This window comes from Aulostomus chinensis, chromosome 14, assembly GCF_037954235.1.
Source record: "Aulostomus chinensis isolate RoL2024-O1b breed Wild chromosome 14, RoL_Achi_v1.0, whole genome shotgun sequence".
Taxonomy (NCBI): Eukaryota; Metazoa; Chordata; class Actinopteri; order Syngnathiformes; family Aulostomidae; genus Aulostomus; species Aulostomus chinensis.
The window spans coordinates 17734271-17876977 of record NC_141333.1 but is presented as its reverse complement, the minus strand read 5'-3'; the positions used below and the strand labels follow the sequence as shown (position 1 = coordinate 17876977).

The 142707-nt window shown below is 41.3% G+C and overlaps 10 protein-coding genes across 12 annotated transcripts in view; 7 read left to right on the top strand and 3 right to left on the bottom strand.

The window, feature by feature from the left end:
* ssbp4 (single stranded DNA binding protein 4) overlaps positions 1-6956 on the top strand; it is an 87389-nt gene extending 80433 nt beyond the window's left edge. Inside the window, exons 10-17 of the mRNA XM_086224154.1 lie at positions 454-499; positions 603-638; positions 771-825; positions 2479-2549; positions 2678-2756; positions 3039-3067; positions 3154-3255; positions 4036-6956. Coding sequence (XP_086080280.1) covers positions 454-499; positions 603-638; positions 771-825; positions 2479-2549; positions 2678-2756; positions 3039-3067; positions 3154-3255; positions 4036-4065 — 448 coding nt within the window. The 3' untranslated portion in view covers positions 4066-6956. The remainder of the gene's footprint in view (positions 1-453; positions 500-602; positions 639-770; positions 826-2478; positions 2550-2677; positions 2757-3038; positions 3068-3153; positions 3256-4035) is intronic.
* A 1025-nt stretch (positions 6957-7981) lies between these two features.
* Positions 7982-15451, top strand: fkbp8 (FKBP prolyl isomerase 8). Its single transcript, XM_086223663.1, has 9 exons — positions 7982-8129; positions 8644-8911; positions 9131-9300; positions 9925-10013; positions 10290-10510; positions 10690-10862; positions 10945-11022; positions 12651-12785; positions 14264-15451. The coding sequence occupies exons 2-9, from the start codon at positions 8656-8658 to the stop codon at positions 14348-14350; spliced, it is 1209 nt and encodes a 402-aa protein (XP_086079789.1). The 5' UTR covers positions 7982-8129; positions 8644-8655; the 3' UTR covers positions 14351-15451.
* Positions 15452-16055: 604 nt separating this feature from the next.
* Positions 16056-60323, top strand: ell (elongation factor RNA polymerase II). Its single transcript, XM_086223662.1, has 12 exons — positions 16056-16282; positions 29260-29304; positions 43670-43791; positions 45297-45460; positions 46678-46928; positions 47068-47192; positions 52929-53004; positions 54171-54783; positions 56406-56472; positions 56594-56765; positions 56877-56921; positions 57729-60323. Exons 1-12 carry the CDS (start codon positions 16118-16120, stop codon positions 57831-57833), a joined length of 1950 nt encoding a protein of 649 aa, XP_086079788.1. The 5' UTR covers positions 16056-16117; the 3' UTR covers positions 57834-60323.
* Positions 60324-64758: 4435 nt separating this feature from the next.
* On the top strand, positions 64759-91206 carry dot1l (DOT1-like histone H3K79 methyltransferase). Of its 3 annotated transcripts, none has more exons than XM_086223655.1 (29): positions 64759-65144; positions 71298-71341; positions 71502-71576; positions 71984-72047; positions 72327-72555; positions 72822-72916; positions 73012-73074; positions 73868-73923; positions 74249-74328; positions 75608-75676; positions 75757-75863; positions 76704-76745; positions 76828-76923; positions 77081-77300; positions 77433-77537; positions 77786-77877; positions 77994-78095; positions 80800-80937; positions 81206-81331; positions 81665-82104; positions 82193-82289; positions 82405-82554; positions 83177-83219; positions 83461-84092; positions 84320-84525; positions 84737-84810; positions 84898-85590; positions 86316-87089; positions 87199-91206. In XM_086223655.1, exons 1-28 carry the CDS (start codon positions 65064-65066, stop codon positions 86960-86962), a joined length of 4866 nt encoding a protein of 1621 aa, XP_086079781.1. In that variant the 5' UTR covers positions 64759-65063; the 3' UTR covers positions 86963-87089; positions 87199-91206. The 3 variants fall into 3 exon arrangements, with proteins under 3 accessions (XP_086079781.1, XP_086079780.1, XP_086079782.1); XM_086223654.1 differs by having other exon boundaries at positions 77078-77300; XM_086223656.1 differs by lacking the exon at positions 86316-87089 and having other exon boundaries at positions 64760-65144; positions 77078-77300.
* A 2118-nt stretch (positions 91207-93324) lies between these two features.
* amh (anti-Mullerian hormone) lies at positions 93325-96700 on the top strand. Its single transcript, XM_086223657.1, has 7 exons — positions 93325-93471; positions 93568-93849; positions 93922-94094; positions 94172-94277; positions 94351-94444; positions 94545-94939; positions 96083-96700. The coding sequence occupies exons 1-7, from the start codon at positions 93378-93380 to the stop codon at positions 96481-96483; spliced, it is 1545 nt and encodes a 514-aa protein (XP_086079783.1). The 5' UTR covers positions 93325-93377; the 3' UTR covers positions 96484-96700.
* Positions 96652-104170, bottom strand: LOC147250000 (uncharacterized). Its single transcript, XM_086223660.1, has 6 exons — positions 101408-104170; positions 99873-99993; positions 99608-99674; positions 99380-99514; positions 97934-98010; positions 96652-97114 (listed from the first exon to the last, which is right to left on the bottom strand). Coding segments are annotated over exons 3-6 (330 nt in total). The 5' UTR covers positions 99609-99674; positions 99873-99993; positions 101408-104170; the 3' UTR covers positions 96652-96997.
* Positions 103241-110162, top strand: oaz1a (ornithine decarboxylase antizyme 1a). The gene is given in 6 exon segments (XM_086223659.1): positions 103241-103447; positions 107166-107232; positions 107234-107320; positions 107770-107945; positions 109294-109379; positions 109521-110162. Coding segments are annotated over 6 exon segments (666 nt in total). The 5' UTR covers positions 103241-103328; the 3' UTR covers positions 109652-110162.
* A 1104-nt stretch (positions 110163-111266) lies between these two features.
* peak3 (PEAK family member 3) lies at positions 111267-115068 on the bottom strand. The gene is made up of 4 exons (XM_086224119.1): positions 114402-115068; positions 114118-114269; positions 113266-113798; positions 111267-113020 (listed from the first exon to the last, which is right to left on the bottom strand). Exons 1-4 carry the CDS (start codon positions 114458-114460, stop codon positions 112067-112069), a joined length of 1698 nt encoding a protein of 565 aa, XP_086080245.1. The 5' UTR covers positions 114461-115068; the 3' UTR covers positions 111267-112066.
* A 2384-nt stretch (positions 115069-117452) lies between these two features.
* LOC147249997 (uncharacterized) lies at positions 117453-119226 on the bottom strand. The gene has a single exon (XM_086223948.1). It carries the CDS (start codon positions 118580-118582, stop codon positions 117593-117595), a length of 990 nt encoding a protein of 329 aa, XP_086080074.1. The 5' UTR covers positions 118583-119226; the 3' UTR covers positions 117453-117592.
* A 614-nt stretch (positions 119227-119840) lies between these two features.
* org (oogenesis-related gene) lies at positions 119841-121716 on the top strand. Its single transcript, XM_086223949.1, has 6 exons — positions 119841-120003; positions 120098-120169; positions 120241-120460; positions 121163-121320; positions 121436-121543; positions 121618-121716. The coding sequence occupies exons 1-6, from the start codon at positions 119944-119946 to the stop codon at positions 121654-121656; spliced, it is 657 nt and encodes a 218-aa protein (XP_086080075.1). The 5' UTR covers positions 119841-119943; the 3' UTR covers positions 121657-121716.
* The last annotated feature ends 20991 nt before the right edge of the window (positions 121717-142707 follow it).

The window sequence follows — 142707 nt, the reverse complement described above, 5'->3', positions numbered from 1 at the left end:
AATATTTGTGTAGGCTTTTTTGTCGGTCTATTGTGACTGGAGTGTTTGAGGAGGTGAAAGACTATTATCTAAAGGATATCTTGTAGAAAACAGTGTTTACATGTGATCTAGTTAAAGATGTTTAAGAGGTATGGTAATTTTGGAGGAATTTTACTGTTTTTCTGCTTTTCAAGAGTCAGAACTCATTAAACGACCCAGGACATATTGTTTTCATGTGTTTGGTGACTGACACCTGCTTAATAGTTGACTGTCCGTGGGATCAAATAAAATAATTATCCTGTTCAGGTGTCCAGAAACTTGGTTAATAAGGAGATTTTGAAAACCCCTGATCTAATAGATGTCCTTTATAGGATATCATGAGTAGAAGCAAACATCTCCTGGAGTGTTTGTTGAAGTGGATCATGTGGCTGTGGTGTTTGCTGGGAATCTTGTATGACATGTTTTCTTCTGCAGGGGTCCTGGTGGAAGGGGTCCCTGGCCAAATCCCAACACTAACTCAGTGAGTCACATTCTCTCCCATCTTTATCTCTGTGTATGACTGAGTGTGTTTACAATAGCTGCGTCCCATGTTTTGTTTCAACTGGGGTCTATTCTCTCTCCAGATAGCGTATTCATCTTCATCTCCTGGCAACTACGTGGTAAGTGTCCCGTCATGGACTCGTGTTTGACAGTGGGCCATAAATTACCGCTGATATCTAACAGGCACGCTGCCACCGAGGTGCACTCAGCACTCATTCCTCTCTTCTTCCTCTTCTTGCTTCACCCCTCAGGGCCCTCCAGGGGGAGGCGGCCCACCAGGAACTCCCATCATGCCTAGCCCTGGAGGTGAGTTATACACTTTAGTTTTGTTTCTGATTTATGCTTTTATCTACTGTGCACTGAATGTGGGCTCTTTCTCAGAAACATCAAACTGTTTCCCTGTCAGATGCGTGTCTCTTTTTGAGAAACTGGCAGTGATACTTCAAAAATGGGGCCTCAAGGAAGGCTTATGTATGTGTAGACACATTGATAAAAGACGCGATGCATTTGTTGAAATTTAGTAGACGAGTGCAATTGCAGTTGTTTTCATTGTTTTCTTTTTTGGACAAACTGGTACAAATATCCCAGCGTTTCCTCAATCAACATCTATCTCTGCTTCGACCCACCAGTCTGCTGTCTGTGTGCAAGATTAACTGAAAACACAACAGCAATCTTCTGGACGTTCTGCTTCCGCTGGCCTGCAGAGAGCTCCTTTTTCTATCCACTATTTATTATTTATATACGTACCTCTATTGTGATATGTTGCCCTGGAAACCTTTTACACAAAACGATCCTGCTCACACGAACACCGGGAGGGAACATATTTCCACTGCAGCCGCCAAGATTTCACACACACACACACACACACACACACACACACACACACACACACACACACCTCCCACAAAAAATGCCCCCCCCATCCTACAGTCACAACAATACTGAGATTCAGGGAGACGACCGGGCAAGAATCTTTCCACGACTTACGACATCCTGCATTCCCTTCTCATTCAATTTCATTTATTCGTGTGGGTTTTTTTTTTTTTTTTTTAAACTTGCTACTTTCACTCTGCAATGTCAGATCAAGGTCATCTCATCCTTCTGAATCATAGCAGACAGACTCAGCATAGTGTGTGCTGGTTGTTGCCAAATTCCCAGGGTGCCCCTGTAATGACGTGCTTTAACATTCCTAATAGGAAGAAGAGATTTGTTCTATTGTAGAGGGAGAAGTGAACATACCATAGAGGTTGCGAACTGAAATACAACAAATGCAACACATTTGTCAACTTCAAACCCTTTTTTTGGATGCATTTTTAGTAGATTGTTTTCCTTTATTTTTTGTGAGTATTTGAGGGACAACCTACCTCATCGTCTTGCATGTTTAGGGGCACTTTCGCAACTATGTTTTGTAGAATCGAATTGAACTTAATACATTTGGTTCATTTTCTGTTTCAGTTTGGTTCAAAGTGGACAAATTAACAATAAATATTGATTTTGCTGAAGGGCGTGTATGAGGAAGCAGAGCTGGAAATGAGCTCATAGAAATCGTTAATGAAATTAAATATTTTGCACTGGAAAATGTCAACTGTTCAACCCAGATGTGTAGTAATCATCAGATTTCAACAGAAGTCCAAGTCAGTCCTCTCCTTGTCATCTCAGCTGTTGTTTTCTTTACATATGAACAATCGCTGCCAGCAGACAGCCTATCATAGTCTGTTTTGGTTTGCTTTCTGCTACTTCGTCACATCAAAGTCAGACTGTGCTCTCGCTCCACCTCACTCCAACTACCTAGTTCCCAGTGTATTATCACTTCATGCGCTTATGTATTTTAATTGAGGTTATGATATGAGTGAATTGAGAAATTTATGTTTTAGCTGACAACATTTTTTTCTTTTTTACTGTATGAAAAGGAAGTCTCCTTCAATAAAGAAATTACATCCGACTGCTCTTTCCTCACAGATTCAACAAACTCAAGTGAAAACATCTACACAATGATGAACCCCATTGGCCCTGGTGGAAATAGACCCAATGTGAGTCATTGCATTTTCTTCCATTACGACTCACAATAAACAACTTTATCATCCAGGATCGAAACGTATCTATTCTAGTCCACAAATATCCACAGAGAGTTATAAACCTTTGAAATTCTTTGTTACAGTTCCCAATGGGACCAGGTCCTGATGGGCCTATGGGTGGAATGGGTGCAATGGAGCAGCATCATATGAATGGATCACTAGGTGAGTTGACATGTGGTATGAGCTTGACAGTGAACCGTGCTGTAAACAGCAGCTTTCAGAGGTAATGCTACCCTCTTTTGGCTGGTTGAGGTAGTGTTCCCTATCCCCATAGTATTGATTAAAGCCAAAACAGATTAGTCAGGCAATGAGCAGGGCCATGGATCCTGCAGATAGGCGGTGGTGTTGCTGCTCATCTGTATCTGACACAAACAGCTTAATTACCTGTCCAAAGGCAATGTCCTGGATTGTTACCTGAAACACTTCTCTTTTTCCCAATCACAGGCTCTGGTGACATGGATGGGTTGCCAAAGGTATAACTATCTATCCATATGTCAATGTGTTTTCACGTCCATCAACTGTATCGGACTGCATGTTCTCACTGATTTATTTCCTCTAGAATTCTCCTAACAACATGGCAGGCATGAACAATCCCCCTGGCACTCCACGGGATGACGGCGAGATGGCAGGCAACTTTTTAAACCCATTCCAAAGTGAAAGTGTGAGTATCCGAAAAGACAACACACACCTCTGAAGCTGGGAACAAACTGATAGCTTCATATCTGACTGTGGTGAGGCCCGGCGTCACATATAAATGCAGATTAGGGTCAGGATAATCCTCTCTGTCTGAAGGGTCCCTGTTAGATATTAAGACATAGGTACATTAAATAGGTATATTCAATGCAATTATGGTTTGAGACACAAGTTTTTTTAATTCTAAAGCCCTGCACACTAGATGATCACATGACCAGGATTATTTTTCACAGATTTCCAGTCCAACTTGATCTTTATCACAATCCACGTGCACAAATTTAGCTTTTACATTGTTCACTCTGTTCCCAGCTTTACCGAGCACAAATGCACACACACTCAAACTACAGTGCATGCACGCACACGCGCACACACACACACACACACACACACACACACACACACATACACAAACACACATAAGCATGACAAACAACATAACATGCTTTCTTTGCTGCATGGAGAAAATGTCATACTTTAATTAATGCAAGACTGACAATAACTGACATTTTGCTATATTATCTTCGCTGTGATCTGAAACTCCCTAACATTTCCTCCCTGGGCTGGACTATGTGCTGCTCTCTGCTGGTGTACTGACATAGGAAATCCATTAGAAAGGGCTCATTGTTATGTTTGCTGCTGGTGTAATGGATATGGCATTTATCTCAGTTAGCTGTATTGCTATTCTGAACTGGTTAGTCTAAGAAGGCTTATCTTTTTCCCCCTCCCTTTCTTTTTTCTCTCTTTACAGTATTCACCCAACATGACGATGAGTGTGTGATTTTTTTATTTTATTTTATCTTTTATTTTATTTCTTTTTCATCTCCCCTTATCTCCCTAATCTCCCCTTCACCCTGGTGCGTCTTGCATTTCCCTACTCCCATCCTACCTCCTCCTCCTCTTCCTCCTGGTGGACTGTGCCACACAGCCCCTGGGGCTGCCCCTGGAAAGCAGAACCCCCCTCAAGGCCCCACATCCCAACATCTGTAAAATGGGTGTACGAGCATGAAACGGTGCCCAAGCAACAGGGAGGGTCTCCTGCTCTTCTCCTCGCCTGCTGGGCCTCGTCTTGAGCTGGGGACAATGAAATCCCGAACCTGATCCTAGCCTCCCAAAACCTGCCCTCATGGGTGGCATTCAAGCTCGATCAAGATGCCCCTCAGCAACCACCACCACTCCATTCTGCGTGACTTATGAGGGCACGCAGTAGTTGACTGTCAGGGGCTGAAAAACCCTCATTCAATACCTCTGCTCCTGCAGCAGAAATAAGAAAAGAGATGAACTGATAATGTTATTTTAGGGCAGGAATGGTTTTTCATTCAATGTTTGTATTTTTGTTGTTGATGAAAATATTATAATTTTCATAATTGATATTATTCTACTAATGTAGTTATGATTTCCTGTAAAGGGCACATTTGATCTCAGCAGCAGCATCAACAATGACAGAATAAGCACACACTCGAGAAATGCACAATGATTTTTTTTCTGTTTACATGATTATAGGTCTTTTTTGATGTTTGTTTTGTTGTTTCACATACCTCTCCTTCACTTCTGTATTTGCCATCTTAATGTTTGCTGCAGTGACTTCAATCTCCCAAAGTAAGAGGAATTGGGAAAATCCCCTCGTTTCACCCCGTTGAGGTTCTAGTCTATCAGCTTGAACTAGCAGAGTTGTCTCAAAGCTTTGACGTATTTTTTTTTTTTTGTGGCTGAATAATTCGATGGCCAGCTATTTTGTCTTAAAAAGAACCCCTTCTTTCATGATTCTGACATCCTGAGATGACCTTCACGCTGTGGCTGTGACCCTTGAATTTCTTCTCCAGTAATGAACCAAGATGGAGCGTTCTTTCATCTCTACTATGGATTCAGTCTGTAAATACAACATATTTAGCTTGTTGTTGTCTTATTATGTGTTATTTACAGGTTGTCTGTGAATCCTACAATGTGGTTCCTCGCCCCTCATCACTTTGTTTGATCTCATCTTGAACTCCACATGGACTCATTCTGGTCTCTCACCAATGTCTCTTTAGACTGGGAGACGTTTTTGTACCTCTTATACACTTACAGAATCTGCTTTTTTAATTTGAGCTTCAAGATCTTTTATGATCCGCTTTTTTAAAAAAAAAATAAAAAAAAAACCTTGACAGGATGGGCTGAGAACTGTCTCCTTCATCAAGTCAATGTGTAGGATAACGGACGTCCGTAGCAACACTGATGATGGGAGCAGAAGGTTGGTGTTAGCAGGCCACGTAGCTACACTAAAGAAGAAGAGGAACAATAATAGGATATTTTTGTAATTTGTCCATTTTTGTGGATTTTTTAAAAGATGTATTCAACAGGAAAAATGAACCTGGAGAATCTGCAGACAAATAAATTACAAGTATTTAATGTTGTTTTCTGTATATTATCAAAAGGATACATTATTTTTCATGGCATCACACTGCAGGACTTCTAATCCAACATCCATTGTAGCTTCTGGATTAATGCTGATGTACTTATCAAATGTCTGATATCAATGTGAACAGATTGTACCCTGAGTTGAACGGGGACATCTCCAGGATCGGGCTGTCAGTGGCCTGAGGAACAGCGGCTCCAGTGTTCCTTCACTGTAGTGACACACACAACTCCCTTCTTTCCTCCCTCAACCCCTCCCCCTTCCCTCCCCTCCCCCATCCTCTACCCCTTCTCTGTAATTTCCTTTTTTGTAAATACTGTATAATGCATTTTGATATCATTGACATGTTTTGATATGTCAGTCACTACCAATGAATACAGCTGAAAGTAAATTATAAATAAAACTGTCCATGTTTTTCATAGAGAAAGGATGTGCTGACTATGGCTCACGTGGTTAAATTTCCATCTAAATGTATGGATGAAGCTAGTGGCGGGGAGGATGGGACAGGGAGAGGACAGGACAGAGAGAAGCAAGCCAGGACATTGACAGAATTTCTCTTGCAGCTACGGTGTCCTCACTCTGCCTTGTCTCCTTATGTTTCAGTTAAATGTTACTATTGGATTCAAATACTCATTTTTATTTATTTTATTTTTTTGTTCTTGCTGAAGGGCACCTTCTCACAAAACCATGGGACCTCCTATTGTAGTTTTTCATATGAAGGATTTTTATCAATTTGAAATGGAGAGCAACTTAAGAGAAGCTCATTAAGCTCATTTTGAAATTAAAAATGGATACCAAAAAAACAAAAACGTAATACATATGGGCTAAAAAGTGTGTCCTTTGCTCTTCACTCCTGTAATAGCGTTGTATAGATTGAAGCTCTCTCACTGATCCTCTCTCAGTCCTCTGTGTATATCGACCGTTGGCCATCTCTGTACTTCTATTGTGATGTATAATACTGTACCATTAGGAAGATTTGCTGGTCGGGTGGGGTGGTCATGTTGAGTCTGGGAGGGGTTGGGATTCAAGGGAAGGGGATGTAAAGGATTCTCCTGTACCGCTCATGGTCCTTTCTTATGACACGGCAGTATTCAATATGAAGCAGTCTGTCTCTTGGGTTTGCTTTGTATTTCATGGTAGGATAGTTCAGAATCTTGTCTTAGGGACTTAGGTGTCTTGTGTAGGTAATAAAGATGTTCTTTGTATGTTTCTTTATATTGTAAAGTTTCTTTAGACTGAAAGAAAAACAGATAATTTGCTTATCAAAAAAGAAACAATGCATCAATAATAAATGTCCTTTGATTTTTCCTTGTCGTTTCAATCTCTTCCTCTGAGCTCGAGCTTTAGTGTGTGCAGTACAAAGAGAAATGCAAATGGAAAAAGTAATTCAAAAAGAATAAAATAGGTACATTTATTATTATTCTGTTAATTATAGGAAAATATACAGTTCGTTATGCTTGCTTATTTAAAAAAGTCCCCCAACCCCAGCACATTTCCATCAGTGAAAAAAAGGACACAAGAAAATCTTAGGTTTGATGATAAAAATGTTGCAGTAGTAAATCAGAATTAGTAGTAAAAAAAAAACCAAGATGAAACAAAAACTCTGATTATAAAAAAAAACTCATAATTGTATCTTACAATGGGAATTTTTTTTTATTGTTGTCTGTGTGTTCTTACGGTTTTTTCCTTTCACATAAGTAGGCTTCCATGAGAAGGTGTCAAGTTAAGGTGGAGGTCAGGCTGCAACTGAGGTTAGATTCGAGGGTAGTGCCCTGGTTAAAGTTTAAACTTATACATTTCATGTTTGGTCTGTCTGAACCGGTTGTATCAGTTTGGGATCAACAGACTCTTCGTGATAATTGCGTGAAACGTGTGACAAATAGGAAAACGGATGAATTTTAATGGATCTCTAATGCCAAAAAACAAACAAATAAATAAACAAAGGAAAACATTCCCTTCAATTCATCCTATGCACATTCAGAAAAATCATTGGCAACAAAACCATTTTGCAATGTTGTCTGTTTTTTTTTTTACTTGAATATGCTTTTGATGTAATTTCTACAGTGTTACGTTTCCTCTTTCAGATATATAATTGTTAATCTGACTCTAAACTAAACTATCAACATCTCAATCATCAGCAATCACTTCCCTATTCTGCTTTTTCTGTTAAAAGTACACATTTGAAAAAAAAACAACTAAAAGCAAGCAGATGCATAATTTGTGTAGGTACTGTATGAATGGCTGGTGTACACGAGCTCAAGGTTAACCGGAAGCAGCTAGTTGAGAGGAGGCTGACAGAACGACGAAGTTCGTTTGATGTTCATCTCGGTAAAGCACCGTTGACTTCTGTTTAACGCGCTGTTATCAACATCAACCTGACTTCACTACTGTGAGCTGGAGGAGCCATTGCCCAGGACCAAAACAAGCCTCTGCAGACATAGCATTTAAAGGTAAGATAGTTCTATGTGATAACCCGTGTTACCGCAAATAATACTCTGATTCTGCACCCTATATGAAGCCGATATAAGCAGTACTTCCCAGCTTGATGGGAAGAAACGTCCACCAAACAACAGCTAGCTTGATACCCAGCGAGATTACAGCTAATGCTAGTTTGCTACTGTCAAGTTTCCTCTTGACTGAAGTCACGCGCAGAACTTGTCAGAAACTTGGATAAACATCGCTGGCGTGGTAACTTGCAAACCCTGAATACTTAGTATAAACTGGTGAGTTGCAATTATCATCTTGTTAGCTTTTCTAAATAGGTTGGCTACATGTTGCTGTCCTCACGATTGTGAATGGGTCAGTTGGCGCTCTCGTGAAGCAGGAGTTTAATACTGTTAGCATGATGCTAAAGTGACAGTAAAACGCCAAGACGGAGATTGAGATCGCGAGGAGCAGGATTGTAGGTTACTATTGTATTGTTGTTATTGTGTTCAATAGTGATATGTTAACCTTCTCTGTTAGTACATTCCACTAATGAGTGAAAAGGAGGAGACTATGGACACTGGTGATGATCATCATGGCAGTGCGCCTTCAGCGAAGACCGGACGAACGTCGTTGCTGGACAGCGGGGAGGACTTTGAGTTATTAGATGAAGAAGATGTTGACGATGACGATCCACCTCCTCTTGAAGATGCCGGTGGTGGGAAAGAGATCAAGGCAGAGGAGTCGGTAAAGACAAATGAGGACACAGAACCTCCAGGTCCTGTGGAGGAATGGCTGGATGTACTAGGTATGAAGCTCTGCAGACTACCATAGGAGCCAAAACACAGCACGTCAAATTGAAGCACTAGCAAGAAATATTAAGTTGGTGGTGGTCCGACCAGTGCTATTATAAGCTGGTAAAATAGTAAAGAGGTGTAGGAATAATATCCACAGACTTCATAATTCACATGTGGAATGATTCACACTTAGACAGTGATGAGAAATCAGATTGACACTTTCTCTCCAGGAAACGACCAACTGAAGAAAAAAGTCCTGGTGGCAGGAGAAGGGAGAGACAGTCGACCGCAGAAAGGACAGAATGTAAAGATTCATCTTAAAATGTCCCTAAAGGATGGGACACTTGTAGAGGAGAAGCCAGAGCTGTCTTTCACTTTGGGAGACAGTGATGTCATGCAGGTAAAAACTGACAAGTCCATTTACTTTGAAAGTATGTGTGAGAGCCAAAAACCACTGAAACATCCTGGACTCAGGATTTAGGCTGTAATAAAAAATTAAGGGATTTATCTCAGAATTTAGACCATTGATCTAAGGATGAATTAAAAGGAAATACTGTAAAATCACCATCCATCCATCTTTCATGCTGCTGAAATTGTGACTTTCTCTGTGAGATGAATAAAGTATCTATCTATCTCCCTATCTCTCTTTCTCTCCAATTTGGACCAAAGCATGTTCAGTCTTATATGACTAAAATATGAGCTGCAATACAGAAGGAAACAGTGAAGTGTTTTGTGGGAAAAACGACACTGACTGTCCCTCCAGTATTCTGCTACTTAACACCAGAACTAAAGGTTAATATATCGTACTTAAATGGAGAGACAAACCAAACAACATCAGCTTTGTCTGGAGTACAGTTAGTGACTTGCGTCAGAGTGGGTAAGTTAAAAAGGGTTCTGATAGGAGTTGAGGCTCTTCTACAGTGCAAAGAAGTCGCTGGTGTAGCGGTATTTAAGGATATTCCTAGTCTAGCTTCACCTTAGAACTGTCAGCATCAGAATCTTACTGCTACGACATGTCTTACAGGCTCTGGATCTCACAGTGCAGCTCATGGAAATGGGAGAGAAGGCGCTCATCCAGACTGATGCAAAATATGCCTATGGTGCACGGGGCAGGTGGGATGTGTTTTATTATAAGTGCAATAAGAAAACACTCTCTCTCTCAGGGTGATGGAGACATACAGCGAGGTGTTTGGATAGAGGATGACGTGAGTCAGAGTGGAATAATTTTGTAAACCCAGCAAGTCATGTAAATTCCTCATCTTGAGCTTAGCTTCACTTGCATGATATAGTCTGTTCTTGGCTTCCTGATGGACACAAACACAGATGAAGATGCTATCTCTTGTGGCTGTACCTTTTTAACTTAACCATGGCTCTTCTTCCCCTTGCTAGTGTTGAGCCGGAGGTTCCACCCAATGCTGAGCTGTCCTTAGAAGTAGAACTATTGGAATCGACTGATGCTCCAGAAATGGAGCTGCTGCCCCCTGCAGAGAAGATTGCACTGGCCATTTGTAAGAGGGAGAAGGGCAATGGCCATTATCAGCGTGGGGACTACGCTTTTGCTGTCAACTCTTATGGCATTGCCTTGCAGATAACTGAATCCAGTTCTAAAGGTGAGATGAAGATGTAGCACTAAGACAAATGTTAAGTGGAGGAAGTTGGACCATCAGATTTGTTGTGATTATCAACATGTTTGGTGTCACTTTGATGGATTTTTTTTTTAATTTCTATTTTTTTTTTTGGTGACTTTCATGTACTGTCTTGCATCTTTATTTTTGAATTGCGTCTGCAGTTGACATAAGTCCTGAGGAGGAGAATGAGCTGCTGGATGTGAAAGTGAAATGTCTAAACAACATGGCTGCTGCTCAGCTGAAGCTGGATCACTATGATGCAGCTCTTAAATCTTGTGTCGCAGCCCTTGCTCATCAGCCGGACAATATCAAAGCACTTTTCCGCATGGGGAAGGTACAAATATCCGTCTCTGTCTTGTGTTCTCCTCCTTTCTGATGGTTCCTTCTTCATTAACAAACCTATGCTCTGACTGAAGGTTTTGGCACTGCAAGGCGAATATTCAGAAGCCATTCAAACTTTAAGGAGGGCACTGAAGTTGGAACCAAGCAACAAGGTACTTGTTTTTTGTAAATCTCTACGTTTTAATCGAGAAATGTACCTTTGGTTTTATGGCCACTAGATGGAGCCATAGGGTAAAATATCACATCACAGAGTTGGTGGTGCAGGTGGCCTGCTGATTCATCATTTCAGAGGATCTGTTTTCATGTTGTTGCCACAAATAGATTTGCCCTGCACCCTAGCCATATCTAATGCCTCACTACTCTTGTTCTGCTCCTGCTCGTACTCTCAGGTACATGAGCGGTTTTGGCCACACAAGGCCATCTGGCAGCACTCAGCTCTGTGTGTGGGATTCTTGGATCTGCTATAAGCTGCAGCAGGAGGATTTTTGTGCCCAGAATCCCCCAATGCAGTCCTACACCAATCTGTCAAACAGCACATAGCCCAACAATTTCATCCAACCTTTAGAGTGGAAGTACAATCGACTATCAAATAACAGAGAGAGTAAGAAAGAGTATCTTCTAAATTTTTGAATAATGTAGTAGATGGTGTACACCAGCAGGCTTATTTGCTTGACAGTTATGTTTTAATAACGTATCTAATTTAGTTGAGACAGATTTTCATTTTAATGCTGTAATAATTCAAAGACATGAAATAACGCTGTGTTCTAGCAGCAAGATCAGTGTGTTCCTCTGAATCAACATCGGTACACTGTCATTACAATCAATTAGGCTGTCTTGGGCCTGCGCAGGCGTCATACAATGACAAGATGACACGTCGTCTGTCTCTGATAGACATACTGTCTGAATTTTTTTACCCTGGACTCAGCTCTTCACGCCCTTCATCTCCATCTTAAATGGATGAGATGACATTGATTTATCTGTGCGTTGTTTACTTTTTGACATGGCGCACAGACCTGACAGTGTCTGGGTTTGGACACAAGGATGCTGGTGGGACAAGAGGTTACATAATCGATAGCCAGCTTAATCCTTGCCCCTTGGACAAGTCATAGTTGTGCCAATTTTATCATCTTAGCGTGTTGCTGTGTGCACGGTTGTGGTGTCAGTTTGCCAAGTGTGACCTGCACAACCACTGAGCTGTAAATACTGCTTCCAAGCTAGATGATGGGAACAGACAAATCCTCAGGGTAGAGACTTACACAGACACTCAGCCTAACAGATGCTTTAAAGGAAGACTGTTCTCAGATATAATAAACCAGGTTTTGTGCAGTGAATTCTGTGTGATGGTGTTTCTATCGAAGGCATAAACATATCTCTGTAAGCAACGGTTTAGTCACTCAGCAGCTTCTAAAGCCCCCAAGTGACTCAGATCTGAGACAATACCGGAACATTAACTCATCCCATGCACTGGAACAATTGCGTGGACGTGCGGGCTAGAAGGCAGGCTCATTTTTTGTAATGTGTCATTGAAAGAAATCACAGCCTTTTCCTTTGTCTTTGAGTGTGAAATGTTTAATGAATGAACACTGAAAATTCTGTGTGATTGCTTCAACATTCACCCACAATTATCAGGAAAAACATGCGTGGCAACATTTGCTTTGAGAAGATGCTTGGGGTTGTTTTTAAACCCAGATCAGAAAATGTGGACGACCACATTTTTAAAGGTGCTTGAGTGTTTTACCGAAGCCTGCAAACACCAATCTGTCTTGTTTCCTGTGTTTAGACTATTCATGCAGAGCTCTCTAAACTGGTGAAGAAACACTCAGAGCAGAGGGGAGCGGAGCAGGCCATGTATAAGAAGATGCTGGGTAATCCCGTGAGCAGCAGCTCACAAAAACCCCAGGCCAAGTCATCATGGGTAAGATTTTCACTCCCTCAGAAATAGACGCCCCCATCACTTTTTGTACCTTGATCATGGTCCAAGTCCCATGCCATACTTGTATTAGCCTTATGATTACATATGTATATGTACTATTTGTATTACAGGTGTAGCAATTAAATCTGACAGTTCATTGAAAAAAAAACAAACCTGGGTGACCCGATTCAAATATATTAAGTTTACAATATTCTATTAGTGATATGATATGAATGTTTATTGGAAACTTTTGAAATACATTTGATACACTTGAAGAAAGTGTAATCCCTCAGCTGCTCTTATTGCAACTAAAGAATCACTTGCAATTGTACACCGGTCTAATGGAGGAGAGGCTTTTCCCTCACCATCAGCTGCAGAGAGCACTTAAATGCTACTTCAGACAGGATCAATTTTGGCCTGTCATCTGGTGTCTCACAGAACACAACCGCTCTGCGGCCGTCAGTCTTGGTCATTGGGTCCAGGAAAAGCAGATCAGAAGCTGTTGTTTTCCACTCTTGTTTGTGATACTCGTAATTAGCCGTAAAGCGAAGTGAATCAATGACATTTTTTTTCAACCTCCTGATACTGATCCTCAGAAGCAGCTCGGGACACGTCTCTGTAGAAGAAAGAGTCTATTTGTCTTAAAAGATTGGGGTGAGAGCACAGCTTCCATTAGCAAATAAACTATCAGAGTATCCCATCTGGATACGCATGTGAAGGACAAACAAATGTAACACAGTGTGATTGGATATCAGCCACGTGTAAATGCAGTCCACACTATGGCTACATTCTTGTGAGGGGAAAAAAGAAATCCAACCAAGAAGTTGAAAGGTCATACCAAACTCTGCGTCTTCCTGCTACCATAAGCAAGTGTAGCAAATGCTCGTCTTACCTGCTGTAGATGATGGGGCAGCTCGTCCTCTGTCTGGAGAGTCAGTGTGATGCAGCAGCAGGAAGGTGTGCCGCTACAAGTCCGCCCATCTTGAGCATATGCAGTATATCCTCCACTTCTCTGTTACACTTTCAACCTTTTTGGCATTCTGCATTTCTGTCAGAAGGCCGTTTTCCTTGGGGACTATATTCTTCAACCGCATGACATCCATCTTCCTATACGCAGCTGCAGATGTTATACAGCCCACGTAACACAGCACATGGAAGACACCACTGTGCGTAGGAAAATGAAGTGGAAAGCGACTATAAGGCGTGTTTTTGCTGGTACTCAGTAGTACCTTCCTGCTGCTGCATCACGCTGATCCTCCATACAGAGAAAGAGCTAACCAATCCTACAGCAGGTGAGACACTGACTTGGCATCAGAGTCTCACAACCTCACATCAAAATAACCAAACGAAACCTTTCATGAACTCTGTATGTAGTCATCACAGCAATTCTTGTTGGGTATCTTAAGCCTGAATTATCATATCTTCCCTTGAACATGAGGTTGTTGACTTTAACATGCGTTTCTCTGTTCATTTTTCTTCAGGGTCTCAGCTGGAAGTGGTTATTCGGCGCCACTGCAATAGCCATTGGTGGTGTGGCATTATCGGTTGTCATTGCTGCTAGAAACTGAACCGAACCCGTTCGTGATGAGCTGACCAAAACTTTCAATGTTAGAGCCTAGACAGAAGCACATCTGCCAGTGCCTTCTGACCTTTGGTGAAAGGGGAAAGGATATGTCAGTCGGTCAGTTGCCTCTTCACTGTCACCCTCCTTTCTCTGCTATGTCTGAGAATTATCTGTGAAAAATTATAATATGCCCGTTTTTGCTAATGGGAAGATTATTTCCGAACGTAAGAAATGTTTAGGTACGCAGATCTGTCAGACAGTTGTCCTTTGTTGCCCTTGCTTTGTCTTTGGTCATGCTGGAGATAGCTTTTGTGATACGGTCCTATGTCATCCTGGAAGATGATTAGTATTTCCTGATGAAGAGAGAATATGTGAAGTTTGAATCATGCCGCAGTGTTTTACATCGACTAGATTTATGCAGCTGCTAGATTTTTGAGGTCCACTCATTCAAGTGTGACCAGGAAAACAGAAACCCCAGTTTGATCAAATGCAGTCCCACAGGATATACTACCTCACTTGAAATGTGTAGTTTTAGTTGAGACTGTGAGTTTTGTGACCGTCACATTAACTTGAATGGAGCAAAAATACAAGTAAAACCCCACAAAATACTCCGGTTTAATAAAACAACAGGAGGACACACAGAATATGTTTAGATGCTTATTGTCATGAATACATATATTTAAACATCAAGCTAACGATGTTCAACATGTCAGTTTATTTTACATCAAAACGAGGCCAGAGAATGGCCTCATGCTTGATTTGAATACAGCAGACAAGGCAAACGTTTTATTTTTCAGTTTCTGGCAGATCTATGTAAAAATAAAGATTAAGACCAAATGTTGAAGGATGGCCCTTCAAATAAAATGTTGGACGTTCGTGCCCTCCTTCCTGTCCTCCCTTCCTCTCATGTGCACCAATTAATTTCTGATTTTAATTTATTCCTGTATCTTTGCTCATTGCTTTACTAATAATTTGAAACCACTGAATCTGTAGCTTCTCAATTAAAACAGAGGTTTAAGGAAGTTAAATTCTGTCATTCCCTGTATTTGTTAAATTTATATGCATCACAATAAAAGTTTTCTGTCATCAAATTAGTTTCATTTTTCCTTCTTTACTTGCTTTTTCAGTATCATAATTTCTCTCATACACCACAAACATTTCAGTAGTAATTATCTTTATCTGATGTCTACTAGATTTTGCCTTTTTAAAATTTTAAATTGTATGTATAATTTCTGTTAATTAAATTTCATCTAATCACACTTGTTCTACACCCACATATAAAAAGTCCTGTAAATATTAAGAATGTACGCGTCTTTCGTTTGATTTATTCACAACATCATCATCAAGTTCTCTGGACATTCCCAAACTGTGGGGCTACTCTTTTTTTTTTTTTTTTTCTCCAAACATTGACGTTTCGCTGACGTAATCAGATGACCTATCACTTTTCCTACGCAGACTCAGAGACAGTTCCAAACAGTGAGAAATGTGTAGCTGTTTTTTTTTTTTGTTTTTTTTTTACTAGTGCATAAACACGCGAAATAATCGCATAAATTCAGTGTTTAAACTTAAGGTGATTGTAACTCACCTCAACTTAATTAACACGTACAAATTGATCGTTGTTGGCGAGTCAATGATTCGTGTCAATGTCAGTCACGGTTATGTTGTATAAATATGGTTAATTTCCTCTCAGCGGGTGACTTCACTGATGACCCGTTATTGAATATTCATTGACGAGCAACGGGACTTCTCCGCTCCGCTTACGACAGAGTGCATGCGTGCGCGTGGTGGGAACGGTAGCAAGATGGCGGCGCTGAAAGAGGAGCAGTGCTATGGACTGTCCTGTGGAAGAGTGAGCAACGGCAGTAATGTCTCCGTATTTCATGTTAAACTAACTGACAGCGCACTGAGAGCGTTTGAAGGCTTCCAGAGCGGCAAGGTAAACCGGCCCTTTCGCTACCATGACATTTTGAATTGCGTTTGAAGTCTGTCCGGGCGGCTGTGACAAGCGGAGGGAGGTCAGTCTGCTGCCGCTGCCGCCTTCAACCTGCGATATTCAGCCTCCCTGGACTGCTTTAACCGGGATGGTTTGCTTGTTAAGTGTCTGGTTTAGCTGCCGAGTCGTCTGGCTAGGGTGACTTATATGTTAGCTAGCTGGTAAAGCTTTTTGTAGCTACACCCAGACTGACTCCACGCCACAGCGCTTGGTCATTTATCAGGCTCAGTGCTACTGGAGCTGGAATACTTCATTGCATTAGGATGTTTGTTTTTAGTTGGCGCAACAGTTTTAACTTGGTGATGCAGATAACCACCTATATTTACCCGTGTTTTAACCCCCAAAAAGCCGAGCAAGATCTCTTTTGTCTATAGTACCGACGTTTCCAGAAAGTTTGTTAAGCTGTCAAAACAACCTGCCAAAGCTTGGTAGTCAAACCAGCCCACACATATATGTACCAGTCTAGCATTGGATATGCGAGTCCTGTCTATAAACGGTCTCAAATTCTTTCAAGGAAATCGAGTGGAGTATTGACAACAGAGTGACTACAAGAATGGGTACTTGTACAAGAGCTTTGTAGGTTATCAGAAGATTCACTTTTTTGTAGATTTGGATTCCAGGTCTGATCTGTGAAATGGCTCTGCTGTTGGTTGCTTGGCCTCTTCTGACTGAGGATAGCCATATAACGTTTCAGCTTCTATAAATATTTGACAGGGAAAGCCTGGCCTGGCCTTATCGCCTGCCTCCGTGGCAGTGCACAGCAGGACTGCAGCCGATAAGCCAAAACAATCTAATAGTGACAAGTAATTGGGGGACTACTAGTGGTAGAAAGACTGATGATTTAACCAGCTTGGTACACTTGGAGGACAGTGTGAATATAACACAGTTCCCCAGCTTATTAATGTAATTGTAGCTACTGTATTTCTAATATCAAAAATTTTGCAACGTTAATAGATAGACTTGCACAGATAGGCAGTGAAGGAAAACAACCTGTGTATTGAGGGGATTCGATCTGTGTTCTGCAGTGCGGGGCATTATACTGGTGTGGTTTGGGTCAATTTGTCCCTTTGCGAAGGGTCACTGCAAATCAATACAAATTGTTCTGAGTGACCACCTTTTATCCTATGATGAAATATTTCTATTCAAATGGGAATTTTCTCTTCCCTCATTACAGCAACACCATCCATAGTTATGAGAAGGATGGAAATTACATAAATCTTATATTTAAGGCCTTGTAGTATGATTGCACAACTCCTTAAAAAATGGAATTTTAAAAAAAAAAGTCACTTTTTTTCATGAAGATAAATTTTTGTTACAACATACGATGATATGGGATGCATGGCAAAGCTTTGGAGAAACTTTGGTGGACCGAATCATCATTTTTATTTATCTTTGCACATTCTTCACCCTTACTTCACATGAATGATGGCAGTAACCCTCACCATCAAGAGACATGTAGAATCTATGTCAGTGGGGACTGAAACGTGCATGGCCCAACACTGTAATTTTAGGGTTGGCCATTGATAAAATTTTATTTTTTACAATTCTGTTAATGGGTGTTATTTTTGTTCATTATTTTGTTGAGTAACTTATCGATGGTGATCAATTTTTAGTGTGGAGAAAAGAATAGGCCTACACAGGATTTATTATGTCAGTCTGAACACATTTTAAAAATACTGGAGAAAAAATGGTCACATGTTCCTGACAATAACATTAGAACATTATGTTTTTTTATATTTTAAACACTTGACATCACTGTTTTGCAAGGAGAACTGTAAGAAAAGCATGGCAGCATTGATAAAAGGTTTGGATGGACTTTGAGGCACACAAGGTCTTTTCTCTCCATGATTCTTGTTCTAAGATCCCAACCCTTTTTATTTTGGCATTTCTTTAATTTGTAATTAATTTGTATTTGAGTTGTGCTTTATTGCATTTTAGCAGTGAACAGAATGTTGGTGCTTCTGAATTACAAATTGAAAGGTTGTTTTTTTTCAAGTTTTTTCTTTTACTGAAGCATGCATTTGGAGATATTTCTACTGCTGCATCCAATTTACTGTATATTGCCAATGATTTGGAAAAAATCCTTACATGTTTTTGGTACTACTCCAGTCTTAGGTTTGATTAGAAATGTAGCCTTGTAGAGCTGGAAAGTTTAATGGAACGAAGTGTTTCACCCTCATCAAAATTCAAGGCTCACATAAGGTCTGATTAGAGTCATGTTTGACTAACACATTCAGAAGCATACAGTCACAAGGGTTTGTACCACTAACTAAGCACTTGTGACTCAAAATAGATTGTTCTTCTTGAGAAAGCAGCATCATCCACACGGATTGGCTCAATTATCTTTGGCTCTTCAAAATAACATGACCTGGGCTTTTCTTGACTAGAAAAACTCTTCCCCAAATTTATCACCACTGTTTGACACATTAAGAAATTTTCATCTCATGCATTATTATATTTACAATAAATTTATTGAGAAAACTGGATGGGTTTTTTTGTATATGGATGATAAGAGACAAGTGACATGTTTTATAATTGAGGTAAACCTTGAGTAAGGGGCGGCATGGTTCAGACAGAGGTGGAGTGGCCATCTTGCAACCGAAGGGTCACTGGTTCGATCCCTGGTGACCATGTCTAAGTGTCCTTGAGGAAGATGCTGAGCCCCTAATTGCTACTGATGGCCCTGAGATGGACTGGTGACATGTCCAGGATGTACCCCCCCCCCCCCCCCCGCAACCCTTAACAGATAAGCGGTATAGAAAATGGATGAATGGATGAACCTTGAGCACATGTGTCCTCCAAATCCAAGTTGCATTGTAGACTGAAGCAGGCACTTGGTTTGTGGTTTTAGAGCACCAGGATGTGATGCATGTGTGCATGCATCATTAAGTTATTGCACCTTAACTGTGAGAAATCAGCGGATGAGAGGGGTTGCATCTCAATATCATAGATTACAAGTACAAGTCAACACTCCTGTTTGGAGGTCAAACCAGTTCTGCAACCAATTCTGCATATTTGAAATTATTATCTTGGAATTCAAACACAACAAATGCAAGCTTCTGAATAGATTTACGTAAGAAAAAAAACTGTCATTAACAAGTCTGATAGATACCTGAGTGGAGTGGTATCACTGGGACCATGCAGCTAACCCCTAATGGAATTAGTCTCTGTTAGTAATCTCTCCTGTCTGTACAAGAAATAGCATAATTACATCACTGCTAGTTAGTGTAGCTGTTCAGCAGCAGCCTCTGTCGGTACAAAGCTGTAAAATACAGATGCCAAAAAAAAAAACTTTTTAGATAAGAATTGTCAGAGTACCACACTGTTCAAGCTGGATTGAAGTGCAAGCACAAACTTCAAAAGCGAGACTAAGACAGAGAGAAACAGAAGTATGTTTAAACATGACCAAAAACTACCTTTCTTCCACAGCAACATCATTTTTGATTGTGATTGGGCTCATCACCTTGACTGTCAAAGGGAACCCACAGCAGAAGCTAATGGCTAGCGTTACACTGACTAGCAGTATGTGAGGGTCTCATTTTCACTTCTTAGCTTAATCCAAAATTATTCTGTACTGAGCTCACAAACTAACTTGTATTACCTGGATGCTGCTCTACAAGCTTGTGGGGTTTTTTGTGCAGGGTCAGTTTAAATGACATCGTGATTAAGCTGAGGGACCTCTGCAAAGGTAGATGAAGCCAGTGACACAACGGCATATACCCTTCAGTGAAAATGTTTTTTTGCAATACATGAAGTGATTCGACAAAAACTATAATGCTGTAGTAAATGACACCATGTCAAATCTTGTGTTTAACAAGATGCTAAAATCCAGACTCTTCCAGGCTTGTGTTGTTAGATCGCAAAAACTTGGATCATTTGTAGACTGTAGCTCAAATAAAAAAACAAAAAACAAAACTCAATCTAGTAAAGACATTAATTAGACGCAGATTAGAAAATAAATGCTTGTTGATTTCTTTGCCATGTAAGCTACCCAAATGCTAAAGTTGTCTTAGACACAAAGCTGATTCAATGAGGCTGTACCAAGGACTGTATACATATTTCTGATTGTACTCTGTCTTAGGGCATTGTGCAACAGCAGTCATCAAGTAGGAAAACTGCAGGGTGTTGAATGCTTCCTGTATGAGACATGGCTGTCAGCTGGTTCCTCTGTTGGACGTCTGAGGACAGAGTGAGTTAGAGTGAACTGCAAGACTGGCAGTCCAGAGACTCACTTTTTTTTTTTTTTTTTTTTACTGACTGTGACATAATCAAGGAAATGAGTAAGGCTACTTGAGCGTCATGGAGCTGCTGAAAGTTATGGAGAATTCTGATACAAGTTTATAATTATGTCTCTGGGTGGCTACTGTTGTACCACCAAATGGGAACAGTCCTCAGAGTAGTGTGATTCACTTCCCATTTCTTCTTGTCTTTCTTTCTTTCAGTTGTTTGTAATTGCTCTAAACAGTCTACAAAATTAAAAGCCTCAGGGATGAACCAAAATGTTTAATTGTCACAAGTGTAAAAGGGCCATTTGTTGGCAGTCTAAAATAGCTTGTGTATCTCACGTGCTGCTTTATTGTTGGTATGAGATGAGTAGAATCATTTGAGTGTTAAAACCACTTGTCGGCTCAAGTGGCATCTTTTGTCTTCTGTTAAATAGATTGCTGAATGTAAACTATGAGTATGACTTGTTATTTTTTTATGACTTATTTGTGGTTACCAGTTATTGTGGTGCACATTTAGGTTTTTAAAACCTGCCTTAAGGGAGGTTGTTACTTTATTAGCTATAGTGATGCATTTTCATAACGAGTCGTCAAGATATTAACTGAGGTACTTGTTTTCGGTTGTTTTTGTGATGAGTAAAATTCTTCACTCACTTGACATTGACTTCAATTTCTATACAAAGGCTCAGTGTTGTAGGAGTTTTGCCCCTTTAATTAGTGGAGTTTGTTCTCCTCAAAACACTGCATCTCGTGCATGTTTATTTTTCTCTTATTTCTCATTACAACAAGCATATGCAGAAAGTAAAAGTTTGTGGGATTCATTAACAGCTGAATTTTACCTGTGTTGATGAATTGTGTTTGCACTTGCCAGTAAATATACTATTAGCATAAGGAATCAACACAATAACCTCAAAAGGGTGGCAGACTTCAGTGTTGTAACCAACCACAGACTATTTGATAGGTAACACTAAACTCAGACAAAAGAAGTAAAGAAAAATACTTAAAAGGAAGAAACAACTTTCTTCTCCCATAACCTTTTCCCTTGATAACAGGCCTGGGTTATTTCACAATGTAACAAAGTTGTGATCTGACACATGGTCAGGTGCACTAATTTCAGAACACAAAAGGGCATATATTTTGCTTTTTATTCAGTGTTGTGTCATGGGCAGCCATTGTTTTTTCAGTTTATCAATCGCATGCTCAAACTCTGAGTAAATGCACTTCAGTTGATAGTTATGGGCTATCTCCTGTTGGATCTGAAGGTTGGTAAATATTGTGGACAAGAGGATAGCCCACATCCATCTATCTAAATTAAAAACTGGACTCATGTTGAGAACTGTTAGTATTACAGATGTTCTGTCATAATCTGACCTGTCTCCATGAGCACCTCGAACCACACAAACACCCGCTGTTGTGCAGCATGAAAGTCTCGTGCCTTCCAGAGTTACGAGGTCACTATGTTCAATATGTGATTTGGCGCATCACAGACTCGGACTCTGATTGAATGGCACTCTTTCAAGGATGTGCACAGAACAGGCTGTATATCGGCATCTGCTGAGCAGAAATACCCTGGTTAAGATGAGCTATGATATTTTGATATTAAATGAGTAAATTCAGATGACCTCAATGTTCTGAGTAGAAATTTAGTTTTCAAAATCAGGGGAAGTTCCTTCCTTCCCCTTCAGTGTGTGTGTGTGTGTGTCTGTATATATCTATCTCTATCTCTATATAGAGATATACAGTAGATAGATACAGCTACATCTGCAGATTGGGCTTGATGCGAACAAGTGTGCCGAGTTTGTTTGGTCCGTCTTGCGCAGTGTTCCCGAAATTACTGATAAATATAAAAGCTGATAAACTGTTCAAAATCACAACTAAAAATCAAATCTGCATCTCCAACATTGATGCAGGAGCATGCATCCGTGGACCCCCGATCTCGACCCTATGAGAGTGGTATGGGAATTCATGGAGGCAGGGTAGGGAAGCTGCTTAAGGCTGGTCAGCCTCTGCTATGGTTATTTAAGGAATGCTGACTCTCTAGTTTCAGCAGATCACAGGACAGACAGGAGTGGAATGACCATTACCACCATGGCCAAATATGACTCTAAATGTCATGGTGCTCCTGTCTGGTCGCAACATTGCCTCTGGTGACCATGTCAACCTGGTCTCACAGTACACAGAGCAGACTTTTTGACCTTCAATGACCATGGTTTGGTCTTTGGTATGCAAACATGCTTTACAGCTGTTGTGACACTGTTTGAGCCGAACACCACATGAAAGCAGGTACATGTGTACAATTTGACTGTGACCTCTCAGTAGGGAAGTAATGATGGAAAAAGTGAATGCCCAGGCTTGTCTGAAATTTTGAATTAGGCCAGACCTTGAAGGAGTCTCGGCTAGATCAATGCAAGTTTCTCTGTTTTGATTCATTGACCATGAAAGGAGAGTCCTCTTTTTATTTCCCAACAGTGCAAACTCTTCTTTCATGCTCATCTCTCTCAGTCTAAATGCATGCCTTTGTCAGTGTTGACAGTTTGGGAACTTAACTTGATAATCACACACTGAAAACAACTTCTGTGTCAAGTGTGCATAAGTTTGACTGCCTACAACATACCAAATACCTTACATACCAGGTGACATAACCACCTCTAATGACATGATCCAGTTTTCAAACTGGAGACAAGCATTGTTAGCAGCAAAACAGTCAAGTTCATCAGCGATGAAGTACTCAGCTGTCGGTACTATGATAATGACCTAGAAATTGACGCCTCCTGGGAGATTCCTTGTTGACCCTCTTCACCTGAAGCCACTTATCAAAGAGATCTGTGCTGGGTTTGTCTGTAGCTTTGCAGTCAGATATTATTCATCAATAGTGTCCTGTTGAAAACGTACATTGAAGTTGATTGATTTTTCATTTTGTAATGCCATTAAATGATACTCCACATTATGTTTTTATGGCCATTAAAACGTGTAGCATTTAGTGATATACTGTCAGACAGATAATCAGCGTGGGCCAATGCTTGCTCTCATAAGGCCCATTAACACAAAATGTTTCCACTGCTTTTACTTCAATTTACTAAAATCTAGTTCTCCCAGGAAACGAGGAGATGCTGCAATAAATGTGGACCTTTTTTATTACATTTTTCTAGATGGATTATTTTGGAGAACAGGGAGCCTGATGACATATCTTTATTTTGCATCTGATAAAATACAGTTCATAATCATGAGTAATTAAATCACTGAACATGTATTTAACACCAACATCGTTTGTCTCAATTGCCTTTTAATGCATTGAAAATCTCATATCCGTCAACCTCTAATCGCATGTGTAACAACTGTTACCTTTACACAGGGAGAAACACAAAAGTAGTAACAGGGAAGTGTTTGCAAAACATTACATCTCACCAAAACTGGAACTGTTTCATCAGTTCATCATCAAGTGTTTCCTAGTAAATACAGATATCGCTGGCAAAATGCTCTTTTTTTTGTGATAGTTTAAGTTTCAGCTACTATGTTCACTCTTTTTAAAATTATGTAAATATCTTTTTTTAACTGTGTAATTTGTAATCACTACTTACTCTAGATAAAAAAGGATCTTATCTGGTTTTCCTGCATTGGAGCACTTGGCTTGATCAGGAGGATGTCCACACAAGGGTGGTCCCTCCAGAGCAGATCTATCTGAAAACAATAGTCTCAAGTTGCAGTTCGGAAAAAGCTGTTGCAAAACAATGATGTCTGCCTTCACAGGAAACTTGATGTGATGTGTCGCCCCAGCCCCAATCCTCTGCATTGTTGCACATCAGGATGCCTGTATGGATGATAATGAGAATCATGTAACAAAAGTTTTGTATTTTAAGGTCAATTGAATTGACATATAAGATATATTTTTATTGATAGAAGTTTTCTGACCAACATTAGGAGGACTAAATTGACCCCTGTTTAGTTTTAACTCTAAAATATAGTCTTGTTGACCATTTATATGTTCCACAAAAAATATATAATTTTAGCAACCTCATCATAAGGTCTCTTGATGAATTGTGGTAAAGTATTGTCTGATATATCAGTGAGGATGTCTTAAAACTTAAATGTCAGTATATGTCTGGCTGTCATTTATCTTTTAAAAAGCGTATAGTGTGTGTAACAAACTGTCAGAGTGCATGTGCTGCTCCTCCCTTAAAACTAAGAAACGACAGATCACACTGAAGATCAAACATGGTTTAACATAAGTCAAAATGTAAATAGCACAGTCTTCAAAGAGTTTTTTTCTAACAATGAAGAGAAGGTTACAGTAAACCACCTCGTAGGCCCAGTTAAGCCAGGGGCGAACGTCCTACTCCTAACGCTCATCTGACACTCTGGTGTCACATCTATTTTAAAGGACTCGGTTCACACGTTTTACAAACAGGTCATAATCAGTGATTATGTATGTATGCTGAGTAGTCTTGCGAGAGACATACAGTCCCACGGCACAAGTGCTCTTTCCACCTTTTGAAATCCTAGACAGACAGACAGGCAGACCGACCCATCTTCTACTGACACTGGAAGGCTACAGCTATGGCCTCAAGGATTTAGAAATTACTATTCCTGGTCCCTGTGAATAAAGTAGTCTTTTGGCTTGAAAAACACCCATTACTTGTCTGAACTTACACACATGCATGTCAAGTTCATTGAAAAGTAACTCATAAAATCATTTTAAAATGTGACTATGTTGACAAAAACGGCGCATATTGTTTTTTACAGTTTAAATGATGTTTCTGCTCTGCTATGAGTTCATACAGAAGTACAGTAAGAGGACAAGCTTTTCTACTCATGTCATCAGTTCAGTTTTATCAGTGGTTGTATGGCTGAGAGTTGATGTGAGGTCCAGCTGATCTCCCATTCTGTTGCTGGTGGGCTGGTGTGTGGGAACATCCATGGCCTTGTCATCGATCCATGGTCAGGACCTGTACTCGGTCCCTAAGGTTAGCTCTGTGGAACATTCTGGGCTCAGGTCCCAGAGAATAATGACATGTCAGCAGCCTATTCAAATGAACAGGCTGAGGGTAGCACTATGTTAGCAGTGCTGGGTTGGGGGAAGGGGGAGTATATGGGAGTGCTAAAACTGGTGCTGTGTAAAATATTGCAGGGGGGAGACCAAGGAGTGAGGCTCCATGAAAGGTCTGGTGCTCCCGGATTTTCCCTCAACAATGATAGCCTCACCATACAGTGCTTTCACAACAACAGATGTATTGCAATAGAGCCAATCTACGATTTATCACAATATCTGCTCATAGCATTCTAATGTCAGTTCATCAGAATTTGACAATGTACAACAAAATGACTCACTCACAAGTATAACAAGCAACTTTTCAGATTGTTTGTTAAGAATGCCAGCCATTTTCATAAAAATATCCATAAATGCTGCTAGTGTAACATAATGTATCGCGGTACAAATATTTTTTCCAAACCTTATTCTTCTTCAATAGTTTCTAGGCATAGGACCAATTGATTATTAATTGAAGGTCTTCATTAACAATTTTATTGATTAATGTATAACATTAATATTATCGTTTGCCTCATTATCAATTGTGGCATCCTTGAAGTTGACGTGATATTTTTTACATGAAGGAAACGTGGTGATGGCATGGCAGAAAACACTAGTTTGATATGAAATTGTATGCAAAGACACAGGCTGTCAAAATTGGGCAAAAATTATGTCTTATCATTCCAATAAATACATTTTTGATTATATTTGAAAATTTATTTGCACATTGTTACACAAGATGGCAAAGTGATACATAACTAACTTCATAGGCACAGTATATGATTTCACATAAACATGTCTTTTAAAGACCAGAAACCTACCTACACATTGCAAAGGAAACATAATGTCTGAAAGCATGAACATCATAAAGAGCACAGATTTCTGTTTCTGTCTCGACTGTGGCTGATGCTAGGTTGAGAAAAGAGAACACCTGTCTCTCGAGGGGAGAAATGAATGATTCATAATTGCGATTGTATTTGATATTCTAAACTTTATACAGGTCAGACATTCAGGCTGGTGTATCAACCAAGATTTAATATCTTTTAGATTGCAGGAGGAGTTCAAAATACCCTCTGTGGCCATCATTATCTGAGAGTTCCTTTGTTCAGTTTGACCTATTTAGTTTTTTAATTAATCAATTAGAATGACATGACTCCCATCATGAGAATGCAGTGCGCTCAGGCCCACATGAGAACGCTCATGTTGGACAGCTTTTCTCACAATAATTTTTTTTCAATCAAATTTTATTCTGTCCCACTGGCTCCTAGAGAGTTTATCAGGGAGAGGGCAAACTTGTTTAAAAAGCTCCGTTTAACGGGGAGGGGGATTGATAATTCATTGGAATTTAGAATACATACATACATACACACACACACACACATATATATTTCTTTTGTCAAGCTATGAGAGTACATGTCTTTAGTTTGTGTAATACTACTAGAGTTTGTTAGGCCTGTAAACATGATCATAAATAGCTGTAACAATCCATCAACACAAAATTATTATTATTATTATTATTATTATTATTAGAAGACTGAAAAGCAAATCAGTCTCTTGGTTGTGGTTGTGATGAATGTGTCACTTCAGTTCAAGTGTTTCACTACTTCTTTAGATAGTGGACTAGTTGAGGGATTTGTCATCTTGATCAACTCCGGCTGATTGTGGTATTAACTTCCCGGTAGACCATAAATGAATATAAATCTGCCATAGACTCAAAAAAGGCATTAGTCAATGAGGTGTTGTCTGGTAAAGCAAACCGTAATGCCAGAGGGATTCCCAGAATTAGCTAGCTGCAGCTTCCAAACCTCAGAATGTCAGTGTGTAACTCTAGCAGGAAGGTTTGGACCGGATTTGAACTGCCTCCCAACATCCCATGACATGAATAAACTTCCTTTGCTCACATGCACTTCTCATCTAACAGAACTCTTCTAGAGCCGTGTTAACATCTGTAGGACACCATTAAAATTAAGAGTCAAAATGGCTGTTTTCAACCCTCGAGTAAGGGGTTAAAAAGTGGTCAGTTAAAATGTTTTCCCAGTGAGAAGCGAGTCATTTTTGAATGCTGGAGCACAATTGTTTACATAAACCAAAGGGCTGGAGGTTCATCTGGCTATTACGATCCTGTACAAATCCATTAGATGATATCTTGGTTTATAATCAACTCCTGCTTGAAAATTTGTCATCTATTGGTGGGGAATGAATTACATCGAAAACTGACGTGAACTTAACACTGTAGCTTGGGGTTTAAATGAAGTTACACAGCCGTGGTGCTTCATTTCTCTGGGTCACAATCAGGCAGGAGTACAAAGCACGTTGTGTCTTTTCATAGCTTTGCCCTCCCATGAACCTGCAGCGCTGTGATCCACTGAAGGAGCATCAGGGAGAAAAACCCCAAGTGACTTCCTCTTAATGGTGTCCATGAATGTTCCTGCTGTTATTCCTCACCATGTTGTTCACTTCATGGTAATGTCTTGCTGAACAGCAATTAAAAAAAAAAACAAATTATTTTCAATGCCACAAATTTACCATCAGCAGCCTCTTAAAGGAGAGTTCATGTTGACTTACGAAGACGGCTTGTTATGCTTTGATATTTCTGTGTAGCTCTTTCGCCACACTTATAGCCTCACATTATCAAAAAATACTCTTAAAAAATTATTTAAAAAAAACAAAACAATGTTGCTCAATAGTTTTTATAGACACCCACATTAGATAGTCTTTCATGTTACCTTTTCTCTCAAAAAACAACATTTAAAGCAGTGTCTGGAAATAGTGGAACTGAAAGAAATGTGGAGTTCAAAGATGTCAAATAATAGAGGAAATGTGAGACTGAGTGCTACTTAAAGCACAGCGTTAACTCTGTTTCTCTGCTCCTTCTGGTCCTAGCGGGGAAAGAAGGGGAGTTACTAATCAGATTGTAATTTAAAATGTCTTTGTAATATACAGCGTAAGACATTTCTTTGAGGCATTAATCTTAAAATATGTATCAGCCAAACCAAAACCTGATTGATTATAAAAGAAATAAGTTTAGTGTTGTAAACTCAGTCTGTTGAAATGAGTATGCATACTGTTAAAATAAGTATTCCTTTGAGATTGTTTTATGTTGACATATTTCAAATCTAAGAGAACAATAACTTAATAATTTTCCCTCCAATTGGTAACGCTCTCCAATTGGGAATTCAGTTAATGAGAATTTGAATTTCTAATAACATAACTTTGAATATAACATTATATTTGTTTGTTTTTGTCCTGTGACTAAGGGTTCAGTCAGAAAAAAAGAAGTTTTATGTAAATCTCTGTCATTCAGTCTGTAATAAACTGGTTTTATCTGGTATTTGCTGCTAAGTCAGAGCACTTGATCTTGTTTTCCCTAACTAAGAACAAAGAAAAGTAGAGGCTTGATGGATTCATACATTATGGTGTATTTAACTCTTTAGCATTTATGAATTGATATTGCAAAACTTGGGCATGCCTTGAAAGTGATTATAATGTTTGGAAGATTTGTTTTTCTTTGAAAAGTTTTTGCTGATTGAATGGTTTAGAGCCAAAACATATGCAATCCATTAGTTGAGGAGCTTGAACCTCCAAAATCTTGTCTGGAAATGTGCCTGAATTAAATTATTTTGATATGTTTACTGTGAACATGATTTGATAATGGCGTCATTTGTCTTTTATAGGTCCTGTCATCACAACCATTGATCAGGTTTAATGGAAACCAAGGGGTAAGAACATCTCTCTCTGTCTGTCTGTCTCTCTCTAAAATGAAGAAAATATGTTGTTTATTTTCTCCTGGAAGTACAATTACAGTTTGACCAACCATGGTTCGTCACTCAAAATATATCATATTCAAATAATCAAGAAAGCTTTGAAAACTGACTCACACTCACTTAAACAAGATATGTGATGAAGCCAATACAACATTCAAGCTATTATTTTTACTCAAAGATTCCGTAGCACGTCTAAGTAAGCTGCTGCTGGCTGCATTTATTAGGTAATGTGTTTGATCCGTTCTCCAAGCAGCTGCTGCAACATTCACGGCTTAATCAATAGCTGATCCATGTGTTTTGATGTGTATTTTGAAGTATTACACTAGAAATGTTTGAAGGGAACAGCAAAATTTGACAAATAAAGAAACTATGCAAAATAGAAAGGAGACCCCCCCCCCTCCCCTTTTTAATAAGCTCGGACAGAGAATCTTTAAATGCATGACTGACAGCGGTGTCTTCCGATTTTGTAAATTTTGCCTAAATCTGGGGATATCATGAGACATGGCTTATACTAGCTGGCACAAACAATTACAACTTGCCTGACTGAAATTAATTCCTCAAGACCTCTCCAGTTGTTGCTGGTAGATTTCTGAAGATGGCCAAAGTCACAATACTGCCACCACGAAAATAAGCATTGCACAGCCTTGCTTATTTACCCCAGTGCCAATGCTTTATTCTCATTTCCTTTTTTTTAGGAATTTGCAAAGTTTGCTAAAAATTCACTTGACAGTCAAATGTTACTCGACTTTTGAAACCAATCTCAAAAGCATCAAATCTATTTAGATATGCACTGTGAGGGCTGCTCTTCCACAGTGAAATGGGTCATTGGTTATTCAACTGTGGCTATACAGGAAACGATTATGGTTTATTGAAAGTTACGGTAGTCTGTTTCCTGTCACCTGTGTCCCCTTTTCATAACAGCTGATAGTAGAGTCAGAGTATTGCTTTTTAATGAACAGAAATATTAAAAGTAAATTAAATTTCACTCAGTCAGCAGTCAAACTTATCGATCTAACGTTACAGATCTGTTTTCCCTGTGAGCCACACAGCCCGAGTGTGTGTGTGTGTGTGTGTGTGTGTGTGTGTGTGTCTGTGTCTGTAAATAAACGCATCCACTCAGTGAACAGTCTGTATATGCTACAATGTTGAGTGTAGCCAGAACACTACAGTGTCTTTTTTTACAGAACAGTGAGCAAAATGAAGGCATTGCTCACCTGAAAAAAAAAAAGATGTACTTTTTTTTCACATGAATGTGTTTTGTGCCAACACTTCTTAATCTTAATGTTTCTCAGATTGTCTCCCAGCTTCTCATGCTATTTGGTGTATTTTACTTTGCCTCCCGCAGTTAGCGCCCATAGTAGGAACCTTGGCTGTGAAATCTGATCTCAATCTGACCTTAATGCACTGCAGCCTCTCATGGAAACTGTGAAATGTTCCTGGATTGATTCTTTTCAAATTAGATCTTGGAAACTGGGTCTGATCGGGGTCTGCTCTTTTTGCTGATAACTCATTTGTGGTTCAGTGTCTTTCCTACTGGCTTATAATATCAGTGGCATCAGTCATAATGTAAGGAAGGTATTTAGAGCTCCAGGCAGCTCAGACTGGTAGCTGCACATGTTGCTGCTAATATTCACCACCCCAGCAAAGCTAAAGTTGCATCTACGTGCCTCTGCCTGCCTTATCTATTTCCTGCAGATGAAAAGCCAGAAAATAAATGCTTATAAAGACAGTGAAGAAAGGAGTAACACTGAAATCCCCTTAATTAATCAAAATGTGAGAACTTGAGATTTTCTACAACTGCTACTCTTCTCTTGGATAATAAAATCTTCATACTCCCATGCAATTGCCTCTCCTCAGAAGCAACTGTTGTAGAAAAAGTGCAAAGGGAGGATTAGCATGTGTTAGCCTAGCCACTGCTTTAAATGCCTGACATGCATTGACTGTCTACGGTCTGTGGGCAATTGTGTACATGCTAGTTTCAGTTTAATTTCAAATTAAATGGACTTAATCATTTGATGTCTTTAACAATGGATTCAATTTCATAACCATAATAATAATAATCGTAATAATTACGATTATTAACAATCATAGTTGTTATTATTATTATTTAGATGCATATACCATTTTCAAGAACCCCAACGATGTCTTACCAATTGATTCAATTCATAATAATAATAACAATTAATAACTATTATTATTTTTCTTTGTATTTAGATGTATATAAAATTTTCAAGAACCCCAATGATGTTTTACTGAAAAAGAATTGTGGGTGTCAGCATGGTCACAATGACAGGATGATTGTCATCTTTCTTGACTCTCACTGCTCTTTCTACAAAATAAACTCATTTATATATTTATATTCAAGGGCATGAGCATGATATAATGTGTTGTTGCTTGTCCAACACCAGTAACTGAATTGTCTCTGATACTGGCTAAAAGTGTAGTATTAGTATATGTGAGTACCAAGTCCATGCTTTATTCCAATATCGCATAATTTATTAGCCATGACACAGGACCCTGCTACTTCCCTGTTACCTCAGTTATCTCACAGACTGGAGCGCGCGTGTGTGTGTGTGTATTTTCTCAACTTTTTTTTAAGTTACACAAAACTATTATCTCTAGCCAAACAGCAAATCCATCTTTTTTGGCTGTTTCTTTGTCTGTCTGTGCACTGATCTTAAACAACAATGCAGCCTATTTAAAAGCATAGCTGTCCTTATGTCAAGCATCTCTTCAAAAAGCAACCTGGACGAACTGGTGTGGACTGACTGTTTTTGCACAAAACAGTTTGAGGAAATCTGCGGCTCATGCTACAATACCACCATCTGCACGCTGGGTTCGTTCTGCTCACAATTGCTGATTTTTCTCCTGTGATATCCGTGCTCCCATAATGGAAAAAAAAATGCTTCGGACAGGTCTATATGCAGGTGCGGGTTTGTGAGCCGATCAGTTAGACCACATTCAGAAGTGGTCTGGGTGTCACAACATCACTGGGTTATTTGGTTTTGCCTGGAACACAGCAAGGAACAGCATACACAGTCTGTCTTGTTTTGATTTCCTCTCCTTCTTTTTTCTGGCTGAATAGGCAGGGGAACATTGCAGCATCTCACCAGTCAGGCAGAGCATCAGTAGGTTTCTGTTGAAACAAGTTAATGAATAAGTGAGCTGCTGTGGTCCATTCATGGTGCAACCTATGTGCAACTATACTGTCAAACAAAGTGTGGTACAACAACTGCTCTGTTATTATGAGTCTTCACAATTCATTCAGCTCATACTGCAGCGTAACACTCACACACACACACACACACACACACACACGTTACTCACTGTCAGTAGACATGTTTCTGTAAAGGGATGGAAACAGCATAATGTGTAAAAACTACCTGAAATGTGCAAAAAACATTTTGTACTTGCTTGAGGTGTGTTTTATAGAAAAAGACTGAATGTGCAGAATGGGAGAGAGAAGCACCTAATTTGAGCAACTTCTGATGCAATGAATTTTTAACTCGCATAACTGAGCAGCTGATTCTGGTGCCATCATCTTTCTTGGTATTTCCAAACTTTGCTTTTGTCTCAAGAGGAATAGCAACTTGACCAAAACTAGCTGGCACCAAAGATCAGTTACAGAAACCAGGAGTAATTCCTCAAGACCAATCTCTATATTTGTTAGTAATCGGCTTTAGATGGTGAAAACAATGGCCCGACCTGTTCTATTTCCATGTTTTCTTCTTTTACACTGCCCGTTGCAGCCGTTGTAACACTGCTTATACGTCAGTCTTCTGACAGAGATACGTACTATGAAATCTGGTTTATCCACTTAAGACCACTTGACGAATATGGTTGCAATTCCCATTCCCTCTTTCGCTGCATTTATAAAATTTACTTAGAATTTGCTCTACATTTTCTGGAAACATGGCCAGAATTGCATCAAGAATGTGCTTGCAGATAATACTCAGGTAGCAGCCTCAAAAATGTGCTGCCATTCACTTTTTTCATGTACATTTTGTCTTGAAGCATTTGGCTGTCAAATATTGGTTATGGCTATTCTAATTTTGGGTTTATCTAATGTCTGTCTTCCCTGAAATAATATCTATGGAACATCATAATTTCATGTAGACTCACATTGCATCAAGTGCTCTTTAAAATTGGTGAACTATTCTTAGGTGAGAAAAACGCCACTAGTGGCTTTTACTAAACCACGTAGTCATTCAGGTATGATCCTCTTGAGGCTGTCATTGCAGTCACTCTTTGTTATGGGAACAGTGCCGTGCAAAAGCCAGCACTGAGGCTGTACTTTTTAAAATCTTTCATTTTACAGAGTGTTCTGTCAGGTTAATTGTTTCGGAAATAATCATTTTCAGGTAAAATTAGTCATCGACTTGCTTCAAATCTCCTTTTTGACCTACATTGAAATGTGTTGGGAACATGTGCTTATATATGTGTACATGCATATGTGTCTGCAGAATCATTCTTGTCAGTTGCACAAATGTTTATAATCCGATGTTTTCATCTTTTGAGAAGTGAAATGCTTGAATTTAACAAATGTAGCAGGCTCACTCCGGTGGCAAATCTGTTACTGTTGAGATCGCAGTGCTAGTGAGAAGTGTGAAAGTGGCTAAATTACATAGCAGATGGTCGGTTGTCGCAGTGAGATCTCAGAAGCTTTCATTCACATTCATTCATCTGTCACCGCTGACGAAGTGCGCACGCATACCAGTATGTTTTCCACATTTTGAAAGGAAGAACCTGGGCTGAAAACTTTACATTTCTTGTGTAACCTCAGTTCTTAGAACAGCATGAGGGAGGTCTCTCACTGTGGGATTTTCCACGTTGCTCATTCCTCAGAAATTTTCATCTGGTCACTTCAGACCTTAATGGCTGGTGATCAAAATGTCCTCCTCAGGTACATCCTTCTACCTCTGACGGCTTGTGCTGTAATTCAGAACTATTCAAAAATAATCACCTTTTTTTCCTGCTCCACCACAGCAAGATAAACTCTGGTAAGACACTTCAAACATGCAACTGTGAGAACCAGGGTTACACAGGCAACCTCAAGTTCTTAATCTGAACATTTGTTTGTATTCTCATGGTGGGATACAGACCTTTCCTGTAATGCCAGACAAATATCTTAAAGCACAGAGCTAACTCCTGAGTGGTGGTTGCTTAAGTGTGTCTCAGAAGAGGTTTTATTATCATAGTACATTGCACTGGGAAATTTGTCCCTGGCATTTAGTCCATCCTTTACAGAGTAGTGAGCAGCTATGTGCAGCATCGGGTACTCCAACTCCAGATCCTCTGCCAGCAACCACTGTGCAATGTGGCGCTTATGAGAGGTGTTCAGTTTCAACAACTGAACAAAGGTGAGGGTGTAGAGCGGCTTGCACCGATTTCACATCTTTAAATGGGTCCCGGGATGGAGCCAAGTCACATGTGGAAATGAACTTGCAGGCCCACTGATGCCTGCAAACCCTGACTTTTATTAGCAAATCAAACCCTGAATCCAGTGAGTGAGAGAAATTGGCTCCTCCATATGGGGATCAGTCCAGTATAGTATAAAAAAAAAAGAGTGAGAGAGAGAGATGGTCACATAAGTTTTCCCATCACTGAAACACTTAAGATGCCTAGATGCATAAAGCACAAACTGGACAAAGTATGAACAATCACTGTTCTTCTGGGGAAGGAAAGGTGGGTCAGAGAATGCAATAAGGTCAATGGGAGGACACAATCCAACCATCCTGGGCACGAATGCTTGATAATCTTCAGTGAGACACATTCTGGGGCAAAATGAGTGCACAAAGGATATACCGAGAGCTTGTGAATGTCACTGACTCATTTTGGCAAATGTCAAAGCCAGAAAGAGCACTGTCTTAAGAGACAAATGTTTCAAGTTGACTACATTCAGTGGTTCGTACATGGAAAACAGAAGCCACCCATGTCCCATGGCAATAAATGGCAAACCATAGAGTCTTGGTTAGGCATGACAAAATAACACCAACATCACTGCTTGCGTGTCGAAAGCTCCTGACAAACCAGGCTTTTGATGATGGCATTTACCATCATCAAGTGGATGTGTGGTTTTCAGCCCTGGCACCCTTGGCATGAGTCAACCGTTATCCCTTGTTGTTTGAGCATGTTGAATTGGCAGTAGTCCATGAGAGAGAGAGTCTTCTGAATAGCTTTGCTGGCTGAAAAAAAATGAGTTGGACTTTTGTTTTTGTTTGGTTTGGGGTTTTTTTGGGGGGGGGGGGGGGCATTTCAAAATGGTTGAGTTTTCACACATGAACATTAGCGTGAAAACAGAGTTGCCATCCTTCCAAAGTGTTTACTAGTTGTTTGCTTCCATTCATATTTCCTCTGCTACATACACACGTCATGGTCATTTGGCCATTGCTATATTTCCTCTCCTCTGGGCTCAGAGAGTACCAGACTAACTGTGTGGGGGTTAGTCCTTTCGGGTGACTCCAACCTGAAAATAGGCATTGTGTCCTCGATGCCATGCAGAATGAGATGGTAAGTGTAGCAAGCAGAACAAGAAGGAGGGGGTTGGACAGCCTTTTTAAAATTCACTTACACCATTAGCAAAACCTGTAAAAAGTTTGTTTTTGGTTGAGAGGGTGTGTTGCCTTCATTCAGTGTTTTCAAGTTTCACTGGCAGGTTTTCATTTTATGCTCACTAATGGGTATTCCTGGGCTTTTTCCCTCGCTATTGTTTTTTATTGTGTATTGTTTGTGTAGGTTTTGTGCTAGCAGGAGAAAATTCATATCTTTTTGAAAGCATTCACAGATAATAATGCATGCCTGCAAGGCTTGGCAGTATGATTTCAAAAGATTATCACAATGATTGGAAACTTACCTTAATTACTATTGATGAGCAGTTATTACTTTTATCTATCTTTACATCAGGGTGCTTGCGCAGGGCTTGAAAGCCTTAAAAAGTATGGAATTTTGAGAAGCTGTTTTCCAGACCTTGAAAAGTATGGAATTTTGTGTGAAAGCCTTAATAAAGTATGGAAAACTTGTCTCTCATAGTCAAATTTGAGAGCATGCTCCAAGGCGCATAATCTTGTAAAATTAGAAATACACGAAGAAGAACATGATATGATTTGCTTACTGCTTGATTCTGGAATGACGATACAGTATATCAAAACTTGTCTAGCTATGTTTTCAGCTTGAACTTTTATACTAAACATAACGGGGACAATCTCAACTAAAAAAGTAGGCACACAAGTATAAAATACATAAGGTTAAGGTCTTGGGGAAGGAATATAGAAGTTTTGAAAGTCTGGATAAAGTCTGAAATTTTTATTTGGAAAAAAAACAAGCACCCTGTACATCATAGTTGTCTGTCTTTACATCATAGCGTATCTGACATTGTCTGCACTGTATAATAGGTTCAACTAGTAAAACATAGGTTAACTATCTCTGACTGTTTATTAAGTATTTCATAAATCCAAAGCCCACATTTCTTGTAATGAAAAAAATTGGGGGTGGGGGAATTCACATTTTAATGTAAAGATTTAAAGTAAAACGAAAAAAAAACAAGTACAGAGCAACAGTAATTCCCTAAAAAAGAAACAGAAAGTATGGCTGCTCTTGCAAACAAAATCTATTATTTGTAAATTCGGGTGCGTAACTTTAATCTCTATACCCAGTGGGGTGTACGTCATGTCAGTCAGTGTAAACTGTATTTGTAGCTGGTGCTGAGTTGATGTTGGAGGTTCTTATAATCGGAGAGACACAAGAGTTACCTTTTTCTCAATGTCACCGGAAAAAAATGTGAAAAACACAGTACAATGTGAAATGCCGGGAGACTTACCTGAGGGTGATGAGCTTAATGAACAGTGCGAGAACTTGTTTGGCAAATGCTTGAACACAAGACATTCATTTGTTTGTGAAAGTAATGACTAGAGCTTTAAATAATGCAGGTGAAAAGTCATGTATTAATACACACACACTGGGGAAAGTATTAATCAAAGTCGTTGCCATGAGAAAGATTAAGTCTGGACTCAACACATTTCTAGTTTTAATGTACCCGTTGTCCGATGCGCCTGCTATCTATTTGCAAGTAAAACTGTTACTGAAGTGGATTTTTTTATGCTTTGATAAACTGTGTTGGCCAGCAGTTAAATGTCAGAATCCCCCGTGCTTGTGATGTTCATGTGATGAGGTATATCACATTGGAATCAAACATACTTGTGATTTCAACACCAGGATCCCAATCCGTCTGGTCAGGAAATACAGTGCAAACTATAGCCACAGTCTGGTCACTCAAGATTTTTAGTGACAGACTTCATTTCCCACATCGTAGTGTATTTTCTTGCATATGCATCTCAAGAAATTAGCCAACAACTGCTCAGTACAATATGTACCCTTATTATACAATTAACCACTCCCTCCACCTGCAATAGCAAACTTCCAATCAAAAATGTGACCAACTCGGGCATGAAATCAAATGTAGAAATTAGGGATGGCTTGAAAACAACCAGACAACTGATTCAGTAAGAATAGAAACATTTATTTTACATACATGATGTGGTGAGGCAAAAATGACAATTCAGCCGCGAATAAAAGCGAAAAGTTAACGAGCGGCTACTTTGCAGAAGTGTGATCCGTAGTCATAAAGTCATCACATCAGTGTCCAAATACGTGACCAGTATCATTACAAAGTTCTGGCTGTGCTCTGAATGTGTTTTGTGTCAACGCAGTGATGTTTCTTATTCAGGCGATGCATGAGGAGATGGAGGCAAATTATAACTATGATTAAATTCCGTGTTCTGATGGATATTGAGCAGTTCAAATGAAAAAGGATTTGAAATTTATTTTGGGTTAATTTTGTGCTTTTGATGGGAAGGATAACAGTGCTATGTTAGCATGCATATATTTTTTATCACTTTGTGGTCCTATTTTGGGGCATTTAGCATCATCTCCTCGTCTTCCTGTCTGCTTCACCATTCTTTTTTTCCACATCCATCTTCAAGTGCTGCTTGGGTTATACTTTGTTAACATAAACACAACAGCCTTCTTTGTCTGGTTGGCTGTTTTGTTTCATTCTATTTGTGACAGTGTACATAGCTTATAACAGCCCCCCTGAAAAGTTTTTCTAAACTGTGGCTGCTGCCGGTGGTCCTGAAGCCCAGTTTAACACTGAGATTTGTTTAACTGGAAGCTCAGAGCCATTTGGTGTGGAGGAGCTTTGTCCTCTTCTCACTCTGGTCCTCTACAATGTGAGTCAGTGAGTGAATTGAGTCAGTCCTCTGCGCTTCACCTCACACTCAGTTCTTTTATCTCTTAATCATCCCTGAATTCACACATGAATCTCATCCGTGTTTCTGCAAGAGCATGCATTTTGGTGTTTTGCGACACTATGGAATAGTAGAGATGGCATCCTAGTTTTTCCTCCTCCTCCTCACAGATGTCACACACATTTAATTGCCTCAAACATCCTGTTTTTATATCCTTGGAATGTTTAGCTGCTATTTAACACCCGTATGCTGCAAACCCAATTAGAAGAGCATTTGTTGACATCCATGTTAACACTTTCCTTATGTTTATCTGTGTCTGTTGCTGTGTCAGCACCACCTGTCAAATGGTGTTGGAGCCAGTCGTGTGTATCATGTCACCTGTGCTTATTTGTCCTCTTGCACATGCAAGGCCCCACTAGTAAATCATTGCTCTACAGCACCAGTGGTCAAAAACTCCAGAGTACCACATACAGTGACCGTAGATTCCCATTGAAGCCTTAATAGGTTAAGTCAGGTGTGTCCATTGTTGGTAACTGTGATTTTATTTTTAAAGTATATCAGATTTATTTTTCTGTTTTATTTCAGGTGAGCGGATACAGAGGCAGTGCATGTCATGTTTTGCAGTAGTGGAGCAAACAGAAGGCAAATAAAGGGCATTTATTTATAGTTGGCCACCTGCAGCCTTCACATGTGCGGTGAACAGAGGCGGAGGCAGACACGTCAATGATAAGAGCTTCACCCAAACCATTTCAAAGCAGTCATATGCACCATTATACAATCTGTTTCCCATCATTAAAAATGCTAAAAAATGTGTCCCATGATTTAGGAAAATCGGAACAGCTTCCCTGGAAAATGTTGTCGTCATTCAGAAAAGAATGACAGACAGATGAAGGTGATTGTTTTGTCTCCCGTCGTCCAAGAAATAGCAACGTTTAATGCTTTTACTATTTTTAAGATATTCATGACATAGGTAAGGTTTGAAATCTTTCAATGCCATCACTAATCTTGAAAGCTATCTTTATTATTAGTGGGGGGGGGGGGTTTGTTTTGTGTTGTTTCAACCTGCTCCACCAGCACCATCAGTGCTGTGGGCAGCTGAGGTCTCCTAGCTTTATGTTCTGAAGAGTTTTAAGCAGGAGACTCTGTTCTATTGTTTACATCAACACTGTTTTCCATAGACATGATCAGTTCTCTGTGTGAACTATTAATACAGCATCATTTATATACAATGATTTGATGGATGTATTTCAATGTTGGATAAGCATGCAACACAATGTTCGGTTTCTAACTCGTTTGCCTCTGATACAATGCAGTCTTTATTTGAATCATCTTTAAACACTTAAAATTTATACACACTTGTGTGACGTTTCCTTCATTATAAGCTTAGAGGGCCTAGTGGTTGCCTGGTAAGGAAAAAAAATAGACCTGTCATGAAAAATAAAGATCATGCACAAGCAAAACTGGCAAGTTTGAGATTAGATCACATTGATTTATTGATTGCAACAGCCTTTCTTATGCTAAAGTTACACGTTGAGGACCCAGTGTATTTCGGATGTTAGGCTCGTATTTTGAAGTGAGTTCCACATACAAAACAACCTACTGTTGTTACTGCATTTGCTGCACATCTGCAATGTCCCTGAAATCCTGTATGGATCTGTTTAAGAATACCTGTACCCTTAAACCTGTAACTGGAATACAGACAACAATAATTGAGATTTGGAGAGCTTCGCTCAGCTGGCTGTGAACTGTCTGTGTAGAGATTCCCCAGTTCAAACACATTCCTCATCATCTGTCTAAGTGTTGGAGTGTTGTCATGCAGAGGCAGCAGAAGAGTGTTGTAATCCTGACCTGGTGTCAGAGGAATGTGGTGGATTGGTCACATGACCAACATATTTGGGGGGGGGGGCACAAAATGTCCGCAAGCTTTCTCCCTGTGCGCTTGTGACATCGGTGGCATTGTGATGTGTAATACACGTGGAGGATTTGGACTGACCCTTAATCAGCCCCAATAACAGGAACACCTGACTCGCGATTATAGCTTTTAATCAGTACCTTGATAGTCTGCACCCATGCAAGAGATAAATGATCTTATTTTGCTCGCTAATAGTCGTATGAACAAATTTGTGTGCAAAATGTGAGAACAAATGGGATTTGAAAAAAAAAAAGTGTTTTTGTTTTTCAGGTGTATTTTGCAGCAGAAAGTAGAAATGTGGCATAGTTTCAGTTTTACCCAGTGTTTTCTCTGCTCCCTCCCCCTTTCATGCAGCTCTCTAAGAAGATTACTGACTAACTTCTTTGCACTGTTAAACATTTTCCCCTGCTGGTAGTTCAAGATGCACTCTGAAGAACAATTCGCATTTAAATCACAGCCGTCACTTGTCAGTCAGCTTTCTGATTGAGGTTTATTTAGGTTGGCAGCACTTGTTGACTGGTTAACACATCTATTATTTCTTCAAAGAAACATCTGTAGTGGCATAGTGATAATTATGGGGTGCAATAAAATGCGCATAAATATGTGTCAAAAGCCAATGATTGTAGGAATACCAATTGAACCTATGTTATCATGATTAACCTGCAGTTCTGAATGCAATCAGGAACTCTGCAGTCAGTGGACAGAAGGGTTGAAAATATCGATTAAATATCGATTTTGAAAAATAAAAACGGTACAAAATGACTTTTCCATAGTTTCAATACTCAACCTGCCTCCTTGGTTCACACATGCGCCGCCGCAAACACACACACACACACACAAACAGACAGAGCGCTGCCCTGGGGAGCGAGCCATTGTGCAGCAGCCCCTCCCCCTCCCCTCCTGCCTCGTAGAGACGGAGACACTCGCTCACACAAACACCGCTGGTTGTATTTTTGTGTGTGTGTGTGTGTCAACACTACGTGTGTAAGCTGCCATGAGATGGCATCTGCAGGACCTTCGCAACCAGTTTTGATAAATAAACAAAACAGCAGAAGTGCTGTTTGGAGGTTCTTTGGATTTGAGTCGGATGAACAAGGAAAGCCAAAGGACAGTAGCAAGCCCATATGCAAGAGATGCAACAGAGCTGTGCCGAAAAAATGAGCGAACACGACGAATTTAGCAAAGCACCTCCAAGACAAAACACCCGGACCTGTATAGATTTAGAGGTATAGAGGTTGATAACAGTATAACTTGAAGTATGTGTCGCCTTGAGTTATCACATCTATTGGTGTTTACTTTAACATGTTATTTTGTTAGCGAGCGCTAGCTAAAGCTAATCGACAGTAGGTTACACATATTAAAACTTATTTGCATGCTGTTAATGTGTAAAGAATAACTTGAAAAAGTTCTCTACCTCAAGAATAAAGTTCTTAATTTTTCTTTAAATAAAAAACATTGTTGCACAAAATTCTGAGTGGTTGCATAGTATTGAAAATCGAATCGAAAATCAGTATTTTTCAAAATATCGCATCGAAGTGTGAAATCCAGTATCATGACAACACTAGTAGACAGTACTCGCAGAAATAAGATAGGAGACAGTGGACTTAGACAGTGGGTTAGTTTTATATCTGCAGCTTATCTACAGCTTTGCCCTGTCCAGACCAATATTTGAAGATGGACTCACTGACTTTTGTTTTCAGAACTGAATAAGGATTTCCTGAACACTTTTTTCTTTTTTCTTTTTTTGCCTCAGAGTCATTTGACTTTGAGTATCTGAGTGCTTTGAGTGCAGCATTGGTTTTAAACCATCCATCCATCCATCCGTTTTCTACTGCTTATCCTGTTAAGGGTCGCCGGGGAGCCTATCCCAGCAGCCTTTGGGCGAGAGGCGGGGTTCACCCTGGACAGGTCACCAGTCCATCTCAGGACCAACACATAGAGACAGACAACCATTCACACTCACAGTCACACCTACAGTCAATTTAGAGTATCAATCAGCCTCGTCCTCTCTTGATGTCTTTGGACTGTGGGAAGAAGCCGGAGTACCTGGTGAGACTCCACACAGAAAGACCCCATGTCCGAGCCGGGGCTCAAACCCGGAACCTTCTTGCTGTGAGGCGACAGTGCTAAACACTGCACCACTGTGCCGCCTGGTTTTAAACCAATTAAACAAAATACAGTTTTTTTATAAGTTAGCAGTGGTGCAGCACAAAGAAATCAGTGGTAAACCCAAAAGCAGGCATGTATGACAAAAGGACTTACTTGGGTGGTTATGAAGCTTGTCATATATGGCCAGCAGAGCTGTGTCGGTAAAGCAGTGGCGAGACGGAATCTCATATTTGCTGAAAGTGCTCCAGAGGACAGCAAAATCCCACATTTGCTACTACAGACAACAGCTGGTCATCCAGTGCTGTCCATGGGCAATTTCTCCCATTTTTCACAGTCTCTTTTAGAGTCAGTTAGCTCAGTGTCTGTCTGAATGAAGTGAGTATGGGGCTGTGTGTTTGCAAATCGGGCATTCCGCCACCTGACAAACAAACATTACATGTGGCTTGAGCACTGTTTTGCTTTTCAGTCTTAAAATATTTTTAAACCGCAGACATTTTCATTGCCTTCAGATGTCAGCTTCACGTGAGCCCCGTGTTACCAGCTACTGCTACTTACCCATCTGCTGTAAATAGAGTAAGATTTAACATTTGATGATGATTGATTTAATGCCTTGTAACTTAAAATTAAGCCTTTTGTTGTTTCGCAGTCTCTTTCTACTTCCCCATGCGTCCAAAACGTGAGCATTGCTATAATTATTTCCTGCATTTAAAAAAAAAAAAAAAGATTTTTTTTCCTCCGATTCCAATTAGTTTAAAATGTGTTGGTCAATCCAGATTTCTGATAATGTGATCAGGCTGGGATATGCCTAGCACTGAACATACTGATGAAAAAAAAGCTTTTCAATTAACAAATGTTTGTCTGGGAGGTATCTGTTTATCATGTATTAAGATGGATCACACTGCAAAACTGCAGAAGAACAAACTGATTTGAAGGATTCAGCATTCTGAAGTGTGGAGTTTGTCTTTGGATGTTTTGTTTTGCTGTTTTTTTATAACCTAAAAAAAAAATCTCCTTTTTGTTTTTATATGGTTTTCTGTTTCTTTTTCTTCTTCAACAGAAGATTTCAATACCACGGTCAGAAAATTCCAATGAGCTGCAAACATTTACTTTTTACCTGTCAAATGTGGGCAGAGACAACCCGCAGGGCAGCTTCGACTGCATCCAGCAGTACATCACCAGGTAAGAGCGAACGCTCTCCCACCTTCACTCTCCTGTCTGCAACTCATTCTTCTTATTCAGAATCATCCATCCATCCATTTTCTATACCACTTATCCGTTAAGGGTTGCGGGGTGGGGGGCTGGAGCCCATCCCAGCTGACATTGGGCGAGAGGCAGGGTTCACCCTGGACGGGTCTCCAGTCCGTCGAAGGGCCATCAGGAGCAATTAGGGGCTCAGTATCTTCCTCAAGGACACTTGGATTGTCACCTGGAGTGAGGATGCAACCAGCAACCCTTTGGTTGCTAGACGGCCACTCTACCTCTGAGCCCTTATTCAGAATCATACATTAACAAACTGTGGTGTCAAATGCATAATCATGCAATCATTTGCAGTATTGTGTTACTGGCTATATACCTAAAACATGAATCACACCTGTTTTTGTGTATCATTACCTTTTTGATCTACTGAACTTGTGAGATCCCCCAGTAAAGGTTTAGGAGCAATATTGTAATTAATTCAGAGTCTGCCTCTGTCCAAGCTCTCATTTAGTTTTTGGTGTCTATCAACTGGAGGAACACAGTAGTGTGTTTGGCTCGAAATGGAAAAGATACAATTGAAGGTTTTTTTTTTTGGCTTTTCTCCTGATCATATTAAGTTATTCTTCAAATATTTCCCTGCACTGAATTATTTAACTTTTTTTTTTTCCCTTTAAATTTTAAAAACGGTTTGTTTCTTGTATAGACTTTTGCAAAAGAAGTGCTAAACTGATGAAAGCAGTTCTACATATCCTTTCAAGAGCGACAAATAATTTTAATGTGCATCCTTCACACTCATTACACCAAGCCCAATAACCAGCAGGCTCTATGCTACCATTTGTAATATACAAGAGGTCCTCTCTGACGGATTCAATCGACATGCACCAGATGTCATATGTCAAAGCAGAAGGAAGAGGAAAACCAGAATGAGGAACAGAGTCTCCTCCTCCTCCTGACTATCAAGTCTCTGTCCCCATTATGCTGGAATATTTTTAACCAGTGGGTCAGGTGGACTTAACCCACATCTCCCTCAACCTTTAGTTCAGATCTAAAACTATGACACAGCTCAGTTTCTGACAAATCAACCAGCTCCACCATCTTCCTTTGTCTCTTGAAAAAAGGAGGAGGAATCAAATTAACTTGAAATTGGGAAAGAATGGGGTTTGATGTGGCAGTGGATCGTGCTTTGGACACCCACAGATGGATGGAATACAAAAAAAATATGAATTGTTTACAGATAATGCTGTAAATAAATTTGGACAACTTTAACAGTGGTTTATTTATGTTTAGTATTTTAAAATTCGATATTATTTACAATATGAATGAAATGGACATTTGGCTTATTATAGCTTCCTGTAGGTTTCTACCATCTGAAGCACCTTCAAAATAAGCAGTGATTTGTCTTTTTTTTCTCTCTCCTTTTCCTCTTGAAGCTTTCAGTCACTCCACCCTTGTCTTCCTCTCTCACTGTCTCCTCTTTGTTTTGGCAGTGAAGGAAGTATTCAGCTGGATTGTTTGGGCGGGATCCAGGACAAGATTACAGTATGTGCCACAGACGACTCCTACCAGAAGGCCAGGGAAAGCATGGCCCAGGTTGAGGAGGAGACGCGTAGTAGGAGTGCCATTGTCATCAAGCCAGGGGGTCGATACGTAGGTGAGGAGCTGTGGCATCAACACTAATGCACCGATCCCTTCCTGTGAATTACCAATTGGAGTTCAGAAAAATGAATCAGCACCTGTTATGGTGGCCTTGAAACTTAGGCTCCTGCGTTGGCATTTTACAGTCACACAGAAGATGAATCCATTTCCGTAATCTTGCAAAATCACAAATGGCCCATCATGTTGTTGTCTTTCTCTGCTGGCAATGGTTCACATAGGACCAGACAGATTATTTTGGTGTGTGGCAGTGGGCCAGCATCCTGCCAGCATTCCAAGTCTTAAACCAGGGCTTTATTGAATTTGACGGTGGTTTGTTTCTTAGTGGTCAAGGATATAACGCGTACATAGTAATCCTCTTTCTCCATAATCCTATGAATTTAGTTTAAACACACAGAGGCGCAAATGTCTCTAGGCATACCACATGAACCTCCTGACTTTTTTGTTTCACTCTCTGAAAAGATGGCAGTGTGTTGAGTTGCAGTGGAAAATCACTGCGACCGTGCCTCATTGCCTGCAAAGAAAGGAATCTAGCGTAAGCCCAGTCACTATTCAGCCATGAGTCAAAAATGTTTAGTCCATGTGTGCCTTGGAAGCAAACATAGTTAAAGGCTCAGTAGGAGGCAAAGTAAGATTCATCTGAATCACCTGGAGAGAGACAGGGAGGGGTTTAATAGCTCAGCGCGCGTTTGCAGTGGGAGGTAAGGATCAGCGCACGATGCACCCTTTGGGCATCATCAGTCAGTTCTCACGCCCATTATCAGTCAGAGGTGAATGATGTTGGCTGAAATTTCTTGACGTTATATTAACAGGGGGAAAAAAAGCTCAAGCAATTTTTGGAGTCATGGTACTCTAGAGGCGGCATTATGTTTGTGATTTCATACAATCCTGATGATCTCAGAAGGTTAACAAAACAAAGCGCTGGCTGTTAGCCCGACTGTCAGTTGAGGACTTTTTTTCTGTGAGTCTCTCAAAAATCTCCCCTGTGTGTTGAGTGGGGTTGAGATCTCGGCTGACGGCGAAGGCCATAGCATGTGATTCCCATCATTTTCATACTCATTAAAACGTTCGTTGGCCCCTCATGCCCCATGTTAGGGGGCTTTGTCTTCCTCTTTCATTTATTCGTTTTTTTGTCCTGTATTTTTGGCCCATCTCGCAAAAAAATGTTAACCCAGAATCTATTTCACATTGAAATCTGCCTACCCCACACTTAAGGCAAGAGGGTCCAGATCCGGAAACCAGCACCTGCTCTCTCAGATATCGCCCCCTTACGGAGAACATCTCGGCCTGTCATCATCTCCAGCAGTACGGTCAAGAAAGGCACGGCTCAGCACAGGCCGCTCCGAGAGCGCCTCATACACCTGCTGGCCCTCAAGCCTTACAAGAAGCCTGAGCTTATCCTGAGGTTGCAGAAAGATGGCCTCTCACCAGTAGACAAGGACTCCCTGGACAGCCACCTGCAACAGGTCACACATGCACACTTGTCTTCATACAGTATATAGACTTTGAGTCACTCACTTAGACCTCACAGTGCACTTATTCCCTCTGATTATCTCACGCTGCAGAGGCTAGTAGACTCACTGGTGGCTCTTTTTCATTTCCCAGGTGTCCAACCTTAATGGAAAAGATAACACCCTCACATTGAAGGACTTTTTATATAAGGAAGTTCATAAGGACTGGCCTGGATACACAGAGGGAGACCAGCAGCTTCTCAAAAGAATCCTCTTTCGGTAGGTTTGAGATGATCATGACATTCACTTCATACACCTGTCACAATAGTTTAGAATGGTATAATTTGCGGAGAAAAAAACTTGGTATTCCTCATCAGTGATGACTATAGAGCTGCTGAGAATTTTTTCTGCATTGTGTTTTGTCGTTTTTACCGTCTATTCACCAAATAGTCAGTTCATCTACTTCATATGTGTTTCTTTGAATCACGGTCATGTGAGTTTATTCTGTGTTTTTGGCATTGAAGCTAAAATTCATGAGCTGATTTCTAAATTGTATTTTTACTTCAGTAGATATGATATTCCTGATAAAATTGCTTTGGGGTACAGCTACAGTTGGATTTATCGTGATATATAAAGGTTTCTTGGAGGGGTGGATTTATGGCTTGGCAAACTTGTGTAGCAAGACACCAGCTGTAAATAAGGTTTATTAATTAATTCTCTTCATTGCTCCAATCCCTCTATCTGCTTTCAAGAGTGTCCCATGTTTCAGCAGAGACCCTTCGAGTGTCAGCAGCCACCAACAAAATCCACCCTCATCTCCACTGACTCCCATATTAACACAGAGATGGATTTTTAAGAGGACAGCTAGTCCTTTTTTTCATCCGATTTTCGATATCCTGGAGTCTACAAAAAATGACTCATGCCCTTTTTCAACAACGCTTCCCTCATCACAGCAGTACCAAAATTTCGGCCCATACAGTTTTGAAACGAGGGTTTCTCCCCATTGGTTTCAGTGTGATATTAGAAGTGCTGTGTCTTTGTGGCTGCCGCCTGACTGACTGACTGAGAGCTGATTTAGCGGGAGTAACCATAGCAACATAACAGCTGCCACTCATATCATCAGTGAAGCCCATTAAAAACAGGCAGTTGAGACTTTATATTGACGACTTCCACTTCCATTCGATTTCATCTGTGTCCCCAGTGAGGAATTGCACACACACACACACACACACACACACACACACCCTTGTGGGACTTGCACAAGCCTGTTTACAGTTGTACAGTCTATGTATATGTCTTATGTATAAGTATAAGTCCTTATGTCTTTGCTGAGTCTATGTACAGTTATGTCAGAATTAGTCCTATAGTAGGTATAGTAGCGTAAATATGTGTCTATGTATATTTTCTATCTATATGTGCACACCCTAAGGAGCAGCGTTGCATCTCATTGTACCTGGTATAATGACAATAAAGGCATTCTATTCTATTCTATTCTATTCTTTTAACTCTTTACAAGCCACGCTATATTAGAGGACATTATGATTATGAGATCGCAGGAATGCCTTTTGGACATCCCGCTGGCAATTTAAGAGTAGTCACACATGAAGTGATACTAAGGGCAGCAACAACCTCATTGGACGTGTCTTGTAGTGGTGCTAGCATGGTGGCTTTGCGACATGATAGCAAGTGTCAAGCTAGCTGCTGCTGTTAGCATGCTCATGTGTTTACATCGGGCTAACTTGGCAATATTAAAATATCATAGAATCAGCAATATCTGAATCATAATTGCATTGCTGCTGGCCACCCAAGAGAGGTCCTTGGAGGTGAGAGTGCCCAGGAATTTGAAGGTGTGCACGCTCTCTACACAGTCCCCATTTATGTAGATGGTTGCAGGTTCAGTGCCCTGCTCCCACCTGAAATCGACTTATCATTTCTTCGGTCTTTGTGGTGTTCAGTGAAAGGTTGTTCACCGAACTCCACTCTGTCATTCGCTGGATCTCAGCCCTGTAGGGAGAATGGGTTCCTCTTGTTATGTCCCCAGATTGGAAGGTAGTGTTGCAACTGCTGAGGAGGGTCTGGACCTCACTTGTCATCCAGGTTTTCTGGTTAGGAAACTGCTGGATGTGTCTCTCCATGGCAACACTGTATGCACTGAAGTCCCTTTGTTCAAAAACATCCCATAGTGTCTGCTCGAAACAGTCCTGCAGCTGAGCCAGTGCATCCTCTGACCAGATCTTAGCCTACCTGTTTGACTTTGCTTGCCCCCTGAGGGGAGTGTAGGCTGGTGTCATGAGCAAAGAGAGGTGTTCTGATAGCCCAAAGTATGGCAGAGGTACGGCTCTGTAGGCATGCACCCCTAGTCGCACAGTTAAGGTGCTGAACAAAGTTGCCGTGAATGATTTTTAGGCATGCATGATTGAAGTTGTTAGCAACGATGTGGACACTGCCAGGATAGGTGCACTCCTGACTGACAGTGTTTTGGTCTCGTTCAAAACTTCAACAATTTTGTAGAAATATTTCATACCATATTCACATTATTCACCATTTAAAGAAAGCATTGCAGTGTGGCTTCAGCTTTTTCAATACAACTTCATTTGTTCCTGATATTTCATAAAATATTCACTATATTCAGCTTTTCAAGCTTTTCAGTGATGCTTCAGCTTTTAGGGCTCTCCAGCTCTCAGCATTCCCTCTGCAGTTTCTTAAGGAAGTGACTTCTGTAGTTACAAATATTATTGCATCACCCCAATGCAGATTCTTGATGATTTTGTAAAGGAATTAACCTGTCTGTGTGCAACATTTATGTCTTAGGACATGAAAAATTAAATCACAGTTTCAATAATTGACGCTGCGATTCATTAAATAATGTAAGTGTGTGAAACCGAGCTACTGCATTTGTTAGAATGTCAGGTGTCTTCACCGTTTCCCCTGAGAGATCTGTGTTCTCAGCCGAATTATTTTTATTGACAGCACGAGCTGTTGGCTGCCGTCTCAGTGGAAAAATATGGTTTTTCAGGATCTGGGACACTAAGGGAAAGCAAGCTCCCAGCTAGCTATATATAGACCAGCCAGTAATGTTCAGTGCTCAGTTGCTGTTTATGTTGTGAACTCAAGAATGATTCCTACTCTTCATGAGAAGCTTAGTTTTACCTTCTGGAGTTACCGAGTGACTGGAAGAACACTTGTGTGGTGTTATGTAATGTAGTGCAATGGCCCTGTCACCAATATGTCTTTCCCTGAAATCTCAAGCTTTTACTGAAACTGCTCCTGACGTTCGGTCTCATTCGCCAGTATCTTAAAAAAAAAAAAAACGGTCCTAATACATGTCCACATCAGATTCATGAAAATATTCTTAAGTTGAAGAGTTGCTCACACTTGTGTTGTGATTATTGATGGATCACATTCTCCTCATCATTGCCAGAGCACGAGACATCCGAGGTGATCTAGATCCATGATCCAAAAACAGCAGAGCACAGACTGTAAATGTAAGAAAATCTTCAGCACCGAGGGAGAGGGGCTACAGCAGGAAGTCAACAAACATGTTGCCCACAATAACAGTAGTATAACATTCCAGCAATTCCTCAGTAATCAATTTATCGCCAGACATTTCCTCTACAACATCATGCTATCTGTGTAACTGCTGAAAGTCATCAATTTCATGCTAGTGTGTTGATACTGTGTTGCAAGAGAGAGGCTCATGATATATTGCTATTGATATATTGTTCCATTTCTTGTCCATAGTGAATGCAAAATAATGAAAAAGTGCCTGAGATACTTTAACTGACATTTGACAAACTTTGCATCCAGATAAGTGCGCAAAATTTAAGTAATAAATTGGTTTGATCTCATGACCCACGGTGGTTGAACTTGCTTCTCTAGGCCCTGATCACTGGAGAGGAAAAGACTTTAAATAGATAAATGATTTTTAAAAAATGGGTATAATTTAAATCTTTTGATGTAAAAAAAAATTTAAAAAAATAAAAAAAAATTACAGAACCGAAGAGTAATCATATATTATATTGCACAAACATGCACACCCTTGAGTGTGTATTGTATTCCGGCCTAAGGACTAATCCCAAATAAGTAAACATTGACTAATTTAAGAGTCTTTCTGAAAAATGGGAATAAATGTTTTAAAAACAAATTTTCTTTTAAACGGTTTGTGAATGAGGCCCAGTGTTTATGTGTTGACCCAGTTCAATTCTGCGTTTTGTGTTGTTGTGTAATTTTGTCAATATAATCCAACACTAACTACAGTGTAAGCAACAATTCAAAATTAGGTGTTAATGAAGAGATTGAACCGTTGTATTGCATTTTTTGTGTCATATTCTGTTCAGTGTGTATGCCTGCCGCACACACACTGATTGTTACTGTAAGTTGAGAGCTTATCTTCAGTTTATCAGCTGAGTAACAAGCAGTGCCTCCCAGCTCATACAACATAACTGGTACGCGCATGACGCAACGCGTTCCAGCACATGCTGATCTGAGTGTGAGGTGGCACTTGTCCAAGGTTCAGCCATATCTGTCCACTGCTTTCTCACTTGTAACTCCTGCCTGTGTATCTGACTGTCCCCACCATGCACAGACCTGCCCCCCCCCCCCCACACACACACACACACACACACACGCCCTGATTCAACTGGGGTGGGGCACAACATTTGGAGTCTCATGTACCCAACTGCCCCCTGCTGATAATGTCATCAGCTGTGTTCCACTTGAGAACAAAATATCATGTTTGTAAGGTGCAGCTTCGTATGTTCAGTGCATCAGTGACGCATTGAACCAGAGTGAGAACTGTCTGTTCTGGCTTGGAGAGTGTAAATCTGCTTAAATAATTAATTCATAGTAATTCATAATGAGCACTGAGTTTGTTATGTTACTACAACAACAAAAAACTGCCTGCCATTTTAGCTTGTTTATTTACCTTGTTTATCAGGGTTTATGTTAGATGGGCAGATTAAATCAGGAGCTGTGTAGATTGACTCAACCTTTTAGTCTTTACTGCGGTTGGGAGGTATGACAGTGAATACTGTGTAATGGTGGAGGCTGGCATTACCTCCCACTGTTGGACAAACTAGAGGCTGAATTCTCATGATCTCATCTCATGATTTTGCCAGTCCTGCTGCCTTGCAGATTTGGCCAGACATGGAAGAGGACAGTGAAGCTGAAACTGAGGAACCCAAGATGGGAGCAGAGATTATTTTGGTTTGTGTTAAAGGGCTACATTAAAAAAGAAAATAATGAAACGTGGTAATAGCAGTTATTTACAGAGCAAATACTGTATATAGACATATACCAATACCATGATGTCACAATGGATACTCCTTTTTTTAATTAATACAGTATATCCCTGATCCCAATAAATAACCATGAAGTCAACTTGTAGTGGGTGGATGACCTGATAACACCACCCATGGGCCAAATGACACAATTTTTCTTGTCTCTTTGTCACTGAGGAGAATTCTCTCTTTCTCTCTTTCTCTCTCTCTCTCTCTCTCTCTCGTATCTGTACATTCATCTAAAATGGCAAGATTGTTTGAAATGTTTCATCAAAAAATTATGACTAATTATAGCGTTGATATTATGTAAAGAACCTGTTAACAGATTCAATGATTGAAGTGTGTGTGTGTTTACATTCTGCTGCTCTGACAAGTAGTCAAGTAGTTCCTCCTTTGCTCAGCTGTCGTGACTACCCACTCAACTTCACATAGCAACAGTTCTGTCTTGTATTCAACATCCTCAGGATTAGCTTGAATTACCTGGTCACTGAAGAAATAACAGCTATTTAATTCTATATCTAAATCTGTCATTTCTGAGTTTAAGAACAAACATTGCTGCAAAGCCATGATGGTGATGTCTTGTCTCTGGTTAAACAGGTCATCAGCATGAACACAGGAAGAGTCATCTAATGTAGTTGCTACCTACATCCTTTCTCTTGAAATTTTATGTAACCTCAATCTCGTGAAAAATCTATTATGTGGAAAAAATATTATGTGTGTTGGTGTTTCTTCACAGAAAGCTGTGCCAGAACAGCTCCGCCCCTCCACCAGAGAGCCCGCCCAAAGAGCTTGCCAGCAGCTCACCATCTCAGGTGAGCTTCACAGTCTTTCTATACAGTACACCATGCTATTCCTGTTCATAAAATGTGGCAGAACTTTTAGATAGCCACATTTTCCCCCGGATGTTGAAGGTAAAGTCCCCTATCTGGTGCTATATGTGAAACCTGTTTGGTAGGTTTTTGAGAAATTCTATGGCTCTCTTTTTTTGGGGTTTATTTTCCATTATTTCCAAAGGTATTTTTTCTTCTTCAGCTTAGTATTACCCACGGATATTTGGCACCTGTAAAGATGCTTTTAACATATTGTTTGCATGAGTGCTAAAAATATATGAGTCTATTTTTGCTTAACTCCTCATCACCATTTCTTCTTTTTTCATACTTGTCCTGCTTCTCAGTCAGGCTGGAGCAACTCAGGAGTGTGGCCATTGTTTACTCTTCCATTAGGTAGCGGGAGGAGGAGCTGTTTTATTAATAGCGCCTTCATCTCAGGTTCTTCTCACCTCAGACACCCTCTCTGTGCCCCCCCCCCCTCCCCTCCTGTTCTCTGTAAACACATTATACAAACACTCAAGAAAACAGTTCCTACAGTTCTGTTTTCCATCAGTGGTACAAAAAAAGAAGGCAGCAGGTAGAGTTGTGTGTAAACCTCCCTTATGCGAGGGGAGGCTCAGCCAGTGGTGTAAGAATGTCAGGGTACAGCTACACACAGTCTAGAGAATATTTTGACATTTTCATCTTTCAGTTCAGTTCCATTCCTGCTTTCAAATTTTAGATGTAAAAAAACAAAATATAAAAAGTGTTCCTCCGTCCTGTCACTGAAGTTGTTACGTCCACTTGGCAGATTTTTGCATGTTCAGTGTACATTTGCGTACAAACAGCTCCTCACTTGGCTGGCTGTTGTTCCAGAGCCCAAAAGTCCGCCACACGCATTTTGGTCAGCCACTCCCAAAGACTGAAGTTTGAGCTGTTATGTGATGGCAGTATTCTGAAGAGGTGACATGTCATTATAATTTCAGTTCTTCTTAAAAAATATAAATCTCACAATCTCAGTTTGTTTCTATCTTTCTCTTTCTTTCTGGTCATCATGATCCCTCTCCACTGCTCACACATTGAAATTGTAAAGAACCTTTGATATTAGATGTGATACGTGTATTAAGTATTTGATATCCGAGGTTAAAAATGTCTTTTTTTTCTTGTAGAAACGGCCGGCAGCTGACTTCATCGACCCTCTTGTCAACAAGAAGCCCAGGATATCACACCTTGCCAGCAAAGCTGCAACCAACCCAGTCAATGGAAAGCTCAGTTCTTCCAATGGGAGAGGAGAGGCAGTTGGAGCGCAGGCAGGAGTTGCTGTTTCTCTGTCAGACAGCAGCATGACCTCCAGCTCCCAGCAGCTCCCTGTTCTGGACATCCTGCGTCCTTTCGAAGCACTGTCAGACGTCAGCAATGACTCGAGCCACAACGGGCGAGACTGTGACTCTCAGGAAACAACGTTGTCTGAGAGGCTCAGTCAGCCTCCCTCGCTGTCTTCTGGGCCAACAATGCTCAACGTGCCCAGCATCAGCACCTCGTCCCCTGGACACACCGGCCCGGATGGCCCTCGTGACAAGAGTCCTTCCACCTGCAACAACAGCAAGTCCAAGAAGAAGTCAAAAAAGCATAAAGACAAGGAGAAGACCAAAGACAGGGAGAGGGTTAAAGAGCGAACGAAAGGGAAAGCGAGTCGTGAGGAGCGTGTGCCTGAGCCCAACAAAGCCTGCGAGCTGAGCCCCAGAAACCTCAAAAGCAACAGTATTCCACACAAAAGCACAGGTGAGAGGGTTTTCCAGTCTGGAAGAGCAACACAAACATTGAATGCCAGAGCTCTGGCATCAGTGTAGTTTACATTTTGTCAGTCAGACCTGAAAGAAAGGCTACACTTTTATTGTTCCTGGTTGACCTGCATTTGGCCAGCACAACACTCCCTAATCACCTGCTGGCCTGTGCTAACATTACACAAGGCCTACATACATTAGCAGCTACTGTTTTTGGGGGGGGACAGGTCATGATTTATGTAATAAACTTTTATACACACTGATAGTACTGATATGTGACAGGTTTGCACCCAAAAGTGCAGGCTTGCTGCCTGGTTTCACAACGAGTGATGGAATGACTGGCAAGAGACATAAAATATTACCATGCCAACAAGCCACAAAATCTCTCCTTGTGTACCCGGACAATTTTCATGCTCCAACTGCCAGAGTTGGCTTGTTCTTGATATGTATGCTCAAAATATTCCAGGCTGCTCAAGGTTATGTGCACTTGTGCCATCCTGAAACCCACCTCTTCCAATGGTGCCGCAGTCACAGTGGAGGACAAATCTACCTGGGCACGAGACCGATCACCCCAGTTAGTGTGTGCACTAAGAGGGTCCATGGTCGTACAACTCCCAAGTAGTCGACCTTTTTAATTTTCAGATTTAAACTCTGGACATTTTAGTCTAGTTTTAATAGACAAACCATCAATTATTAAAAGATGAACTGACTAAAATATTGCCATCAAGTGAGATTTCATGCACAGGCTGTGAAAATGAAATAAAAAGAACGTTTGCCACAGCTTTAGAGTGGCCAATCAATCCAGACGTGTTTTCATTTGCATATTTATTTAAAAAAAACAGGACTAGAAATAAACCTGCAACAAGCAGCAGCCTCGCGATAAATCCTACTTTAATATTCAGTTTTGACAGAGTCACCGATTTTCTTTTTCCAGGGTTTAAGTCTGTAGTAGTAGACAGTACTTTTCTCATACAGAAAGTGTTATAAATGATAATTGAATTACATTTATAAAGAAAATAAATGACTACAAGCACATTGCTTGGACCCAGCAGACTGGTGCACATGGCTAAAAATAACCTACTTCAAAAAGCAGTGTTGCTTAATATTGATATCAACGTGGTGTCTGGAGGTGTGCCCTCGGGTCTGTGGGCTAGTTGCGGGTTTTAATCCTGGCAATATTGCAGTACAAACACACATAATTTCCCCCATCACCAAAAAGTCCAGTGTGAGCTTATCTGATAGTGCATCTGGTGTACAGGGTCACCAGGCAGCATGTTGGAGATTTTTTTGTGTGTGTGTGTGTGTGTGTGTGTGATTAATACCAGTAACGTTGAGGATTAGTCACAGTCGATGTTTAAATTCCTTTGTGACTTTCTTAAAGCCAAGTAACACTTTCTGAATATAAGTCATTTTTCATATTTGGAGGAAAAGCGGTTCGTCATCGCTGCTGCTCGTAGCTGATGAATCTTGCTGCCCTCATGTGACTCACTGATTAAACAGAGACCCCTGCTGTTCAGCTGTATGCCCTCAGTAACTTCAACTCATGAACTGAGCTGCACAGTGATTTGTGTTACTGTTACTGTTTCAAAAATTACATGGCATTTTCTGACTGTCTTTCAGATCTGAATGGAATGTGCAATAGTACCAGTATTCCTTCGTCGTCACTTGAGGTAGCAGACTATTCGTTGTAAGTATTTTAGCTCCTTTATTTCTAAGTGTCACTTTTATTCTCATTGTTTTGTGATTGAAGTGCCTGCACCGACATTCATATCAAAATCTTTCTTCTTCTTCTCTGATTTCCCTCCCAGGAACTACACAGTGATCGGCTCTCCAGAACAGCGTCAAAGGTATAAAAATGATTTCAACGCAGAGTACACTGAGTACAGGGGCCTACATGCTCGGATAGAGGGCATCACCCGGCAGTTCACTGTGCTCGACAACGAGCTCAAACAGCTCCAACAAGGCACAGACAAATACAAGGTAGAGGGTCAGATCTTTTTTTAGCTACCATTTTGATTGAGGAAATCCATTTTATTTTTTGTGTGATTCATTATAAATTTTTTACTGATATTTGTTCTATGCATTTCACAGACAATCCACAATCAGATACTTGAAGAGTATCATCAAATAAAAAAGGTAGGTTCGCTCAATTCAACTGAATCTAATGGTATGGTGAGGGGTTTTCCAAGTCTGGTGGGCCTCCCGTTGCTTGTTTCTGGATGCCAATATAGAATCACAATACAGTTCAATTATTCCAGCCCATAGAGCATTTAGCTGAGCTTGACTATAGAATGCCACAGGGACGAGGTATTTTGTAAGCTAACCGGGAAGGTAGCATCGCAGTTGTTTCCCTCGACGAAAAAGCCAATTTTTTTCAATGAAATGATCCTCACAAAGAAACACAGCTTCTAAGATGTTTGAAGCATAAATCCAGCAGGTAGCAGTACATGATGCCATGAACCAAATACACCCCAACACATGACTTCAGCATCCCTGCAACGAGCTTCACGCTTCATCTGCTTTGGGCTTGACGTTGTTTGTACCCACTTGTTAGCAACCGCTGGACACAAAAATGCGGTGTTTTACTCTGTTGAACAAAAGGTAAAATATATCATGCTAGAAAACCTTTTGACTAAGAGACAGAAGAACTAGATGTTAAGTGCTAAATTACCTGCAGGATTTAGAACTCACTCCTGTGCCCCTCTAACACTGTTCAGCCCAACCTCAGGGTTATCAAATCCATGAGAATAGTCTGCCCTGAGTCATTTTTCTTTTTATGACTCTAGGAAAGTAAAATTCCAGTATTTCTTAAGCACGTATTTAGATTCCATTTAGGCTGTTCTTTGCGAACAGGGAAGCCCGCCTCACACTTCGAAAACCTCGGGTGTCATATATCTGAGTCGATGATCACATTGTGACTCTGCTGTTTCCTGTTCCTTGCAGACTAATCCCAACTATAGCCAAGAGAAGAACCGCTGTGAATATCTACACAACAAACTGGCACATATAAAAAGACTTATTGCCGATTACGATCAACAGCAACTTTAAAACTAGTTAGACATGTTTCCCTCTTATCTCTGGAAACAAAGCAGATAAAGGAAAACTCTGGAATCTTTTTCTCTTTTTTTTTTTCTTTTTTTTTTTTGCGCTTAAAAATGTTCTCATGAAAAATGCCATGAAGGGAGTATTCCCCTCATTTGGGCCAAGACTCAAATGAGGACTGAGCAGGACACCTAATTTTTTTTTTCCCCTCTATTTTTCTTTCATTCTGTTTCTTTTTGGAAGATGGTTCTGTGCCTGGTTTGGCAAGGTCCGTCTGTGTAGTTACAGCGTATCAAGTGTGGCTCTGTTTTTCTCAGCCCACCCTGCTTATAGTGCACAGAGGTGTGAACAAGTAGAAATACGGAAAACCTTAAATAATTTTTCCTGCTTTTGAACCTGGGGAGGACAGGACATTGAGGTGGAGAACATGCAGATTATTCGCCAAATGAAAGTAATTTGTTTTGAGTAAAGGAAAATGAAGTGAATGATATCCCCAAATACTGAAATGAATGGTTGTGACGTTGAATGAATTTCTTTGTTTCTCTCTATTTATTTTTGACACTTAAATGGGGTGGAGTGAGTCTGTTCTACACTCCTCAGTATCAGTACTTAAAAGCTGCATCTCTTGTTTTCTGTCAATCTTGAATGTCAGAATATTTTTTTTCCTTCAAAAGCTGCCTTGCCCATCTAATAGTCAATCTGTTAGTGTCAAATATTTCTCTCTTTTAAAGAGAGCGTGCAGATATTTGCTGTTGATGAAATCAAAGATTGCTCACACGTTCAAACGCAGGTGTTTTCTAAATTGTGCAGATGTCTTAACAAAGGGGGGCGCGTCACTTCAGAGCTGATTTACTTCAGACGTGACGAGCTGCAAAGCTTGATCATCAAATTATTCGCTGAGTTCAGTGACAATGTAACGACAAACTATATTTAGCTCCCTCAGCTATTTGACTGAGCGTCTTTCCACTTGAGATCCCTTTGGCTTTTGAAGCAATAGAACTGTTCCCGGATAGCTAGAGAGTTGCTCTTCATTGTCACGCTTCAGAAGATCCTCGAATTGTAAAGCGATGCAGAAAGTGGACGCAGATCTTCACAATCCATAGATCTGACGTGTCAACTGTAGTCATGTCACAACAATCCTGTTTACAGTATTTTCGTGCGCTCATCCACCCACACGGCAGTCCTTCGAGACGACTGTTAAGATGAAGCCATCCTTGATCATCTTCCAAGTGGAGTCTGCCGGGCCTCCTGCTCCTCTCAGAGATTGAATGAATGAGAGAATGCTCTCCTGCGACCAGTTTTGCCTTTTTCAAATGTGATGTCAGATATTCACGAGGACGTTCCCAAAAAAGAAAAAAAGATTTCCTGGATCGACTCTGCTCTCTGAGAAGTGAAAGATGGATCCACGCAACCTTACCAAGACTAATTAGAAATGCTGTGTCAGAACTTTGAGCGACTCAAGTTCAGTCAGTGGATGCATTTCTTCTACCGACCTTTTATGTGAATATGAAAAATCAGCACTTTTTTCTCCTGATCTTGCTGTTACCTGGGGTTTTGTCCAAGTGAATTTTTTTTTCTTTGTCAGAGTGCATGCTTTATGAATGTGTTACAATGAACAGTCTTTGTATCTTTACTGGAGGAAAAGAAACTGCCCAAGGATTTCAAAATCCAAACAAAAAGCCTCGTCCATCTAAATTGGTATGTAATCAAGTAGACATGACCAGCATGAAAACCAAAGTGCTTAACGAGTGGGATGAAACACCGTGTTAGAGAAGTGTTAGTGTCATCATGTGACAGTATTCTCTACTTCTTTTTTTATTTCTTTTGTCCTTTATAATTCATCATCCCATCAATTTTTCTTTTTCCAGATAAAGAAGGCGCCCTAGCTTGAGGTGGGATTAGTACGACTGGGCTCATCGTCATGTCAGGTTTCCAATGCACTCGCTCTCCTAATGCAAACACTACTCTTAAGTCAGACTCGATCATGACAATGCTGAACACTGCTGGGTCCGGACTCTAGACTGGATCTGGGACCTCACGATATAAAGGCAGGAAGTGGAAGTGAGGGGAAGTTACGTTCAGTAGGTTTCGCAACCAGAATCAACACTCATCCTCATCCAGTACGACCTCTTACAAGAAAAGTCAATTCATTTTATTTTTCTAGAATCATTGTATCATTACTGTACTACTCCTCCAATACAGTCCTAATCCATTGTGAATGAGTATCACTTAAGACATTCTGCTCCGATGGACGGAGAGCAAACTGTTTTAATACTGATATGCCAGCACAGGAGTACCGATGTATGAGTTGATTGTGCCAAAATGACCTGTTGTATAGTTTTGTTTTTGTTTTGTTTTGTTTTCCTTTGAGAATATACAGGGCTTTGGAGAAAAGTCATGCAATGTTGGCGCTAAAACCCAAAGCACGCTTTTTGAAAACCATAAGGGACTGGGACTGAAATTGATCTTTGTTTCAATAAAATTCTTTAAAATCCTTATGTGAAACCCTTTGTTGCTGTCTGTTTATATGTACATTTGTGCTGTGGCTAAAATGATGGAGAAGAGTGCGTTGTTACATGCTCACACAGCAATAAAATATACTTGAACATCTGTGGGCATCAAAGGATGAAAGTCAACATGTCTAGATATACCCTGAAACTGTTATCAAGGAGAAACTGTCTTCCAGGGGAAATTAATTTTGTGTACAAATACTGATTTGACTGATATTGGCCTGTAGGTGGCAGCAGATGCTTCATTGCCAAAGCCCTGGAAGATTTCTGGCACACTTTGTTTTTGTACAACAAAGCAGCAAATTGAATAGAAATATTTGGACCCCTCTGGTGTTCGAGTTGGTTCCGCGTGAGCGGTGCTGCCCAGCCTGCGACACCTTGGGAATAAGGTTGATTGCAAAAGATTGATTTGGATAACATTCCTTTTGTATGTCTTGTCAAATGGACTGATTACATCCTTCAACTGTTTTTTTGTTTACTGACAAATCTTGTGTCTTGTACTGAAATGTGGATCCAGGATCAGCAGAAAATGCTCCAGCAGAGAGGACAGGGTTTGTTGTAATCTGACACACTGTGAAAGATCCCAGAATTCTGCAGAGCCGCTGTGCTCCAGTTGGCCAGGATGATCAGTGCAGCCTCGCAATGCTGCTACTGGCCCACATCCCAAAACTGGCCTCAGCTCTGCTCAGGGAGCTGAAGGGGGGCCCGGTCAGTGAGTTCACTATGGCACACTGCCGAGTCTCCATCTCCTTAACATACAGCAGCATATACACTGACATGTTTACACACACACACACACTCACACACACAGCAGAAACCTAGAGCTCTCCTCTCCTCTGTGTTCCCAGTATTTCACCAGTCAATCAGGATTTAATTTGTCTGGATTTAAATGGAAAAGAGGGTTCTACTTCTTTTTTAGGTTCTCTGCTCAGCAGGTCATCGCTTTAATGTGAAAATGTAGGCCACGGTTGACAGAAAGGCTGGTGTGAATTAGACGAGACACAGAAAAGGCTGATTCTGGCAGCGTATGTGTGAGTTTGTGTGCCGAGAGTAAAAACATTCATGACTCCTGGTAACATCTGACAAGTGTGTGGAAGACCAAACATGTTTGTGTGAAAGAAGCAGATGTAATTATGAGTCACTTGTTGATATTAGTGAAGCCAGTGACAAATGAACTCTGTAATTCCTCAAAGGGAATCAAACTCCGATGGAAGACGTTGCATTTTAGACAATGGCACAGGAGGATGTTCTGGAGCTCAGCGTTGAGTCAGGAAGCCCCTGTTCATCACAAGAAGTTCTGAAGACATTTTGGTTGCCTTGTAAAATCGGCTGTTGGGTGTTTTTTGTAACCAAATTTTCGAACCCCTCCCCAAACTTTGCTTTATTTTTTTTTTTTTTAAACATGAGAAAAAGGAAAATTACTGAAGGAATTACCTTAAAAAATATAAACAATATCAAGTAACAGGAAAATATTTTCGAATAGGGTTGCAAAGTGGTAAGGGTTCTGGGTTTTGTTTTGTTTTTTTCCATAGGAAATTAAGTTCAGGAATTTGGGGAATTTGTACTTTTTTTCTCTTTTTTTTTCCAAGAGTTTGAGGAAACTTTCTAAGTAATTAAAGGGGATTAATAGGAATAAACTGGATTTTTATTCCTTTGGGTAATATGCTAGCTGTACTGTGCATTCTTCCGTCACATGCACAGATTATTAGATTCTGTAAGACTTTTGTGGCAGTGAAAGCAAACATTAAAGTTCTCCTCACAAATACAGCCAAAAAAAATGTTATTCTTAAAATGTGCTTTACAAAAATGTTTGTATCTATGCTTATGATAATAAAAAAATGTTTGATTTTATGCCTGTAAATGCCACTGATGAACTTTCCTTGACAGGTCACAGTCTGAAGTCTTTCAGCTTCATTTTCAACAGGAGCGGGATTTTTTTCCTCTCTCATCTTGCTGCTGACATCCAAACACAAAAATGTATTAGGAGATAATCAAATTACCTTTTAGATCTAGGATAAAAAAACTTTCTTCTTTGTTTTCATCTGTCACACATAATTCTTTATATTATGACTTTGTGGTAAATGACAAATGACTGACAAATTTTCTACATAAATGCTATTTGCTAATATTTGTCCACAACCACACTACTGTATGAATGTACACTCTAGAAATTGAATTTGTGCCTTCCTGTGCACAAATTTGTTTTTGCACTATATGTATTACATGCGGCTGCACGGTGGTGCAGTGGTCAGCACTGTGGCCTCACAGCAAGAAGGTTCCGGGTTCCAGTCCCGGCTCGGGCACAGGATCTTTCTGTGTGGAGTCTGCATGTTCTCCCTGTTCCTGTGTGGGTTCTCTCTGGTACTCCAGCTTCCTCCCACAGTCCAAAGACATCAAGAGGGGACGAGGCTGATTGATACTCTAAATTGACTGTAGGTGTGACTGTGAGAGTGAATGGTTGTCTGTCTCTATGTGTTGGTCCTGTGATGGACTGGTGACCTGTCCAGGGTGAACCCCGCCTCTCGCCCGTTGACGCTGGGATAGGCTCCAGCCCCCCCTGGACCCTTAATGTAGGAATAAGCGGAAGACAATGGATGGATGGGATGGTATTACATGCTGGAAGACAAAGTGTAGACATTCATACAAATATAATATGAAAAAAATTACAAAGTGATTGAACCACAAAGTAACCCATCCCTTTCCTCAACCACAGCACACAATGTAATTCATCATGGATGTTTCACCACCCTGTTGTCTTCCACGTTTATTCAATAGTCTCTTAAATCTTTATTTTTCTATCTTGTCACACAACATGGACAAAGTGAATTGTACATAATGACTGACTGACAGAGACAGACCTTTACTGCACATCCTTGCTTTTTTTTTTAAAGAGCTATTAGGCAGATTTTCAACACAACAGTGCATTCATGTGTTTGATTGTTTACCTTCATGCAAAAATATAAGAAAGCAAGCCTGATGGACTTCAGTGAAATCAACATAAAAATGATACCAAAAGATTATTTCAAATGTGCCTAACTTTGAACACTTTGCAAAGCTTGACAACGAAATGGAGAAATGTTGATACAACCTGACTGTTTTTACTCAAAATTAGTATTTTTAAGTTTTTTTTATCTCAACTATTTTTGTTGAAGTTGCAGAAAAATGTTATTTCAAGCCAAAAAGCGAATCCATGTTTTTTTTTTGGCATTTCTTTGTGTGTTGTTTAGCCCATTTAAACATTTAAGTGTGTTGATTTAAGGACTTTGCGCTGTTGTGATCCATTAATCCAGATTCTGCTCTACCAACACCATGCATATCTGGTGTGTGTGTGTGTGTGTGTGTGTGTGTAATAAGTTCATCAATCAAATGTTCGTAGAATTGCTTCTGAGTGTCTTTTGACAGTAACTGATGACAGAAGACCTGTACAGACCGTCCACCTATCTGTTCAAGGTCTTCATGAATCTCTGCTGTTGTTCCAGCAGCTCGAGCTGACCCTTAATGGCACAACTGTACATCTTGTAATACCTGCCTATTTTATGACAACTAAAGTTATGATTGTGAGATGTGGTTGAGAGTTATAAGATAAAGATAAATCCTTGATATTAAAAATGTACATGTCCTTTTATGTATATTGTTTCCATTTTTGTATATTTTCTTAAATTTGTAATGCATGTCTACTTAGTTATTACATGCAAAGTTTCCCTATTGTGGGATGTATTCAGAATTATGTGTTTCTCTTTGGTAAATGCAATTATTAATCATATCTGCTTTTGTTGTGTTTTATGTCTACATTCATGTTTCACTTCACATAATTTTGAGGGTCTTAATGGTGCTTTAAAAATAAAGTTTCTTGTGTAAATGGGAGCTGTGTTGGTTGGAGTTTATAGTGGGGAAAAATCCTGATTATAGTGACTAATTTCTTTGTTTGATATAGTTGCACTCAAATGTTAAAATAGAGATTGTGTTGGAATTTTTGGGAGGAAAGACAAATCCTGATTTTCTGTCAAGCAGAGCTCCCAAAGTGGGGTTCACCTGGCCTTTATCGTCAGTATCATGTCCACTCAGCATTGTTTGAAGGTCTGAAATCTTTAGGTCATCGTTAAAAACAAACAAAAATTGCCAATAAAACTATCATTATGTCGCCTGTCAGCAAGCAACGGTACTTGATGGAACTGTCAGGTCAAAATCTGATTCAGCCACAGACATGGGAGTTTAATCCGAGAAATTGAATTGTGTCTGCTGTAATTCCGTGTCCCGTTAAAGAACTGCATCCATAATATATTGTAAATTTAAAAAATATATATTAAGATCTACGTAAATGAGGGGTCGTGTGACGGTACCTACCAAGCAGGCGCTGTGGTATACCCACGCGCTGTCATCACGGCGGTCCCCTCGGTGACGTCTTTGTCCCCTCTGTTACCAGTGGCCCCCTGCCATATTTATTCATGCCGGGCAAGATGGCGGCGATACGGACGAGGTGTTATTGCCAGTGGACATAAAGAGGCATTTTATTTAAAATATAAAAAGGAGACAGACACATTCTTGCATTAAAACGTGTGTGTATTTATCGCGGAACGAGCATCGACGTCGTTTTTTTTAAATACACGCGTTTCTAAGGTTTTTTTCTTACAAAATGTTCACGTAGTAGCTCAGTCGCTAACCGACCAGCTGGCTAACGGAGAGCAGTTTCTAGCTAACTATCAGCCAAGCCGCCGTGAGGTGTAGAATGGGAGAAAAGCTGGAGCTCAAGCTCAAATCGCCGGTTGGAGCAGAACCCGCTGGCTATCCGTGGCCATTACCAGTATACGTAAGTGTTACACTCGACAACCCACCGGTAACGGATATACATGTTTCTGTTTGTCTTTGTTAGCTAGCTCTGCCCTAGCGCTTGTTAGCCGAGAGAGGCATAGCACGCTCGTCCGGGGAATCAGGTCATACTGGTCGCAATGTGACAGACGAGGTGTTGCAGCCAAATTCACATTCAGCCACTGTTCCCACCTGTATTATACATACCTACGCTCAGATAATGGACACACACAGGTACATTTGAACAGGGTGGCAAAAGGTAACGCTTGATATAAGTAATCCAGGTACTAGTACTCTCATTTGAAATTGGAGCGTCTGACTTCAAACTACATTTCACAGTCGGCGTTAGTGCCTCTATAATTAGGCTTTCCTCGAGTGTCTCAGGTACGATCGTATATGTGTCCTCCGAAATACATAACGTTAAAGGGGTAATATATAACCAGTTTACAGATATGTGAAGACTTTGTTTTGCCTCCCAATAGTATCATGAAATACAAAGTATGTACAATTGTATTTCCTGATCTCTGTATGTTCATAGTCATGTCTTGACATCTTCATGATCAAGATAGTTGATTAGTCCCTGATGGTTCCCTGCTCATGTCATGCTTGACTAGCAAGAGACGTAGTAATAGTTTTCCATGTAGCACTCTGTCAGCAGCACGTCAGGGGCTGACAGAATAAACGGAAAGGGAAGCGGTTTCAAGTTCTTTTGTGATGTATGAAGTGTCTTTCATTTATAGTAAATGTGGTGAGACAGACCGAAAAAAGCTGAACTTCTCAGAATGGCTGAGTGCAACCTTTCTGAAATGTCTCCTCCCGCCTTGACTCTACCCAGTTTTTCATTTAGTTTATGGCAGTGTCATAATTTGAAACTGAATGGCTTTGAGGTCATGTGTTGTAATCAGCCACTCCTCTCTGCCGTGGCTTGAATTCTTGTTCCTCCCTTTACTCCAGCCCAGAGTCTGATAACACTCACTGTCCCTCCCTTGCGGATTTACTGCCTCACCCACTTCCTTATGTTATGGTCTGTAGTGATAAATACATGGACAAGCATGCCTGGGAATTTAATGTACTGTTGACTGGTGGGGTCGCTGTCTGAAATGGCGCTGGCTGTATTGCACTGAATTAGAAACAGCATTATGAAGTCTTTTCATGTGGCACTCCCTGCCTGGTTTCAATGGGGAAAAGACTTCCTCTCATTTTTCCTGCCCTCGTGTCCATATGGTCATCTCGGCAGGGAGGATAGAAGAGACTCAGTCAGCAGCATGATAGAATTCAAAAACACGTTTGTGCCTAAGTGTTTTTTCTCTCCTGTCACGGTTGAAAATCAGTTTTTATCCATGTTAAACTGCTCTCTGGTGGCAACTGATCCCGCTCCTTGTAGATTAATTCTCCAGTGTCACTGAGCATGAAGACTGCTTATCTCACCCACACAGCATGAACACAATGTTATGTTTTGAAATGCACAACATGACTGTTGTATTTTAGTCATACTTTAATTCGTGACCCAAAATGAACCCTACAAAATTCTTTCTCTCTTGTCTGTGTAATTGTATGTTTTGTATCATTGTCTCCTTCTCCCTCACAAATTTACCGCATCTGTGCATCTGTAAATGCTTCCATGTGCTGCTGGTGTGGGGAAGCTTGTTGTCCATCTGGTTCTGGGTGTGGGCACTAACCAGGCCCACATTACATCTAAGAGACACCCTGCTGTTAAAGTCATTTGGATGTCTTCTTTGATGCTCACCTGTGCACTTCATCTATTATTTACAAGGTCGTAATTATGGTGATAATCAACAGTGTCTTAGACTATTAGGTTGCTGCTCATTCAAAATGGAAATTCAGCTGTTAGTTTTTCAATTTCTGTCTGGATATTGTCTTACAAAAGTCATTTTTATACACATTTTTGATAGGAGATCAACAGCTGGCCAATCATAGTTAAAGATGCTCTGGGACATAAACGTGACCTGCTGTGCTAATCTGGCAAGACAAAAATGTCAAGACTGTTCTTCTTTGCTGGATAATCAGGTCTGACCAAGAAAATCAGCTCTATTTGGGGCATGTTAAGGTAATGCAAGGTTGTAAGCGGCACAGCAACTTTAGTCATGTGTCATTGTAGGCTGCTGCGGTCTGTGTAGTAGAGTGAGGTGTGGTGTAAACCCCCTACACCCCCAGATGCGTCACATGAACCAGGGAGGGATTGACTGAAGAACTTGTGAAGACATCAGACATACGTCAGCTCTTCCCAATGTGGGGAGAGAGGAGAGGAGGGTCTGGTCTGTTTTTTGTCTCACTCGCTTTCGAATAGTGTTTATTTTTAGCAACAGCTCTGTGCTGGTGTTGCTGTGTGAGTGAGTATCTGCCCCCTCTTTGGCATCTCGTACACTGGCTCACACTGTCTGTCTCACACACTTGTATTTTGTGTATATCTTGCCTGTTAATGAAACATTGTGTGTAAACCCTGCTTTGTAACTGTATGGTTGTTAAGGTTTGTCATTACATATTAGCAATGAAGCTAGCACCTAGCTTGATAGTGTAGTTGTGTATAAAAAGCTTTGCTTACAGAAATGGTAGAATTCCTGTGTTATCATGTTTGTTTGATTGTGTGTGCATGCATGTTTGAGACTTGGCGGAAGTGTTGTATTGGCGGGCAGTATTGAGCGGGAATCTGGGAGCTCCAGGCTGTGAGCCGTTTGCTGTGGCTTCTGTGCCAGGCCTCAAACAGCTGACAAATACCAGGCTTTCCCTCCTCTCTGGCCCCACTTGCTGCAGTTTTCCAGCTTTTCTCACTTTCCCTCCTTTTGCTCTTTTTCTTTTTACCCAGCTTTAATTTCTCGCTCTCTCTCATTTTCCTTCTTTTCTTTCCCTCCACCAGAGGCACTGGCAGTGCGCTGGAGCAGGAGACAGAAAGTGGGTCAGTGGGTCAGCTCAGGCAACAGGCTCAGGCTGGCTGCGCTCTGGGTGTAACTTGAGTCCTGGTTCTCTGACCGAGCACCTCTGCACACTCTAGCTAAGAATACTAACTGTAGATTCCCTGAATGGAATAGATAGAATTCCTCTGACTTAATTTATAAAGATTTTTTCAAAGTAAAAGTGCCGTTGTAAGCTAGTTAAAATATAATAGCCTGGAGGTTCTAAGGTTATTGCTGATAAATTTATTACCTGCATAAATAAGTTTAACTTCAAGTTATCTATCTATCAGGGCATGGGGCTCATTTACAAAATTCCATGAAGGTAAATGAGTAATATCAGCTTAACCGCTGTCTTTAGTCTAACACCTGGTTGTTAGAATTCATAAATTCAATTCCAGGAGCATTCAATGTCACTTGTATCTGACTTCAAAAGTCAGAAGTAACAAAAATGAATTGAATAAATGTCTCAGAAGTCACCTTTCACGTGCAACACTGATTGATATAAAAGCCAAACTTGCTGAACTTCCAGGTCTACTTAATGGGTTGCAATGGCGAAAGTCGGCTTCATACACTGTGAAAGTCTCAGCCTTGTATTAGCATGCAGCTAGAATGATCCAATCAAAAGTGCATCGTACTAAGTAGGTGCATGGAACCTGCCATTCAAATTATACGTCTCCAGTGACCATTTGTTATAGGATCTCACTTCCCTGTTCTGTATGGAGATCAACACCTATATTATATCTATTTCATCAGACCAAATGTGTCATTTTAGGTCAGCGTATTCACCCTCAGTTTTACATATTCTTTCTAAACTGTACATCCAGCGAAATTAAACATAGTATCCATCATTTTTATATTTTGTTTTGGCTGGTTTTGATCAATAAATCCACTCATTTAGAACACTGACATGTCCTTCTATCTATCCATCCATCCATTTTCTTCCGCTTATTCCTGTTAAGGGTCGTGGGGGGGCTGGAGCCTATCCCAGCAGCTACGGACGAGAGGTGGGGTTCACCCTGGACAGGTCACCAGTCCATCGCAGGGCCAACACATAGAGACAGACAACCATTCACACTCACAGTCACACCTACAGTCAATTTAGAGTATCAATCAGCCTCGTCCCCTCTTGATGTCTTTGGACTGTGGGAGGAAGCTGGAGTAGAACACTGACATGTTTGAATTCTATGTATGGAAATACCTTCTGAACCTGTTTTGGTTACACTGACTCTGGACTGTGGTGCATTATTCTTTCAATATCCTTGTGTCAGAAAACATCACCAATGCATTGCATGAACAGTGGGATTCAGTAGTGATTTTAAAGTGCCCTTTCTGTCAGAAATTTAGGGGAGAAAAGAGAGAAATCAAAACAATGCAGACTTGACCTTGCACTTGGCATGTTACAGGCAAATCGGCATGTTTGATTGATTGTGTGGTTTCTACCTCTGTTCTTTTTGACGTTGTGAAGGATTGTGTAGTAGCAATAATGATGATAATAATAGTAATTTGCAGTGGTAGGTAGGGCTGTAATGTCGCAGTCGACTGGTTGATTTATTCGTCAATACGTTCTGGTATGACCAAAATTCTGATTGGTCAATTTTTTGCCACGTTAATTTCATCAGGAGGAAAGTACCAAGTGCTAATGGGGGTGTTTTCAAAGCACCCCTGTTTCACAGATAACAATCTATCTTTGAATACCCCCCTCGTTTTGCTATTTTGGACTAGCCCGACCCGCTAGAGATCGACAGACTGAAGAGTATTAGAAGGCCAACATCTGGTGGTTTGATGAATGTGTATTTAATTTTGACGGTTTCATTTAAAGTCAGTCCTCGTCCACCATGTCAAAGACATCTGCAGTGTGGCAGCATTTCATGAAAATAGATCATGGAAAATAAGTCGAATGCAAAGTTTGCAAACAACAGTTTTCATATCACAGCTCCACTACAAACACGACGTATCACCGAGAAACGGGAAGCTAACTTGTCCACCTTAGGTTGCCCCGTCAGTTTTGAGTAGATGAACATATCAGAATTGACAGTTCAGTGTTTTAATCTAATAATTGTTTTTGTTTTAATTGTAAAAATTCTTACAGTGGACTTGCCTTTTGTGTTTGAGTGTAAAGTTTGAAGTTAAAAGTCTATTTGTGTCTCAGCCGCGATGCCGAGCTCCTCTGTTCAGTCTTGCTCTGTGCGCAGGACATGTACAGAGCGACATGATTGTGTCGGTCAATTATTATAACGTGACAAAAACAATTGTCTAAATATTCCTCAACAGGTTTTGTGCTGATAGTTGACACAGTATATTTTTCATGTATAAAATTAGTCGATTTTTAGTCGAAATTTGAGGGCTTCAGTCGACCAAGAATTTCTTTGGTTGATTACAGCCCTATCGGTAGGTGTGTAAATGAAAATGCACCACTGCCTCCATAGAATCTCTTCACCCACCTGCAGTTTCAAGCTTAAAAGGTAGAATCAACATCTTCCTCCACAGATGCTTCATAATAAGCAGATTATCACATTATCTCACGCACAAAAAAAGGCTTATTTTTGTTCAGAGAATCTGATGAAGCTCCAAAGGGATTCCTCATTACCACTGTAAATGCCCCTTCTCTTTGATGTTTCTGCATTTGTTCACTACCTGAATTTCTTCTTGCAACTAAAAGTAGAAAAACGGCATGAATGCACTAATATTTTTATAATGTTTCTAAGAATCACATTGTTGTGGTACATCATACTGTATTGTGACTGGCCAAAGCAGCTATTTTTTAAAAAAGTTTAAAAAAAATTGATGTGGTGTGTCAGTGGACATGTATCAAGATGGTAGGAAATTGCTTCAGTGTGTGAGATGCACATCTCTACTTAATCTACTAAATAGCCCAGTGTTCATAAAAGGCTGGTGCTCACAGTTGTCTGTTGAGTTTGCAGAAAAACCAAACGTATGGTTCTTGGTCATTTGGGCCACGATATCACTGGCAGAATAAAGCCTTCAACAACATGAAGTGGTGATTTTGTTATTTCAGTGCTTCAGTGTTTGCTTCATATTCAGCTCTGTTCACCATTAATAACAAAGGATGACATGGGAAGTGAAGCAATCTTCATTTAGACTGACTTTTAAATTGTTATACTTAAGTCAGAGTATTTGAGAAATCTTTGACCTGACTGGTTTGATGTTTTTCAGTGTTAAGATTTTTGAAATTTGAAAACCAGTTGAGAGTCATCACTCATTGACCTTTTCTCTGTTGAAAGGATAAACACCATGATGCTGCTCATGAAATCATTGAGACCATTCGGTAAGAAATCGGCCTTCTGGGTCAAGTCTTGCACCTTTCCTTATTTACTCAATTAGTGTCTGTATTAGGTTTATTGTGTGTGTGTGTGTGTGTGTGTGTGTGTGTGTGCGCGCGCGCGCGCATATGCATGTGTGTGTGTGTGTGTTTGTCCCTCCTCTAGCTGGGTGTGTGAGGAGATCCCAGACCTCAAGCTGGCAATGGAAAACTATGTACTCATTGACTATGACACCAAGAGGTGAGCTCCAGGTCATATCAGTAAAACTGAAACAAATGAGGATGATTACAGGCATAACTTTGCCAAGAATAGAACAGTTATAATAGTTATTAACTTGTATCATGATTAAATAATAGTTTTTAAGATCTTGAGACTTTTGAGATGTACTTAAATATATATAGGCGATTAAAGTTTTTTTGTTACCTTTGTCTTAAAATATAACTGGCTTTAAAGTTTCTGTAATTATGTATTATTTTTCAAATAATCTTATTTTTAAAAATGTATTCAGTCTAGTTCATAACCCTTTTTCACTATTTTCAAAATTACAAAAAGATGAATATTTTTCCTATGAAGTTATTGCTGTTGGATTGTGATCTTTATTTTTATATGTTATGACATATCAATTTTATGTATTGTTATTTTCATAGTTTTGAGAGTATGCAGAGACTGTGTGACAAGTACAACAGGGCCATCGACAGCATTCACCAACTGGTGGGTTCATAATACTTGATGAGTATTTAAGGTTGTGTTTGGGACTGTATGTATAACGTAACCCAGCCCAGCAGTCCTACATATGAATTTGCTCGATGTGTATTTTGTTTAAGAACATCTTGGCTGTTATACCCTGGATTATGCAGTTTGGCTATTAATTCCAGTCAGTTTAGATGAGCCACTGTTGGTGCCTGGAAATGTCATCATTGGAAAGTTTTAATGCCTTTATCTGAGTATTTTTGTGGTTGAATAAATACACTTTATTATCCAATTTTAAAGTGGAAGGGGACCACCCAGCCCATGAAGCTGAACAAGCGCCCCTCCAATGGGCTGCTGAGACACATCCTACAGCAGGTGTACAACCACTCAGTGACGGACCCTGAGAAGCTCAACAACTACGAACCCTTCTCCCCTGAAGTGTACGGAGAGACCTCGTTCGACCTGGTCGCTCAGATCATTGATGAGATGGAAATGATGGAGGATGACACCTTTGTGGACCTTGGCAGTGGTTTGTTTCCTGTGTTGTGACTCATTCATGTAGATAGCATCATCCAGTCACGCAAAGCCTAATGGGACTAAGTTTTAATAGTCAGTGCAGGAAAAAGCTTCATATTAGTTTATCTCTAGTCCAGTCTCTTATTATTAATCAGTCTGTAGCTCAACAACAGTGTGTTTAGAACAGTTTAATAAGAGAATGTGAAAAAAGCATCCAACTGATGTAATGATATATTGTCAGCTGGATGTATTTATAAGACATACATTTTTGTTTTGCAGGAGTGGGGCAGGTAGTACTGCAGGTTGCAGCAGCAACTAACTGCAGACACTACTATGGTGTAGAGAAAGCCGACATTCCAGCTACTTATGCAGAGGTAAGTACTCATACAACTCAAGGTGTTTTCACAAAGGAAGATGAGAAAATCAAGACTTTTGTTTTTTTTATAGTAATTTTTATATTTCTCTTCAGACCATGGATAAAGAGTTTAAGAAATGGATGAAATGGTATGGGAAAAAACATGGGGAATACACAGTAAGTTTATGAGTAGTATAGTATTTATTAATGTTTTTCACTAGCTATACTTCCAAAACAATGTACAGTGGTCCCTCGCTATAACGCGTTTCACCTTTCGCGGCCTCGCAGTTTCACAGATTTTTTTAGTGCAATTTTGCATGCTTTTTTTTTTTACAGCACATTATGTTCGGCATTCTGATTGGCTGTAGACCATTGTCAATCAATCCCCTCTGTGCTGTGTCTCCTGTACAGCACAGAATTCGTTCAGCTTTCCAAATTTACATAAATCTTTGATTGCAAGTAGTGTGACTCTGAAGTGCTATACTGTATGTTTGCAAGTTTCTCCACAACAAAACCCACAATGTCGACGAAACGTTCTGCGCTGTCAAAGGCACCAGCGGTAGCACCCAAAAGGCAGAGGAAGATGCTCACCATCGCACAAAAAGTTGGACTTCTGGACATGCTAAAGGAAGGTCGAAGTTATGCGGCAGCTGGTTTTTAATGATACTAATGTGGAGTTTTCTGATATTTTCTATGAAGGTTTGAACTTTGAGTGTGTTTAAACACGAGAGAAAATTGTGAAAATGTTGATGCCTGTCTGAGAAAAGTGTATAAAGTGTGTAGTGAGGGGTTTTACAGCCTTAAAACATGTATAATAATTGTACAAAATAAAGCCGACTACTTTGTGGATTTCGCCTGTTGCGGGTTATTTTTAGAACGTAACTCCTGCAATTAACGAGGGACCGCTGTACTCAAGGTCTTCTGCAGATTCATGATCACTCAGGACTTTTACCTTGTACTTACTTTTCAGCTGGAGAGAGGGGATTTTCTGTCTGAAGAATGGAAAGAAAGAATAGCCAACACAAGGTGGTGTACAAACCTATGGGCCCAGAAAAATATTAAAATAATCTCCTCGTCAAATGCCTGGAGAAAGTTTTAATCCTGAAATAAATCATTCTGTTGTGAAACCTACGACTTGCATTTGTTGTTGACACTGTTCAATAACTCAGTTTGTTTCCCATATTTTTTCAAGTTGTCTCTAGTATTTTGGTACTATGTTGATGGTTTTTATGACTAAAATATGAAATGTCTTGTGTTTAATGAAATGTCATGTCATCTGTAGCCATTTTGAATTTGTCAACACACTGTGTGCCAGGGATCTAAAATTGTTCTTTCTTTATGTGTCTTTCAGTATTATTTTTGTGAATAATTTTGCCTTTGGTCCAGAGGTAGATCACCAGCTGAAGGAACGCTTTGCAAACATGAAGGAAGGTTAGTAAGTTTCTTCTAGTCTTTGCTGTGACTGCACATGTATGTGATTACTTTATGGAAATAAAACAACCTTTATTAACAGTCATATGAAGCTGCTGCCTATTTACCCAAACGTGTTAACATAATTTGTCTATTTAGCTAAGTTTCGTTGAGTTGAGGAAGTCTTGGTCTGAAAAGGCAAATGTTGCTCTCTATTCTTTCCAATGGATGCATCCATACTAAAATGGTCTAAATTTAACTGTTGTGAATGTATCACACTTTCATGATGCTGGAAAGTTGCTTTGTATCTAAATTTAGACTTTCTTGATCACAGCATTCACAAGACTGACAGTTCAAATACTTCTATCAAAGGCTGACGAATGAGAGAATTAGGATGCCAGCCAATGCTAACAGCATTTATTTGAAACTACAGACCATTTTAGTTTGGGGGGGGGGGGGGGACATCTTGTCTTACTGGCCCTAAGAGTGACACCTGGGATCACTGCAAAGAAATGTTAATTCAATCTATGGCTGAATGATTAATTAAATTTGAGATTATATCGCGATTATGATATGATGCAAATACATTGTGGTCACATGACCAGGGAGCTTGCGAGATCTTCACTTGATGCACAATGGTTTCAGGCTCGACTGAAGAGACAAAACCCAAAGTTGGAGAAAAAATAATTTAGCCATTTACTGTAGGCTAGCTAACATTACGTCACATAAACAGTTAATGAAACAGTGTGCATTAGCGTACGTCGTAGCTAGACTAAATGTCCTCTTTGTCAGCTATGAATGTTCTTGATAGTCTTGACCAAAGCAATGTATCGTGAGCTAACTTTGCTGTTAGAGAAACTTGAGCCTATGTTGTCAGTCAGTTGATGGTCAAGTTGGAGATACAACAAAATGTAACGAAATGGATTTTGATCTACAGCAAACATTTATCAGGGTTGGCTTGCAATATTTGGGGTAAAAAAAATCGCAATTAGATTATTTTTCCAAAATTGCTCAGCCCTAATTCAGTCTATTCTTATTAGTGTTATAAAACATTGACTTAACAATGACAAATCTTGGCTGCTTTATCTTTGACCTCACAGTCTCTCTGTGCCACTAAATGTGACAATGGGATTAATGTGTCATTGTTGATTACTTGTTGTACTGTTTTAACAATAATTGGAAGGATTGTGTTTATATGATGTGTGACCTATCTTGGGAGGTTTGGTGAGTATTTAATGTGTGTGCACTGTTCAGCGTGTAAATTAATCAGGAAATAATGTTTTGTTTGTTTTATTTCCAGGTGGGAAAATTGTATCCTCCAAACCTTTTGCACCTTTAAATTTCAGAATAAACAGTCGAAACTTGAGTGGTAAGTTCTTATAACAGATTTCCACCTGGACTGTGTATATTTTGAAATGCAACACTTTGATTTTTATCTCTTTTCTACAGATATTGGCACAATAATGCGTGTGGTGGAGCTCTCTCCTCTGAGGGGCTCTGTGTCCTGGACTGGAAAGCCAGTTTCCTACTACCTGCATACTATAGACCGCACCATAGTAAGCTCTGAACCTTTTCTTAATCATCAGTGCTGCATCCTGGCAAAAAAAAAAAAAGCTTAATGACAGTAGAAGCGCAAAAGATTGGCTGCCTCATTTTGTGAGTTATGACAATCTTGTTTGTTGCCAGGTGAAGCAGATGCAGCTGCTCTCCTCTATTTATTATTTTGTTGCAAACATTTACCCAAAGGAAGCAACAAAAAAAAAACCAAACACTCTTCAGTAGACGTGGTTATATTGCTTTTACATCAAGACAAGGGATTTTGATGATATGCAATAGCGCATCAGTAAAAACAAGTCAACATATCGGGTCCTCTGTTTAAAACTACGCAAACATTACAACCAACAGTGCACCATGAGGGGTTTTGTGTCTGCATTTGAGCAAATTAGTCTGTAAACTGCATTCATAATATAAAAAAAAAAAAAAACTAGCCAAACACATTCATCCCAATTAAGTATGTGTTTAATTTTGTTACTGCCGTTGTCATTCCACTGTGCTTGGAATGTGGAAAACGAATAAAGTGGAAATAAAAATGTAAGCGTTTCCTTGCAGTGTATGAGTATAATCAGTGGCTTAGCCTCCAGCTGTATATAGAGACAGATTAATGGCAATAGATCTGTATTTTAACTCACAAAAAGGTTGTAAATTGCAATATGGTTTTAAACTTTTATGTACTTTTTTCAAACTCTATTTCACATGATCATGCCTTAAATTATATATAAATGTGATTATTACATTTGGGTCTTATCTCAGCATGAGTGTAAATTGAGGGCTTTTGAAAGGTCCATTGATTTATTAAGAATGTTGTGTAATAGCTACGTTTTCTCTCTCCATTTCAGCTTGAAAACTATTTTGCTAGTCTCAAAAATCCTAAACTCAGGGTAAGTCATCATCTTCCTCCTCATTATATTGTCGTTAGGAAATCATCTGTATGAAACTATAATTTGCTTTGTCTTGAGACAGGAAGAGCAAGAGGCAGCTAGGCGACGTCAGCAGAAAGATGCGAAGGACAGTAAAAGCAATAGCACCACACCCACGAAACCTAAAGATCAAAACAAGGTAGGACATGCATGCATCCTCTGGTCTTAATGTGCGGAGAAGTTCCAGCTTTAAATGTATTATTCTTTGCTTTACTCTTTTTTTAAGGAGTAGTCTGCTTGTGCTCTGTGTAAAGATGTATATATATGGTCACGTTTGTTGGTGTGTATTTCAGCAGGACTCTGGTGGGGAGGAGGAACGTCATCCTCTGGTGACAGTGGTCAAGCCCCCTGCCAAACCCCGCAGAGCAAGACTCTTGTCCAAAGGTCGCAAATTGAATAACAAGAAGCGAGGTCGACCCAAGAAAGCCACCCAGGCTGCTGAGAAGAAAAACAAGAAGAACCAGAGTGCTTTGGATTTGCTGCATGCCAAGACCCTTTCTGCAGCACCCCCTCCAGGTCAGAGGACACACATACATACAGAATATACTGTGAATGCACCCTCAAGGAAAGACCTTGAGCTCCTCATACTATTGGAAATAATGATATCCTTTGGACTGTATAACTAATGTAAATGTGTTGTGTGTTCAGATGCTTACCTGCCACCTCGAAGTCCCTTCTACCAGCTACCTCCGCACTATCCCTCGAATCAACTGCTGCTGAGCCCTACTCCTCCTGGTTTGCAACAACTGCTAGGTGAAAACTTTATGAGTTGCTGTTGTCCAAGTCGTACACCATAACCACACCACATTTAATTTACCCTGGTGGGTAGTGAAGTTACAAAACCAAGTGTCATAACATGCAATTTTCCTTGAAGTCATTGTTGACCTTCAACATTTTTTTCTGTTTAGTACGTGAGCTCCTCTTTCCAAACAACCTGACACAAAATTGTTTTTGTTTTCCTCGTCTTGCCCACTGTTTTTACAACCCACATCTTTTTGCAGATAACATCAAAGTTCAGTACCTCCAGTTTATGGCCTACATGAAGACTCCTCAGTACCGCTCCAACCTGCAGCAGCTTTTAGAGCAGGAGAAGGTAAATGTCTACACTGCAGACATTTCTATAGCCAAGCCGTAATGGTATGTTTTAAAGGATGTATATTAGCTGTCTTCCATTCTTCCATGCATTCCACCTTTCTTCTCTTTCTCCAGCAAAAACACAGGGACCTGTCAGGACAGGCAGAGCAGCTCCATTCGGTCTGTCAGTCTCACAAGGACAAGATTAAAGGCCTCTTTCAGACCAAGCTAGATGAGGTGAGACCTGCTACCTTATTACCCACCTGGAAACAGCTGTGAATGCAATATCACTCACATGTGAGGTGATAGGAATGGCTTGCTTATGTTTACATGCAGTATTATGCATGTTTACTTGTTCTACACATAGCATCACCTTACAGTGAATCAAACATCATCAAAAATGTAATGAAATCTTAATGACTTCAAGGCCCAGGACTTAGATAGGAGGATTCTTGATTATTTAACAAAAATGAACCAACCTTGTGCATCAATTACACAGTTGGTCAATCAGTCCATTAAAGAAACTGTTTTCCATAACAACCTAATAAATGAGTCATCCCACCAGTTTTTAATGGGAGAAGATTGTTCTGAACTGGCCAGATGTTGACCTGTTAGCATCCTGCCCATCTTGTTCAAGGTAGCAAAGTAAGTGGCAGAAGCTCGTCACCATCCACTTCATCCTATGCTGTCTGGATGTAGGTAACAACATTCAACAGACTTGTTGGCCCTATTTCCATCAACCTGAGAAAAGCTTTCAATATGTTTACCCTCAGTGTGCTACTTCCTAAACTGTCAACTCACAATATCTCAGAAAATACAGTGAAATGGAGAGAATAATATCTTGGTAATGGGCAACACTGTACCAAAATAGATGGATTTTCATCTAAATTTTTAAGAACGTTCCATGGGAGTGCCACAAGATTTGATCTGAGATCAGCTTTTATTTAGAATCTACCTACCATACAGTTGCACAGATGGGTCTATGTACAAATGTACACAGATGAGTCCAAACAAAAAGCTGCAACATTACTGAATAGAGCTCTAGAGAAATTAGCTAAATGGCAGAATAATTTCTTTCTGTCATTAAGTGATGAGAAACAGATTGTTTCTTTCTCTCTGAAAGACAAACTGTCTGCCCTCCTCCTAAGATTTTTATGAAAGGTCATAAGGTGGAAGTTGTCTATCATTTAAAATATTTGATTATCATTAATAGCAAAACAACTTTGAATAACATTTGAAAAATAAACTGCTGTGACTGTTAAAATTAGTCTTCATCAGTTTAGCTTTCAGTTCAGGAGTACAGATGCCACAAAAATGTCAATCCATTCTATTTATTATCTACTTGTACATGCTAAGGCACAACCTGGTCTCAGGCAACTTATACAGCCATGCAACCTCCTCACAAACTATATAGACAACAGTCAAGGCACTGGATAAATAAACTGACTCCTACAACGATTGTAATATTATCAAGAAATGGAATTCTACTGTCCTGCAAAAATTGGGTGTTAGCTGGATATCAGACACTTCTGTGAATGCACTTTTATGTGTGCATGGTTTCCGCCAGTGTAGTACAGGCATGGCGGGCTGTAAGGTCTGACTTGTTTTAAGATTCAGTAAACATTCGGATTTAATTCAAGTTTTTAGTGCAGAAACCTGATATCATTTTTGTAACGTGTTTATTTTGAGTTTGTTGAAAAACAACACTCCAAGGCTTTATTAAAGGGGGTTGGAAATAAACTTTGGCCCTGGGCCAATTTAAAAAAATAATTAGATGGTGGGACAGTATACCCTTTTATCAAAATAGGTCTACTCAAAGGCTAAAATGTGACATTGATAAAATACTGCTTCGAGTGTCTTATGCCAAATATTGGTGACCAACAAGAGAAAAATGTCACTAATAAGTTAGAATGGGGAAATCGACAGTGATGGGCACTTGAAGAAGAATTGAAAGACTGATTAATTTATTCTAGCTGGTTTTTTGTCAGTGAAACACGTTTATTGTTGCTGTGGATAGTGTTGATCGACACATCTGCTTATGTATATCACCTGATATATTACAGTGTTAATGAACCACTGTGATGTGTTGAATGATCTCTGTGGTTCTCTGGAGAGGGGGGGGGGGGATCAGCTCTTGGACAAGAGATATTAGCTCTGAGAGAGGGAGTGGCACGGCCGGTCATGCTTTGCCTTTTTTTGTTTTGTTTTGTTTTGTTTTTGGGTTTTTTTTTTAAGTCAGAAATTAACAGTTGAAAAGAGAGAGCACAGAGGCTCCAGCATCCAAAATCTAAGCACTGCAAGCGAGATATGCACAATGCAGCGCTCCCAGTACGAAGTGTCCCATCTCAACTTGAAGTTACCAGTAGGTCCCTTAAAGCAGCGTGTGTGGGCCATCCAAGCAACACTATTTTGAATTATGTTCACTTGAGAAAAAAATCTTTGAGCTCAGCCCCCAATTTTTTTGTCTATGCAGATAGGTAAAATGCTTTTACAAGTCATGTTCTCAAGATAATGATATATGTCATTGCTGGTTGGTCAGTTTTAGCAAGCACCCTGTCTTTTGCCATCCACTGCCACACAATTTTGTTAGACTCTGCTAGAGTTGATGTTTGAGTATGTTGAACAACGCATGAATACATTGTCATATTTTCACATCTCCAGCCAGCTTTTGGCATTGGCTAAATGCCCTCTCAATTGATACTTGCCACCAGGCCTAACAACTTTTCAAGGGGAGCCCCAATGTACTTGTATTGTGTTCTGAATGCACTCTCTTAATTTGTGGTTGTAATTTTGTGATCTTGTGCTCAGATGGTGTGCCACTGTGACTACTGAATTGCAGACTACTGGAACTACAGAAATTAGCCTATAGACACAAATAAGTAATAATGACACACTCATCATTCAATTTTCACTTACAATGAAACTTGTGTGTGTTGGTCAGCTGGGAGTGAAGGCCCTGACTGTGGAGGACCTGATGCAGGCTCAAAAGGAAATATCAGCCCACAACCATCAGTTGAAAGAGCAGACAAAGCAGCTTGAGAGAGACATGGCGTTACTGAGAGATCACAGCCTGCTTCTGGTGAGACATAAGCGCTGCCATTATGTTGTTATAAAACCTTACATGTTTTTACATCATCATCCCCAGTGGCTCACATCTGTTGCCATTTCTGCCTGTCTGTATCTCTGTGATCGTGGTTGACGTGCTTGCATAGGTCTAGTTTATACTACAGGTAGGCTGTTAAAGGTTCATAGGTTAAAATGACGTTGTTTTCCTTAGTGAGAACATGCCGCATTGGTCAAGAAGAAAAAGTAACTCATGGCAAATATGTTGCGTATGTGTGTCCCAGCTGAAGTCTCGATGTGAGGAGCTGAAGCTAGACTGGGGCTCTTTGTGTCTGGAGAGTCTTTTGAAGGAGAAGCAGGCCCTGCGTAGACAGATCTCCGAGAAACAGAGACATTGCTTGGAGTTGCAGGTATGTAACGCTCGATGAGTTGGATCATGTCCAAATGCTTGTAACTCTTTAACCCCATGCCTCAGAAGCCCCATTTTGATCCTGGAACTAGTGAAAGAGAAGAAATAAAATATCTTAAAGCCCCTTCATTCCTTTTTTGTTTTATCTGAAGTACCAGGTAGATTATGCAGATTTGACTTTCAATAGGAAGCAGGATTCTTAACACTGTGCTGCCTCCCCATTTATTTCTTCCATTGGCTGTTCATAAATATTTGAAGAAGTGAGGGGCTAATCACCCAAGTTATGAATACAATGCAACTTTCAGTGTGTAATGGCTCCCTCTGGTGTTTGCAGATCAGCATTGTGGAGCTAGAGAAAAGTCAAAGGCAGCAGGAGCTCCTTCAGCTCAAATCGTACAGCCCTTGTGATGGCTCCCCCTACAGAAAGACCCTGGAATCACGCTCATCTGCAGACATGGACTCCTCCAAGTTTGGCCTGTCCTCAGCCCCAACCCTCAATGGTGTAAGCCCAGACCTGTCCATCAATGGCACCAGCTCACCCTGTTTTGATCGGACCAATTCCAAGGCAGACCTTCTTTCTCGCTATCTGCCCATCTCTCCTGACCATGAGATTGTTCCTGCCACCCCTGATGCTCGGCAGAGGCAGCAAAATTCCTCCCACGCTCTTCCTGACTACACACGCTTCTCTCCGGCCAAAATTGCCCTACGGAGACACCTCAACCAGGACCCAACTGCCTCTGCCCATTTAAGAGGCCCAGGGCTTGCTGCACACAGGTTTGTAGCCATTAAAAACTCAAAAATTCCCATAATTTGACTTAATTATTTTAAACATTTCTGTATTTTTTTTAACTGTATATTTTAGGGGAGAAATAGGTGGTCTTAACTCTCCACTTGGAGTCAAGCAGAGCTGCTCTCCCAATCCATCTGATGCTCAGATTACTACTAAAGGATCTGAGAGGGTAAATGCTTTTCTTTCTCTGCCTGTGCTTTAGCTTTGATTGATTGAAGCACAATTTTCCCCTGGAGCTTCGTCATTGTATTCTCAGCCGTTTCCTTTTTTCTCTTGCTCATTAGGGGGGAAAGGAGAAGAGTCCATCTGTTCAGGGTGACAGCAGCATTACAAGCCTTCCCATAAGTATTCCTTTGAGCACTGTCCACCCCAGTAAACTTCCAGTTAGCATTCCACTGGCTAGTGTGGTGCTGCCCAGTCGTGCTGAGAGACTGGTGAGTATGTTCAGCGCAGTTATGAGATCGAGATTTCCACAACACCATAGAAAATGTGACATTTGGTTTCCAAATTGGATCAAAGGACATGCTAAAGCTACACTGTGTCTTAAGAAGAACCATAAGGAAAATTTATAAATACTTTAAAGCTATTTACAAGACAGTACGATTCTATCTTACTGCCTCTGCTACCTTTTATGTTCAACGCTTCTGATGTTAGGTCGCTCTTCCATGTCATCTCTGGATGTCAGTCTGCAGATTTGTGGCTCTGTGATTTTCATTTCTGTCACAACATCTCCCATCGATTAAAAACCAAACTTAATCCCTATTTGGGATTAAGGACAGTTTGGCTTAATGTTAATTAATTTATGCCTCTGAGGAAATGAGGAGAAAAGACAGAGGAGGGCATAGAGAGCGGTTTTGTGAGAGCAGTGTAGGTGGAGGGGAAGCAGAACAAAATAAGTTTGCCGGAAAACTTTGCACTTAATTTCGAGATGTATAATATATTATGGGCTACATTGATTTTTCTTCCATTTATTACTGCACTACTGCATATATTATGATGGATTATGGTGTGTTTTTTGAGCTTCCATCACAGTTTGCTCTTTGCTCATCATTTCAGCGAAGTACTCCCAGTCCTGTGTCTCAGTCAGGTCAGACCAATGGTAAGCGTGAAACATCTTCCACTTCATGAGTTTTTTGTATGTTCTTCACAGAAAAACGGAAAGATGAAAAGCAGTGGAATTTGACAAAATCTAATGACAGTTTGAAAAGGATATTACTGTATGTGTTGTTATAAAAGTATAGTAATGTTCTCTGACAGCTTTAATATTATTTACTGCTGAGGAAGAGGTTGCCACAATTGTTTAGTATGCTATGTTGTAAATCTGTTTGTTTACTTTGAAGGATATTCATCCTGCTCAGGGCTGATGAATGGAGGTCCCCACCCTGAGGACCATAATGGTGCTTCTTTGTCACCACCTCCACGTACCAATCCTTCTCTGAGTGGAACGAGCAGAGGAGGTCCGATCCAAAGTCCCCCACTCAGCACTGGAGGGGTGCTCCATTATGCAGATGGACCCCCAAGGATTCTTCCACAAGACGGTCAGGAACGTCAGGGGGCAGACTCTGATGCAGAACCCCAGGACGGTGAACTCCGGAGGAGAATCTTCTTCTCTTCCTCCTCCTCTTCTTCCTCTTCTTCCTCATCATCAGGCAGTGGAGGCTGTGGAGGCAGCGTTGCTGGAGGATCACGCCTCCACCATCACACTGGCAACTCAGCCAAGCAGGGATACCACAGTAACCATGGAAACCACAACCACCAGTCCCCCGGCACACAACACACACACACACCAACACATATGTCGTCATCACACTCCTCTCACAGCCTCGGCACTCAAGAAGGACGGAAGCGGGGGAGAAGGAAACGCAGCTCCACGGGTGCTGTCACAGCCAACGGATCTCCTAAGAGGAGGTCATTCCCAGGACTCAGCTCCAACAACCACTCCTCCGGATCGCCTCTCAACATCAACTCCATGGTGAGTCACCAAAAGCACCAAGACGGGGTATTTAGAGGAAGCTGGCATACACACAATTTTATGATGATTTTGTGAAGTTAGGAGAACTTGAGAATGAGGACCTTCTGTTTTACACTGAGACAGTTCTAAGTTCTCAACAATAGAATAAGAAATTTCAGAAGAGCAGCGGTGTTACCAGAGCTGCAATTGTAAAATAGTCCTCATCTGCACCTCTTTTGTCCTGACAGGTGAACAACATCAACCAGCCACTGGAGATCTCTGCCATCTCTTCCCCAGAGCAATCAAGCTGCAGCCCAGGTGGACCCGATCTGGATCAACCTCCCGTCTTAAAGAGAGAGCGCCCCCTGGAGCTCAATGGTACAGGTCGTTACTCTTCAGCCCCCAGCTCAGATGAGGAGGACTCAGGATACCCTGCTGACAGCTCCAGTTCACGGTAACCTAACCTATTAATGAAGCAGGTTTTTGTGGTGGTTTTTTTAAGAGGGGGGGGGGGGGGGGGGGGTTTATGAAGTCTTGGTTGAGTAGCTTAAGAACCAGGTGACTGATCCTAATATTATCCATTAGTTTTCATCAAAAATAGTGGTAAAGGTTTGATCTTGTGCAGGTTCACACTCATCTTTAATCTGTTGTTCTTTTTTTTCTAGAATTGAAAGAAAGATTGCCACTATATCCTTGGAGAGCAGAGATGGACCAGGTCGACTCTTGGATAGTGAAAGAGGTGGGTAAAGAAAATGCCAGAGTTAATTTTTTGGTTTTACACCTCCGCTCAACTGACCCCACCCTCATCTCTATTTGTACCCACCAGGCAGGAAATCTAGCAGCAGCAGTGGTAACAGCACCGGTAGTGAAGCCTCCTCCTCCTCGTCCTTGTCCTCTGCAAGCAAATGGAAATCGACCTTCTCACCCATTTCGGACCCCAAGCAACCTAACTCTGACCTGAGACAGGGAGGCTCTCCTTTTGGCTTGGGGGGGTCAAACCGGGGCACAGACTCAGATTCTGATTACAAACAACACCATCAACAAGTGAGAAAAGGGAGTGAAGGAGAGTCATCCAGCTACATGACCCCAAACCCCTTCCTTAGTCAGGAGGCAGGCACCCGCAGTGGTGGTAGCGCTGGCTGTGGAGGGGTCCAGGGAGGCAGCAGTTCAGACCAACGCCAAGCTCTTCAGAAGCAGAAGGCTCCTCGTGATTGGGAGCTGAAGGCCAGCAGTGGCCTGACTAGTCAGAACCTATTTATTTCTGCTGCTGCCAACAACGGAGGGGGCATTCTGAGTGGGAAGGTGGGAGGAAGTCCTGTAGCAGTGTCCTCAACCACTGGATCATCCGTGGGTCAATACCTGGGGTCTCAGTTTCCACTGGGAGGGACTTCAGTCTTACAGTCCCTGTTTGGGGCTCAGACAGGCAGCTCCACGGTGAGTGGGACCCCGCGGCTTGTCAACGGACACTCTGCCCTGGGAAGCTTCTCCAGTGCTGGGCTGGCAGGGGGAGCGGCTGGAGGTGAGCATGACAGATGTCAAAGATTGCTTCTAAATATGAATTCATGCCTCAATCCCAGGATCAGAGAAGAGTCAGAGTCATGTCTTGGTGTTAGTCTGGGGTTGTCTTTATAAAAGGTCTCTGATTGAAGCCAGGTAAGTGGAGGCCCAACGTTGCTGTCGCTTTGTGTGCCTCTGATAGTCGAAGTGACCTACTGACTCTCTGTGTTGCCTCGCTTTGACATGGACTGGCTGCTTGAGTGCTGCAGGTGGAAACACCCTTGGAAAATGCATTTTGATAGAGAGGACGCTGAAAAAGTCAAGACAAGTTTGTTCGGCACCTCAGCTTGAATAGATAGATTAATGACCATAGGTTTTGTGCAGGCTAATTTGTTGCTGATGTCATTTTCTCTGGGTGTATCTGGAGTTGTTTGTCAGAGTCATTTCACTTGCATGAAAAAATATCCATTATCAGGTTTGCTTCGGTAAAAAGTCTACATTTGGAACATTTTGAAATCCAACTAATTTGGTTTATCCTGGTGACATCATAGTGGACTGACTCTGTTTGCTTGCTGTGTGCTTGTCTTAAGACTTGCTTGGCGCTCCGCACAACCTGGCTCAGTCCTTGCTTCTCTCTTTGTCCCCCCCGACCCCTCTTGCTCTTTTGCCACTCGACCCCCCCCCCCCCTTCCCCCGTCTCCACTCTCTTGCCTACCCCTCCCTCCATTTCTGCTGTATAATTTGCAGGTATATTTCACCACGTGGTTCCCTCAGTGTCCTCCCATCAGTTTGGGGCATCACTGCCCACCTCTGGAGGCCTCAGCTCTCTGCTCAGTCTCTCCTCCTCCACCTCACAATCCCAGCAACACACCACTCCCCAGCCAGCATCCGCACGTCTGGCCTCCGTGTCCTCACCCCTCCCTCTTGCCTTGTCCCAGGCCCAGCACAGTCGCACACAGTCTGTCCTGCATAGCCCCTCTCCTCCCACACTCTCCCTGCCCCCTCCGCCACCCCTGCACAGCGTCCCCTCCTCGTCAGCACCTACACACAGTGATACCCTACCATCCTCTCACTCAGACTCCCTCCTATCCTCCCGTCTGTCCCACTCCTCTCTCCACCATCAGAGGACACAGTCATCTCTCCCTCTCTCCATCTCCTCCTCCACCTCTGCCTCCTCTGCTCCCACCTCTGCTGCTGCTGCTGCCACTGCCTCCATCTCTTCCATCTCTTTGTCCAGCTCCTCCTCGTCTCGTCCATACGCAGTGCACTACTCCCCTCGGCTGCCCCCTCCACCACCACCAAGAGACTTAGGTGGTGGTGGGAGCATGTGGAGGACTCAGGGGATGCATGGCACCTACACCACCTCCCAGCTTCCCAGCTCCCGACCTAGATAGGTTATGGGGGTGAGGGGAAAGGGAGGGGGCTTCAGAGGGGATAGGCAATCAGAGGGGGGAGAGAGAGGGAGAGAATGAGAGGCTGGTAGGGAGGGTTTCCCTTGAGCTGTTGTTCTGATGGAACAAGGTAAGATTCCATTTTGAACGTGACTGAATGTTTTGACATGCTGGTGTTTTCGTCATTTTGTAAAAGCTACAAAATCTCACATGATGCCTTCTTGTGTGTAATCTTCCAGGTAACTGCTGAAAACTACCTCAAGATTATATAAACTATGCAAATGTCCAGGTGTGGACCAAGGCACTCTCCTCCTCACTCACTGGTGCTTTAAAACGTCTGCACTACCCAACCGCCTCCAAGAACGGCATCTGTAGTGGGATCTCAGACACACAACACACAACACACACACACACATACACACACACATTAACCACCACCACTATGATCACCTTGAGCAGAATTCAAAGGTACTGGTCATGTTTATGTGTGGAGTGCTTTTGTTTAAAGATTCGACCGTATGAAATTGAATGAAGTGAATCATCAATCATCGATGGTGGTTTGACGCTGAGGTGTTCAAGTTGTTGCCATTCTTGTGTCCCTCTTGTCCTAGTTGTTGTTATGACGGCCCATGTTCACTTACCTCAATCGTTTCACTAAATTGACCCTTTGCAGCATGTTCCACGAGGTTTTCACTTCCTGTAAAACACACACACACACACATACATATATGCCAGGTCGTTGAACTCTGCTCAGATTTCATGCAGCTTTTCTTTTCTGCGTATGTGCTCTTTCATGTGTTTTCTTTCTTCACCGATATTTGAGCTTTGAAACAAAATGAGGAACTTTGTATTTTGGTCTAACTTCACACTGGATAGTAAAACACAGTTGCTCTTGTCGCAGGAAATACGCAGGTCATGGCCGGTTAATTGACATGCATGACATGTTGATGCTTTGCCATGTTTTTATTTAAATGAATTAAAATGCTCCTCCCAAGGAAAAGTGGTACAAAAATCAGCTTTTGTCTAATTGAGCTAATTATGGCTGCTCTCGGCTCACAGAGCTTTGATGTCCTCTCCTCTGCTGGCAACCGAATTGAAACCAATTACGTTAACATTTGGAGCAATTAAACTAATTCCCAAGTGCTCCTCTAATATCAGGCATTCAACAGTGACAGTGATCAGGTTTCACATCTCAATGAATGAACATGTTTCACAGTCCAAACCAAGAGTTTTGGATAAACAACCAAACCTGTTGTGATTTCGACCTAACTTAATAAGTGTATTGAGATGGTGACTTTCAAAGGCAAGCTGAATGCAAGTTTGTAGAAGAGCCCAATGAATTTGTTGAACAAGACAGTCTTCTGTGTGATGTCCACTGCTTAAGTTTAGTAAAGCTGATCTAGGTTTAAAAATTACAGGAAAACCCAAGGATCTGAACGCATTTCTGTATTTATTAATGATGTTTTTGTCTATCAATTTTTTAAATGGCACTACTTTGAGGGACCACAGCAGAACTCCTCTTAAAGCAGGAATTTTAAACTCTTCTTAAGCTGAACTTGTTAATTTATTCCTGCTGTCGGTTACTGCAGGCGCAAGCAGGCGTGCAAGACTCTAAAATGTGCGCGCATGTATGCGGAATAACACTGCAGTCAGCTAACACACATACAAATACACACACGCACACACTCAAATCATGCAAACCCTCACACACTGGGAAAAAAAACATATTTACCACAACCACAACCAACTACTGGACTCTTTTCACGACTTCTTGTTTTGCTTTTTAGTGTGTAATTTGTTTTTCCGTAAATAATGTTTGTACTGTGAATGTGACTCATTCTCCGACTGTATAGAGGTGTATAAGTTAGATTATTCTATTTATGCCGTCAAGCTCTCCATTTGCCTTCTCTTTTTGTTTTTAATCCTGAAATGTGTTGACATTGTAGAATGCAATAGTGTGTACTTGACTCACAGTCAGAAAACAATGGTGCTACATTTGGAAGGTGCATTTTATTTATTCTGTTGTGAAAACATCAACAACCAATCCAATAATTGGTGCTGTGCACAGGGACATTTATAAAGCCCTTTTTTTTTTTGGCATTTCCTCTCTCCTATTTAATATGCTATATTGTCTGGTTCTTTGAATGCCGAGTGTACAACCACCTTTGGATAAGAGTCCGCTGCAGCAGCTGGATCAGAGTCCAAGTCAACAGCTGTGAAGATGACACACGTTTCTCAGTTTGTTGCCGGTCAGCTGTGCATCTGGGCTGTTAATGAACAAGACACACTGTTTGTGTACATAGGTTTCTGTATTTACATGTCTGTCCCCCCACCGTAAACAGAAAGGTATATGAAATGTGTATCTATATACAGTCTATATATATACACACACACATATATATATGAATATATATATATATATAAATATATAAGTGAATAGGGTTGGTTTGGTGCTGCATTGTGACCCTTAAAGTAAACCTGTTAAACAGGAGGCTTGAAGCCAAGGAGAGTGAATCATTTGCCACCCCAGGACCTTAGCAGGTGGTGCCAAACAACATGGCGGCACAGCAACATCTGTATGCTCGTGATACACACACGCACGCACACACACACACACACACACACAACAACTAGAAACTCAGAAGCTGTGTGTATTGAACACAGAGGTGCTTTTGGCAGTGAACACAACTTGATGTTTTCATGTTTTGTTTTTATACCAACCCAGCAGGAAATAAAAAAAAAATGGTGCTTCTGTTTTCAGTCTCTTAGGAATTTTCAAACAAAAAAATCTCTACTGGTGCGTCTAATACCATGTCCTACACACACACACACACACACACACACACACACACACACACACACACTGTCTTTGAATGTGTTTCTGACCAGGCCCTACTTTGTAAGGTTTGTGTAATTAAAACACTCGTGTTCACGTGTATGTGTGCACTGCTCAGCTGCTCGGCTTCCATTGGCTGATGGTGGGAATACACTTAAGCTCAGCGTGTGTATGCGGTGTGTATGGTGCTCTTCTCCCACCTGTCAGTGCATATCCAAGGGAAGATGAGACTGATCAAAGCTTTATGGTAAACTCCTGCTCTGAGAACTCACTCGCTGAACACATATGTTTGACATCTGTGTGTGTGTTAAAGTGAAAAGAGACTTGTAGTCCATTTTGTTACCAGCACTGAGAGGTCTTTTGTAATTACTGATGATGCTGTTTTGATTTTCTTATTCTTGGTGTTTGATACAGTTGCAGTTACATGTTCATGCTTTTAATCTTCAGACTCCTGTCACTTTTTTACTACTACTAGTCAGTCGGACAGCACAGTGCTCTCCTTCACTTAAAACAAGGAAATTGCAGCTATTGACAAATACTACTCTTCTCCTGTTGTGCTGCAGGGTTTCTGGTTGAATTAGCTTCAACACAAGCTTGCCTGACAGCTTTCTAGAGGTCCAACAGACGTTTTTGATCACCTGGAGTGAAGGTGTATGTGCAAGTGAGACTAAGTAAGGCAAACATCACCTTCACTAGCGTTTTTGTAGCTACCTGTATTATCAAAGGGATGAGGTGCTTTTGTCCTTTGGCGCGGGAGAATGATTTGAATCCGAGGCTTCTGTGCAGTTCTCCAGCATGCTCCATCTTGGTACAATATTATTAATCTGCTAGAGCTTTGCAGTTGAGGCTGTTTACGCTAAATCCTGCCAAAGGTCTTAACTCAGGAACTTGCTTGAAATGGTGTTTCTCTAAACTACTGCATGTCACATTTTTTAACCATCTTGTGTCATGATAAGGTCCCTCTGGAAACAACTCAGGACAATCCTCAAGTGTGTTTAAAGGAAAATTGATTGAGATTTCTTACTGCCACATACATCGGCCCTCTAAAACGTCAGTCTGACCTCCAGAAGCGATTAAATGGCTGCAACTTTCAGCATCTTCCTCATCTCTCAAATGCCTCTATCTAGATTTGTGTCCCTAAGGAGAAAGATCAGCGACCCCTGTTGGATTCCTCCTGGTATGTGGATGGAAACCAGCTCTGAAGGACATGTGTGAAACGAGACAGTCGTCTCTGATCGATGGTGAAACCAGGGCAGGTTTGAGGTGCAATAACGGCAAACCCTTCCAAAAGGCCCTGAACATTCATAGGGGAAAAAAAGTTACTGTTTGGTGTTGGTGCTTTTATCCTAAGATGTTAAAATGACAAATGGAATTAATGTTTTTTTCTGAGTTTTATGATTATTAATAAAAAAAAAAAAGTTTCATAAGATATTTGAATTCTTTTTCTCCCTTGTGGCGTTGTCTGTCTGTTCTACTCGTGCAACTCTCATTCCCCTGGAGTTTGTCTTGGAGTTCTCTATCAGCAGGTTTGTATCCAAAGGCTTTTAGCAACATTAGGAAGGCCATCGAGCATCTAAGGAGGTGACTCAGAACTCCACAGAGGCTTTGATTGCCACATTTCATCGCTGTCTGGAAGGAGAAAGTTTCCCACATTGATAGGAGAATAATATAGTCGCATTCAGGATAGGTTGCGCAAATACTCTGCTGAGGATTTGTGATGCATGTGAACAAGTTTGGGCTTTATCGCTCGGCGTACACGGCCGCCGAGCAGCTCAGAGACCTTGACTGTCTGCAAAACAGGGCTGCAGCTGCCTGTGAGAGCTGCGGCAGCTCTGGAAAGAATCACATTCGGACTCTGGCAGGAATAACAGATTAAAAAAAAGTTATACTGTATCAGGGAACCTGCAAAGAGGGACATAGTTACCAAGCTCTTGTGTTTTTATTATAAAAGATGGGGGGGGGGGGGGGGGGGTTGCCTGTTTTTTTGTTTTACTCTTGCACGCTTTCATAAAGGAGTCAGTGGAAGCTGTATAGAGGTGAATAACTTGAGTTCCTCAAACGACTTTGCAAAAATTGCTCGTGATGCAAAGATGATATTCAATATGTCATTAAACTGCAGGAATCCACGCTGGTCTGGTGACAGTGTTGGACCCTAAAGTGTGTGTTTCACTAGGTTAGTTTAAAATGTATTTTTTTTCCTAAAGGGGGGATTTTGCTTGTGCACATCGCATGGTTGCTTCATTAAAGCAGTAAAAGCACAGTGCTTGACTGTATATTGTGATTTCATCCTGAGCAAAAAAAATATTTTCATCTGAAAAGCAAACGCTACAACCAACTCCACACACGTTCAGAGGACTGAAGACGATGCCAGACGAAGCAGCGATTAACATAAGTAAGATATATCACCCAAGTTATGTAAGAAGGAATCCATCAATATGGGAAACGTGATTCCCCCTAGGAAGAATTATTGAAGATTTCAAGTGCTCACATTCAAGTGTAGAAAAAATATTACAGAGGAAATGTGGAGGTTTATATCAATATTTGTAAACAAACACAATCTGTTCTTTTTTAATTAGGCAAAACTTTTTTTTTTAAGTCACACAACGACACATGATTGCAACACTTACAGAAAACATCTATCAATCCGTTTCTATTCTGCTAATCCTTTGGGGGGGGGGGGGGGGGGGCTGCAGCCATTAGGGGTTCAGTATCTCGCTCAAGGAGACTGTGACAGGGTCACTGGAACCGAAGGGAGGATTGAACCAGCATTGAACCGCTTAGTCATGCGGCCACCTAGAGAAAATACTCCATAACAAATACACAGACAATGCTCATAGTGTAACAGATGAACCACATATGCACACATGCACCGTGAACGAGTTTATGTACATACATGATAGGTAAAACACACTGTGACAGCAACACATAGTGTACACGTGATACGCAGAGTAGGATTTAAGGGTAAGCATTAGAACCTAATCCTGTCGTATGCGCGGCGTCACAGCCTCCTGTGGTGTACCTGACACCAGCAAAAACAACATTTTTGTAGAGAAGAACAGCAGTTTTGTTGGCTAACATTAGTTTTCTCAAAGCCAACTGAGCCTATCAATGAGTAACACACCTATTAGCGTAGCTCATGCGGTAGCGTGGCTGCCTAGTAACCAAGGGGTCATTGGTTTTGATCTCTGAACTGGGTTTGTCCAATAAACATAGTTAGAATTCGAAACGGCATAAAAAGTGAAATGTTTGAGAAAATATAAATGTTACGAGAGACAAGCTCGGCCCTCTGTTCTTTCCGAGGCAGCGTGGGTTCAAGACAATGGCAGGGAGTTACTGGAAGTCCATTTTTGAAAGCTCTGTTGATTTCTCATAGTGAGGCATCATGTGTGTCCCCTACTTTCCAGAGGTGAACAAAGTGCTTTTCTGTGCTTGTTAAAACAGAACCCAAATCATCAAGGTCACATGGTATTCCTATTTGGCAGCCTGTTTTCTAGGGGGGGAGGATGTAACTTCAGCTTGACCCTTTCATAACAAGCTGTTGATAAAGGCCACAGACACACACGAACAGGCAGGAGAGCGAGCATGTTGGTTATGTTGAGCTTCCCCAGCAGGGCTCTGATGCTCAGCCTGGCCCTGCAGGTGTTACACGGAGGTCTGCTGGGTGCCACAACAACCGGTGAGACTTCGACACTCGCATTTATGCATTTTTTTGGTGCTACTTTGTGGCTTCTATTGAGCCAGCTTTAATCTGTTTTTGCTCTTTCCAATTCAGACGACGCCATGAAGCCCCACCATGCGTCAGGCCCCGCAGAGGTGGAGTACACCCTCCCACCTGGTGCCACAGTTTCTCATCTTGTCCCTCAGAGTTTGCCGTGCTTGCTAGATGACATTTTCGCCGTCATGCGTGACGATTTGGAGGATGAACTGACCAACAGCAGTTTAACTCTGTTTGGGATCTGCAAAGCATCTGAGACTTTATCTGGCTCAGTTTTATTAGACCTGGCAAAGAAAACCAAGCAGAGAACCACACTAGAGGTGCTGCATCCAACTGGAGGTAACAACACACCCACAAATGGAAAAAAAAACACCTTTTTTTGTGTGTAAATGTTTATTTGTCATCCATCAGTGATGCTGGTTGAGGACGAGGCCAGAGGAGAACTCGAGCTGACGTTTGACCTCCCACAGCAGCCTTTGCTCAAACTTCCCCCTGTGTTGCTCCTGACGTTTGAGAGTCCAGTCACTGGAGGAGACCTGGACGAAGTCACTTTCAGCAGCCTGTCCCTGCAGCCTAAAACTCAGGTTCTAAATCACGCTGTAAACTCTCTTAAAGCTGTTACATCTCTCGCATGATGAATGTTTTCCTGCTGTTGTTCTAGGCCGTTTGCATTTCAGAAGGAACCCAGTACGTCTTTCTGACAGGAAAAGCATCAGAGGTTCAGCAGAGGTGGAGGATCTCTGTGGAGACCAAAACCGCTGATATGAGTAAGCTGTCCTCTCGTCACCGTCGCTGCGCTCACGCGCACGTTCCTAACGCAGTCTTTCTCCGTCTTCACAGGGAGGACAGTGAAAGAGCTTCTCATTAGTGCAAATTCAAGAGTGAGCATGTCTCCATTTCTGCTCTTCTCTGAGGAAACAGGAACTGATACCAGGTCAGTTTTATAATGTTTTTTTTTTTGTTTTGTTTCGTTTTTTAAAATTTGACCACATGATGTTTGCATGCTGCTGAGTTGCATTTTTCTCTCTCCCAAGTACGAAGGTCTTCAGCTCTTCGCTCTACTTCTTCTGTGAACTGAGGCGGTTCCTGCGTGACGTCCTGCCCCAGGACCAACCCGAGTCCACTCCACTAAAGCTGGACTCCCTACAGTCCCTGCCCCCTCTGACGTTGGGCTTATCCTCCAGTGAGGTGATGCTGGCAGGACTAATCAACTCCTCGGCTCCCACTATTTTCTCCTTTTCTAGCTCCGTGTTTGATGTACACCAAGGAGAGCTGGCACTCTCTCCTGCCCTGTTAGAGGAGCTCCGCCAGCGGTTGGTGACCACCATGATGCAGATAATGGAGGCGTTGAGGGAGGAGGAAGGTCATCGTGGCATGAAGAGGCTTGAGAGGCTTAAAGAGCTCACTTCTTTTCCACAGTTGGCATCAGGTGACCTCCTAAATAAGCGATTCTCAACCTGTTATATCTGACATGCGGCCATGAACGCAATGACACCTATCAAAACGGTACTGACAAGTAGATTTGTCCCAGGTCTCGTCCACAAAAAGTAAAATAATCATCTGATGAAGTAAATACAGTTTTTTCTTGAAGATCACATTGTATTTAAAAACAAGCCCCCCCCCCCCCCCCCGAAAGGATAATTAATAGGAGAATCTGTCTTATATAAAGTGTAATGAGGCATGTTTTTTTACTAGAAACTTGACAAATGTGCCGGTCACAACTTTGTTTTTAGCAGCGCATGATACAGTTTTATTGTGTCTTGATTCTAAACTCCATCCAGTTCTCTATAAATGAGCTTGCATCCACACTAATCTACAGCTGCACTGGCTGACGGGTGGATGCTATTCAACCGTCTAGCGAACTGATTCAAACACTTCAATCTTTTTTTATCCATGATTTTTTAACTTTAAACTTTATCCGCATCCTTTGAGCAAGATATTTAAATCAGGGATTAATTCGCACTACCTTTAAAATCATTTCAACAATTCTGGGTTATTTTTATCCTTATGTCACAAATGTGCTGTGTTCTTAAGCTATGATGGATGTAAGTGCTTAGAACCCAAAGGACCCTGGATAGATTAGAACCCTGGAACCTAAGATATTGGGTACACATTACTTTTAGCTCAACTATTAATGCTATAATGCTATAAACTATTTCCCTGAGCTAATAAGTACCCTACTTCTCCACCTTTTTTGGACTTTTGGCAACTATTTACGTTACATTATTAGCCAAATGTTTAGGCCAGTTAGTATACATTTTTTCTCCATTCACGCTACTTAAACTTTAGCTAACATTTAGCACCATCTACCAGTTAGCAGAGTTAGCCGTTTCATATTACCTCTGTCAGTGTTATGGATTTATCTAGGACTTCTGGTAAACCATTTCAATGTTGGTTGGTTGCTAACTTTCATGCGAGTTTTTATTTTCTTATTGTTATTCAATGTAACTAACTGACTCTAACTCGAACTGTTTTTAAGTCAGGCACTTTTTTTAACCCCCTTTATCTCACATAACTGTTGGTATCTTTGGTGTATGATTATGTCATTGTGATGTTTCTGTCTATCAATCAGGAGAGAGTCAGTATCACGCATTTCTTCTGCTGAAGGCCCTGAACACAGTGGGCCGCGAGATCAAGAGACAACCAAGAGCCACCAGAGCGGAGCCCACCAGCCCAGCGAGGGGCAGCATATGTGGTCTACGAAGCCTCACTGTATCCCTTGAAAGCCATCTTGTCAGTCCAAACACAGCCAACATCAACAACTGCCATGGCTCCTGTGTTTTCCCTCTGGTCAACACCAAAAATCATGCCGTCCTGCTTCATAGTCACATTCAGAGCGGGAACGTGCAGGAGCGCGGACCGTGCTGCGTCCCTGTGGCCTACGAGAGCCTGGAGGTGGTGGACTTGAACCAAGATGGGACTTTTATCTCCATCCAGCCAGATGTGGTAGCCCAGGAGTGCGGATGCCGCTAAAGCTATAAAAACAGTCCCTGACCGAAACTTTCCGTGGAGGAAAAATGGGTCTTATGACTTAATTTTTTTTTAAGTCCATTTGCTCACACAGCATTTACTCACTGGTAGGATTCACACAGATTTCCGTTTGAACTTCCACATGGACTTCTTTATTCAGAGTGAGTTAGGCACTTAGAAATGATTGTTTATTGAAACAAATAAAACCTGTGTTCCAAAATGAATCGAATGTAGGAGTCAATCACCCATATCACCTTTCTATATTTCACAAAGTTTTCACGCAGTCTTTGAAGAATAAAAATCCGATGTTTATCGGTGTAAACTTCTTGTGTAGGACAATTATTTGTGCTTTAAATAATCATAAATATCAGCGAAATGTTTTAAAATATCTATCTACACTCCCATCATTTCCAGATGATTTGTCAGACAAATTCATTTGCTGGCTCTGCAGGAAACGCACAACTTCTCTTCTTCATATCATTAAAAACATGCAGATGTCGGCTTGAGTATTCATACATCATTCTTTAGGTTTGGGTTTCAGGATCGTTTTGCTGCCAATCGGCTTTTTTCTTCTTCTTATCGCCCCAAGTTCTTCAGATCCCCACCACCACATGAGACTGTCCCATATGGAGATCTGCAGGGAAGTAGAGACGACACGAGCACTCACACACACACGTTATACAACCTGATGAAAATAGAAACGTTGCATTTGGCACCACTCTGACTCATGATTAGCGCTTCAAGGATTAAGTCTGTTGCACTGAAGGGGATTTACGCTTTGAAACAGAAGTGATGTAAGTAACGATTTACTGGAATTTCAAAGACAAATTCTATTATTTTTTTGTTTGGCCGCTGCCACGAGAGCAGTGCATTATCATTACCCATTATCATGACAAATAAAACCTTTGTTGCAAATTTTTGGACACGCCATCGCTCGTGTTTCAGATTCTTTTCCTGCCTTGAATCTCTTTAATTTTCCTCCTCACCCTCCCGTAGAACTAACATGCTCAGATGTAGGGAAACACACGATGACCAATCCCGTCTCATGGATGCGCTCGTTTTTAAAGATATGAAGACAGGTTGAACATTCAGAACAACAAATGGTCAGTAAGATGATAGAGTGCGGTTTAAACCGAAACAAGCATGCAGCCTGGCGTCTGCGCTCGTCCTTGTTTACGGAACTGGTTTCAAAAGACCTTTTTTAATCTCTCAGCCACTCAAAGTTGTCTCACTTCCATATTTTGACAAAACCCTTTCGGGAGCTCCAGAGGAAGATGTCTGTTTGGCTGTGTGTTATCACTCTTCCGATCGCAGAGAAATCACACCATTCGGGTGGCAGAGACATGCCAACCAAGACTGATTGGTAGAAAAACTTAAAAACACCACAAAAACCTCGCCAAGGACAACGGGGACTCTTTGAATGACAAGCCTCAAAGCCTGCCTGCAGGCTTACCTGGGGTAGTGAGCCTTCTTGTAGACTTCCGACGAAAGACCTCACACCTGTCACCTCCACAAACGAATCCACAGCATCTGGAAAACAAAGCAGATTTGAGACAGTGAACACTGAGAGATCATGAAGTCTCTTCCAGGTCTTGACTTTGATTTAAAAGGAAAAAAATGGAATTTTGTTTGCCAATTTTTAAATGTTTGTGAGTCCAAAAGTTAAGTTTGCCGTTGTTCCGAGTCATATTGGTGGGACTTACACTTAAAGTTATTAAAGCCAATTTATACCTTGTTAAAGTAAAATTGTAGATACATGTATGTCATGTTCAGCTTCCACTGCTTGAAGTACACAAAGAACCTCAACAGTCATGGAAGCCCCACGGCCAGGAGAGCAGTCCCATGTGGGCCTGAGCTGGGCCTCATTCAGCTCCTCTGGCTCTGACATGGTCCACATTTGGGCACAGCATTGCAGTGGTTTAACTGCATTTTGACGCACCAGCGCACGAGTGCAGGTCCTACCAACATTGTACGGCACAGGGATGGAAAACCCAACTGTTCAATACGCAACCCAAAGTCAGACTTCAATGTGAACTGCAGCTTTTTCTGTTGTGAATCTTGTGCACTGATGACCTGTCAGATCTGCCGTTATCGTGCGAGCGTCATCTGAATGCAAGCACCGTGACTTATGGCACACGTGGCAACAGACTCACATCCCTGACGCAGAAACTGCAATACAAACTGAACCATGGACTTGCAAAACAACTGCACCCCAAGTAGGACTGCTGCATCACCCCATTATGTAGGGTCTATGTTTACTGTACCGGCCTTCAGACACGCCTCCACTGACTGGAAGTGACTGCAGAAACAGCTCATCAAAACATGACCTTTCAAGTCATCAAAACATGACACGTGTTTTGAAGGAGCAATGAACAGACAGGATCGCCATGATTACTTTTCATGTCACGAAATGCATTTTATATGCGATGATCTTTTGAATTCCTGTTTTTCATAATTTAGCTCTAAAATCAAATTTTTGTTTGCGAAATCCTCTTTGATCGTACATTAAAGGTAACAAAAGCGATTCCACAGACTTCAGGTTGGAGGACTGCATCATCAAACATGAAGTTGAAGCTATAATGAAATGAACACAGAGAATTAGACAGTGGTCGAGCACAGCTACACTCTAAGAAATGATTCAAGGACCCTGCACAAGTGACAGTAAAATAATGTAAATAAAAATGCTGAATGTCATCATGATGAGTATTTGACTTGACTACAACAAAAGGAATAAGTGGCGCTTTCAAATCTACTCGATATTTTTAAGCGTAAAAATGTAGTAAAAAAGTAAGTGAAGGGCAGTGTTAGTTCTTGGAGTGTACAGAATGTTACGCCATATGGAGTTTTGTTTTTATACTCTCTCTACTTGTAAAGTGACTCAGAGTATTACAGTACTCACCGTGCAGTTCATTGACCCCTGAGCTCACCAGCAGCACCACCAGTGCTAACACTAAGCAGCGGTTCATTGAGAACCCCTTCCATGGATTTGGAACGTCACTCAAACTTTCCATCGACAAAATCCGCTCATAGGACACTACATGGGATGAGACAACGTTAGCGTGTGCGTAATATCATAAATGCTGTCTTTTGGGTATTTTTTGTTGTTGTTGTTGTGATCAGCTCTTACTTATGATGGTTTCAGATGTAAAAACTGGTCCTGTAGGTTAAATGTCAAAGCGCCATCAAACGGGAAGCTGTAAATGTGATTGAAGAGTTATATTTTTCCATGCATGCGGTTCTTGCCAGAACACTGACAAAACCCATGTCCTAGACTGACATACCAACGTCTAAAATAGGCGTCTGCAGGACGAAGCAAACGGAAAAATAAAGAAGATTTGCTTGTAATTTGGATGATATTTGCACCCCCACAGCGCAGGAATAAAGGAACATACCTTCTTTAAGCCTTCAATGGTGTCTCAACTTGTTAGGAGCAGCGTCTTTCTGGTGATTTCAGTTCCACAGAGAGAGGCGACGACGGTGTTGTACACCCCCCCTGAACTGTACACGGTTACTCTTTGAGTGACAGGCACAGATGAGAATTGTTGAAAAAAGGAAAACGACATATTGGGTGTGCACTTGCTCTGTTACAGTTGGAGGGGTTCCTACCAGGAGAGTCTAGCTATGGTTTAAATTTGGCAGCAAACTTGGAAAGACACCTAATTGGTGGAGGTCTGGGTTGTGATTTAACCCCCAAAAATTTCCACAACTTGAAATCTCTTTGATTTAAGATTCAGTCACAAACATCTGTAAACATCTGCAGTAGCGGACCCAGATCAAAATACCGAAACCAAAAGAGCATCAAGAACAGAATTTAATTTGGTGGATCAGGAAGTGAAAAAAGGAAAAGTTATTTTGAAATCAAATGGTCCTTTAACACATCACGCACTGTTCAAACTCAGGGTTGTTAGTTGCAATACTTATGAGGTCATTTTTTGAAAACCTAACAACTATAAAAAGGTGCTAATGATGTGGAGGAATTCAAAAATCCAACAAAACAACTCTATTTCACTTCAATCCCACATTCTACTCCCAGGTTGAGTGCAGGAGGCGTAAACACTTTGACAAGCACTTCGGTCTTTTGGTCATACGGTACATCGATGTCACCGCCATGTTGGTCCAGACAGGGCTGGCCTGTACACGTACACACTGTTCGCTATCATTAATCTGATATGAATTTATCATTCTATTACTATTACAGTATTTCAATATACTCACATAACACTTTATTTCTTTTAAAGCTGCTTGTAACCCTGTTAATGACAAATATAATCTACTGCTGCACTACAGTCCTCTATACAGTAGTCCAAGTAGTAGTTTTACCTTGACTTTTCATTGAAACGCAATACTATTTACTGCACGACCTTTCAGCCAAGCCGATACAAGATTTACAATGCCTTTTAACAATAAAATATTTTGTAATTTTGTACTTTTGAATGTTGCACTTATTTTGGACATATATATATATATATATATATATATATATATATTTATACAAAATAATCCAACTGGGTTTTGGACTGAGAAACTGTCATTGGCATCTCATGCAATAATTTTACATGTCATAATAAGCTTAGTGCTGTACTCGTTAATGAGGCTGAATACTGAAGACAAACGGACAATGACGATAATGGTAAGGAGAACAAGTACATGAAAGTACATTTATGGAGTCTTGGAGTGACCAGAGAGAGATGTTTGTTATAAAGATGAAAGTACTTTGAAGCCCCCTTATTTTTGATCATCTGCCTCAAGCCAAACAAGTAACATAGACAGACGATAGCTTTGACACTGTAAATGCAGGAAACGTTCTGACATTTACTGAATGCATTCTTATGTGACTTTCACTCCGCAATGTAAGATTTCCCCTGGATTTTCTCTCTTTGAAGCGTGGGCCAGTATAACAACAGGAAGCCTGATTACTCACACAAACCTGAATTATTCAACATCTGACTGATCCGCTCACTGCTGGTGCGACTGTTAACAGGATCACCAGACCAACGTCTCCATCCCCTGTATATTGTTAGCTGGTCCTGCTGAACTGTGGCATCCCTCAAGGCCAGAATGCGCTCAAGGAGCAACACCAGTGCTTCACGGGGTAATTAGTGACCTCTTTCTAGATACAGAAACCGCCCAGTGACTTTTTAAGGAGTCCTTTTGCAAAATTAAAACAATTGCTGCACAACACAAACAGTTAACATGGTTTACGTGTTACCGTGGTTCTCCCCAAGCCCCAGTTTTAATATCCAGCTCAATTTGGGCTGCTTGAGGCTCCATGGGATCACATACTGGCAGTCATGTAATGGGTTCTCCTTTTGAAATGATCAAATCAATCATCCTGGGTGTGGTGGACCAAATTCCCGGTGCAGAAGACAGACAGCAGAGAAGACAAGCACACTGTGATGAAAGAGAGAGGTTTTAAACAGATCAGATGTCCCTTCAGTAGACCTGCCAAGGACATCAGAGGCTGGATGCATCAAACTCTGTATCTGTAGGTCTTAACCTAAATTGCATGTTTTTGGTGTGTGGGAGGAAGCCCGTGAACTCGCGAGGAGAACCCACACAGACACAAGGGGAACATGGACACTCCACACAGAAAATCAGGGATGATGATAGCCACACAGATGCCTTTGTCTTTCTTGCTGAGGAGCCAGTCAGGATTCCACCTGTGTAACAAACACTCAAACGCAATAACACTTTTAATAAATAAAAGTGACAATTTATTAGCACTGAACCATTCAGAAAATTTTATCATGCCAGCGTTTGCTTCACTTATTAATGAATCAAAATGTTTGTGTGTCAAAATTAAATTGGTATCATCAGCAAAAAGTATTGGTAGTATGGTAGAAGATACCATTGCAATATCATTCATGTAAATAAGAAACAATAATGGACCAAGTACGGAGCCTTGAGGGACACCATATGTTAACTGGGCTCAACCATTTACAAAAACAAATTGTTCACAGTCAGAAACTTACCTAGTGAGCCATTTAAATGAAACATAATGAAAACCATAATAATATAATTTAGAAAGCAAAATAGAATGATCAACAGTATCAAAAGCTTTTGACAAATCTAAAAAAAACAAAAACCTAATGCTAATTCATTATTATTAATAGCAGAATAGATGGTCTCAACCAAATATAGGAGGTCCATATCAGTAGAATGGTTTTCCCGAAAGCCATATTGGTGCTCATATAAAATGTTGTGGTTTTTTTTTAGATGGACCAACGTTCTTTTGAATTCTAGTTTCTCAAGAATTTTAGAGAAGCAGGGTACAAATACAAATCGGCCTATAGTTATTAAAACATTGTGTGTCACCAGCTTTATGAAGTGGGATAGCTTTGGCAATATTTAGATCTTTAGGCATGCAGCCCGTCTGCAACGATAAATTAAAGATATATGTCAAAGGTTCCAATGTGGATAAAGACACATATTTTACCAACGATGCACCAATATATCATGGCCTGCAGCGGATAATTTAAATTTGTTAATGATTTCTAACACCTCCACTGTATTAGTAGTTTATGGTCGTGTATCACAAAATATAAGCATGATCATCTTCAACTGTCAGACAAAATTCAGATTCAGATTCAGAAAACTATTAATTTCCGTGGAAAGCAATTAAATGAGCAGAGAGCAGTACTTACGGTACAGTTACAATAGCAATTCGTTCTTTTATCAATTTGTAACTGCTCCAACTTTTCCTTTGTGCGTCACAGTGTACCTGTTCAAATCAGGAAGGAAGGTACACCCACCCCCACCCCCCGGGGCTGCAGCCTGCCAGCCTTCAGCGGCGCATCACAGGGTGGCGAGGAGAGGCAGAGCGAGCAGCTAGTGCGGACGCTGGCCGGATGGTTAAATCTAACCTACAGACGATTTTGAATAGTCATTGTTTTGTTAGAGAAAAAGAGAGAAACTTAACCGAGATGCCTGTTATTGAGCAGTCCAGTAATCAACCAGAGAGTAAAAGGTATGTTCTTAGAAATTGTTTTATGCTAACATAGCACGACAAGCTAGGTTTAAAAACCGCGGCCTAGGTGAAGGACACTGTGTATTTCCTGGAGTGGCTACGGCTATTCATGAGGTTTCTTGTTTACATAACAGAACTGTCTTTTAAGATGACGTTTTCGTAACGTCTTGTCTCCTGTGTTTTAGTCGACAATATTGCATTACATGTCATGAACTTACTAATTCGTCGAAAAAGACATTACAATGTGCCTTCCTGGCTTTTCTGAGCATCCGTGTACAATCATATCCAATGCTATGAGCTAATGCTAACAAGTTAAACACCACAGAAATTAGCTGCATGCTAAGTGCTGACGCGCTCGATATCAAAATGTTTTGACATGGCTTTGAAGGCAACCCCTCCCTCAGCTTCTAAAATTATTGTTATTATATTTTCGGTATTTTGCTTGACTGAATACCAATGCAGAGGAATTAATAAATGAAATTACTAACACCGTCAGCTAAAGGCTAACGTCACATTAATCCAATAGTACAGCACTAGCCCGCAATAGTTTGACTGAATTCTACATTTGACCTTGTAAGTTACGGAGGCATGGACCAATCATTATGGACAACGTAAATGTCGTTTTATTCAATTTGCTTTTTGCTTACCAGAGCATCTTAATGATGCTCCAGTGGCTGAATTCGTCCTTTGTGGCGACATGCCTGTTTTTCGTTTCGCACTCTGGCTCAGAGGCAGACTGAAGCGAGGACACCCTGTAACGCCTTAAAGGATTACATAAATAACCAGTTGGCTGAACAGTTGGGCAATCAGTAGGGAATAGCATGTAAACTGCCTCATGGTGCGTCTATCTTAGTGTTTTATTAACCATTGTGAGTCACCAGCCAGCGTTTCTTGTTTTGCTGATTAACAGGAACAGGGGCCATAATTTTCCTGGTTTGTCCAAGGTGTGTTTTACCTTGGTCTTTTCTTGACAAGATATCCCTGCAGCCCTTTTGCCTGCCTCAACATTGTTGTGTCCGACTTGTAGGAAATTTCCACTGCTCTTCGAAGGGGGGGGGGGGGGTATGGGGCTTTTTCACTCAACCAATGACATATTATACATAGCGGTCATTACTTTTCTGAATGACCCACTCTATATACCCTGGTGATTTTTATAGCAACACTAGTGTAACTTCTGATATATAAAGCTCCAATACTAATTATTAGATTGTGCAACATATGTAATTTGTTAGGAGAGTTAGATGGAGTTATTTCATCTTAATTGTTAAAGTTACACTTTAACAGATTCTGTGACAGTTCATACTGTGACGTATATTTAAATGAGGCTGGGTCATGAAACCCTTACCCCTTTTACTCAATAAAACCCCTTGAAAGTTTTTCTGTTGTGGGAACAGCTTGAATTGGCTCTCACTCTAGATCAAATGACCATGCATTAGACGGGAATGTACTCATGTGCTCCATCTATGATTTGCATTGGTAGAACACAAATGCGGGATGGATGTGGTAATTTTGCAAACTGCTTCATGCGCTTGCGTCTAGGACCCACACGTGGAGCAGTCGAGCTCCTGTATCAACATCACATATGGAGGCCATGAAGGCTTGTAGTCTCTGCCGCTAAGGTGTGTCACTTGGTCATCTCAGACACAAATTAAGTCAGTCTGGTGGTTCCTTCTGTGTTGAGTTTGAACAACTGACTGCAAAAAAATATGATAGAAACCTCACTGTCCTCCGTACTGCTGTTCCTACAGCTACCAAAGATTGTATAGTATCCCATGATGCAGAACATAACTTTTGTGTCACATGCATTTGTTTCAGTACATTTTTACTTAGATGAGAAATTAGGGCTCAATTTAATACAAATTTAACTGAGCCATATTATTTACTAATAACTAATTGTAGCAACATTAAAAAAAAGTACCCCTTAGAGAAAGGGGAAAAAATGAATGAGATATATGTATTTTGATAAATGCATATAAGCAGAGTTGAAAGATAGACATTTAAGCAGTTGGCCATTCAAATTTAGGTTATTGAATGCACTCGCACACTCTGCTGTTCAGAGCAATGTAGATTTCAGATTTACTGAGGTGTCAGAGTGTGTGTGCTTTTAACTGGTGAAAGAGCAACTGTACCTCTGCAGAATGCATGATGTGACTGCAGGTTAACAGCTCAGTGTCGAGCATCAGAGTGCAAGTGCACCTGCGTCTGTTGTGAAGTGTATTGGAGAGAAAAATAGAAGTTAACCAGGAGCGCTAGGATGACAGATTGTGGCTGGAGTTCCTTAAAACACATTGTGCATATCTGTACAAACAATTGAAGAAAAACAAGTTCTTCTTTACTGTGTGTTAGTTGGGAATGCTTCCTCTTTAATGACACCTTTCTACTGCTGCATGATATATACAAACATACTGCCCAAGCCTAACTTTGTGTTAATGTAACATCTGAAACTCCCTTCCTGAACAAAATGGAATCAGTTATTAGCACCAGACTGATACTGAATTTATGGGCAGATGAAAATATCTGAGTGAAAAATGTAGAAATGTTAGCTGATATGCTTCTTGTATTAATACAATACAAGTATGTAAAGTACTGACATTGGAATGTATTTGAAGTATCAAAATGACAGGTTTTCCAAACACAAAATGGCCCAGCTTGGAGTGTTAGTTCGTAAGTACTTAAGAACATTTTGATATTGCCTTACAGCAAATTTCAAAATGGAATACTCTTTTTTTTTTTTTTTTTTTTTAAATAAAAATTCATATATGACAAACTGATTGTATATTTAACCCATGAAATGTTGATCTAGGACATTTTTGATATCTACACACACTGGCTAACTTAGTAGTCAGCCTCTAATCTGTTGACTGGGTTAGTCCAAGCCATGGGACAATGCGCCGTACTTTGGCTTCACACATCTGCTCCACATATAGCACAGCAGTGGCATTTACGTAAGCGTGGATCTGAGAGCGTTGGAGTATTGCATTGCTGTGGCAGCACTGCTGCTAATAGGCTTTGTTCCAAGAGAAAATGTCTGCTCTTAACACTGTCAGATGTTCACACCGACACACACCGACATCTGTGAATGCAGGCTAAGTTAACTCTGGAGACTCTAGACTCTATTTTCTCACTCTAAGTCTGTGTTTGTCCTTGGCTGTGGTAATCTGATGCAACACAGTTGGTGCTCAAGTAAGCTAATGGTTAGAGAAACAGCCATTTTCTTCTGACAGCTTCCCCTCAAGAATCATGTGACAAGCTTTCTAGCCGGGAGAAACCAAGACACAAATCTTTCACTTTGAGGAATTACAACGATACATTTCTTAGATTATCATGACTTGTCTTGACAGGTGAATATTCTTGTGAATACTGAAAGACAACACTGCAGTGTGATATTTTATCCAAGTTGTCAGTTTTGTGATTGTGTATCATCAACCAGACCTTCCCCCTGTCAGTTTATATAAATGGTCAACATGTCAGACTAATGGCTGCAGCCTAAGATGGTGACAGTTACTGATTAAACTGTGCTCCCAATCATATGTTTTGTTTTCAAGGACTCTCTTCCAGTTCAACAAATGTTTTACTGTCTTTCCAGAGATGAGTCACTCAACAGTCTAGTGTGTCATGCCTGCTTTATATGAGTAGTTTGTTTGGGTTTGGTATCAGAACCTGCAGTGAACAATCCACTCCTAATGGCTCCCTCTGTCTGTGTGTTTGTGTCATCCAGTATCTCCAGTCCACGGAGGTGCTCCCACTGTTGCAGTAACCCGTGTCCGGGGCCTCTGTGGTGCTCCTGATGCCCCTCACCCACCCCTGAAGATCCCAGGTGGGCGAGGGGATGACCAGCGGGATCGCAATCTTTCAGCTAAGCTATTCTATTCTGTAAGTTGAACCAGCTTCTAACAAAAACTGCCTTTGTTAGCAATAAGTTGTGTTTTCGGTTGTGAACTTAAATATAAAGCTGAGATTTGACCTTAATGACTTGGAGACACATGCAATTGTTTGCGATTCCACTGCAGATTCCAATGTTTTTGTGGTATCTCAATGTAACGGCAACGTAGGACAGGGATAATTTGAAAGGGAAGTTCTTAATTTCAGTCAGAGAAATGTTGTTTGCTGATCCTGTTGAGGCAGAAACCTGCATTTACCTCAAATGTGCTTATTTTCTCAGCCATTTTTAACTCTTCATTTACTACTATGCAGGTGTGTAGCAGTGCCACAGTCATTGTTTATCTTGTGACCTTGAAGTAACCACTTGTCCGGAATGAGCTCTTACTCCTCTGCTGCCGCTGGTATCTCTTGTGTCTCACATGTGCCTCTCTGTCCTGCAGGATGCTCAGTTGCTGGTTCTTGAGGAGCCGCCTCCTGCCAACAGCAGAGTGCGTTTTTTGCTCTTTGAGCCCCGATGCTCTGAAGGGAAGCACTGTGTGTTGAGGGCGGCACTGAAAGGAGGGAACCTTTATGTTGAAATCCCCCCTGGAGCTTTGCCCGAGGGCAGCAAGGACAGGTCAGTAGGCACATTTAAAATATCCAAACATTTTGAAAGATTATTATAATTAAATTGATGTCAAATTATTAATTAAATGCACAGAATAATGAATGAGGACCACAGATTCGCTGAATGTTAAAACAGACTGATGTGTTATCATTAATACAGTAGATGAAGCATTGAGTCAGTGTTTGTAAATCAACTATGCGTCAGGGATGGTAGATTTACCAAATGACTGAAGTCACATGACAAGACTGTGACCTCAAGTAAGGCACTTAAGTTTGTCCTCTGCAGTTGATCTGACTGTGCAGGATAACGCAGAAAGTAGCTGGCATAATTGGCAGATACACTTTATAATAAATTACGATTGTGACAGGACGTTTGATTGACAGGACGTGGCGAGAATGGGTATCATAGACAGACTGGGAGAAGGTGTAAAACTGTCGTCAATGATGTCTGCTGCGCAGCTATTTTCCCTTTTCACACGGGTTTTGATTCTTGTAGAAGCGTAGCTAAATCTCTCTTCCATTAAGCCTTGTAACTACTGATGCAATAAAACTCACATTATTTGCTCCATGACCCTTCAATGTGGCTGCAGTCACCTCCAGCAGCCCGAAAGACATTGGTAAAGACCAGGATTATAAAGAGGGAAACATGAAGCCCATGGAGATTTTTCTCATGGGCTGTCCACCCGGCGCTGGTTGTTGATTGAATTTGATATTTTGGTCTGTATTTTTGTCATTTTATTCCACATTCATTTTATTCTACATTCTCTTCCTTGAAAATTAAACTCTAAAATTTTAAAACAAATCAAAACGTGTGTGTCCGAATACAAACTGACACGAATGATGAGCATTGTTAATGGGGCAAAAGAAATATTTGAGGCCACGAGAGAAGAACTTTTCCCCTCAGTTTTAGCTAATTCATGGCCATGAGATCTATCTTATGACCAAAGATGATTAAATTTGTGGAACAAGTCAATTGAATGAAGTTAAATCATATGGCCACAAATTAAGTAGACTAAAGGAACAGGTCATATCTTGTCGCCTCAAATAAAAAGTATAAAAAACTGTATATGATCAGCAAATGTGATGGGACACGTCTAATGAACACATGGCTTCATGTAAAAACATAATGTACCGTCAATCAAAGAATGGATCTTGATGTGCTCATTTCTTTGAAATCAAAAATGGCTGCACACATTCTCAGGAAATGTGACGTGAACCCTGACCGCTTATGGAGATCCTATCAGACGTGTTGTTTTTTTTATAGAAATCCACCATGGTGAATCATTATTTTCACGTGTTAGTCATCGGCACCTTCCTGTCATATATTGACTTGTGTCACTGGCTGTGTGTCTTTGCAGTTTAGCTCTTCTGCTGGAATTCGCGGAGGAGCAGCTGCGGGGTGATTACGTGTTCATCTGCTTTCACAAGAACCGTGACGATAGAGGTGAGAAGGGCTTAACGTACCTCACATGTGTTAAACCGTTGAAAAGAAGGAGAAGCACATCCACATGGAACTTCTGTTTTAATTTTAGCTGCCCAAGAAAAATGATTGTGAGTGTAACGTGGGAGTGTTTTCTGTCCTCAGCATCCCTGCTGCGCACGTTCAGTTTCCTGGGCTTTGAGATTGTGAGACCAGGTCATCCTCTCGTCCCCTCCCGCCCCGATGCTTTCTTCATGGCTTACAGCATCGAGCGAGACTCCTCTGATGATGATTAAATGACGCTGAGCAGTTACAAATGTCTGTTGTTCTTCTTTGATCCATAGCCACACGTTTATCATTTTTAGATCTCCATGATCAATATGGTTGAGGTTGCTTCTTTTTTCTTTCTTCTTCCTACCATGTGCTGTGCTTCAGTGATAATTGCACCAGGTGATGTTTAATATACCAGGAATGTAAAGCAGCTGCCCACACTCTATCGGGGCAATGCGTCCTCGCCTCTGTATTACTTCCCATGATGTCTAGTGATGGCTCCCTCTCCTCCCTCCCTCAACACCCTAACAATCATCTGCACAGTCAAATATTTATGATGAAATGAAATTCAGTTGACTCATGTAAGTAGATATGTTTTCATAGTAATTATCAGTTGATTCTCCTGTTTATATAGATTTTTTTTTTAATGTGTGCATGGGTTTCATGTGTTGCTTTGATTCACTTGATAGAAATCTGCATGTTGTAACCGTACTAAATAAAAGTGCTCACCTTACAGTGTGACTGTCTGATCTGTCATCAACCCTCCGTAAACTGATTTATTTAGTGTGAATCGTGAAGTCGGGATTCAGGCCTTTGTGTACTGAATGACAGTCCAGTCTTTGTGATACAGCTTTTTGGAAAATGCACATCATCTTGGGCAGCACGGCGGTGCAGTGGTTAATGCTGTCAACAGCAAGAAGGTTCTGGGTTCCAGTTCTGGCTCGGGCACAGGATCTGTCTGTGTGGAGTTTGCATGTTCTCCCTGTTCCTGTGTGGGTTCTCTCTGGTACTCCAGCTTCCTCCCACAGTCCAAAGACATCAAGAGGGGACGAGGCTGATTGATACTCTAAATTGACTGTAGGTGTGACTGTGAGTGTGAATGGTTGTCTGTCTCTATGTGTTGGCCCTGTGATGGTGACCTGTCCAGGGTGAACCCCGCCTCTTGCCCGAAAGTCAGCTGGGATAGGCTCCACCCCCCCCGCGACCCCTAACAGGATAAGAGGTGGAAAATGGATGGATGGACATGTCATCTTACAGTTTGGAAAGATGTTTGTCACAAGCTTACATTACCCAATATAAAATTATCATCTAGTATCAGGTCTGATTTACTGTAATATCAAATAGTACCACAGGGCGGCGCCGCCCTGTTCAAGTGTTGCGGCTGCGCAGTCACCCTGCTGCACCAATGTACCTCGGACTACAACCGACCACGATGAACTCCTCATGTCAATAACAGATGTTTTCTTCTGGCTGTAAAGGCTGCGTAAGGCTACAGCAAACGTCTAATGTAGGATTTTTAAAAACTTCTCACTATTGTAATATTTGTCCTCTGCTGTCTACCTTATTTATGATTAGCAAAAGTGTTATAGAAAAAGATTTTGTGAAAGTAGATGTTGTAATCTCCATGTCACAATATCTAGAGGCAGTTGGTCAGAAAGTTTTGTCCATTGTGCCTAACCCTACTTTCAACTACAATTGAACATTTCTGTTGTGACAATTTTTGGGGGGTCTCTCTTTGGTGCACTTTCATAAAACCGTTCAATGTACCTTATTGAACTTGTTTAAAATTCTGTGTATGTTATGAATATGCAAATGTCCGATACAAAAACTGCGCTCTGAAAGCCACCCATTTTCCACACGTTGAGAATGTATTTTATAACTTTAAATTGTAATTAGCATTTTACTGACAAAATGAGGAAAGAGAAAAAGGCCGATACAACATGCATCCAAAATCATTAACACTGAAGAGTCCATGTCTCGGAAGAAAACTGTTGCCTCATTTGCACAGGAAACAAAAAACTCAGTGTATTTTACCACATTTCAACAGTGAAGAATGACTCGATTGACTTTGACGTATTAATGTTGCATAAAAGTCAGTGAGGATGCTAAAATAGTAATCAGCTCCACTAATCACCTTATGCTTGTCTCAATTTATCATTTATTGTATATTATATCATTTTCTGCCTATTTACATACAAAGGGCCTCATTGGTGAAATGTTCCTTCTTGCTTGAGTGGGATTATTTAGCCCTTAGTTTAGTCTTGCAGATAGGAAGCAAAGCCTGTAGGCCTTTTTCACAGTTGCCATTTTGATGAATAACAGCAGGTAAACGCAGGTGTTACCAACGTCGTTACTGAGGATTTTCCTCTGATTGAATAGAGATCTTAATTAGTATCACCTGTGTTCGCCTGCTGTTGTTGTGAAAAAGGCCTGTTTGAAACAACTGATGCGTAGCTGGTGAGTTATTGCTGTTTACGCGAGGAACACGATACTGTTAGGAACAAGGAGCTACACGTAGCCATCAGCTTGGCTAGGTATGAGAACCAATGTTTGTATGAGAACAGTTCATGAATGCGGCCCACGGGTTCATCGTGTATTATGTTTAAAGGAGGTGAGCTTGAGCTCTACCTCTGTTGGGACCAGGTCTGAGTGTACTTCCATCAGTCCACATTCAGGGTGAGACAAAGTTGACTGCTCACACTTGCAACTGCTTCTGGAGCTGTGCAAGACAGATATTGCAGGTGCATACAGTCTTCCCAGTCCAGAACTGACTGGTCTTGGATCAGCCCTTGCTCTGCCAGCTTCATTACCAGTAAAGATCGCTTGAGTGTCAGCCAGTTGTGTACAGCCTCTGTGGTTGTGGAGCCTCTGTGATTAAAAAGAAAGAGACGCGGCCCCCAGAGGAGCACCTGAAGCATGGATAGCATTTCTTCCATCCGCGGCCTGTTGCTCTCATCCTGGAGGAGAGACGCCAGATAAAGAAGCCCCCTTCGATACGGAGACTTGGACCGAGATTCAGCTGAGCTCCTTTGTGGCACCAAGCAGTATTGAATTAATTCTCTCATCTGGTGCTTGATGAAGGCGAGGGGGCGAGGAACAGATGACAGTGGCGTTAACACAACACGAGGGGAACCTTGAGACGTCCATAACATCTGGATTCTGCTTTGAAGAGTTGTTCTTCCTAACTCAGTTTCCTTGCTGCTCCCCTCTACTTCACTGGTGTCCTGCTGCAATTTATTCTCTTCCTCTGTCTCCTTGTTGGGCCACACGAGAAAGATCTTCTGAGGTCTGAGCTCAGCTGCAGAGGCACTTATCTGATACAGCTGTTGAGACCCCATCAGTATCTGCAGCAACAGAACACACACCTGTCTGTCATACACAGACCGTTCCAAGCTGCTCTCCAGAACAAAGTCCTCTAAGGTGGCTTGTGGTAGGTCTCTCTCGATGCTCACCGACTGTCCTTCTAGGAGACAAGACTCAGCTGTGACCTTCATGGGGTCGTTGTCTCGGCCTCGTTTAATATCTAGGAAACGAGCTATCACATCTTGCACGTTGACATGGGACGGCTGGTGTCTGGCGTGAACTGAAGGAGCTGCGTCAGTCTCTGTGTGTATCTGGAAAGAAAGAAACACTTAGAAATGTGCAGCACAGAACAGCAGTTTTGCGGTATTGTGAAAGTTTTGACGCCTGATAACGGTTTAGAGGAAGTTTCTGTGACCGAAATCCAACGTTGCAGCTGGCACTATAGATAAAGATCGTGTTTCTGTTTCTGGCTGAGGTGTGAAACCATTTTTTTTTTCTCCATTCAGTTTGAAATCAAACATAACGGCAAGTAAGAAGACTTTGTAAAGAATGTTACCCTTAAAGCGAGGACTCTCCCTGGGTGCTTTGGGCTTTGTAGGCTGTAGTAAACTCTGTCCCCGACCTGCTGAGGTTCACTCCCCTCACCCATTAAGAAATCTTCAGGCTGGTAAGTATTTTCATGCTGCAGGATGACCGCCTCCTCAATTCTCTGTGTCATACTTCTCAGAAAGAGTAGCTGGCGATGTTGAATTCCCTGGAAAAGGACATTCTTGTCATCAAAACTCCTGAAGAGGGAGGGTAGGTGTTCATCCGGGGTGTCAAAGGACAGCTGGGAGAAGGAGAGTGAGGAGGGATTGCTCCTCAAAACTGGTTCACATTCTTGAGGCTCCTCGTACAAGCAGGTGTTGGTCATGGGCGCCAGCATGTAAAGAGGGTTGTCAAAGTTTTGAGGCTGTTTTTGCAGGGGAGACGGAGGAAGAGGTGGTGACACGCTGGTGCTCGGGAGAGAGATGGTGCGGGCTAACCTCTTCTTCGGAACAGGTGGTGGGGTGTCATCGGAGAAAAACCTCGCCTGGTGTTGGGAGGGATCTGAGCAACACAGGGAGGGAGGTCGTAGTCAGGAGAATAACAAAGAGAGTCTGCATCCACAGTGCATTTCATAATGGCCGCCAACGAGAATGAGCCGGAAAAATCAATGTAACCTCCTCAAATATCAAGAAAGAAAGTGACTTTTTCAGCTTTCAGTTTCCACAGGAAAGACGAAGTGAGGAAAAAAAGGACCCAAACCTTTAGAGCATGTTTTCTCTTCACATGAAGCTGTAAATGTCACATTTTGGCCCCACAATATCTGAATGCAGGACATTTATTTGATGAAACACAGCAAACCACTGCACGGCATCACTCCTACCGTATCGCTGGTGAACAGGGCAGTGCGATGCGTGGCAGTCAGTGAGTTCAGTGAAGACCTCATCGTGTACGCAGTTGTGATGATGGAGTAAAACCGGGCTGAGAATCACACAGTCAGAGCTCATGCTTCTGGAGCTCCTGTAGGACTGACCTCTGGGAGAGAAAGTGAACACGAAGACGACAGAGGAGGCATCAGACGGACATGGTTCTCAGGTGGAAAGCTGCAAAAAGAAATTGTGGCATGTGTGTTATGGATGAAGACAGTATTTGGGTCAAGGGTCCTACCTGTGCTGTTTCTCAGGCAGGGCTGGCGGCTGATCCTCCACTCTGCTTGCAGATGCCATCACTAATCTGTAAAGTTCAAACACTGAAGCTGCTCCTCCCAGGTAGCTCGCTTGGCGTCTCTGCGAAAGACTTCCTGTCTGTCTCAGTTGCACCCTCTGTCACTCGCTCTCTCTGTGCAGTTGCATGTTTTATTTGTACTTTCCCCCTTCAGGTCTGCTAGTCTTTTGCTCTGATGGTTTTTAGTTAAGAGTCTGAAGTTGTAAAAGATTTGAAGGTCAAATATTTTCAGAGCTAAACTCCACTTAAAAGAGCCAAGGGAACCCCTTCGATTTGCACTCCGTCTCATTCAACTACACAGTCGCCATGAGTGGTCACAGCATGACCGCCTCTGTTTTGGATGGTGCAGTTTTTGCGTTGACATGCGCAACGTCTTCTCAGGAGCTTGACGGTAATTTGGTGCTTGCACGCCTTTACAGCATGCATACGTACATAAAACATGAAAGCATCTGAAAAAAATGGGTGCTTCATTTATCATCTTCAGAAAGTTGCAGCCATAATATGGCACAAATATTACAACTTCATTTGGATACAGAACATTCTGGATGTTCTACTCATGATGACACAGAAGGAACATTTCATTTGGAACAGATTGCAGACTATGAAAAATACCAAAGTCATCTGGTGAGAGAGCAGCGCATTGACTTTGAAGTCAGTGGCATCTTTCATAATGATCAACTATATACAGATAACTGATCTGTGAACAGGACCTGACCAGAGTCGTGGTCCAGCCAGAACTGGGGTTTTAAAAATGTATGCACGTTAAATCTTAGATCTGTTTTTATTATATTTTTAAATTTCGAATTTCTTCTCTGTTTTTTTTTTTTTTTTTTTAAACCTAAAAGCCAGTGAGAGAAAAATTGTCAAATGCCCAAAAAAAGTGATCTTGATCCTTCTGGAGAGCATCTTCTCTCGTATCACCCCAACAAATGTTCACCGCCTGATTGACACAGCAATGCTAATGTTTTCAATAATAATAATAATAATAATTAAAAAAAACTTAATTTAAACAGCAAAACAAAGTTAAAACGTGCTTTTTGGGGTTGGCCACACAAACTTCTGGCAATGTTAAATGTTAGGAAGCTCTACATATTGCATCCTGTCCTAGCGTGAATCATACCGTGATACGTGTATCATGATAAAATCCTATCTTGATACATGCATTGTGATAAATATCATATCGCTACGTATGTATCATGACACGGACTACGTTGTGATATCCTTGCTAATAACCAGCCAATCTAATAAGTGTATAGGAACATTAAAATCAAAAGACAGCAGTTGGCAACATCATCGATTTCACAGATGAAGGCCTGATACTAACTGTATGTTGGAGCATACACCAAAATAAAATAAATAAATCAAGTCCCACCTCTTATTGTGACACAGCTGTGAGTATCATCAGCAGTGCCTTCAGTTACAAGATATGTGGTGTGATGTCTGATACACACGTTTCTAGAATATCACATCCAGTCATTACACGTGTTGTTGTGCCAGATTGTACGCTTGAGGTTGAGTGTGTGCTGCTGAAGTACGCCCACGATGACTCACGTGTCCTCTGGGTTACAGGACTGTTGCCTTGCTAGGGTTCAGTAGTATAGCAGCTCTGCGACACATCCTATTGTGGTGGGTTGTGAAACGAAGACTTTACAACCTGAATCGCAGCCTCATACAGAGATGAGGAGGAGTTTTCGCACGGAACTCTGGTGTACGGTCACGCACATTTTCTCTTCCTTAAATACAAACAACCAGTCAAATATCTTCTCAGTTTTCACTTCCACCATGAAAACAAGTGGGATGCCCACATAGAAGAACCACAGTGACTTTGCTTGAAAAGCACAACTGATACAAATAGAATTTACTTAACAACAAGACGAGTGAAACATAAAAAGACAGGAAGATACTGAAAGGTTCCACTTACATATTTTATAAAATGTGATGTGATTTACAAGAAGAAGATTAGTGATTTTTTTTTTTTTTTTTTGTAATTATACCCCAATGCACCAGCAGATATCAGGGCACTTCACTTCTCTGGATATTTTTTAAAAGAAACCTCCAAAGCTTTTGCACTTGTTTCCTGTTAGACTTATTTCAATTTGATGTGTGTTATATATTTTGCTCTTCTGAACGTTTTTATTGTAATTTTATTTATAATTTCCACCTTCTCATATGCATTCTGGTATTATTCTATTTGAAGAAATCTCTTTGGTGAGTATGGGTTCTTGCCGACCCCCGACCCAGGCCACAGTACAACACAGCTAGTGCTGATACTCCTGTTTATTACTGAACATCAGTATTTGGCATATCTGCACATGAAATGCCACAAAGCGGAAGACCTTATTTGATTTGAATCATGAATGCGAAATCATTCACATCACGCAAACAACAAGATGAGGTGAGCGATTAGAAATTTAGATCAGTGTGTCTTTTCTGTTCTTGAGCCCATTGCGCTGCGTCATCATGATGTTTAGCCGCTACGCTTGAGTGTGTGGGAGAGGCGAGGACACACGCGCACGCACACGCAAACACATACACACATAATACCAGGATGCATCATTAAGCGAACCTCTTCATATGCTAAGGAGCGACTGCCCTGTCTCACTGGCTGATCCTCGGCTCGCATTGAGTGCAGCCATGTTTGAAACTACCTATTGAAACTATACAGACATATTCAGCTGAATAGGAGCCAGCAGCCTGAGAGGGAGTGACATTTAAGATCATGAAAGCGGTGGAGGAATTCATTAACCTTAAACACACGGTTCATTCTTTCTCTAGACATTATCAGAATCTACAAGTTGGAGGGTCACCTCCTCAGATCAAGCTGTTTATCTCTCAGCAGAGCGAGCTGCTGCAGGCAGAAATTTATGATGAAAAGCTGAAAAGTAAAGCAGACAATATTGAAACAGTCAGGTTATGTTGATTTATTTCACAAGTGATACATTTTCATGACTTCTCACAGTTTAATCCCAGTGACATTTTGGAGAAAACCTGGATTTCAGGAGGTGGTTTATGCTAATGAACCTGCTCTCACATGAATAAATGCATAATTTAACCCGAGCTGAGTTGTGTTAAATGCTTCTCCTTGGCATTGTTGCAAATTTCAGTTTAGATGGATCAGTCACATGAATTTGTTGCTAATGGCGGGAGGGGAAGTGTTTCTTCATAAGCTGGTAGAAGCGGTGTTTAAGCCTGCCGTCTGGGTTTTTGGGTGTAGAAGAGGCTGGGGATGAGGATGACGCAGAGGTAGAGAAGGAGCCGGAGGAAGGTCCCTTTACTAATCTTCCTTTACTAAGTGAGTTAGTTGAATCACACACTCTCTTTCTGGCTTCTGGCAGGTGGCAGGTACTTTTGCTGTTTACGTCTGTCCTTGTCGCTGGAGCCCTGCATACGGTCTCCTCGTCCTTGAGTGGACGGCGCAGCCTGGCTTGGCAGAGTAGAACTTCCTCGTTGGCCATCTGGGGGCTCTGACTCAAGGTGATGAAGCCGTACGGGGTGGTGATTTTGGTTAGGTGTGGCAGGGAGAGGGCAGCTCTGCTAGCGGGGTCCAGGCAGTGCTGAGCCTCAGGGAGGTAGCAGGGGAAAGACATGTCCCTCTGAAGACAGGGCCTCCTCTGGATCAAAGGATCTGAGACACTGCGTTCAGCCCTGTGACCTGACAGAACCAAACTTGAGCCTGACAATGATGAGGAGAGTGTGGAGCAGGTTGGAGAGACAGGCAGCTCCTGCTCAGCCCCATAATTCCAGGATCCTTCCCCTGGATCCGCATCACTCCTCTCCGATGATCTCAGACTGTTCTGCACCGACAGACTTGGTATCGTGAACTGTGGGATGCTGTCAGGTGTCAGGATAGTTGGGAAAATGTTGTCTTGGCTTGCCTGGCTGTCTGATCCTAAAGAGCACCCAAAGGACTTTGCGTTGCTGGTGGCCCCTAAGAGTGCACGGATCCCTGCGCTGCTGTGCCTGCGCACTGTGGAGAAGTCAGCTTTGGTTCCACTGCAAATGGCTCCGATGCTGAAGGTCCTGGTGACGGTGGTTTTCTCCATCTCTCCGGCTTTATTATGAAGAGGAGCTGTGACAGAGAGCTTAAATACTTCTCTCTGCTTTTTGTCCTCCACCAAATACATCAACAGTTACGTAAATGTGACGAAGGCAGCAGGCGGAAATGGTTCCCAAACAGGGAGCCTCTCAAGAACGGAGGCGTTATGACGATCCGCGCTCTTAAACCTCTTCACATACTAAGCAGCTCTCTGAGAGTCTGCTGGCTGTTTAAACAATGCAGCCCGAAGTTCAGCTTGAACAAGGGTGTACGCATGAGCGCACCGTGTCACGGAACACAGTGCTCATTTCAACCCATGTTTAAAACATCTCTATTTGGAATGATTCAACTTGAATTATTATCATTTAAAAATTGCACAAAAAGCTGCATAGGCCCTTCTGTTAAAAGTCAGTCCCTCTATGTGAGCGGCCTCTGCAGTGAATCAGATCTTAGCAAGATGATATTGTAATGCTTTTTCATTAAATGTTCTTGCGCACAAATTTTTTTTTTTTTTTTTTAGCCTTCTATTCAGTCTTACAGACAGGAAGCAAAGCCTGCTAGCTATTTGTAACTCCTGGCTCTTATTGCGTAACTCTTTGTCATGAGTCTTTGCAGACCTGTGTGATTGACAGTTACAAGAGGAACACAAAAGATGACATCAGGAGTGAGGAGTTGAATACTGCCCACCAGGCTATGAGATGTAAATCTGAAATAGAAGCGATGTGCTTCATGATAATTTATGTTACTTTATGTCAAGAGTTTAGCTCACTAAACTCAAGCTCAAGGCCACTTTTTTTTTTTGGGATAAAGCTGCCATTTCCAAATATGATAAAAGTAAAAGTACACTGCAAAAATACAAAATCAAATCAGGTTATTTCACAAATTTCTAATCAGATCATCTCATTATACTCAATATAAGACAGAAACACTGAGTATCCCCTCAGTGGTAAAGGAGCTTGATGTAGGAAGTTTGTCTTTTTTCAAGATTATTTCATTCTATAAGGTATTCTTGGATTGTAATAGAGACAATTTCTTGGAATATTTACTCATGAATATTTATATGGTCCTGTAATAAAGCCTGGATAAGGTGCTGTCTTATCTTATACGGTCTTATATTAATTGTAATTATATTAATAAAGAAGGTCGTAGATAATCAGATTTGAGAATATTTGACTTTTGTAATGTTGGACTAACGTTTACGAGTTTGTTTAACCAGCAGCATGTGGCTTTATTTCACGTGACCAACACGCGCTTGGTCTTGATTAGCTGGCTTTGCTGATTGATCGGGGCTGATGGTGCAGGTGTGTTAGTCCGAATTGATTGGCTCCTCCGCCGCAGCTTCAGGATACATTTCTCCCTTCAGTAGCCCCGGGAGTAGAAGTCCCCTCCTCAGGCTGACCTCCTCTCCCCGGCCCGGCAGGTACAGCAGTCTGTACCCGCAGCAGCAGCATGACTTGTGAACACCGCAGAGATGCCGTGGCGCTGGAGCAGGCGGCCGACAACACGGAGGTAACGTGTACTGTCTCCTGTGGTGAACCCGCTGGTAGGGTAGGTGCATGTGGTAAGTGGTTCTGACCAGTTTTCTGTGGCCGCCCACCTGTAGGACCGTGTGGTGAGGAGGGGCGGTGTTCTCCGCTCCGTGCTGCACGGCCTCTTCTGGCCCTTTGGGCTCGTGGTACGTTCTGATGCTAATGCTAATCAGTCTTTTCAAGCTTAACAAGAGACTGACGTCAGCTTCACCCGCAGGTCCGAGTGTACCGCGGGTTTTGGTGGGTGCTGGGCTTCCGACAACCAAATGAGACGATTGCGGTTACACCCGCGGTCTCCAGCCCTGCACGCCAGAGCCTCGCCGGCCGCAAGCGCCTGCACCCGTTCACCCGCCTGCTGCTGAGGATCATGCCCCGGTGGGTACAGGGCGCCCTGGGCTACCCGCTGTCCAGCTGCATTGGCCGCTCCCTCTCCCCAGGTAACCAGTTAACCCTTCCACTTGTGTGGGTCTAACTGGACGTGTCAAGCGAGACGTCGTAATTGGGGGGATGTGTCGTGATTTTGCAATATCATACAATATTAACTCCTATTTTAGTGAAGCCAATGATCAAACAGTATTTTTTTCATTGCATGCCCGTCTTATTAAAATGCTTTTGTGTCTCAGAAACGTAAACTAGTATAGTCTTGGACTAAATCTTACAACTTTTCTAAGAGCTTTTGATTAGCAGATCAAAGCTTTGACTCTCATTCACTGAATTAAACTCTTAAAAAAATGTGACTAGATTCTGCCTTAGATGCTAAAACTGCCAGCTGCTTCCTTGAAGCATTTATAATACACTTAATAGTTTTTATTTGAAACTGGAACACATTAGTTTTTAAACAGCTGGGGAAACCAGCAGTGAGAGGGAATGACTTGGGGCTATGTGGAATGTAGGTCATGTTCATAAATAAATTGGGATGTAAATTTAAATGCATTAAGTCTCAAACACTGCAGTCCTAGTTGTGATGGTGTGGCAAGAACTGAACTCCAGGGAGGCTTATTTTTGCCACTGATGGGGAAAATGCTATTTGTAGTCTTTACTCTGCCTGAAGACAATCCAGAGGTGTAGTTGTAATACAAGCAGTTGCTGACTATGGCAGTACAAAGTAAACTTCCCTAAATGAGCTTGTTTCCCAACAGAAGTCAGAGCCTCTCCCACTAAACCTTGTGGGAAGGGCAGCAAGAGGAAGCAGGATGACCTGGATGAAGATGAAGACGATGAGCATCAGACCTGGGTGGAGGCACTCACTCAGGAGCTTGCTGAGGATGAAGGTCCTGAGGTGGATCCTGACTATGAGGTTGGTGCTGGGGGCCTCTAACAAAAGCAACTACACAAGCTGCATACAAACATCATCTACTGGTGCACGAGTTCCTGCAGCGTTAACGCGAACGTTAATGTCCACCATCTTCCAGCCCAGTACTGTGGAGACGGACAGTGACGAGTACTGCTCTCACAACAACACAGAAAGCGACATCGAGACTCATGGGAAGGGCGTAGTCATTATTGAAGATGTGAACACGGTAAGATCCCTCGAGGCACCATTAATGTGAGATCAGAAACACCAACTTGTGTTTTTTTTTTTTTTCTTCACCAGGGGGAGCTGGCCACACTTGCTGAAGTCCCTGCTGTTTAAATGTCAAATGTTATTTCAGTATTTTTGTATGTTTGGTAATAAAATTGGACTTTCATGACATTTGCATGTTTTACCACTAGATGGCAGTAGTTGTTCGTTCACTTTGAATAGAAAACTGAGGAAGGATGTCAATTGTTACAGACCTATTTGCATTTTCTTTGGAGGATGAAGACAAGATCTCTACACTGGGGGGCTTTATAAATGAAACATCAAAATGATGAGCTGAAGTTTTTTGCTCTACCAACTGCAGTCAAAACTCAGCTTGTGATGCAGGATGAGAAACTTTTCACTGGGGAAAATTAACCCCGGAAACGCATAACTGAACAAAGTTTTGACAGCTACCTCAACACATGATCTGCACGGTTTCAACAGGAGTGTGTGGATGTGAGGGCAGCGTGCCATTGTGGTTTGGTGTCTCATGGTAAAAATGATCCCAAGTTGCCTTGTCAACTAAATTTCAATGTCTCATTTTAAACAACCTGCCCATTATTGGGTATAACTTTCAATCAGAACGTTGAGTATCAGAGCTCAGCATCCCACTGGCTCTCAGCTGCAGGTGGGGGGGGCAGCTGCCATGTGGCTCTCTAGTGTATGACTGGCATCAGAAGAGGCTGCTGAGTGCAATTTTTTTTTTGATGCCCACTGAGTTGCACCCCCTCTCTCCATCTGCAGCCTCCTGTTCACTGCAATGAGTGCAGAGCTGTGTTTACGGGAGTAGGTGGCAGGCTCCAGTGAAGAGTCCTATGAACCTCTTGAAAAGGACGAAACCAGCACTCACTCAGCTATCAGCTCCCACGCTGAAGGTGAGATGCTGCCACTTGTAGAACTGATCCTGGTTTGGAGGTGACATCATGCCCCCACCCATCCAGTTTCAGATTATTTGTTACAGTTCATCTGGTTTAGGTGCATGTTATAGGATAATGGCTGCAAACTTACAAAAGTTTGTTGAGCTGTTATTCAGGCGAACGATACCAGGTTCATGTATAAACTCCAGTTTAATAGTCTAAAGGCGTATTACTCCATCTGTGGAAACAGGTGCTTTGTCAAAGTCTGGGCTTAGAAACTCAAAGATTTTAAACAGGAGGAATCACAAAATGGATGTTTGAAAGATTAGGGAAGCTCTGCTGAAGAGGCTCCACGTGTCAGTTATATCCATTCATGTGAGTTGAAGCAGAAAAATTGCAGAGCAAAACAGATATTTGATAGCTGGAAAAAAAGTTTCTCCACAAGGTTCATTTTGGAGCTTCCAGTCATATTTTTAAAACGGATGAAAATTGCCATTGACGTACGATAGGCCTTTTTCCCAGAAGCCGTTTTGACATGTTACTGCATGAACACAGTTTAATAACATGAAATATGGTCCTATTCCATTCAGTTTATAAGGGTCTGGGTATTTGGACCTTTTAAGTCTAAGTGCTCTGTTGGGACTAGTTAGTTTGATGCTAAGTCTTTGACTTAGAGACACAATCATCTCAGCTACTCCAACTAACAAACCAAATTGTCCCAGAAACAACCTTGCAGCACCAAAAGGTCATCTAGAACATCCATCCATCAATCTATCCTTTCATCCATTTTTTCCACTTATCCTGTTAAGGTTTTTTTTTTTTGTGTGTGTGGGGGGGGGGGGGGGGGGGGGGGGCTGGAGCCTATCCCAGCAGCCTTCAGGCGAGAGGCGGGGTTCACCCTGGACAGGTCACCAGTCCATCACAGGACCAACACATAGAGACAGACAACCATTCACACTCACAGCCACACCTACAGTCAATTTAGAGTATCAATCAGCCTCGTCCTCTCTTGATGTCTTTGGACTGTGGGAGGAAGCTGGAGTACCAGAGAGAACCCACACAGGAACAGGGAGAACATGGAGACTCACACAGAAAGATCCCGTGCTGGAGCCGGGGCTCGAACCTGGAACCTTCTTGCTGTGAGGCGACAGTGCTGACCACTGCACCACCGTGCCACCTTCATCTAGAACAAATCATTACAATTAGGTGATAATTATAGCCTACAACCTCAGCTAGTGTAAAATAAAAGTTAAAGTGACACTGATTGGGTCAACCATCAAACAACCTTTTTGAAAAGCTTTGAAGGAATTTACTGTTTTGGCTTGTGGAAAGAAATGAAGTAAGAATGCTTTCAGAAATATTGGATTTAATTGAATTGTTTAGCTTTTTAATCAATTTATAAAATTCAAAGTGAGCAAACAGAAATCTAAATCAAATCAATATTTGGTGTGACCACCCTTTGCCAATCAATGACTACTGTACATCTTCTAAGAGTGAAGTGTAAAATTTGAATTTATGTCTGGACTATTATATATGCAACCTCTCAAATGTTTGTGTGTAAATTCCATCCATTTTCTTCCTCTTATCCTGTTAAGGGTAGTGGGGGGGGGGGGGGGTGGCTGGAGCCTATTCCAGCAGCTACAGGCAAGAGGCAGGGTTCACCCTGGACAGGTCACCAGTCCATTGCAGGACCAACACATAGAGACAGACAACCATTCACACTCACACTCACCCAGGGGGGCAACATGCAAACTCCACACAGAAGGATCCCGTGCCTGAGCTGGGACTCGAACCCATAACCTTCTTGCTGTGAGGCGACAGTGCTGACCACTGCACCACCGTGCCTTTAAGTGTAAAGTCTCTCCTAAGAATGTGTACATAACTGCTGCAACCTGCTGCTAACATGCTAGCTCCCTGGAATAACTCCTTATATTATGTGACCATGGTCAGTTTTAGCACTACACTTGTGTGAATGAAACGTGCAACTGGTCTATGACTGATGTTTGTTTTTGGTGAACTCCAGCTGACTCCCATTTATTCCTGAAAACACTTGACGTTGTTTTTGCAAGGGAACTTCCTCTTTTCTTTTCCTCCAATGTTTTTCTCCTCCCGGTGCAGGTGCAAAGGCAGCAGAGAGCACATTGGTGTGTATTAAAACCTTGTGATGTTTGTGTGTCTGTTGGTGGGTAGGGCAGCGGCAGCAATGAGAGCGGGAACTGGGGGGGTCTCTGGGGGTTCTCATGGCTGTCTGAACGTTTGAAGGGTAGACTGCTTCGTTGAGACGACGATAGAGACTATCGACCTCTATCTGGGCTGTTTGTAGCCAGCTGGAGACCACTTTTAAACCCGGAGCTCCATCTTTGCCTTTCAACTGCAAGGTGAAAAGAGAGGGCGTCTGGAGGGGCTGTAAATTTCAGTCCCAGGTGTTCTGCTTTATAAAAGGATCTTGAATTGGTCTTCTGTAATGGGTGGCTACATGCAGAGTGATTTGCCGAGGTGATGAGTTCTGAAGCTTGGTGGGTATGTTGTGGACAGCCAGTGCTTTAATATTATGTCACAACCCTTCATCTGATTTATGTGAGCAACAAGGGTGTTGATGGAGCACAGATTACTCTGCAACCTTTCTTACACACGCACACACACTGCAGAGCTGCGACTCTGACTTGGCGACTTCGGCTTTTTGTCACCTTGAATGAATGGCAGCAGGTGCCGGCTGATCCCCCCGGGCCCCCAGACTGATCTGCAGGCTATTATCTGCTGCATTACAATGCGACACTGTAATGTCAGCCAGCCAAAGAGCTCCAAGTCACTCCTCTTACTTTTCCAATGTAACCTTGCTTCCACCCCCCCACTCTCACAGCACGGCGGCCATGCAGCATGTGCCGCTGTACCTCCAGCCTAATGACCAGCTGTCCCCATAGATTTCAAGAGCATCCATCATCTTCAGAAAAGTGGAGCGGGAAAAGAGGCGTGAAAGATGAAGCAGACGGACGCAGGCTTCAGTTAGCTGTACACTTTGATGCTGGGGAGGAGGGAGGGGCAGCAGAATGAGAGGGAGGGGAATGCACAGTAGTTTTAGGTTTTGTGAATGTTGATCTAAATGCTGCCAACACGGTTTGGTGGAGGAACTCTCAAAGCCTAACCCCCCCCCCCCCCACACACACACACACACTCACACATAACTGTGCTCCTCCAGTGTGTGAGGTTAGCTCACTTCTGATGCTGCGAACCAAATCAGTTCACGCATTTTTTAACCCCCTCCTGAGCCTCGGCCCAGAGACTGACAAGTAGAAGAGACAGACAGATGGGGGTAGTGTCAGTTCAGGTGCTCAGACGGCGTGTAAAGCTTTATTGACAGTTATTAGTCACAGTGGAGGCGGACTTCTCCTCTTGTGTCTCTCACTGTTGACTTTATTTTATTAGATTTGTTCACATCATCTGGAGGATTTCTGTCACACACACACACACACACACACACACACACACACACACACACACACACACACACACACACACACATACACAGAAGCCTGACTGAATGTGAGGGACAGTTTGAAAGGTCAAAGATTTAAAAGTCCAGAGGAGCTTGTGGGCTTTATTTGAAAATGGGTGTTTAGATTGAAAGTGCCTATGATGCATTTATGAGTTGCTGAAGTGTGTAACTTTTGGCAGATTGTTTTCCTCTGGTTGAGTTGTGCCAGATTGTTGGGTAAGTCTTGGCAAGTGTCTGATTAAAAATGTGATTTTGCTGTAGCCAGACCTCTGAGACACCACATAGGTCTTTGATTAGTTCATTATCAACACTCATTCATTATTCCACTAGAAGTACAGATACTTCTGTAAAAAAGAAGTATTAATCCATTTCAGCTCAAAAATGTACTCGAGTATAAAATAATTATCTTTTTTACACTTTGTTTATTTATTTTTAAAAAATATTTCTTCACATTCGCGTGTCTCAAACTCCCCATCCCTGACCTTATTTTTACCACGTGAGCATGACGAGTGTCTTCATCGAAGTTCGGGACAGTATATTTTAATTGCCCTTCTGTTTGGAAAATATCTATGCAAAAAGTCATGTGTGGAGATGTATCCTACTGCTCCATCATACGGGCAAAATTATTTCAGCACCAAATTTTAAGTCAGCAATTTTTTAAAGAAAAAGAATGAAAAGTAAATGTCCATCCATTTCCTTCTGCTTATCCTGGTTGGGGGGGGGGGGGGCTGGAGCCTATCCCAGCAGCCTTCAGGTGAGCAGGAACAGGGAGAACATGGAGGCTCCACCTGTGCTCGAGCCCGGAATCTTCTTGCTGTGAGGCGACAGCGCTCACCACTGCACCATCGTGCCGCCTTAAATGTGAATGTGAACCACATAATTTCTTGAAGCTCAAACATCCCTCACACCAACGTTACTCTGACTTCCATTAAACTAAAAAGCTCAGTTGATCTGTTGGTGTCTTAACCGAGAGTGTTGAGAATCACTATAAGCTACTTTGGTTGAGAGCGTCTGCCAAACGCTCCCAATATAAATGTGAAACACTTGATGTCTACATTTATAGTGAAAACTCACAGAAAGTCATGCTTCACACAGTTTTGGGAAATGACGTCGACAGTTTTCACTACATAGATACACAAGTGTCTCTGAGTCTTTCACCAAGATATATATATATATATATATATATTTTAATCTCAAATTTAATCGTGTGATTTTTTTTACTGAGAATATATCTTATAAGTGTATTAATGCATGTGCCGTCGTGATTTTAGATTTAAATTTGCACTTTGTGTTATGAATGAGATCTCAAGTTTCAAAGCCAAAGCCTCCATAATATAAAATATGACAAAAAATATCTGAGTGTCAGTGTCTGAAAAACTGAAGTGGCAGCAGGTACAGCTCGTGAATAAATACACTTTGGTGCTTTCCACCTCATGTTTCCTTTATCTGCCAGAGAGGCCTTCAAATCTCCATCCCCCTCTGGCTTTCCTCCTCAAACTGACCTGGTCAGCTGGTCATGAACATCCAGCTGTTGGAGGAATATGAAAATTTCAATTATTGGCTGAAAATAAGAAAAACTTCAGGAGAAGTTTGGTGTATCTACTCTGAGCCCAGATCAGTGCTTTAGTCTTTGACTGTTTTCTAGAAGCACCCACTGAGGATGGACTGTATATTCCTTGAATGACGACTGGAAGGAGGCTGCCAACAGTGCACCCACCTGTTCACATGTTGAGACGGGTGATATCAGCTTGATATCTGAGACTGCTGTGGGCTTCCAACACAAACATGCAAAATGCTACAATATTTCTTTGTCTATAATGAGCAGTTCCCTGTTAGTCGGTTAAATTTGCTGCTTCCTGAGATCCAAAGAAATCAAATGGGTAAACATGTTCTGTAGCAGGAGCTTGTTTTTGACAGTCAGGTAATTTGACGGTATAGTAATGCGCTCGGCTGCACGGTGGTGCAGTGGTCAGCACTGTCGCCTCACAGCAAGAAGGTTCCTGGTTTGAGTCCCGGCTCCAGCACAGGATCTTTCTGTGTGGAGTCTCCATGTTCTCCCTGTTCCTGTGTGGGTTCTCTCTGGTACTCCAGCTTCCTCCCACAGTCCAAAGACATCAAGAGGGGACGAGGCTGATTGATACTCTAAATTGACTGTAGGTGTGACTGTGAGTGTGAATGGTTGTCTGTCTCTATGTGTTGGCCCTGTGATGGACTGGCGACCTGTCCAGGGTGAACCCTGCCTCTCACCTGAAGGCTGCTGGGATAGGCTCCACCCCCCTTAGTAATAGGAATAAGCAGAAGACAATGGATGGATGTAACGCGCTCATGTTGTTGTGGCTTGTGTGAAACAGATCATCTTGGCAGGGATACAAGCGAAATCGGTTCTTGAAGTTTCTGGAAAGATGTGCAAATGTGGGAATCAGAGCAACTTTGACATGAACAAATTCTGATGCCAGATGACCAGAGCCAGAACAACAAGTTACTCAATTTATTCCACTTGTCACAGTGTAATGATGGAATACAAGCACATGTTGCTGTATTTCTTCAGACTGGTCAATTCCTTGACTGCCTCGGTCACTTCTACAGGAGGTGCCATGCAGCACAGTGGTTGTACTGCTACACCCACTGGTGTGATGACAAATTGTATTTACAAACCATCTAAAAAATGAATTATTATTTGGGAAAAAAAAAATCAATATTAAGAGCTGGATCATCAATATGAGTCTGTGACTCCAGACCTAAACAGCTCGGACTTAAGCCATTTAAAGCTTGGAAGGATTTTTTTTCTTAATTTGGATAATGATATGTGAAATCAAATCAATACCAGTGATGGATCCTTTGAAGAAAAAGTAATCAGTATCTAAAACATAAAAGCACTCATCATGTAGAGTGGATCCTACCACTATCGATTTTGTTATTACAGATGCAGTAAAGCATTAATAGAAAGCATCATGGCAGTATTTCAGCGATATAGCAGGGTGAGGAAATAATAAATACATCAGGTTTTCACTTTCAAGTTCTGAGCACCACTGACTGACATCTCCTGCAGCCTGGTGTAGATCTAGTTGTGGAAGGAGGCTCATGTATTTCGGTCTAGAGGTGCAAACAGCCAGTGAAGACGGTAAAAATAGCTCAAATAAATGTAGAGGAGTAAAGTGTTTCACCTCTGAAGTATGCTGGGGTAGTACCTTAAAGCAGAACGAAATAGAAATACTGAGTACAGCTTGAACTTCTGTTGAATGTTGATCTCAGTTTATGGGATCCTTGAACGACCTCAGAGGAACGTCATCTCCTGCTGTGAAAAATCTTGTTTATCCGGGATGATCTCTAATGTTTGAATCTGTTTGACAGTGACCTTGTTATTCCGGTCTAATGAAGTGGAGACCAGCTGTTTCTTTGATGTAATTCTGTATTGTGTGTTTTTTTTTGTTTTTTTGTCCTCTCATATTTAAAAGCAACACTTCTTTTCTACTCTTGATCACACCAGAGAGTTTTTAGGCCATCCACATCTTGAGATGCATGCCCACCCTAAACTTCTCCTCAAATCCCCACATGCCTCTTCCAGCACTAATTACCAGCTGTCCAATTAGCCCAGATGTTTGGCTGTTTACTGATGTTGGGAAGTTGTAATATTTGGGTAGAACACCACGTAGGAGCTTTATATATAAAAAAAAAAAAAACAATGCATTTTTTTGTCAATTATCCTACTGATGTGTCGGGTAGATGTTTCACATTTTTGTCACTTAGCATCTAGCTGTCAAGGCTGTTTTGGGATCTTGCGCTCTGTGTCTGCTGTAGTTTTGGTTTTCATTATGTTTCTCCCTACAACTCTGTGTTGTCTGGACCTTTTGATAATGTGCCAGGCACAGCTGAGTGACAGCAGTCACACCATGCAGGGGGAAAACTCGGTTTCCTATCAGTAACAGCAGGGAAATAACTGCAGAAAAAGGACTTTTGAAACCCAAATGTAACAAATATTTTGTTCCAGAGATGTCGACTGTGCAATTAGGCACACTGAATACTGCTATCAGTGGAAGCAGCATCGTGCAGCTTGAGCTAAGAGTTAAAGCATCATTTTGTACACTTGTATATAAGGACAATAGTAGCTCTTCCTCCAGCTTAGGTCATTTTAACTGCTGTGAATGAAACTCCCATTAGCTTCCAGTGCTGCCTTCAGGTGCTACCTCAGATTTCTGTTCACAGACCAGCACTGGATGTGTATGGAGGAAGCTGAGAGAAGAAGAAGGAAACATTTAATTACTGCAAGTCAGTGTGATGGCAGCAACTGCATTTTAACACAACGGTTAACTGACCAGATGGTGGTCACAGTAATGAAATAAACCATGATGCATGAAGGATGTCACTGTAGACCAAAAGTAGATTTGCATTCCTCTGTGTCTGAACCTCGTTATTAAATTCAGTTGTTTCACATAAAATTACTTTACGGTACAGCAGTACGCTGCTAATACTGTCAATGACAGGTTTAATTAAACCAGCCATGTTTATCTATTACATTTATTTTAAGACTTGTATCAGCAGAGGCTGCTACAAAATGCTGCTTTAAAAGTTTACTCACTTGTCTCATCTTAAATGGACAATCCATGTTATCAATATTAGCTTGCTAAAAGCTGGTAATTTCACTGTTCTTCTTTCTTCCTGAGGTTCAAGCAGCTCCACTTCAAAAATCCAACTCATACACTCGTCTTCAGCCTTCCTCATTGCTTGCTACATCAGCAATGTTAGTGTGAATTCTCTCCACATGCTCTTCAGGTCCTTGTGCCGTTTCAGGAAGCGTCAATATAAATAGACTGCACTTGACTTCTGTTTTTATTCAGTTCAAGTCTGATTCTGCAGCTGCTTCACCAACATGATTCCTCTTGGGGTAGCATTTCCAATGGTGGGAGTAGTGCAGAATAATTCTTATAAAACAACTAATTACTGGACATATTAACAGTAAACATTCTGGTTATGAAATATATAACCCTGTAACTGCTGAATTCATTAACACATCAATGCAATTCATTGCCACCCATGCTAAACACTAGAGGCACAAATAGACATCTCCCTGATGCTGCAGAGCAAACGAGACACACAACATAAGTTTGCGATAGGACAGCCTTGGTTTGGAGATGAAAAGATGGATGCATGATGTAAATCTGTGAGTAGATGCACACATTTATTGATTTAAGTCCTATATTAATGTTTCCCTCAGACACCCTCAGGATGCTGCCTGTGTTGATGATATCTGAGATTGGTGAGCCAACAGGAAATGAAACTAGGAGGTATAACATCACAGCCTCAACAGCACATCAAGATTGAGACATCTCCGAGGGCCTGAGGCCACAGACTATAACACTTCCACACACTTCTTTGTAAACTGTCTGGAGATGCTGGCATTTAATAGGCTTTCATTTCTTATCTCCTCTTTTCTTCTCACCTTGGCTGTCTCATTCCTTATTATTGGCCTAAGTAAGTTTATACTTCTGATTCCTTTAACTGTGAAAAGTCATGAAGGGCAATAGCCCATTTGGCCTCTTCTCTGCCTGTGCATCCACACTGATTGGGCTCTAGAAAAGAGACTGAGTTTATTATTTGAATTTGAATACGTTGGTGGTTTAAAAGAGGACGTGGAGGAGACATGATGACTGAAGCGGCTACCTCCAGAGCGAGCAGAGACTTGTGGGGAGGAGTGTGTGCTTCTGAAAACTGAACTAGAGAGGGAGAGAGAAAGAGAGACAGAGAGAGAGAGAGAGAGAGAGCGAGGCGTGTCAGAGCAGCTTTACAGCATTAGCAGCAGGAACAGAACCTGGCAACTGTAGATGTGCTGCTTCACTCCAGCCTCCTTACGTAACCTAAGAGCAGGAAGAGAGCAGCCAGAGGCAAGTGAGCTGGACTGATAAAACTACTGAAGCCGTCCTGATACCCAGAGGCACCAAAACACAGGATGATTGACTAAAAATAAGCAGGAGATAAGAACAATGAGCTAAGAGAGCGAGTATAAAAAAAACAAAACCTTCTCACTCCCATCTCGCTCGATTTTATCCTGGAGCCTGGAATAATCGGACACCCAACTAGAACTGGCTGGCTTATCACCACTGCAGCACCTCGCTGGGATGCTTGCAACAGTGTAACTTTAGAGGCTGCTTTTGATTAATGAGGATGGGCCTATCATCAATTTCCCTTCTGTAAATCCCCTTCACACACACGCGCACGCACACACGCAGGCACGCACGCACGTACGTACGCACGTACGCACGCACCGCTCCTGACATTTATGTGGCTGTGTGCATTGCAGGCAGCGCTCAGCTTAACTCAACTGGTCACCCATCCTAATCGTCTCTTCTGGCCTGGCAGCTAACAAGCCAACAGCAAATTGGAGCAGTGGTCTGTAAGAAAAATCACTGACATTTTGGTTGTGAAGTTGATTATTAGGAGTCCTTGATGTAAAAGCCACGCTTTATTAAAATGATTTTCAAAAAAAATCCAATTTCTGAAACATGTGCTGATAACATTTTTTTTCAGTAAAGCTGGAGCATGGATAATGTCTGCTATTGTGTCCATGTAATTGGTTTTTATTGAAGCCACTGTAGTTGATTCACTTGTATCATCTGCAACAATTTGGATTCCTCTTGTCTGAGCTGTTAAAACCATCTGGAAACAGTCAAGAGAAACATAACCCCAGAGGTTTCAAATCCACCCACTATCCTCTGCTCTGCCACAAATCTGCATACGATGTGGGAGGCTACTGTGTGAACTCACTGATCTGATGCCATATTAAATACAGGCTACACACACACACACACACACACACACACACACACACACACACACACACACACACACACAAAACCAACATAAATCTACCAGAACTGTAATCAAAGCTTCAAATGAAGTGTGCTCTATTACATTCATCATTCTCCGAGGGCTCTGAGAAAAATGGAAAATATAACACTTCAGCAGTTATTACACGTGTAGAGAAATGTTGCTACACTGTCATATATACATATATGTGTGTGTGTACGTGTGTATATATATACACACACATCCACACACTCACACACAGACACGCGCATACACACACACACACATATATATATAAACCTGTATAGGTTTTATTTTCAAAGCTTTTATTTTATATATTGTGCCTATTTCAATAAATTACAACAGGAGGCAAAGGCACATCCTGGATAAACTGCAGTGTGAATGCTGAGAGCCGGAATACTTAAAAGCTGAAGCATCACTGAAAAGCTGAATATTGTGAATATTTCATGAAATATCAGGAACAAATGAAGTCTTATTGAAAAAGCTGAGCCAACATTACAATGCTCTCTGATTGTTGTATTAAAATATGTTTGAAGTCTCTGTTTTTGAATAGTGTCTAATGACAAGGCCTGAACCACACTTGGAAAAAGTGTTAAGATTTTGAAAGAGACCAAAACACTGACAGTGGTTAGAATAGTGGGAAACATTTTAATTAGTAGAAATTAAAGACAAGAGTTGAAATAATCTGAAAAAGTATGAAAGATTTAGAACATTTGATGGTTTGAAGGGAGTTTTGAATTGAAAAAAATGATTAATTGGCCTTGTTAATATTAGCATGCTAATATGTTAGCATCATGCTAATAAGCTAGTTTTGGCAGTAACCTGCAGATTTCTTTAACTATCAGTTTTTATCATGAACATCCTAATGTGTTATGCTAACATGCCAGTTCATAGTTCTATCAGGTATCAATTTTTAGAAAGTAAGAGCAGCTAGCTTTCCACTTGACATCATGCCATGAACCACAATGCATCATTAACACGTGTAGATGGCGTCCAGTGAGGTTGCTGCTGCCCTTCGTATCTGTGTAGGTTCTCATTCATCCAGGTCATCGTAGATCGAAGCGAAGTAAAATCTGGTCAACTGGACGTAAGTTTATCTTGAAGACGTTTCACCTCTCATCCGAGAGGCTTCTTCAGTTCTAGTGAAGAGTGTGGAAACTCCAGCTTATAAACCTATGTGGGAGTGGTCAGTGCGATTGTGGCGGAAACGACCCTCCCGAGACTCACTGGGGAGACTCACCTGGCCTCCCCAAACGAGGCCGTTCGCTTCGAGCCCTTCATATCATTTCATGTGTGGCTACTCTTCAGTTGCCGGCGGGATGTGACCTTTAAGGCATTCCTGCGGTCTCATGATCACAATGTTGTCTCATGTAATGTGGTTTGAAAAGGTTTAAAAATGTAAAAATGGGCTTCACTGATGATATGAGCGGCAGCTGTTACGTTGCTATGGTTACTCCCGCTAAATCAGCTCTCAGTCAGTCAGTCAGTCAGTTGGCAACCACAAAGACACAGCACTTCTCACGTCATTCTGAAACCAATGGGGAGAAATCCCCTCAGACAAAAGCTTCCCGTTTCCAAAGCATACGAACCATTGTCAAAAAATGTTGGTACCGCTGTGATGAGGGAAACGTTGCTGACAAAGGGTGTGAGTCATTTTTTTTTGTTGACTCTGGGACACTGAAGCTGGGACGACAGAAAGACGAGCTGTCCTCTTAAAAATCCTTCTCTGTGTCAACATGGAAGTCAGTGGAGATGAGGGTGGATTTTGATGGTGGTTGCTGACGCTAAAACGTGGGACACTCTTGAGGGTAGATAGAGGGACTGTTTAAAATTACAAAAAATGTTGTCTCAAGTGCTATTTGTGTGAGTCTATTGGCAGTTTTAGCAAACGAGTTTTCACAGTAATTTCACCCTTTCGTCCACTCCAGCCGTGACATCCCGCACTCCAGCCCACACAATACACGCCACTGTTTAAAGACTCGAACAGCTTAAATTGCGATGAAGGTTTGACGTCAGATTTTGAAAAGTAGCAATTCACATTACCATTAAAAGGGCCTGAAGTTTGTATACGTCTGAAGGGTTGAATGGCATCTGTGCGTGAAATCATGAATGAGTTTTAAGGCCTTGCAGTTGAAAAAAATGCAAAAAGATGTGAGGGTGTCTTGAATTCCCATTCATTTTGAATTGGGGGGAAAAAAAAAAAAGAGTCAAAAACGCAGAATATCTTGGAATGTTTGAAGGGTTGGAATGAGAAAAGTAATAGTGAGCCATTCTAGAATTTTCGGAACATTTTGAAGTTTGAACAGAATTTCTAGGCTGAAAATTGCGGGCTGTGAAAAGATTAAAAAAAAAAAAAAAGAGCTGTGGGAATAATGATGATAAAACTGTGGAATAATGATGGTGTGAATACTCCCCTTCTATTCTTTACCATTAGTTGCTGCCTCCGTATTGTATTTGACCTTCCTCATTCAAATATAAGCCACAAAAATAAAGAAAAACGTGAAGAGGAAAGACCCGAGTTGTGTTTCCTCCAAAAAAAATCTTCCTGCTAAATCCTCCAGTCATTTCTAACTTACTGCTCAATATCGCTGAGGCCGAGCTCTCATAATCCCCTCTGACACATTCTACAGGCTGCATATTTCGGATCCGGGTGGAAGTTATTTTCGTCTTGGCTAAGAAGTTGTAGAGTGACATCACGCTGCAGCTGATTAACTGAAAGGGGAAACGCAGATGCACAAGTCTCTAAAGATGCAGAATTCACTTCATAATCCACATTTAGCTCATGAGTCTTCACCGTCATGCATTTGGCTGTGAAATTCTTTATGCTGGATCTATATGTATATATTTGTGGGCTTATCCTTGCCTCCTGTTGGCATTAAGCAGTTTAAAGTCCCTTCCTGCGTTGGTTTTTTTTTTGTGGTAAAGGTGGAAATGAGCTGCAGTAAAGCAGGGCTCAGTAATCCTGCCCTCGATGCCTCGCAGCCACATACTCTTTATTTACTCCTGACAGCTTCAAATTGAAACTGTGATCACATTTTCCACACCGTTCCTCAGCTGCACTCACTTTTCAAGCTGACTGGCCTTAACATAGTGAAGGTTTTTTTTCTTTCCCTCCCCTTGTTTCTCCTCCAGCTGCTGATATCTCTCTTTTCCTTCATCTCTCGCTGCAGTCCAGGCTGCCTTCAGGGATTCATCACTAGCTGACCCCGACATTGTCGTGGTCTCTGTAATTCTTCCAGCCTCCCTCTTCATATTTTTCTCTATCTCTGGATTGGAGGATCCATTTGTTAAGACTGCATCAGGAAAAAGACAGAGTGGACCTGCGATTGGATTAGAAGAACAGAGGGGAGAAGAGGTAGATTAATCAAGGCCAGTGTGTTTCTCTGTGTGACAGCTACAGACAGTTCTGCCATTATCTGCTGATGAAATGGGAGCAAAGACTCCTGCGTTGTTTGCCTGAACTCTCTTTCTCTGAAAATATTTGTTGTCTGGCAGTAAAACTGTAGATTCTCTCTATGAGGAAGAAGAAAGCAGAGATCTATTGAATAAAGTACTGAAGAAAATCCGCGATGACACTTTTTCACTTCAACCTTTTGAATGTTGTTGAGTTCATAGAGCATGTTAAATCAATAGAGAGGAACAGATGGCTTTGGATGGACACACTCATTTACAATTTAAATATTTAAAAAGCCAAAAGAATCTTCCTCCTTCCTTGTCTGACATCACGCCACATGAGCTTACACACACACACACACACACACACACACACACACACACACACACACACACACACACACACACCATCCATCCATCCATCCATCCATCCATCAATTTTCCTCTGCTTATCCTGTTTAGGGTCACAGGGGGGCTGGAGCCTATCCCAGCAGCTTTCGAGGCGGGGTTCACCCTGGACAGGTCACCAGTCCATCACAGGACCAACACATAGAGACAGACAACCATTCACACTCACAGTCACACCTACAGTCAATTTAGAGTATCAATCAGCCTCGTCCCCTCTTGATGTCTTTGGACTGTGGGAGGAAGCTGGAGTACCAGAGAGAACCCACACAGGAACAGGGAGAACACACACACACACACACACACACACACACACACACACACACACACACACACACACACACACACACACACACACACAGAGGCCAAATGTCATGTCTTCTCCTCATGAGGGGGAAACAGGAAATCTACCGATGCCCTGCACATGAGAGTCAAAATGGACAGCAAACATTTGGTGTGTGTGCGTGTTTATGTGAGTGTGTGTGTGTGTGTATGCATCTCCATGGAAACAAGTTTCTGTCAGTGTATATCAAAGTTTTCTCTTCAGTAGAAGAGGAGGTGGGCAGGCTGGATCCTAATCTTTCTTACAAAAGGTGTTTGTTCATGCCACATAGGAGAGGTAAACTCCACCAGCTCCCATCTCTGTGTGTCCCTGTAGTGGACAAGTCCAGCAGGACTGTTATGTGTTGTCACTGTCATACGCTGAAGTGCTTCTGGAGATGCACAGGTTAGTGTATAAGAATAATACAATGTTCGCCTTGAGAATATTTGTCATCTGAAGCAGGAAACACTCAAGGTTCATTTCCTTGCTTTTGTAATTGGAAGAATTTGAAATGGTCATATAAATATAGTGTCTAGTTGACGCTAATTAGTAACTCAATGAATGCAAGAGCACTGCTACTGAGAAGCTGTTCCTATTTCATTCAGGAAACAGTGAAGTTACCACCATGCTAAGCTAACTACATTATGTCTTTGTCCAGGTTTCGTGTGACTCTTCTGCAGCTGTGGCTGCTACCTCTGACTATTGGGTAGGACCGACTTCACTGGCAACTGAAACAATATCATAGCTGATATTTTGTACTCATAAGTACTTTTTGTTTCCTACTGAGAAAGCTGCAGCTTCTCTTGATCCTTGTTGTAACTCTGGCAGCAGCATTTTGAATCAGTCACGGATGTCTCTTTCTTCTACTGCAGTTTTCAGCTTTGTTGATATAAAAATCATCAAGTTTCTGATCCCTGTCAGATTTCTAGGTGGCAGCAGGCCAATGCTGATTTGATATGAAAATGGCATTTTAGCAGTGTTGTTTTTGGCAGGCATTTTAGATTTAGTTTTAGTCTTAGTCTTTTGGACTAAATGCTTCTTAGTTTTAGTCACATTTTAGTCGTTTCTATCCTTGACAGTTTTAGTCTAGTTTTACTAGACTAAAACTCAAAAAGGTTTTCGTCAAATATCAAAGATACCTATAAAGAAAAGATATATGTGGATGTACTTAATAGGCCAATACAGGTGTTAGAATGAAGCACATTGAAATTGATCCAACTTTCAAAGGTGAGTTTTTTCCCCTCTATTTCTTTCTCTACCTTTTACTTTTATTATTTTGTTGCAGAAGCTGACAACACACTGGCACACAATATGAGTATTGTATCACAATAAAATAGGATTAAACAAAAAATAAAAGCACACTTGACTTCCATATCAATGACCACATGTCCTCCATATTGGCTTTAGCTGCTGTTATTGGTTAAAGCATCCAGGTGTGTTGCTTAGATAGGGAACAGCAGCAGGTCTGAAGACGACCGTGTTTCCCTGTCCCACAAACGTGGGTCAAAGCATCTCACTTGCCACCTGTCAACAAATGGACAGGGGTTTTATTCATAACGTGCTAAATTAATAGAAGGGCTGGTTTAAACGAGCCAACATTGGCGGGGCTCCTGGCAGCCCCATTCATTCTAGCTTTAGCATGTAGCACTAGGAAGCGCTCTCTGCACCACGGGGGAGGTGTAACCACCACCACCACCACAAATCTTTAGGCTTAATACAAAAAAGAAAATGCATTACAGGGCGAGCCTCACATGGACTAAAGCTATGCTTTAATCGTCCCTCTTTTTATGACCACCCGACACTGCTGCTGCTGCCGTGGTGTGAGTCTCGTCCCCTGCAGACAGGCCCAGACTTGTCTCTGTGTGTGCATGTGTGTGCGCGCGAGAGGCTTTTAGTGCGTGTGTACTGATGATGGGGGCGTGAACATTAGGACCAAAAGCTACAGATGGCTCCGTTCTGATGTTTGAGCTCTTGATTGACATTGCACGCATGTTATACTTGGCGGAAAAAAACCTGTATGTCTTGAAACTTTGATCGTCCACCCACGAACAATTTAGTCTCGTCTCGTTCTCGTCAGACGAAAATGTACACAATTTCGTCACATTTTAGTCTTTACAGGGCGATGGTGACATTCGTCTTAGTCTCATTTTCGTCATGGAAAAAAGGGGTCTGACGTCGTCATTTTCGTTTTCGTCCAGCGTGATGAAAACAACACTGCATTTTAGTTCTGAATCCAGGATACACTTCAGGAACAGACTGTTGAGGTGACCACCATCTTATATTCTTTCTTTATTGGCTTCAAAAAAATGACTATAGTTTATTCAACTCTATGCATATGACACAGATGAAATGTGACACAGCTCTGTAGTTTAGTGTGTCATCTGCACAGCATATATGTTTTATGAAATCATAAAATTCTAAATAATCTTGGTTCACTGGAGCAAGTAAAGAATGAATACCAGAAGTCTGAGAACATATCCTTGCAGAACTCCACATATTTTGGAGATGTACAGTGTAAAGCTACCAGTTGATAGAATGTAGTCTTTGTCTTGAAGGAACAACTTCAGCCGGCCTAAGAGAGACCAAACCAGTTTTAAAGTCAGTCCAGGTTTAAATAACCTTTTTAATGTGCAGATTGACATATCCATACAGCTTTAATCATTTGACCTCTTATTTTTCAGATACATTGCTTGCAAAAGTAAAGGTTGAGTCCATGCAGAGTCAGCACTGACTTAATCAGAGTTGTGACATTTTGGCAGACCTTACTTCAAAAATGAAACAGCAACATTTTCGTGGCAGAAATACAAGCTGCAACAAGATGAGTCAAATATCTTACTCCAGTTCGATTAAAAAAAAAAATCACATTGGAGCCATATATTTGCCAAGATGCACAGAATATGAGTGAAGAAAGATCAAAAGAAATGGAAAATATATGTATTTTGAAAAATAAATCAAACAAATCAATCAGCAGTTTGTAGAGTTCACCCAGGGATAGAGGAGGCAGACTGGGTTTGTCAAGTACAAACAAAGAAATGTTATTTCTTTTCAGAACACATTTTCAAAAGAATTATATGTGACTCTGTCTTGCCAGTAGGTAGGATGGACAATGAGTGTGTTGGTGGAAGAAATGGTCAGCAAAATTGTGTGTAGTGAACAGCAGAGGTGCAGTGTAAATCCCAGTGGAAGGCCTGTATGTCTGCATATCAGCATGAGCAGATGGCGCAAATAACATTACAATGATGGGCTGTTTGGATTTACCTGGAGAAGCTGAGCATCTCAATTTCACATTTAATAGAGCGAAGTCATCAAATCACGTGTTTAGGAAGCAGAACAGTTGAATGAATGAAGAACAATCGATGGTATACATCGAAAAGGTTGCTCATCTCTGCCAAAATATGCAACGAAAAACCTGCACGAGCAGGAGTGTGAATGAGGAAGATGTCAGGCTTTAATAATTGAAGAGGTTTGGCTAGCCACAGGCAAAATAATCCCTGTTATGCATTTACATCAAAATGTTCACGTACAGTCAAAGAAGGGGTGTTTAAAGGCACCACACAGTGACTGCAGTTGTCATTTCCCCTGTGAAAAAGCAACATGCCTCTGAACATATATCTCTATACTGCTCACCCAGTTAATCCAAGTGTCCCGAAGTCTTGACATGCCAAGTTTTTTTTGGAAAAATGGTGTAAATGACTTGGGGTCAATGTGGACGAGCAGTATAGGGGCATTTTATGGTTTGATTATTTTACCATCACCATGCACCATTCACTTCAGTTGTTTGGGAGGTTTTTGCAACGTCTTTTCCCCTGAAGCTCGAGCGTTGTTTTGTAGATTTGAAAACTTCACCCGACCTCCCATTGGCATGAGGGGGAGCAGATGATGATTGAATATTCATTTTTGGGTGAATGATCCCTGAAAAGTGAATGCACACATTGTGTGATTTGATGTGAAACATGAGCTCATATTTCTTAGTTGTACACATTCAGCTGTGCATTGTTGGTGCCATACACAAGTCTGTGTGATGTGTTGTCTTTCGCATGAAGGAATCATATTTGCTGTCAACTCAGCTCAGACAGTGTGTGTGTGTGTGTGTGTGTACTTGTTACATACTGAGGACTAGAATATGTATTTAACCTACAGAGTGAGGACATTTTTGGAAAGTGAGGACATTTGAGCTGGTCCTCACATCTTCAAAGGGCCATTTGAAGGTCAAGACTTGGTTTTAGGGTCGAGGTTAGAATTAGGTTCTGGTTAGGTTTAGGGTCAAGGTTAGGGTCAGGCAGTCAGTTGAGATGGTTAGGTTTAGGGTGAGGGGCAAGGGAATGTATTACGTCAGTGAAAGTCCTCACAAAGATATAAGTACACACATGAGCGTTTGTGTGTTTGTGTGTGTGAAGGATGATGATGACCCGGAGCTGCCAGTCTGTTAGCGCACTGGACAGATCGTTTTTGACAAGACAGCGACATTGTGTGGAATTTCATTTTGCTCTTTGCTTGAGCTGTATATTCTGTAGCCTTTGTGTCTCCTGCAGTGTACTTTTCTTCCTCCTTCCTCCTCCTCCTCCTCCTCCTCCTCTGTTGCAGCCGCTCGCTTCATTTCTGCCTGCCTCAGCTCTATTGAAACACAAAGCTGTGACTGATTCTCACCTGCAGCTTCATTTGCTGCCTCAGCTTGTTCTGGGCTAAACGCTTTAGCTGACAGATGATCTCATCTGGTATGTATTATTTGTTAGCTGCTGCAGTCATGTTGTATGATTTAATTTCATTTATGTCTCCGTCACCCACGACAATATAACCTTTCATATTTTAAAAGTATGGTAATACATTTTTACCGGTTCCCTCCTTTGTCTGGAAATCCTCTATATCTTTGCTAACAGACTCTCTCCACATGTGGCTCAAAATTAAACATTAATTTAACTTTATGACTGCGTTATAAATAATTGATGTGATTTAATTAGCAAACCTAGCAGGGGAATTTACTCTCATCTACAGAGTTTGGATTAGTCCCGGAGCCTTGCCTTAATTAATACATCCGTACCATGCCTGAGCTTGAGTCATGAAATAATAACTTCAATTATATGGAAGCTTCAGTTCTGCTTTACCACAAAAGACAGTGAATGGCATCCTAATATTAGCATGCATGCAAACACATCACAAAGGTGAACTTTATACAGTAAATAAAAAGAGTTCCCAGCATGAGCACAAACAGCTGCTGCTTTCTTATCACCAGGCGCCAATCAATTATTTAACATTTCATTGAAGTCTTGCATGGCTCGATTCTGTCGAGCTCCACCAGTTACTTGGGCTCGTGCACCTATGCGGTGCGATGTTAAATGCAATATTTGTATGGCTGTGATCTGTCACAAACCCTGCTGTAGATGAGAGTGTTTATATGTCCTGCGTGTCCCTGACATTGGCAGGAAGCCTGCGGGTTTGTAAATGTAGCTCAGTGATGTGAGCAGCCGTGCAGAGGGAGATAGTCCACATGCCTTTTGGGAGCCAATGACCCTCGACTCAAAGGCTAGGAGCCATCTCTCAAGTGTAGCACTGACCTCTCTTTGTACCAGGACTGACATTGACCCAGAAACATGCAACTTGCAGACAATTCTGTCACTTTTCTTGTGTGTATTGGGATTTGTAATGGAATGCGGGCTGGTCAGATTTCATCCTTGAAGGGTGAGAATTTGTATCAATTTTTTTTTTTATACCTGACAGACTGTGGCTGTAACATGTGATATGACAGTCAGAAAGAATGGGACCGTTAATTCTATATTGGCTTGTTCAGTTGTAAAGTACTAAAGGTCCTTTGTTTGTGTTGTGGAGCCTCTTTT

Excerpts from the sequence above, each read along its gene's own strand:
- peak3 (XM_086224119.1), bottom strand. The coding sequence starts at position 114,460 with ATGGCATCTGCAAGCAGAGTGGAGGATCAGCCGCCAGCCCTGCCTGAG. Across the intron at positions 113,799-114,117 it reads CCCTGTTCACCAGCGATACG|ATCCCTCCCAACACCAGGCG; the intron begins GTAGGAGTGATG and ends TGTGTTGCTCAG. Across the intron at positions 113,021-113,265 it reads GGAGAGTCCTCGCTTTAAGG|ATACACACAGAGACTGACGC; the intron begins GTAACATTCTTT and ends CTTTCTTTCCAG.
- LOC147249997 (XM_086223948.1), bottom strand. The coding sequence starts at position 118,582 with ATGTATTTGGTGGAGGACAAAAAGCAGAGAGAAGTATTTAAGCTCTCT.
- fkbp8 (XM_086223663.1), top strand. The coding sequence starts at position 8,656 with ATGAGTGAAAAGGAGGAGACTATGGACACTGGTGATGATCATCATGGC. Across the intron at positions 8,912-9,130 it reads GGAATGGCTGGATGTACTAG|GAAACGACCAACTGAAGAAA; the intron begins GTATGAAGCTCT and ends CTTTCTCTCCAG. Across the intron at positions 9,301-9,924 it reads GAGACAGTGATGTCATGCAG|GCTCTGGATCTCACAGTGCA; the intron begins GTAAAAACTGAC and ends CATGTCTTACAG.
- amh (XM_086223657.1), top strand. The coding sequence starts at position 93,378 with ATGTTGGTTATGTTGAGCTTCCCCAGCAGGGCTCTGATGCTCAGCCTG. Across the intron at positions 93,850-93,921 it reads GGTGCTGCATCCAACTGGAG|TGATGCTGGTTGAGGACGAG; the intron begins GTAACAACACAC and ends GTCATCCATCAG. Across the intron at positions 94,278-94,350 it reads GACCAAAACCGCTGATATGA|GGAGGACAGTGAAAGAGCTT; the intron begins GTAAGCTGTCCT and ends CCGTCTTCACAG.
- ell (XM_086223662.1), top strand. The coding sequence starts at position 16,118 with ATGCGTGCGCGTGGTGGGAACGGTAGCAAGATGGCGGCGCTGAAAGAG. Across the intron at positions 45,461-46,677 it reads GCCAGGGGGTCGATACGTAG|GCAAGAGGGTCCAGATCCGG; the intron begins GTGAGGAGCTGT and ends CCCACACTTAAG. Across the intron at positions 47,193-52,928 it reads CTCAAAAGAATCCTCTTTCG|AAAGCTGTGCCAGAACAGCT; the intron begins GTAGGTTTGAGA and ends GTTTCTTCACAG.
- LOC147250000 (XM_086223660.1), bottom strand. Across the intron at positions 98,011-99,379 it reads AGGGGTCAATGAACTGCACG|ATGCTGTGGATTCGTTTGTG; the intron begins GTGAGTACTGTA and ends TTTGTTTTCCAG. Across the intron at positions 97,115-97,933 it reads AAGAAGGCTCACTACCCCAG|ATCTCCATATGGGACAGTCT; the intron begins GTAAGCCTGCAG and ends ACTTCCCTGCAG.
- org (XM_086223949.1), top strand. The coding sequence starts at position 119,944 with ATGACTTGTGAACACCGCAGAGATGCCGTGGCGCTGGAGCAGGCGGCC. Across the intron at positions 120,004-120,097 it reads AGGCGGCCGACAACACGGAG|GACCGTGTGGTGAGGAGGGG; the intron begins GTAACGTGTACT and ends GCCCACCTGTAG. Across the intron at positions 121,544-121,617 it reads TTATTGAAGATGTGAACACG|GGGGAGCTGGCCACACTTGC; the intron begins GTAAGATCCCTC and ends TTTCTTCACCAG.
- dot1l (XM_086223654.1), top strand. The coding sequence starts at position 65,064 with ATGGGAGAAAAGCTGGAGCTCAAGCTCAAATCGCCGGTTGGAGCAGAA. Across the intron at positions 73,075-73,867 it reads AAAAACATGGGGAATACACA|CTGGAGAGAGGGGATTTTCT; the intron begins GTAAGTTTATGA and ends CTTACTTTTCAG. Across the intron at positions 82,105-82,192 it reads CCAGGGCTTGCTGCACACAG|GGGAGAAATAGGTGGTCTTA; the intron begins GTTTGTAGCCAT and ends TGTATATTTTAG.